This window comes from Pleurodeles waltl, chromosome 5 (assembly GCF_031143425.1).
Source record: "Pleurodeles waltl isolate 20211129_DDA chromosome 5, aPleWal1.hap1.20221129, whole genome shotgun sequence".
In the NCBI taxonomy this organism is placed as follows: Eukaryota; Metazoa; Chordata; class Amphibia; order Caudata; family Salamandridae; genus Pleurodeles; species Pleurodeles waltl.
In genome coordinates this window covers 1,118,046,031-1,118,190,209 of record NC_090444.1, presented here as the reverse complement: position 1 = coordinate 1,118,190,209, position 144,179 = coordinate 1,118,046,031, and positions in this window count along the sequence as shown.

Here is a 144,179-nt window from a genome sequence, read left to right as displayed (position 1 = left end):
CTGGGGTCAAAACTAATGCAGTGAGACACATTTCATAGCTCTACTTTGAAACCGCTGCAGCACAACGCATCCTAGACACTGGAACTTGCATTACAGCCTGCAGTTTACTCCAAACTGCTTCTACATGATGCATCTGTAACGCAGGTCTTCGCATTAAAACCCCCACGATGACAACCTCCCCAACGAACATCAGGACTCCACATCACAGCACTGCAGCTTCAGAACAATCGGCGCACAATGCATCTTCAATGCAGGACTTTGCACTGTGAGCCTCTCATCAACGGCATCCTTGTTGACAACAGACAGTCCCACAGCTTCCTCAGAATCACCCCTGCATGACATGTCCTTAGCACAGGATCTCAAATGATGCACAATCCACAAGTTAAGGCATTTTTTTTCAGAGGACCTAACTGGGTCGCTGTATTTGGCCTGTGGTCGTGGTCAGTCTGAACGTGTGACTATGCTCTGTTCCAGTAGGACCAGATTACAGTTGGCGCTTTGTGTTTTTAGGTATTAACTTCACTTAAAATTTCAAAACTGACTATCTTAGTTTCTACCAATTGAATTTTTGTCATTTTGGCCTCAAATATTGTATTACACTTCACTTTATATTTCTAAATTGATGTGGGTTTTTTCATGTTATGTTTTTCCCTTTATTATTGCTTCAAGTGCTGCATAAATACTTTATTCATTGCCTCTTAGTTATGCCTGACTGCTTTGTGCCGAGCTACCAAGAGTTCAGCACAGGCTAATTTGGGGTTGCTTGTGTTTCACACTGACAGGAATTGTGGGTTCTGCGATAGAGGAATACGTTTTCTTTGATTGAAATTCTGTTACAGCAGCTATAGTGTGGGAGGCTTTTCAGGCTACAATGAGGACAGCAATCACTACTTATGTTATAGTAAAGAAAAATCAGGAGGAAGAGGATATTCAGCTGCTCAGTCTTAAACTAGCAGGTGTAGAGAGGTATGTGCCATTTGGCATCAACAGCCAGATCGTTATAATAAACTTTTTTGTATATACTGCAAGTTCAAGCCATAATTACGAATTGCATTTGGGGCACCATTGTGAGCAGCAGTTGTGCAACAATTTTTGGCATATCATAACTCGGTATACAAATATAAGAAAACCATTGGACGTACACTAGAGAAGCGAGTTATAGACCTGGGGGGGGGGGGGGGGGGGGCAAGGGTCTATGTTACAAAAATGAAAGAAGATAAGAGGGCACCGGTCACAGATGCAGATGCTATTAAAGAGTCCTTACAACCTTGCTATTTATCTTGATATAAAAGAGAAGAGTGTGGTTAGGAATCTGCTGCAACTGAATTTTTGAACACAGTACCATTTAAGCAGCTTGATGCCATAGATGTCACTTTCTTGAATTCCCCATTTGCAAGAAACAAGGTGATTAATGCTACATGAACTTTAGCAAATGGGAAAGCATAGGGCAGAATTTAATTCCAGCGGAGTTTTATAAATGTTTTTCGGTTGGGATACTTATCCTGATCATGGACATTTTGAATAGTATTTACAAGGGTAATTCTGATTCCTCTACTTAGGAATCAACAATGGTAACGTTTTTTCAAAATAAAGGGGAACCTTCAGAAGACAGAGGATCATACTGAGCTACAATGTTTTTAAAAGTAACAACAAGTTGATTAGCAGCCATAATATGTCCAACGAACAGCAGGGGTTTATACCTCGACACACCACAAAAAAAACTATCAGTTAGGATGACCTCCTGGCCGTGGGGGTAAATTCTGGACAGGACGGTAAAACATTCAGGACAAAGAGTCAAAATTCAGGACAAACATTCAGGACAAAGGATCAAAAATTGGGAAAACAATTCAGGACAAAGGGTCAAAATTCAGGACAAAAAGCCAAAACAAAAGGTCACGTTTGCAGACCAATCCAAGGACAGGCCATACCCAACTACTTTATCAGTGTATGTATTTACTCTTTTCCACCTAGCACTATTTATTCACTATGGTCTTTTTGGAATTGCTTCTAGATACAGGTGGCACATAATATCCTTCTTCAATAGTAAATTGATGCCCTCGAGCACGGTGTCAAGGCCATCACCACTCCCCAAATGTACCCAATCTTTCTTGGAAAGAAGCAACAGCTACATTTTGATTATGGTTCTGAACATTTTAAACCCCCTGGCAAACAGCTGGGAAACATCAAGATAAGTGATCTTCTGCTAGTTCAAACAAGTTGAACAATAACATCCGGCTCACCTCAACCTCCAGTGAACTTTAAACTTCAAAAATTATTAATGAGGCTGAGCAGATGGTGTGGGAGATAGTTTTACACCTATTGTCAGGGTGTGAGGTACTCACAACTTGTCTGTAGTCTCAAAGCACTAGAGTGTGCATCCCAGACTGTACATTTATCTCAGAACTGGGAGCTCGGACTGCCATTCAAAGAGAATTAAAGAAGAGGATGAAATCAAGATCAGATGGGAGATCCACAGCAACTAGATCAAAGGGTTGTGGCTCATCCCTAAGTGCCAAAGTACACGTAGAACCTTCAAAATATTTGGGATGCAAATTACACAAACAAAATGTAAGGAAATGATAAAGATTTTAAAATGTAAGAAGTGTTTCCAACACCTAGAGATTAATATCTATCACTCCCCCAATGCGTTGCAAAATGGAAATCTGTCCAGTCTTGGTGGCTGTCTGGCCGTCCCCCGCTTGAGATTAGGTTTATCCACAAAGACTTGGAAGAGGTTTAGTGCACTACTCATTTTTTCCTACTAACCATTCTACAGAGCACTACCAGGGGTTATTCTGCATAGCTTTCTCTTGTCTTACTAGACCTGTAAACTCACTAACATGAAAAAACCCAATGCTCCTGCACTACCTTTGCTAAACCTTCACACTCTCACAGGATGTCTATGCACAGGGTATCTCCATCAGTGGCATGCTGCAGGCCTCTCAATTTTTTTTATTTTTTATGGCAAGGTACTAGATTTCCAAACCCCTATGGCAGACTAAAATCTTCACCCGGCTCAACTATTTACTTATGAACACCTCAAACAATAATTAAATGCCCTATTTAATGTCTGCCACCTAGCACCAAACTACACGTGAGATGTGGCAAACACTGTCCACCACATGGACTGGCGGCACACTGATAGGATAGGTGTACAGAGCTTTCCTGCAACATGGAGACCACTCCAGGCTTTTCCCTGTACTGTCTAGGAGATTGACATGGCCAAACCTCTGCACAATATGGACTGGGCTAAAATAAATTGGACTATCCCCACAAAGTATCCTGTCGCTGCCATTTTAAGTATATTCAATTTACTATTCTGAATTAAGCCTAGCTTATTCCTCCCCAAATTTACAAAATATACATGGGAGCCATAGCTGCTTGCCATTGCTGTATGCAATTAGATGGCGATTTGCTCCATAAGCTTTGGTCGTGCCCAGACTCCTTTCATACTGGCAAAGATTTCTTGAGGCGCTATTAGCCACAATGGGCCATGTAATAACAAATTCCAGAGAAGTGGTCCTATTGGGCATATACCCCTACCCTAAGTTTGAGACACCCTCCACCAAGTTCCTCAAGCTTTCTCTTCTTCTAGCAAAACCAATACAACACTGCACTGGAATGATTCGCTTCCCCCAACTATCATGAGTTGGACAAAGGTCTCACTCTCTTGGTTATGATCTGAGAGCACGTTGTTACACAAAGAGAAATCAGCAGGTCTAAGAAAATCATTTACTGCACAGATGTGAAATATTTTGGAGGAAGGCTTTAAAAACTGCACCGATGATGATAAGCCTGTAAACAACCCTCAACACATACACTTTTGGTTTCTATGTACTAGTTGTTATTGCCATATGTAAGGCACTACATAAGGAGGAGGTCTGAGGGTGCCTATTTCTGACACACTGTCATCATTTCCCCACTAGAACCCTTTCTTCTAAGCTTTACAGGGTTCATTGCTCTGCTTTCCTATGCTGATAGGTAAGGCATCAGCAACTCGGCAGAGGGATATGGAAGGATAGTTTATTATGGATCAGTTTGTTACACAGAAAACTTTTAAAAATGTGTGCTAACTCTTCACAAATGTATGTAGCCTAGCACTGTTGGTCTGTAAATGTACATTGGAATCTGTTGCTATATACCTGGCTACTATTCTGCTATTCAACCTTTTTTGTCATGCAAGAATAAAAACTTTAAAAAAAGAATATAGTAATGTTTCGACTAAGTACATGAGCTAACAACATTGCATTGACATCTATATGAAGTGAAAGTTTCTAAACATGAACTTTAAAACATTTATTACCCTCCTTCTTGACAACACCAGAGCCCAGATTCGGAGAGGTGTCAGGCAATGCAGCGCAGCACCCAAAGTTGCCGTGCTGCATTGCGTGACAGGGAGGGAGCAGGAGAGCACCATATTCATATAGAAATGGCACTCTCCTCCCCTCTCCCTTGTGCCGGTGGTTATTTCAGCTGCAGATGCCATGCATACACCTTAGTGCCATAGTGCTATGGTGTGTGTGAGTCTAGTATAGGTTTTGTACAGAAAGATTATAGTTCCTGTACAAAATACTATGCCTAGACAAGTGGAAGTGCTTTTCCTACGTTGTATGTGTGCTGTACAGTACACATATGTAAAGTCAGGAAAGCACTGAGAAATGTTTTAATTTTGTTTATCACCTGCTTTTCAGCTGTGTTAATTTTTGGGGCTAAGCCCTTTCTACTGATGTTCGACAATAGTATTTAGCATCAAAAATAGCACAGGTATGCCCATGTACCACTCATGCAGAGTAATGCAAAGCAGTGTTTCATGCTGCTTTGCATTACTTCTCCATATAAACCATTGCAAATACCAATTTGCATTGGTTTGTGAATCCCAAAAAATAATTAGTATCAGTTTAGTGTTACAAAAGTAAAGCTAACCCTACACTAAACCTTGGAGAATCTGGGGCCATGAGTTAAACATAATAGGCCAAATATCTGGTGTCCATTACATCCTGGTCAATGTTATTGGATGGTGAAACATTACAGGCTTATAAAACATGCAAGTGAGTTTTTTGTAGACAGTCCAACTTAAACTGAATTACTTGATAGTGTTCTTAAATGTCACTTTGAAGTAAATTAGATACATGAAGTAAATTGATTTGACTTAGATCTCAAAATCTAGTCATGCAGGAAATGCGGGATTGGGACCCAGGCTTTCTGATCACACATAAGACACTTAAGCCACTGACTAGATTCATTTTTTTGTCTCAATCCCCTTCAAAACCAGAAGACAGGGATTTTTTATAGTCCATAGGATGAATAGTACACTGTGTTCAAGCTATACAGATCACAGGTGAATCCTGCAGTATCTAAAAAAGAAAAAAGGTCCATATTGAAGGTTAGGGAAGGCAGGACACCATATTCTAATATCACTGGCTTTTTCACACATTATATAGCTATTCAATGCAGTGGCCTAAGTGCATTAAAATGTATGGATACAGCTGTGGAACAGGATCAATATGAGTACAGGGGGAATCAAAGGTGAGGCTTAAAAGAACAAAATATTCTGTAACCATTTTGTCAATCTTTCACCATCAAGTAACTACAAATAAAATAACACACACCTTCAATGAAACATAAATGGAACTTAAACTAATCAGTGGGAAAAGCACTAGTTTATGTTATAAAATCTAATTTGGTTTATGTGATCATTACAAATGTCTATATGTGCAATTGGAGGCCCATAGAATTGGATCCTGCTTGCTGCAGCAGGGAAAGTGACTCGTGTATTTTAGTGCCACGTAGTCCCTGAAAGCACTGCAAATACGTAAGTCATTATCAGGGCACTGAAATTATGCGATTGTGCCACTGCACATTTTTTGCATAAATATGGACCTGCCACATTTGCCAATTAATCTATAATCTGCTGCATAGAATTCAGATTTTGACATACAAAAACTGTTTCTATTTCAAACTGTTCAAAAGTTACTAAAATTGCAGCAACAAGTGTTGCCATACAGTCAAAGGTCCTTTGAAAACGTTGACTTCTCACTTTTCTATTGCTGTGTTTGGGTGCTAAGCTGAGGTGCAACCTATACTCAGACAGTGCTAACAAGCGTAACAATGACAAAATAATGAAGCCATACTATCAGACACTGTGCCATGTTACACTGCATAATATACCTTTTCTGGCTCCAGAACTTAGTCAACCCTGCTACATAATGTGTCCTTCTCCTGCTGCATAATTCCAGTGGCCCTGGTCATTTTTTTAAACATGCATTACACATAGTATGATATAGGCTACCACAAAATGTGTTCATAAATTTAGGTTAAAGATAAAAAGTGCTTCTAAAGTATAGATTACAATAAAAAGCAGATGCATACATGTTTTATAAATGTCAATTAAAGCTGGCACTCCATAGCTCAGCTTGGAACACTCTTGCAATCCCTTTAAAAAAGAAAATATCTTTGCCATCAGGAAGTTTCAAGTGACAGCTTTGATTAATGCCTAGATTTGCTCATGAGCAGACTTTACATTTGCAGATTTACAAGTTGTGCATATTTACATTTCTAACGATAAGGAATTATCCCTGAAATGTGTTGAAACATATGAAAGATTTAGAAATTGAGGATATAATGAGAATATGCTTAAGAAAAATGTGACTGCAATAACATCTAAAAAACGAGAGGAAATTTTATTTAAGAAAAGAGAACCAAACTTAGGTGATCCAGTGAGAATGACAATGAGGTATACAAAAGAAAGTGGATGTATAAGGAACATTGTGGAAAAACATTGGAAAATAATTGAAAAGGATTCAGATTTGGGACCCTTGGTTGGACCCAAACCGCAGTTCTCATACAGAAAAGCACCTAGTATTAGAGATATGGTGGTTAAAAGTCATTTTACTTTAAAAAAAGATTGTAATTGGTTGGAAGAAGAACAGAAGGGTTTCTCTAAATGTAGTAGTTGTAAAGCATGCAAAATTGGTAAGTCATTGAAAAAGATAACATTTCCAAATGGACAGGTAGTGGCAATCAAACATAAAATCACTTGTAGCACTAAATTTTTAATTTATGTTATAGAATGCCATTGTGGTCTGAAATATATTGGTAATACAATTTGTATGCTGAAGAAAAGAATTCTTGAACATATTAGAGCGATAACCCATAAAGACACCACATATGCAACTGCCAAACATTTGCAGACACATATATCTAACGATTGGAGAAGTTTAAGATATTATGGGATAGATCACATTCCAGACCATGAAAGAGGTGGTGACCGAATTAAAAGGCTGCGTCAATTGGAATCCAGATACATAATTCAAATGAAAACGAAGTCCCCATTTGGGTTGAACAATGACGAGGAGCTTTATATACATCTGTAATGTGGAATATAAATAATCATATATATATATTTTTTGAGGTTATAAAAGATATTGGATTATAGATCATTTTATATAGGAGACTATGTAAATTCTGCAAAGAAAAATGGTTTGATGATGATTTGTAGCAAAGGCAATTGATTGATGTATATAGCAGAGGGAATGACATAGTAACACCATTTGATTTGGCTTAATTGCACAAGGGGGATGTAAATTTGAAAATATTTGCCTTCGTATAAAAATATTTTGCAAATATATAGGAAATTATTAGTGTTAGCACTGATGGGTTGTAATGAGTTCTGTTAGTATGATTTGCTGTTGATTTAATGGAACTACCAGTCCAAACATGCATTATTTTGGTTATAAGGTCATTAGTTATAAATAGATGAGAATGGACTACAGGACTTGAGAACTGGATGAAGACCGTGTCGGTCGAAACGCGTTGTTCGTTTGCTCACAGTCGTATAATAAATAATTTATATTAAGTCCTTGTTGGAGTGCCGTGCCAAACGTTTTTCTTTTTGCAAATATCTTCTTGAGGGTACGGCTTGCCCTCGGCACCAGCACCGGTAGCTGGAGCGCGGTGCCAAGCAAATGAGCCGCTTTGTTGTTTTATATATATATATATATATATATATATATATATATATATATATATATATATATGTTTTCCTGCATTTTTATCCCAAAACACAGTCACATCAGCCTCCATTTTGTCTTCTTCCCCACTAGAGCAGCCCTTTTCTCCTCTACAGCAAGAACAGCCAATATCACTTTTAAGTTCCTTTCAGCCTTCCTTTCTCATGGTCCAATATGTGAGCCTTCAGGTCTGATGGGAACAAACTGCCTAACAGCACACTGCTCCCAACCCTGGACAACATAGGCAAAGTTGTTCCTTCTGGAAAATCCTCCTCTTGCACTGGTACCACTTTAATTTTGCCTTTGTTCACCTCTGTTTATTGTATTTGCACATGAACTTTATTACTATCACAGTAATTCCAGCCATGGCTGACAGGTACAACTCCATGTCCTGAATGTCTAGCACAGTCTACACAGTGAAACTAGCTTTTAGATGTTATTTCACTGTGGGAGCACACTAAACCCAACATGTAATGTGGAATATATTTTATGTAGATTAGCACCAAGGCCTGTAGACTTACATGGTAACTTTTGGGATAACTTGTGAATAAATTTTAACCATATGAAAAATATGCCTTTTTACATGGCAATGGCAAATTTCCCTGCCAAGTGTTACTGCAGTGAAAGCAGGGCACAGTGTGTTAGTGTGGGGCATGCCATGTTCATGCTACCTATGTGGGTGGTGTGAGGATACATTGCAGCCCACATATGATGTTTAATGCTCCATGTTATAGGTATATTTTGTGTATCATTTGCCATGGAAATATTGGAAAGCTAAATGTCCCACAGCAGAGCATAACATAGCAGTGTTAAAGTGCACAGTCCTGGAACATGTGAAATTGATGTAATTCCTTTCAGTTGTAGACAGAAATCCTTAATATATTGGGCTAGCCATAGGTTTTGACAAGAATTCCAACACTAGGTCATACTGTTCAAGTCGTCAGGTTTTGCAGAGGCGTCAGTTTCCATCGGTAATGACTGGGAACCTCAATTAACTTCTGCAAGCAAGGCACTTCAAAAGAAATATCAACAAATATACTTTTTGTCAGATATTACCTATCATTTGCAAATAGGTTATTTGTATACTAATACTAATATACCAGTTATTCAAAGCTCTATAAGCCAACAACCCACTGTCATGTGGCACAACACACCAAATGAGGAAGGGCTTTCAGTTTATTTGGAAACATGACAAATGAACAGGAAAAACATTGACAAGAGGAAGTGCCAAACTCATAGCGCTGGATTCAAAAAGGTAACTTAAGAGTAGTAAAATTACAAGTGTGGATTATCTGCACTCCAGGCAGAATCTCTTACTTCACATGCAGAATGTGTGCAGTGCAGCGAGTCTGCCCCAAGTGCTGAGATTTCTCACTCGTAACTTTACTACTTGTGAGTTACCTGTGTGAATCGGGCCCCTTATTGTGATGTTCACATTCAAAAAGAGCATTACTCTGTTGATGAGGTCACTGTGCGTGGTCAATGCACATCTGCCTGAAAACGTCTGTGTGTCCTGTATTATAATCAGTATAATGGTGACATGCCCATAATGATCAAACAAATAACTCACTCAAAGCCATAGAATACTATTGAAAAAAATGAGATCGAAGGATCGCTTGAATACATCTCAGCCACTGGCAATGCCTCAGAGCTGCATTCCAGATCATTGTTTTTCAGACACTGTGCCATTCTAGACAGAACTCTGCCATCTAAACATTAGTGTTGGTCCTGCTCCAATGAGAACAGACCAGCCTGAAATGCCAAACCAGGTCCCCTTCAGATGGGAACACAAGCAACCCCAGACAGGTTTCAATCTACATAGGTTTCATCATTGAGGTATAACTTGAGTCCTTTGACACAGTGAGCATGGGATCCACGGTGGGCATACCCGGCACTCAGCCACTGAGAATCACCCAAGGCTGCATCCCGACTGTCATTTTCATGTCACCTATGCCATTCTAGACAGAGACCTGACTTATGCAAATGAGTTTGAACCTGCTCCAGTAGAAGCAGTCCAGCCCAAATGGTTAAACCAGGTTTCCTAAAGATGAGAGCACAAGCTACCCCAGACCAATTTTGACCTAATTAAGTTTCATTAGTGAGGTATAGTTTTCCTTCTATGGCATAGTGAACATGGGGCACTTTTCCAGGCATAGCCATCCCACTTAGGGCATGTAATGCAAATACAACTAGGTGATGGAAAGAATGCATGAATTAATCTCAGCCAATGGCAATTGCTGTGTGCTGCACGCCAGAACATTTTTTTCTACTCACTGTGCCATTTAAGCCAGATGCCTGTCATATGCAAATCAGCCTTTGTCCTATGCCATTGGGAACAGCCCAGCCAGATCTGCTAGACAAGGTCCCCTCCTGTTAGGAACACAAGCAACCCTTGACCAGTTTTAACCTATTTTTGTCTCATCTGTGAGGTATAGTTGGGCATCCCCATGGCACTTAGGGCAGCTACTGCAAAAACAACAAGGTGATGGTAGGAATTCTTTAATTAATCTTATCCACTGGCAATTGCTCTGGGCTGCATTCCAGACCATTGTTTGTCCTCCACTGTGCCATTCTAGGTAGGGACCTTCATTATGCAAATCTGAACTGACCCTGTTACAATAGGAAAATTCCAGCCCAAACTGCCAGACTATGTCCCCACCACATGGGAACACATGTAACCCCAGACTGGTTTTGACCTACTTAGGTCTCATCAGTGAGGTATTACTTTGAGCGTATGGTAAACTGAGCACAGGACTCATGTCTGGTCAGACCTGCCATACTTATGGCATCTACTGCAAAACAAGGAGATGGAAGGAATGAATGACCTAACCTCAGCCACTGGCAATTGCTCTGGGATGCTATCTAGACCAATTTTTTTTGCATTTACTGCAAAATCATGGTGATGGAAGGATTGCTTGAATTATTTTCAGCCACTGGTAATCCCTCTAGGCAACCTTCACGGCAATTGTTCTTCCCACTCTGTCTTTGTAGATGAAATCAGTCTTTTTCCTGTCTCAATAGGGGTAGTTACGCCCAAATTGACAGACCAGTTCCTCTCCAAATGGGAACACAAGAAACCCCAAACTAGTTTTGATTTATTTAGGTTTCATCATTGCGGTGTACAGGTAAATAGCCCAATTTTACTACGGGCATGAGACCCACATCTAGGCACAGGCATTCCACTTAGGGCATCTACTGCAAAAACAGGGTGATGGAAGGATTGCTTGAATTAATTTCAGTCATTGGTAATCCCTCTAGGCAACCTTCAAGGCAATTATTTTTCCCACTCTGCCATTCCAGACAGAAACCCACCCAATGAAAATCAGTCTTGGAACTGCTACAATGGGAACAGTACAGCCCAACCTACGAGAGCATGTCTCCTCCATATGGGAACACAAGCAACCACTGACCTTTTTTGACCTTTTTTCATCAGTGAAGCATAGCTTGAGTTCCATGGGTTCCTAGCACATGAGCCACATCTGCCACACCCATCAATCTTAAGGAGTATAATACAAAAACAACAAGGTGATGAAATGAAAGTTTTAATTAGTGTCAGCCACTGCCAAACAAGCCAGGCCACCTTTCAGACCATCACTTTTGCCCAATGTTCCAATCTAGACAGAGAGTCAATAGGAACAGTCCAGCCGGAACTGCCGCACCAGGTCCCCTCCAAATGGAAACACCAGTTTCGACATGCTGAGGGACAGCCTGAATCCTATGACAACTTCATCTGAGGACATATGGCTCCGTGAGCATGGGACCTATGTTAAGACATGCTCCTCACAGTTAAGGTATATAATGTACACGCAGAAAGGTAATGAAACTAACACTTACATTAATCTCAGCCACCACTGTGGACCCCATTCTAGGCCATTGTTTTTCACCAAGTTCGGGCTGGTCTGTTCCTATTGATGCAGGGTCAAGTCTGATTTGTATATAGCTATGTCTAATCTGAGGTGGCATTGTGGGCAAAAAAAACAATAGACTGCGATACGGCCCGAGCAATTACCAGTGGCAGAGATTAACTTAAACATCCAACCCATTGCTTTATTGTTTATGAAAAAAGCATACTATAATATACAACATTGTTTTATGCTGTATGTATGTATGCATTTATGAATAGTTTACGTTTACAACCTGAACCTAGACAAAGGTATTGCTGTCAACTCTGACCTGAATTATTGCCAACATACTGTCCTGAAAATGAAAAGGTGCGAGAATGTCATACGCCTCAAGGGCAAAATTATGCTAGGTGGGTGTCATCCCCTTTATGGCTAGCAACTGCACAAAATCTCTGCAAACTGTGCTGGAAGAATGACATTTGGAAAAACTCTTGGTTCTGTTGTGATTAATGTCCATCAAAGCCTCTCTGAAAATAAAGTACTCTGGGCAACAATAATTTTCATAACAGAAGTGTGTTTTGCACAGTCTCGTCAAGATTTGTCACTGTAAAAAAATGTTGTTTTTGTTCTTTCTAACAATTTGTCTTTTAGGATCGTGTAAAAACATGGTTTTCTGACTTTTCAGCCATGCTATTGTCATCCTCAGGCAAAGAGTTAAAAAGTTGCTAGTGGAATATTACACATCAACGCACAATTTCACCTATTTAAGTAATGCATGTGTAGCACAGTGAAGCACAGGGCATGTCTCTGATTTCCTATGGTTCACTTAAAATTTGTGGTCATGATTATAACCTTTGTAACCTACTTATTCTACTCAGGCATCCCAACACCCATGAGAAAAAAGGGAAAGAAGAGAGGAACTCACAAGACCAATTTACATTTTCCTGAGAGAAGTATGCTAAAAGATACAATCATTTTAAGAGATTTCTTGGCAAAATACAGAGGAACTACAGTGTGAAGTCAGACGTCTGGACAGCCAGTCATAGCAAGGGAGGTCTGGCACCCAGCAATAGAAAACTCAAGATGCATAGATGTGGAACTGTAATTTGCCCCATGACTCTGCAGTCTCTTTCCAAAAAACGAGGACGATATAGCCTACAAAGTCACAAAAACTTTACTGTGGAGGAGGGTTCATTTCGGAATAGGAGAGTCAACTATGCATGTTAGGTGAATTGGGTAGTACTAGGTGAACACAGATATGGGTCAAGGTTTGACAAAATGTACTTGTGTGTGAGAGAGACTGGTGGAAATTATCGTGTTTTAGAAAAACAAGCAAAAATCTGAGAACATTTTTTCGGCTTACAAACCAGAGATTGGAAGGTCTGGCTCCCAGCAAAATAAACCTTAGGGTGTGTAGATGTTGAAAATATAAGGTTGTGGTATGTTACCCTATAGTCCAGGTGTGACACATGCAACACAATACAATTACCCCAAACTGGCGTTTCGCTTTCATTAGCTTTCCAAATTTTATGACTCTTCTGCCCTGAGTTTATCACCTGTGGGTACCACAAATTCACAGAAAACATACATATTTGTGTCCCCATGCTCAAGAAACCCAATGGAACATCGCCAAACTCTAGCAAACATACATTCCTGTGTGAGGCAGGCTGAAGAGAAGTAATATGTTTTTGGTAAAAAATTATTAAAATCTTACAAATCTCTTGTTCAGCACATTTCACAAGCCAGCCAAACACAGTGAGTGTAGTCTGACTCCTATTAAAAGAAACCTCAAGTTGTCGACATGTTAAAAATATAAGATTATGGTGTGTTTTCATACGGCCCAGATGTGATACCAGTGACCAACTTACAGGCACCCTATAAAGGCTTTTTGTTTTAGGTTATTTTCCAAACTTCATGAGTGCACTGCAACTCGTTTATAATCTGTGGGCAAGGTAAACTCTCATAAAATGCATAAATATCGATATCCCCACACATCAGATGTCCAGAGAAACGTTGCTCTGGGACACGATCTTGCAAGCATATGTTCCTGATTTGAGAGATGTAACATGGTTTATAAACAAATACTGAAAATCTGACGAACATCATGTTCAACACTTTCTCTTGGCCAGAAAATAAGAGAAAGGGAGGCCTGGCACCCAGCGAATAAAATCTTAGATTGAGGAGTTATTAAAACTGTATCATTGGGGTATGTTTCCATACGTCTCAGGGGTGATAAATGCGACCAAATAAAAGGGAGCTTAAGCTGACATCTCACTTCCAGTTGCCTTTCAACTTTCATGTGTGCACTTCACACACTTTCTCGCCTATTGGCACCCCCAAGCTGTACACATTGTCAAGCTCAAAAGACCAAGAGAAACACTGGTGTGAGTCAAGTCTTGGCAGGCATGATTCCTGTGCAAAGAGGACTGGAAAGAACAATCATATTGTGAAACAAATAAAGGGGCATATTTATACTCTGTTTGCGCCGGAATTGCGTAGTTTTTTTTGACGCAATTCCGACGCAAAACTAACTCCATATTTATACTTTGGCGTTAGACGTGTCTAGCGCCAAAGTCCATGGAGTTTGCGTCATTTTTTAGCGTGGACACCTACTTTGCGTTAATGATATGCAAGGTAGGCGTTCCCGTCAAAAAAATTGACTCCGAGGCATGTGCGCCGTATTTACACTCCCGGGCAAAATTCACGCCTGGGAGTGGGCGGGTCAAAAAAAATGACGTACAACTGCTTTTGCGCCGTTTTTTAGCGCCTGGTCAGGGCAGGCGTTAAGGGACCTGTGGGCTCGGAAGGAGCCCAGAGGTGCCCTCCCAAGCCCCCAGGGACACCCCCTGCCACCCTTGCCCACCCCAGGAGGACACCCAAGGCTGGAGGGACCCATCCCAGGGACATTAAGGTAAGTTCAGGTAATTTTTTTTTTTTTTTTTTTGGCATAGGGGGGCCTGATTTGTGCCCCCCTACATGCCACTATGCCCAATGACCATGCCCAGGGGACAGAAGTCCCCTGGGCATGGCCATTGGGCAAGAAGGCATGACTCCTGTCTTTGCTAAGACAGGAGTCATTTCAATGGGGGTTGGGAGTTGAAATAAATGGCGCAAATCGGGTTGAGGCGAAAAATTTGCCTCAGCCTGACTTGCCCCATTTTTTGGCGCCCAAGCTCCATATCCCCCTACGCCGGCGCTGCCTGGTGTACGTCGTTTTTTTTCACGCACACCAGGCAGCGCCGGCGGCTAACGCCGGCTAACGTCATTGAATAAATACGGCGCCCGCATGGCGCTTCAGAATGGCGTTAGCCGGCGCTAATTTTTTTGACGCAAAACTGCGTTAGCGCAGTTTTGCGTCAAAAAGTATAAATATGGCCCAAAGTACGTTTTGTTCTGCACATTCTACCGGCCGGTCAAGGACATATAGCAGCCAGTGAAAGACATCTTATGAGATGAAGTTGTTGAAAATATGTGGCTGTTGTGGATTTCCATGCAGCCCTTGGGTGATACCTGTGTCAAAAAACTCAGGTACCCTGAGCAAGCATTTCTCTTTCGGTTCTTTTCCAAATCTCATTAGTGCACCACAACCTATATAATACCTGTGGGTATCTAGAACACACATAAACCACATGCTTATGTGTTTTCACCAAGCTCAAAAGTGCCATGGAAATTCGAATGTGAGTGAAATCCTAATAGGAGTGTGTTGTCGTGAAAGGGAGACTGGAGAGAATTGCCATGTTTTGGACAAAATCTGACAAACGTTAAATTCAGTGTGTTCTCATTGCCAGTCAAAGTCAATCAGAGTATGGTAGGTCTGGTTTGTATCAATAGATTCCTTCAGACTTGCAATATTATAGAGAATGTAGTTGTAGATGTAGTTTTATGCTTTCCATATAGTCCTGAGTTTGATATCTGTCTTCTGGTCTACAGTGAACTTTTATCACTGCTTTTGCTACAATTTGGTGATTTGCACAATTACATAATTATTTGGGCATGCCACCTTCACTAAGAGATCCTACATATATTTAGCATTTCTAGACTCTGTTGGAGTGTGTCTTTTAAAAAGCAATACTAATAACGTAATCTTGCAATATAATGTGTGATAAAAGCCGCATAGAAAATGTGTTAACATAGAGAAAATAATGCACACGTTTGAAATGTGCCCACGGGGAGTGGCTCCCAAGGTATACAAAGACTAATGGAAGGCTTATTAATTCAGAATCATCATGCAATAATTCTTTTGAATTTGTATTAGGATATCATATTTAGAGTCATGTGTTAGGAGTTTGCTTTATTAAATCAGAGGGCTTTAGCATAGCGAGGGTTTGAGCCTAGCTGCCTGGTCTTCTGTTGAATTGTATTTTCTAACATGTAAATGCGCTGTTTTCCTGAAGGACACGAAACTGTACTTTTCCAGGAGCTATATGTGTGTAGCCGTAGTGAATTCTTTCTCATGAGAACCGGCTTGCTCAAGGCGACATTCTTGCTGGATGCAACAGTGTAATTCGCAACAGGTGCAATGTTAACTATACTAGGAGAAGACAATGAAGACACTGACTGGAGCGTAAAGTGTAACATTTTCTACCTGACATTCCAACCGTTGAAGACGTCAATAACATGGACCAATCCGCGACATGGAAACTGTGAAATGTAGAAAATTCTAGTAAGGTGCTTACCGAATTATTGGACAGAAATAACGAGGCACCAAACTTTATCCAATGAGGAATTAGAGAATAGTTAGACAGTTTTGATTTAACGGCATAACATAAGGAAACAGTCACACTTCTTCTTCTACTTTAACGGGGACATTTGCCATTTTCCTTTGCCATAAGAATTTTGTCATTTGACGTTATTCCGGACACTCCAAACCCATACTTTAGAGTTTAATTGTCCTGCCACTTTAAACCATCCTCTACCCATTCTTGCCTGATACTAACTTCTCCTCCATCTGAGGGAAGTAATTTGTTTCTGAGCTATGCTATCTTGAGACTTTACCCCGCCCTATCTCTGCTGATGGTGAATCGACTGATGTCATGAGGACGAAGATTGACGCTGCTTGCTGATCTGTTGGATTGGTAATTTTCCGATGCAAATTTGTGATTGTCTGTTTGCCTTTTCTTTCTAGGTACCAACTGCTATTTTGATAGAGGCCTGAGTTTAGATGTTTTCTAAATTCGTGTTCACAAAAATGTTTTGCATGAAGTCCAACATGCTAATGCTAATTCGTGGTTAGTTAAGGCGTTCACAATTATCTTATGCACATAGACAAATGACTTAGTTCTTGCTCTGTTGAATCACATACTAATGAGACTCTGCTAAGTTGCTTCATAATAATGATGTGCCTAAATACTGAATGAATATAGCTGATGCATTGATCAAAGTTGTGTTCGATTACTAATTAGGATTGTTTGGCGTGGTTTATTGTTAATAAGATTAACAGACATTGGTGGTCATTCTGACCTAGGCGGTAAAAGGCGCTTACCGCCGGTCAGAAGACCGCCATAACACCGCCGCTGCCGTGGGAAACAGCCACGGTCATTCTGACCCGCAACAGGCAAACCGCCAAAAACCCAACATCCACAAAAGTCCGCCACACCAACGGGCAGCGAAAAACTGGCGATGACCAAACCTCCACCGTCACGCCAACAGAAATACGCCCATTCCATTCCGACCCACGAATCCAAGCGGCGGTCTTTCAACCGCGGTATTCGATTGGCGCGGTCAAAATACACACACAGCTCCAAAACACTGCCACATTGGTCATTTTGAAACACACACACCTGATACTCATACTAACACCACTCCCACACACCCAACTCAATATAAAACACACACCCACATCACCCACAAACCCCTACGACCCAAAATTATTGACGAAGGCCAGAGAGAGAGCACAGAATAGACAATCACACCACACAGAGGCACACAACACCATCACCCACACAACATCCACGCACAAAACACCACACACCACCACACGCACCACACTCATCACCACAAACGCCACACCACACCTCATCCACACCACCCCGTGGCACCCCAAACACACCCCAGGTTTTCAGACGCTGAACTCAGGGTCATGGTGGAGGAAATAGTTGGGGTAGAGCCCCAGCTCTTCGGGGCACAGGTGCAGCACACCACCATTGCCAGGAAGATGGAGCTATGGCAAAGAATAGTGGACAGGGTCAACGCTGTGGGACAGCATCCACGAAATCGGGACGACATCAGGAAGCAGTGGAACGACCTACGGGGGAAGGTGCGTTCCATGGCATCAAGGCACAACATTGCGGTGCAGCAGACTGGCGGCGGACCCCCACCTCAACCCCCAGAATTTACAACATGGGAGGAACAGGTCTTGGCGTTCCTGCATCCTGAGGGCCTCGCAGGAGTAGGCGGAGGAATGGACTCTGGTAAGTCGAATCTCAACTGCTTCATCCCCCCCCACCCACCGGCATGCCAAATCATACCCCCGCCCTTCCCCCACCCCCATCACACATCCTCCTTGCTAATGTCTCACCATCACAACCCACCCATCCCAACACCAAGCCCTGCATGTGACCACAAACCATGGACACCCATCACCTAAGCATGCCCACTGCACATACCCCCCCCAAACCACCGTCACAACAGCCCCCACAAGGGAATGCCAGCACTGGGGTACACGGGCACCCACCCATTGCACGCTATGGCACACACAGAAGCAATAACCATACTCTTATACCCCTGCAGGACCCGAACGCCACAACACCGCCCAGGAGGGTCCAGAAATGTCCATTCCGCCGCCAGAAGAGGCCCACAGTGATGACAGCAGCTCTGTATCCCTGGACCCAGATGACCAGCCCGGCCTATCGGGGACCATCGGGACAGTCGGTTCCCCTCAGATAGCCACAGGCCACAGCAGACCTACCCCCCTCTGGGAACACCAGCATAGCACGCACCCAGCGGACCCATGCCTCTGTCTCCAGGACACATCAATCAGCGGTGTGTCCACCACTACAGGGATCCCAGGTTAACCCACCACCCCAACAACAACAGGGACCTGGGGGCAGTGGTAGTGGGCACACAGTCCAGGGGACAGAGGCCCAGGGAAACAAGGGAACTGGGAGGGCTGCTGTGCGACAGGGGGGGGGACAGGCCCAGGGAACCCACTCTCCACGAGGCCCTCTCCTCCATCATGGGAGCATACCACCGCTCCCAGGAGACGATGGCGACGGTCCTGGCCAGGTTCCAGGAGCTCCAGGTACTGCAGGAGGAACAGTTTATGGGGTTCAGGGAAGACCTCAGAAGCATCAGTTCCGCAATGGGCACCATCGTACTGGCTCTCAGTCAGATTGTCAGCACATTGCGGGAGCATGTGGCACCACAAAGGGCCCCTGTCACTAGCATGGACCAAGAACAGGCTACCACCTCCGCCGGCGCTAGTGGACAGGAGGCCCCGACACAAGAAGAGGCCACCAGAATCCCACCCCCTGCAGAAGGAGAACCACCCCGCAAGCGGTGCATGAGAGCTAGGAAGAAGACAGAGTAGGATGCCAAGACCCCCGCCAGGAAAGGATACCCCCTGATTGTCGTCCCACTGTCCCACATTGTCACCCTGTCCAACCTTAAACTGCCCCTGCTCCACCTTCCACAGGCATATGGACAATGCACCTGTGAGACTGAAAATCTGGACTCTGCCATGGACATTCCTCCACCATCACCCATCACCGAATTGCAACCATTTCCCTAAATTTTACACTTTAATAAACACACTTATTGCACAAAAATAATCTGGAGTCTGCCTGTATTTTTGAACAAATGTATTACACAGAACCGTGCCAAAATGTCCAGTTACATTGTGATGACAACATACCACTGTCACACAGCTGTAGTCCATGGGGAAACAAAGCAGAGGTCACGGAGTGGGGCCCACATCTCTGAAATTGGAAGGGAAAGACACAACTCAGTGAACATACACTGGGTGGAAACTCAGACAGTAGAGAGGCAGGAGACTTTAAGTAAATGTAAATTCCGGTGTTGATTCTTACTTGTATGTTATTGAAAATACTGCTGTATTACTCTGTCCCTGTTGTCTGTGTCGTCCTCTTCGTCTTCCTCCTCTTCACTCTCCGCAGGCTCCACAGCTGCCACAACACCACCATCTGGACCATCTTCCTGCAGGAAAGGCACCTGGCGGCGCAAAGCCAGGTTGTGAAGCATACAGCAGGCCACGATGATATGGCACACCTTCTTTGGTGAGTACATTAGGGATCCACCTGTCATATGGAGGCACCTAAACCTGGCCTTCAGAAGGCCGAAGGTCCGCTCGATCACCCTCCTAGTCCGCCCATGGGCCTCATTGTACCGTTCCTCTGCCCTTGTCCTGGGACTCCTCACTGGGGTCAGTAGCCATGACAGGTTAGGGTAACCAGAGTCACCAATTAGCCACACACGGTGTCTCTGAAGTAGTTCCATCACGGAAGGGATGCTGCTATTTCGCATGATGTACGCGTCATGCACTGACCCAGGGAACTTGGCATTAACATGGGAGATGTACTGGTCAGCCAAACAGACCACCTGGACATTCATGGAATGATAACTTTTTCTGTTCCTGTACACCTGTTCACTCGTGCTGGGGGGGACCAAAGCAACATGTGTCCCATCAATTGCACCAATGATGTTGGGAATATGTCCAAGCGCATAGAAATCACCCTTCACCGTAGCTAAATCGCCCACCTCAGGGAAAACAATGTAGCTCCGCATGTATTTCAACAGGGCAGACAACACTCTGGACAACACTTTGGAAAACATAGGCTGTGACATCCCTGATGAAATGGCCACTGTAGTTTGGAATGACCCACTTGCCAAGAAATGGAGTACTGACAGAACCTGCACTAGAGGGGGAATCCCTGTGGGCTGGCGGATGGGTGACAACAGGTCTGGCTCCAGTTGGGCACACAGTTCCTGTATAGTGGCTCTGTCAAGCCTGTATGTCAGTATGACATGTCTTTCTTCCATTGTCGACAGGTCCACCAGCGGTCTGTACACGGGAAGATTCCTCCATCTCCTCGCAAGTCCCAGCGGACGGTGCCTAGGAAGGACAACATGGAGCACAGAGTCAATCTACCCACAGGTACGTTCCCACAGCTTGCACAGTACACGATTCTCAATGCATTGAATGGCTTGTATGAGTGTTGATGCAAGGCCTAGGTATGTGTGACGCAGTAGATTTTAAGCCATGTGGGCCCTTGAAATGGCGGCTGCCTGACCTGTGAAGTGCGACAGTGGGATGTGAGGTCAATGCGCTGGCATGGCACACCGTGGCGGGAGGCGGTCGAAGACCGTGGCGCAAAGCCGCATTGGTTAACATTGAACCCTATGGGTCTCAGGAGCCAATGACGATGTGCGCCGGCGGCCGCGGTACGCACCGCCGCGGTACGCACCGCCGCAGGCGTGACCGCCATTTTCTAACTGCTTAATCACTCGATACCTGATCATCCACAGGAGAGGACCTATACTGCAAGTGCTGCTGTGACCTCGGTCTGGAAGAGACAATGGCTGCTGCGACTGGGGAAAGGGCCCCTGCCTTCACTTCTGAAGAATTGGAGAAACTCGTGGATGGGGTCCTCCCCCAGTATGCGCTACTCTACGGTCCTCCAGACCAACAGGTAAGTACACTGGGAGCATGCTTTGTGGCCAATGCCTGGGTTGAGTGGGGTGAATGAACGATGGTGGGGAGGGGAGCGAATGAGGCATGCATCAAACGACAGATGAGAGCATGTGCCACATGGCAAGGGTGGGGATGGGGGGCCACTCACATCGAGCATGCAGAAAATTATTGTTTATTTTTCTCCCCCTGTACATGTCACATAGGTCAGCGCCCATCAGAAAATCGACATTTGGCGTGCCATCGCCAAGGACGTCCAGACCCTGGGGGTCCACAACAGACGGGGCACACACTGCCGCAAGAGGTGGGAGGACATCCGCCGCGGGAGCAGGATGACCGCGGAGGCTCTGCTGGGGATGGCCTCCTAACGTAGGAGGGGTGGCACTCGTCAATTGACCCCACTGATGTCCCGGATCCTGGCGGTGGCCTACCCCGATTTGGATGGGCGCGTGAGGACATCACAGCAGACACAAGGGGGTGAGTACAAATACATTCTGCTGACTTTGCGCGCAGTGGAGGTGTCTGGGTGGGGGAGGAGGGCTGTGGCTAACCCTAGGCCAGGGCGATTTCCGTAGGCTAGGCCCCTCCGTTAGGCATGGCCCTGTGCCCCCGCCCCCCACCTCTGTAGGTTGCCTATTACAGCTAATCATGGCCCTGCGTCACCTATGTGTGGATTTGTCGTCCATAGGCTTGTAGGCCATGTCCCACGGATTGAGTAGTGTACCCCAAGTGCGCGGCGTAGTGCAGGGGGCTTCTGTGTCTGCCCTCTCCGCCAACTGTGTCGCCAATGCATGCACTCAACATGTCTTTATTTCTCCCCCCCCTTTTTTTGGTAGTCTTCCTGTTCATGTGTGCATTAGCATCATCAGGCGGAGGAGAAGTGGCATCGGAGCACGAGGGAGCTGCATCTCACATGGCCATGGAGGGCCATGCAACCGACTCGGAGTTCACCAGTGAGACGGAGGGCGAGGGGAGCTCCACAGCGGGGACACGTGGTGACACCAGCGACACAGACACGTCCTCGGAAGGGAGCTCCCTTGTGGTGGCGGCAACATCCGTGCCCACTGCAACAACAGGTACAGCCGCCACCCAGCGCACCAGCTCTGCCCTCCCAGCAGCCCCTCAGCCTTCGCCCCGTGCCCGCTCACCCAGGAAGGTGGGCATCTCCTTCGCCCCAGGCACCTCAGACCCTGCCCCAGTTACCCCTGCTGCCCTCATTGAGGAGGTCATAGACCTCCTGCGGACGCTCATTGTTGGGCAGTCTACCCTTTTGAATGCCATCCAGGGTGTAGAAAGGGAGGTGCACCGGAGTAATGCATACCTGGAGGGCATTCATTCGGGTCAGGCTGCCCATCAGCGATCGTTCAACGCTCTGGCCTCAGCACTGACGGCAGCCATTGTCCCTGTCTCCTGCCTCCCTCCTCCAACTTCCTCAACCCAGTCCCACTCCCCTGTACCTCTGCCTATCCCAGACACACCTACAGACCAGCCTGCACACACCTCAACACCCAAGGGAAGCTCATCCAGACATAAGCACCACACTTCACACAAGCATTCACCCAAGCAACAGCCACATGCAGACATGCCAACAGCCACGGCCTCCTCTGTGTCCCCCTCCTCCTCGTCTCCCTCCTCCCTCCTTGTGACGTCTCCACTCACACTTGCTTGCACAACATCATCAGCCACTGCGTCCATCACCAGCACACCCACCAGAACACTCTGCACACGTGCAGTCACCACCCCCACTTCCATTTACACGTCCCCTGTGTCCTCTCCCAGTGTGTCTGTCACCCCCTCTTCCAAACCACACAAACGCAGGCAGCCACCCACCCAACAGCCATCCACCTCACGACAGCCTCCAGCATAAGCACCTGCACCCAAAGACACCAGACTTGACTCACCTACAACCACATCCTCTTCCTCCACTCCCATACCCACTACACCTACTGTTCCCACTGCTCCTAAAAAGTTTTTCCTGTCCAAAATTAACCTCGTTCCATCACCTGACCCACCCCCTCCATCTCATAAGACTCCAACCAGCACCTCAGCCACCACAAAACCTGGACCTACAAGGACAACAGTCCAAGGATTTTGGAGTCCAACACCTTTAAGGCCAGCTACTTCGGCTAGCAGTAAAGATACAGCCAGCCCACCCCCTGGAAAGAAAACCAAAAAAGCCAGTGCCTGGCGCGAGAGGCCAGAGACAGCAGGCTCCAAGGGCACTACCCTGGCACCGTCAGGAAGTGGGGTGCCACCTGGCACACTGACAAAGGGAGGATAGGGCCACAGAGGAGCAGGGAAGGGTGGCAAGGGCAGCACACCCGACAAGACCGGCAGCAGGCGAGCTGCCCAGGAGGGCCCCACCAGCCCCCTTCCAGGGGTGAAGGAGGACACCCACGGGCCCGGGACGGCAGCACAGGAGGGCCCCGCAAGCGAGAAGACGGATGTGCACGAAGGGCACGGCAGCCACATGTCGGGTGGCGAGTGAGATCCATGTCATGGCCGGATCTGGTGCCCTGGAGACACATGTCAAGCACTGCTGAACAGGGCACCGCCGTCTCAAGAACCGCTGAACAGGGCCCTTCAAGACAAGCACCGCTGAACAGGGCACCGCCGTCTCAAGAACCGCTGAACAGGGCCCTTCAAGTCAAGAACCGCTGAACAGGGCACCGCCGTCTCAAGAACCACTGAACAGGGCCCTTCAAGTCAAGCACCGCTGAACAGGGCACCGCCGTCTCAAAAACCGCTGAACAGGGCCCTTCAAGACAAGCACCGCTGAACAGGGCACCGCCGTCTCAAGAACCGCTGAACAGGGCCCTTCAAGTCAAGCACCGCTGAACAGGGCACCGCCGTCTCAAGAACCGCTGAACAGGGCCCTTCAAGTCAAGCACCGCTGAACAGGGCACCGCCGTCTCAAGAACCGCTGAACAGGGCCCTTCAAGACAAGCACCACTGAACAGGGCACCGCCGTCTCAAGAACCGCTGAACAGGGCCCTTCAAGTCAAGCACCGCTGAACAGGGCACCGCCGTCTCAAGAACCGCTGAACAGGGCCCTTCAAGACAAGCACCGCTGAACAGGGCACCGCCGTCTCAAGAACCGCTGAACAGGGCCCTTCAAGACAAGCACCGCTGAACAGGGCACCGCCGTCACAAGAACCGCTGAACAGGGCCCTTCAAGACAAGCACCGCTCCGCTGGGCCCTTCAAGTCAAGCACCGCTCCGCTGGGCACCGCCGTCTCTGCACCGCTCCGCTGGGCCTTTCAAGTCAAGCACCGCTGGACAGGGCACCGCAGTCTCATGCACCACTGGCCCATTGGCAGAATGGGCAGGGCAGGATCTGTGTTGGCCAGGGCTGCACGAAGTACTCTGGGCACCAAGCCTCCTCCAGAAACAGTGGAGTCTGTAATCCACTTGATTGACTGAGGCTTTGCACTCCCCAGGATGGCACAGTGGGCAATCCACCCACTGTAGAGACTTGTGAGACTGTGGCTTTGCACTCCCCAAGATGGCACAGTGGGCAATCCACCCACTGTAGAGACTTGTGAGACTGTGGCTTTGCACTCCCCAGGATTGAACAGTGGGCATGGAGGCCCCTCGTGGATCTGGCATTGGGGACTCATCTGGCTGAGGTGCCCCCCTTCCCTTCCCCCTGAGGTGCCTGTAGTTTTGATATCTGATGCCCCTGCAGTGTTCTCTCCAATGGATTCGGGTATCGCGTGTGGGCTTTGCCCATGTGTTTAGGCCCATTGGCCCACGAACAATGGCTGATACCCAATTTGCACAGGACAATTTACATTTGTATATATACTTATGGATGTTGGATATATTTTTTAACTTAGCCGTTCAATATACTTCAAGATTCATGAACAATTTATTTTGTCTTTGCATTCTTCCGGGGGGTTTGGGGGGTGTCACTCTGAGTTGTTGCTCTGCATTGATGTGTATGTAGTTGTGGGTGAGGGTGAGGGTGGGTGTGTCGCGTATGTGTGTGCCTGTAATTTTTTGCCTCCCCTGTGTCGTAGGTGCAGTACTCACCGGTGTCTTCTGCGCCAGCGTTCGTGCTCCTGGTAGAGGAGCAGGAAGACAATAGCTGGTAGGATGTGTAGTTCGAGTTCCATGCTGTCCAGATTCCTAGTGGAGTGTGTAGAGGTGAGCGTTTTCCGTTCGTAATGTCTGTTTCCGCCGTGTTTTTATCGTGGGGGCTACCGCCCCGGAAAAGGTGGCGGATTGGTGAGTTGTGATAGGGTGGGCGGTACATTGTCTCCCGCCTGTCTGTTGGCGGTGACCGCCACGCTGTTTGTTTGTCCCGCCGTGGCGGTCAGAGTGTTAAAGTGGCGGTGTCTGTTGGCGGTTCCCGCCAGGGTCAGAATTCCATTTTTTTTAACGCCTGCCTGTTGGCGGGTTGGCCGCCGCTTTAACACCGACCGCCAGGGTTGGAATGACCCCCATTATGTTAGATTGTAACCAATAGGGAAATAAATATCTTAACTTTCGACTAAACTGGTGTGGGTATTCATGACTGAGACGTTATGGTGAGTTCGATGAATAATTCTTTTTCAATGTCTATTGATTAGAAATTGTTATTATTGATTGTTTATTGATTTATTGATTTGTGATGTCAAGAAGATATTTTGTGCTGGGAAGTCCCCAAACGTGGTCCAAAGGTTTGTCGACCTAAACCCGCCTCCTTATAAGTTTACTTAATTAAGGCTCTGACGCGCTAACAACTCCAGACATTCATAGCAACCTTTCTTTGGTTTGCATTTAGGATTTATGTATGTACACCAAAATATTCAGCACATTTGTTAAAAACATGAAAACAGCTCCAAATTATTTATTACTTCAGAAAGCAATGAGTTATCGATGTAGAGTTTCCACCAATCGATCCCTAACTGTATGGCAAACACATAGTGTTAGCGTGCATGGATCAATTCATTAATGAGGTACACAAATATCTGAACAACCTGAAACGAGCACAGATATGCAAAACCACCCTGAAAGTGAAAGGGTTAAACAACATAACAGGTTACATTAGGGCAATCCAAAGAACTATCAATATTAGTCACCATCTGGTACTGACCTCACTAGTACCTTGCTCCAGATATTCTCCAACCCCATATCCACGTGCAAGGGTAGAAGGGGAGCTTAACCTACCATGCAAAAGCAGCACTAGGCTGCCAACTTAACAGTCCCACTGCATGCAAAAAAGTTGATTTCATATGACAACACAAGTAACACATTTGGTTGTCAAAAGAGAAGCCAGGACTAAAACGTGGGATGTTGGTGACATGGAGCTAGGTGAAAACCCTGTTCTTGGAACACTGATCCTCAGCTGTCTAACTGTCCAGTCTACAAGTCTCTAAACAATAACAACAGAAATGCAATATAAAGACAAAAATCCTGTATAGGTAGTGAGTTGCTTTGTGTAAACTATTGCATTTATTGTCAGTGTACTTACATTAGATTGCTTATTTGCGTTAGGAAACTAAAATAAAATTGAGGGTTGTCAAGCCTGCTGGAATCCAAGCTATTAACATATTGAATGCAATTTTTTGATAGAAATTGCTTGCTACGGCGTCAAGAGAGGGCATTTGCAGAATCGGACCTTCGTTCTGAAGGTTAAAGTGGGAAATTCATAATGGTCGGTGCTGCATATCCAAATGTGGTGCAAACCGTCTGCAGAATGTTGTTTTGAGATTTGCTTTCCAGGAAACTGGAGATAGAGTTTAGATTGAGGGAGGCATAGGGTGAGACAGAGAAGTGCATTGGAGGGAGTGTTCTCTTGTACAGTAGAAGTAAAATAATAAATGTGTAGATATATGATTACACAGAAAGGAAATATATGTATAAGGAAGATAATATATTGCAATTTAAATTTATAATTTCCTTTAAGATAAAACAAATGTTTTAAAAATGTACATTTTAGTGATAAGCATTCACACAATATCTAATGTAAATATTTTATAGGAGCCCATTAAAAGGGTGCACTCCTTTTAATGGACACATATATTACCTCTCAAAAAGAATGAATATTCGTCACCATGAAGCTGAGTGACATTAATTAAAACCTCCACTGGCTATGAAGCAGCCTTTATATTTGATGATTAACCACTGCACATATTTACATTTACATTTCTTTCAGGTAGTGGGCACCTTGGTGAGAAGGCATGTTTAATCTTAGTTCTCTACTAACTGCATCACAGAGTAGGAGCCCCCTGACTCCCCCACCCTCTGAGAGTGGGCATTGGACTCCAGTTATGGCAGCCTTACTATGAAAAAGAACATGGGGTGCATTTTCCTTGCTAGCATTAGGGCCCAGGTCACCATTGTTGCACAAAGAAGAGGGCCCAAGCAACAGAAGGGCGGGTGGAGTAAATGTGATTTTTTGTTGTTATTGTTTTTTACACAAAATAGTAGAAAGCTGGCTTCATGCATCTGGCCTAAATGTAATGGCTGTAGATATGATTGGGACTGCAGCTGCATTAGATGCCCAGGGCATACTTGGTGTGCCAGTGTTTCTTTGAGCCATGGAGCAATGGCCCAAGGGAAGGAAAAATTGAAGCAGAGGACACAACTTGATTTGGTCACCAGAGAGGTGAGAGGGATGACAAGAGATGGGAGGAAGAGGGATGGTGTGAAATAGGATCCCATGTTGTTTACACATGAAAAGGCAACAACAAGGCAGTAGTTATCATTTGTGAAACAGGTGCAGTGACAGTTTTGCCTTTGGGGCCAACTCCATCCCAATCGTGAATCCTTCATAATAACAAGTGGGTACTAGGACTCAGTGTGTATGTGTGTGTGTGTGTATATGGATATATATATATATATATATATATATATACATATATATATATATTGGACCCGGCATCCTTGGTGTGGTCTCCCCTGTCTTTTTTGCCTCTGCTTCCCATGTTTTGACTGTGTGCTGTACTCTGTTTTTGCTGTTTTTGATACTCTGAGTACTTTACCACTGCTGACTAGTGCTAAAGTGCAAATGCTCCCTATGTAAAATGTATGTGTAAATGGCTTTTCCATGATTGCCACATTTGATTTACTAGTAAGTCCATAGTACAGGGCACTAGAAGTGCCCAGGGCCTGTAAATCAAATGCTACTAGTGGGCCTGCAGCACTGGTTGTGCCACCCACATGAGTAGCAATATAAACATGGCCCAGACCTACGACTGCAATGTCTGTGGGTACAATTTTAAAATGCCAATTCGACCTTGCAAGAGTGCCCTCTTGCAAGGCCCAAACCTTTCTTTTTTATACAAGTAAAGCACCCCTATGGTAGGCCCTAGGTTGCCCCATGGGCATTGTGCAGTGTATCTTAAAGGTGGGACATGTACTGATGTATTTTACATGCCCTAACAGTGAAATGCTGCCAAATTTGTTTTTCACTATTGCAAGACCTATCTCTCTCATAGGTTAACATGGGGGCTGCCTTTAAATAATTATTATGTGCAGTTTCCCTTTGGGAGCAGATTGAAATTTGGAGTTTGGTGTCTCTAAACTCCCAATTTAAAAATACATATTTTGGTAAAGTTAGTTTTTAAATTGTCAGTTTGAAAATGCCACTTTTAGAAAGTGGGCATTTTCTTGCATGCTGCGACTCTGCCTGCTTGTGTATTCCCTGTCTGGGTCAGACTGACAATTGGGCTGTTTGTGAATCCCCTCTAGGCAGGGACACAAAGGGAGCTGGGGTATAGCCTGCATATCCCGATGGACCATCTGAGCTACAGTGGAGGGAGGAGGGGTCACTTACATCTGAATGGGCTGTGCCTGCCTTCAGACAATGCAGTCTCCAACCCCCTGGTATGAGTTTGGAGCCAAACCTCGCAAGGCAGGATCTTGTGAACAACAGGGACAGAAAAGGGTATAAGCATTGGACCCAAAACCCTAGAATTTAAGATTACTCCTGGAATCAAGCAAAACCTCTGCCAATGAGAAGAGGTGAAGTGCTGGAGGAGGAGTACTGCCCCTTTGCCTGTGACCGTGCTTTGCTGGGTTGGCCTGCAGTTGCTGCTTCTGCCTGAAAGAGGAAAAAGATTGGACTTTTTGCTATATTCCTGCTTGAGAAGAATCTCCAAGGGCTTGGACTATCTATCCTCTTGTTTTGAATTCTCAGAGCCATCAATGACTTCCTCTGCCAGCACCTGGACTCTCTGCTGAGACTCCTGCCCTGCCAAGTGGTGCCCTATCCAGTCCTTGGGCCCTGGAGAGATGAAGTTGGCAGAACAAGGACAGAAATTCACTCACAGAACACTGTGCGGGGAAATTTTTGATGAACACCAGCAACGTGGCTTAAAATGATGTGTCCCCGCTTCATGGCTAAAATCGACGCTCCACCTGCATTACGGCTGGGAGATTGGCGCATCCTGGCTGGAGAAACGACGTAACACCCGCTTGCAGTTGCTGATAATGATGCAAACCCCATGCTGCATGGCTTTCCAACACCTTTCGGCCGTATTTCTCACACATCATCGATGGGCATCAAAGTCATTGTGAACCTGCATGGATCCGAGGTGCCCTTTCAGGAAATCAACACATCGCTGTCCTGCAGTAGAGGAAAATGACGCATCGCTGATCCGACTGGAAAAGAAACGATGCACGGTGTCACCTGTGAGTAAGGAATCGACACATCGCTGACTTTTCCAATGCACGTCTTGTCCATGCGGTTTTAGTTTTTGGCACAAACCAGGTACTTTATGTACAATCAACATTTCCATTGTTTTCTATGCAGTAAGACTCTTTTTACTTTGAAAATTCATATCTTGACTTATGTATGTTGGATTTTTGTTGTTTTGGTCTTGTTTGGTTTAGATAAATAGTACCTATTTTTCTAAACTGGTGTGGTGTGTTCTCCATTTCACTGTATTACTGTGTGTTGATACAAATACTTTACACATTGCCTTTGAGATAAGCCTGACTGCTTGTGTCAAGCTACCAAGGGGGTGACCAGGGGTTATCTTAAGAGTGTATCTTCATTGCCCTGACTAGAGTGAGGGTCCATGCTTGGACAGAGTGCAAACTGACTGTCAGTCAGAGGCCCCATGTCTAACAATATATATATAGGGAGAGAGTGAGAGAGAAACATATAGAGAGACAGAATGAACAAAAGCGAGCTAGGGAGAGAGAGAGAGCACGTGAGAGGCAAGAGTGAGAGAAAGGCCAAATAGAAATGGGTCATTCTGATTACTACATTATTATTTAGAGACTCAACTACAGAGCAACATTTTTCGGCCCATGCATGGTTTTTCTCAACCCATGTAGAGGTACACATAGTTTCATATATATATACATATGTTCAAACAAGGATGGTCTAAAGGTTGCTGGGTGGTGCACTCCACTGCCGGTGCTAGTGACGGAGAGGACCAATCTAAAAAAATACAATTCACCAAAAAGTATTCGCTGCACTCCATGAAGTTCCAATAGTGCAACCACTAGCGCGTTTCAACTCCCCAAAGAGTCTTGTTCACAGTGAGTGAGTCCCTTTTCCCTTTTGCTATTTATACCCCATAGTGCCTCATTATTTACAATGCATTCTGGATAGTGTAGTTTTTAATTAAAAAGCATTTATATAATTTTCCTAATTTTAAATATAAATACTAAAAACAAATAACTAAGGGGGTCATTCTGACCCTGGCGGCCGGTGGCCGCCAGGGCCACCGACCACGGGAGCACCGCCAACAGGCTGGCGGTGCTCCCACGAGCATTCTGACCGCGGCGGTTCAGCCGCGGTCAGAAGCGGCAAGTCGGCGGGCTCCCGCGACTTACCGCTGCTCGGGGGAATCCTTCATGGCGGCGGAGCGCGCTCCGCCGCCATGAGGATTCTGACAGCCCCTACCGCCATCCTGTTCATGGCGGGAAACCCGCCATGAACAGGATGGCGGTAGGGGGTGCCGCGGGGCCCCTGGGGGCCCCTGCCGTGTCCATGCCATTGCCATTGGTAAGAGGGCCCCTACAAGTATTTCACTGTCTGCTTGGCAGACAGTGAAATACGTGACGGGTGCAAATGCACCCGTCGCACCTTCCCACTCCGCCGGCTCGATTACGAGCCGGCATCCTCGTGAGAAGGTCGTTTTCCCCTGGGCTGGCGGGCGGCCTTTTGGCGGCCGCCCGCCAGCCCAGGGGAAAACTTGAAATACCCGCCGCGGTCTTTTGACCGCGGCGCGGTATTTTGGAGGGCGGAATTCTGGCGGGCGGCCTCCGCCGCCCGCCAGAATCAGAATCAGGCCCTAAGTGCTTATAAAAACCCTAAACCAGCATAATATAATACTTGTTACGTATGCTCTCCTCTATTGTGCCATTACATTCAATTACCAATTTGTAACTTAATACTATTTATATTAACCACTAGCCTTTTACTATGATCTATTTAACAAAGAAGCTCACTGTGAACAAGACTCTTTGGGGAGTTGAAAAGCGTTGGTGGTTGTTATTTTGGCATCAATAAATAGGCACTATTGGAACTTCATGGAGTGCAGTGAATACTTTTTGGTGAATTATATATATATATGTATATAATACACACATATAAATACACACACATATACACACACTTCAAAAACTTTATTAGTTGTAAGCTATACAGCTTTAATCGGAAAATAAGTGGGTGAGCCACAAAATAAATTCCACTATAAAAACCTGTAAAGAGTTATTTGGGAAGTCATTTTTGACATCATGTTTGGTCATAGGTAGTGAATTATGGGATGTATGGTTTTTTTACTCACCATAACTAGTGAATTTCAGATTGAAATGGTTTGTACTTGTACTGGGACCTTCCCAATAAAATACCTATGCTTGACATCAGTGGGTCCTGGCACAAGGTAGTCAAAAGTGCACCTGGGTTAGGAGAGAGAGACACAATGTCACAACTAAATAGATATTGCCAGTGCTTATATTAAGCTGGTGATTGCAACAGTGGAGGCATCATATCCTGGGACTGGCACTTGTTTGTCATAGGCAAACATTTTAGAAGAGAGAGAAAAATGAAAAGTGGAAAGACGGAGGAAGAGAAAGATAACAAAAGTCACAAAAGAAAGAAATCAGGAACCTGCAGATAAAGAGGCAGGTAGGGGTTGGCAGGGGAGTAAACAGGCACTAGGTGGATGTAAGTCTATTCAGCCTTGGTATTTGGTGCAGTGACACTAAATTGCACTGACAACAAGCTTCTGAGTAGAGCTTTTGGCACCTGCACTCATTATTTTACAAATTAAGCATTGGATATGGTGATTTTCTGCTCAATCTATTTGATCCAATGCAGTCCAGCATCTTTGGTTACTGCGCTAAGTTGCATCATTTGTTAGTAATATTTCTTCCCAGTGTGCTGGGGTAAAATATTTGAAAGACTGCTTGTCGGACATTTTTCACAGTCTACCCAGTGACGGCTGCCACTAAATAGTGGTGGCAGGGTGGGGATAAAGAATAAAATAAAATGTAAAAAAACACTTACCTGTTTTCTCTGGAGACGGGTTTGTCTCCTCCGTCCTCCTCGTCCAGGAAGTGCACAGGCTCCACGGCTCCCCTCAGCCAATCATGAAGCTGCTGTCACTAGCATGACAGCAGTGTCATGATTGGTGTGTGTTGGACTTTTGCTTATGCAGGGTCATCCCCAGACTTTTTTGCCTCCTGCCTCCTATTTTTTTCTGACATGTTGCTGTTGGCTTTTCGACTCTGAGCACTTTACCACTGCTAACCAGTGCTAAAGTGCATATGCTCTCCGGTCTAAATTGTATGTAAGTGGTTTATCCATGATTGGCATATTTGATTTACTAGTAAGTCCCTAGTAAGGTGCACTAGAGGTGCCAGGGCCTGTAAATCAAATGCTACTAGTGGGCCTGCAGCACTGGTTGTGCCACCCACATAAGTAGCTCTGTAATCATGTCTCAGACCTGCCACTGCAGTGTCTGTATGTGTAATTTTACACTGTAAATTCGACTTGGCAAGTGTACCCACTTGCCAGGCCTAAACCTTCCCTCTCCTTACATGTAAGGCACCCCTAAGGTAGGCCCTAGGTAGCCCCAAGGGCAGGGTGCAGGGTATGGATAAGGTAGGACATATAGTAATGTGGTTTATATGTCCTGACAGTGAAATACTGCCAATTTCGTTTTCACTGTTGCAAGGTCTGTCTCTCTCTCATAGGATAATATGGGGGCTACCTTTAAATATGATTAAAGTGTAGATTCCCCTAGAGAGTAGATGGACAGGTGGAGTTTGGGATCCCTGAACTCACAATTTAAAAATACATCTTTTAGTAAAGTTGATTTTAAGATTGTGCGTTTGGAAATGCCACTTTTAGAAAGTGAGCATTTTCTTGCTTAAACCATTCTGTGACTCTGCCTGGTTTGTGGATTCCCTGTCTGGGTCAGTTTGACAGTTGGGTTGTTTTTCACCTCACACCAGACAGTGACACAAAGGGAGCTGGGGTGTGATCTGCATTTCCTGATTAGCCATCTCTGCTAGGAGGGAGGGGTGGAGTGGTCACTCTCATCTGAAAGGACTGTGCCTGCCTCTGACAATGCTGTCTCCAGCCCCCTGGTGTGTGTCTGAGGCCTTGCCTGGGCAAGGCAGGATTTCACAAGAAGGTGTGAGTCCCCTTTGAAGAAAGGTGACTTCAAAGACTAAAATGGGTATAAGAAGGGCACCCAAACTTACAAACTTTAGAAACACTTCTGGAATCAAGGGGAACCTCTGCCTGGAGAAGAGCTGATCGCTGAGGAACAAGTGCTGCCCTGCCTGTGACTGTGCTTTGTGGAGCTTTCCTGCAGTGCTGCTTCTGCCAGAGTAAGAGGGCAAAGACTGGACTTTGTGTGCCTTCCATCTTGAAGAAGAAATCTCCAAGGGCTTGATGTAGAGCTTGCCTCCTGTTGTTGAAGTCTCAGGGATAGCAAAGACTTCTTCCTGCCCGCACCTGGAGTCTCTGGAGAGACCCCTACTCTGCTCTGTGGTGCCCTTCCAGTTCCTGGGACCCTGAAAGGAGAGGCTGGCAGCCTAAGGACAAAAATACACGCACCGAGCACCGTGCGGAGAAAAGATCGACGCGAATCCGATCGCGGCTGAGAAAACGACGCGACGCCGGCTCCGCAGCTGAGAAACGACGCCGCTGGAAACGCGACCGGAGAATCGACGCCCGGAGCAGGAGAAACGACGCGCAGCATCGCTGACGAAGGCTGAGAGATCGCAACCAGCGCCGCGGGACTTCGGACCGTCGCGTGGCTGGCTTTTTCGACGCGCCTCGCCGAGCCGAGCTGTTTTCGACGCATATACCCGTGCCGGGTTATTTTCGACGCACACCGCCCGTGCGGGGTTATTTTTGCCGCAAACCAGGTACATTTTCACGCTAGCAGCACTAGTGTGGTGTTACAACTACCTAAAGACTCTTTTTATTTTAAACCTTTAAAAAAATCATAACTTGACTTGTGTATGTTGGATTTTTGTCGTTTTGGTCTTGTTTTGTCTAGATAAATATTTCCTATTTTTCTAAACTGGTGTTGTGTCATTTTGTAGTGTTTTCATTAAGTTACTGTGTGTGTTGGTACAAATACTTTACGCCCAGCACTCTGAGGTTAAGCCTACTGCTCTGCCAAGCTACCAAGGGGGTAAGCAGGGGTTAGCTGAGGGTGATTCTCTTTTATCCTAACTAGAGTGAGGGTCCTTGCTTGAACAGGGGGTAACCTGACTGTCAACCAAAGACCCCATTTCTAACATTGGTGACCAGCGGTCGGGATTGGACTTGTATTTGTACTTGACATACAGTAATTAAGTGTACACTACTGTTTTGATCTCAGACCACTACGTGACCACATACTACTTGTTTGGTGATCTTTTGATTTTTCTCTTAAGGACTCTTTTTATTCTACTTCCATGATTTTGCTGATCCCTTGACTGATTCTTTTTACTTCATTGGGAAATTATTTTTTTCTGCCTTTTGGAACTTTGCACTTGTGACCATCATGTCTCAATCTGGAGATGCAACAGCTGGAGCTGTGTTTGAAACGGAGAAACTGAAGGAGTACTCAGTTGCTCAATTGAAACAGTTCCTTAAAGATCTTGACTGTCCCACTGAGAGCTCCACCAGGGAGGGGGAGCTGCAACAGGCACAGAGGGCCTGGGTGACAATCAAGAAGGCTGGAAGGCACACAGAGGAGGAGAATATGGGGGGGGAAGTGCAGAGGATACACAGTGGTGTAGTGGAGGAACCTGTTACGCCTGGGGGGAGGGTCCCCAGGAGGGATGGCAGGGTGTCACCCAAGGGTCTGACTCCTGAAGAGTTACAGGACAGACAGGCAGAGAGGGAGTTCCAATGGGAGATGAAAAAGCTCAATTGGGAGTTGGAAGAAAGGAGGAGAAACTTAGAGATTAAAAAAATGATTTATGCTTACGAGCTTAAATTGAAAGAGCTGGAAGTCATGAGGGCTGAGTCCAGCTGGAATGGTGGCAGCAACAATTGTATATCCAGTGATGCTGCAGAAGTGCACATGCCCAGAGAGGTGGTGCCCTACTTGAAGGAGGGAGTTAACACACGCCAGGAGGTTCAGGGGTATGAGGTAGCTCCAGTGATGCACAGGGTCCCTGAGGTGGATTGGGGAACTGGCATGGGGAGTCATATTCCTACTGGTGGGAGGGACACTCTACTGACTCTAGGTGAGAGTGACAGGGAGAGGGGTTCCCCCCAGGTAGAAGTCCTGGTTATGGAGTGTGAAGACATCCCAGAAGAGTGTGGGTTGAGTGTCAGGGACAGTCAGGTACTGTCTCACCAGTCTCAGGAGGGTGATGTGGGGTGCTTTGTCAAAGCAGAGTCACTGGATGGTTGGGTGAAGGGTACTTTGGTTAATTCATGTGAGGGGCTGAGTGATGTAATTGCTGGAGAGCATATGTCTAGTCCTTATTTTCCAGAGCTATGCCAACACCAGGTGGAGTGTGAGTTCTCTGACCCCAGGGAGCTTACAATGGAGGCAGACTTCTGGGTGAGTACCAGAGAGTCTGAAGAGGCATTTGGGGGTGCTCCTGAGAGGAGTGGTCTAGGTAGTTCCCAACCAGGTGAGGTAGGGAAGGATTGTAGTGTCCCAGGTAGGTCCCAGTGTAGTGGGATGGGTGAGGGACCCCATGTCCAGTCTCAGAGGAGAGGGAATGGGGATGGGTTGAGGCCCAAGGTGCCCGAGATCCGGTCCCAGGTCCTGGAGGGTTCCCTGCGGGAACACCAGGAGGGGAGCCTAGCCTGTACCATAGGGCCATCTGTTGAGGGAGACCCCACAGTGTCAGGAGAACTTGGGGGGGCGGCTGTAGCCAGCGTCCCACCAGTTCTGGTGTCTGGCAGTACCACCCCTAGTGAGGGGGTGCAGAAGTCCAGACAGAGGGTTGAGAGGGGGTTGCGGACCCCAGTGGAGAACCTGGAGGGTCAGGGGCCAGCTCTGAGAGCAGAGCCCCCCACGAATGACCTTGGTAAGACCATTTCTGGGTTGGGGGGAATCCTGACTCTGTCAGATGGGCAGAGGTCAGGAGACCTGCGCCAGCCAGACTCTTGTGTGGCCCTTCGGGACAGTGTGTCCCTTGAGGGGGGTAAGTGTGCCCCCCTGGAAGTCCTGGTGTGCCAGGCAATGGTTCAACCGCAGGGTGGTGACTCTGGGTTGAATGATCAGGTTCAGGGGGTAAACTCTGACCTGATGGGGGGTAAGTGTGCTCCCAAGGAAGTCCTGGTGTGCCAGGCAGTGGTTCAACCGCAGGGTGGTGACCCTAGGTTGGATGACCAGGTTCAGAGGGTAAACTCTGACCTGGTAGGGGGTAGGTATGCCCCCCAGGAAGCCCTGGTTTGCCAGGCAGTGATCCAGTCTGTGGGTACAGACCCTGGATTGGGAGGCCAGGTTAAGGGTGTCCCCCCTGACCTGGAGGAAGGGGCTACTGTTAACAGTGCCCCTACCATGTTGTCTTCTGAGGGGGCCACTCCTAGTTGGGTGGTTCAGGACCCCAGAAGAGAGGGCAGGGGGAGGGAAGCCTCACCCCTGGCCCAACCTGAAGGTACAGACCCCAGGTTGGAGGATCAGTTGCAGGTTAACATCCCTGCACTGATGGAAGAATTGTGCAGGACTGCTTCTACAAGCACCCTGACAGGTTTTGACTCTGGGGGTGCCGCTTCTGCAGGGAGGGTACAGAGCCCCAGAGGGGAGGACCAGGGTCAGGTTGTCATCCCTGACCTGGTGGAAGAGAGAGTGGTCAAAGGGTGCCAGGCACCTGGGGCTACCACCCCCCACTCTCCACAGTCACAGTGGTTAGAGAGGCCTGAGGTCGGGCTCTCATCCCTGACAGTTGTCTGGGGCCACTGTGGCTTGCTGTCCTGGTGGACAGAGTTGCCCCTGGGGGGGGGAGGACGAGAGTCACACCCCGGGGGTGGAGTGGGCACCACCACTGTGTTGGCCCTGGTGGTACTATCTGCCCATTGCAATTCATCTGTGAGCAAAGTAAAGTTAGGTGCTGCACAGATGGTGTCTGTAGATGTGGAGAAGGGTTCCCCATGGGTTAGCTTAGTGGGCCCTGAGAGTATGGACAGAGGGATCCAACTGGAGTCAGGAAGGCGTAGAACTGGAACATGCCCCTGCTGTTGTGGGCCTGGGTCCTTGTTCTATCGCCCCAATCAGGGAAGTACATCAAGGTATTGATTGTTCTCCCCTGGCTTTAGGCTGGTAGGGGGTCGTGTTGGACTTTTGCTTATGCAGGGTCATCCCCAGACTTTTTTGCCTCCTGCCTCCTATTTTTTTCTGACATGTTGCTGTTGGCTTTTCGACTCTGAGCACTTTACCACTGCTAACCAGTGCTAAAGTGCATATGCTCTCCTGTCTAAATTGTATGTAAGTGGTTTATCCATGATTGGCATATTTGATTTACTAGTAAGTCCCTAGTAAGGTGCACTAGAGGTGCCAGGGCCTGTAAATCAAATGCTACTAGTGGGCCTGCAGCACTGGTTGTGCCACCCACATAAGTAGCTCTGTAATCATGTCTCAGACCTGCCACTGCAGTGTCTGTATGTGTAATTTTACACTGTAAATTCGACTTGGCAAGTGTACCCACTTGCCAGGCCTAAACCTTCCCTCTCCTTACATGTAAGGCACCCCTAAGGTAGGCCCTAGGTAGCCCCAAGGGCAGGGTGCAGGGTATGGATAAGGTAGGACATATAGTAATGTGGTTTATATGTCCTGACAGTGAAATACTGCCAATTTCGTTTTCACTGTTGCAAGGTCTGTCTCTCTCTCATAGGATAATATGGGGGCTACCTTTAAATATGATTAAAGTGTAGATTCCCCTAGAGAGTAGATGGACAGGTGGAGTTTGGGATCCCTGAACTCACAATTTAAAAATACATCTTTTAGTAAAGTTGATTTTAAGATTGTGCGTTTGGAAATGCCACTTTTAGAAAGTGAGCATTTTCTTGCTTAAACCATTCTGTGACTCTGCCTGGTTTGTGGATTCCCTGTCTGGGTCAGTTTGACAGTTGGGTTGTTTTTCACCTCACACCAGACAGTGACACAAAGGGAGCTGGGGTGTGATCTGCATTTCCTGATTAGCCATCTCTGCTAGGAGGGAGGGGTGGAGTGGTCACTCTCATCTGAAAGGACTGTGCCTGCCTCTGACAATGCTGTCTCCAGCCCCCTGGTGTGTGTCTGAGGCCTTGCCTGGGCAAGGCAGGATTTCACAAGAAGGTGTGAGTCCCCTTTGAAGAAAGGTGACTTCAAAGACTAAAATGGGTATAAGAAGGGCACCCAAACTTACAAACTTTAGAAACACTTCTGGAATCAAGGGGAACCTCTGCCTGGAGAAGAGCTGATCGCTGAGGAACAAGTGCTGCCCTGCCTGTGACTGTGCTTTGTGGAGCTTTCCTGCAGTGCTGCTTCTGCCAGAGTAAGAGGGCAAAGACTGGACTTTGTGTGCCTTCCATCTTGAAGAAGAAATCTCCAAGGGCTTGATGTAGAGCTTGCCTCCTGTTGTTGAAGTCTCAGGGATAGCAAAGACTTCTTCCTGCCCGCACCTGGAGTCTCTGGAGAGACCCCTACTCTGCTCTGTGGTGCCCTTCCAGTTCCTGGGACCCTGAAAGGAGAGGCTGGCAGCCTAAGGACAAAAATACACGCACCGAGCACCGTGCGGAGAAAAGATCGACGCGAATCCGATCGCGGCTGAGAAAACGACGCGACGCCGGCTCCGCAGCTGAGAAACGACGCCGCTGGAAACGCGACCGGAGAATCGACGCCCGGAGCAGGAGAAACGACGCGCAGCATCGCTGACGAAGGCTGAGAGATCGCAACCAGCGCCGCGGGACTTCGGACCGTCGCGTGGCTGGCTTTTTCGACGCGCCTCGCCGAGCCGAGCTGTTTTCGACGCATATACCCGTGCCGGGTTATTTTCGACGCACACCGCCCGTGCGGGGTTATTTTTGCCGCAAACCAGGTACATTTTCACGCTAGCAGCGCTAGTGTGGTGTTACAACTACCTAAAGACTCTTTTTATTTTAAATCTTTAAAAAAATCATAACTTGACTTGTGTATGTTGGATTTTTGTCGTTTTGGTCTTGTTTTGTCTAGATAAATATTTCCTATTTTTCTAAACTGGTGTTGTGTCATTTTGTAGTGTTTTCATTAAGTTACTGTGTGTGTTGGTACAAATACTTTACGCCCAGCACTCTGAGGTTAAGCCTACTGCTCTGCCAAGCTACCAAGGGGGTAAGCAGGGGTTAGCTGAGGGTGATTCTCTTTTATCCTAACTAGAGTGAGGGTCCTTGCTTGAACAGGGGCTAACCTGACTGTCAACCAAAGACCCCATTTCTAACAGTGTGAGACACCTGCTTTGGTGCTCACTAAGGAAGTGAGGGCATGTGCACTTTCTCCTCCCGGCTGTGCAATACAGCCAGGAAGAGAAATGTAAAGTGTGCAGGTGTGTTTGGCTGGCCCAACAAGGCCGGCCAAACCCACATGCGCACTTATGGTGCACAAACCACTCCTCCTCCAGCCCTGCCCTGGCTCAGTGAAAAATAAAATGATAATGATCCATATTATCATTTTATTTTTCCTTCTGCTAATAGCAGTGGGGCGACGCTCCTGCGCCTTAGCAGAGGAGCATCCCCTTAGTCTACCCCGCTACAAAACATGGCAGGAAATTAATCTGTTACATTTTGGGCAGCACTCCAGTGTCTCTTTCAGTCTTTCGCTTTCAGGTGACTTTTTGATTAAAGTTGTGCATGGAAAAATGTTTGATTTACGGTGTTCGTACATACCTTAGTGTATGATGTCCATCCAGCCTGCCATTAACAACAGTTGTTCCTCATAGCTACGTTTGATCGTTATCCACCCATGGCTGGGAGGTTCACAATCTCTCTATTTTCTGAAATGGAAAATTCAATCCAAAAACTGCCCAACTGTAAATAATTGCCTGGATAATTTAACTGCATGGTCTAATGAAACATGGCCACTGCAGTCGAACGAGAATATGGAATACGCTGGTAGAAAATTATAGGTCATATTTGAAATCTGTTTTGTTGCAGGCGAGCACTCTGGAGCCGTAGAGTTGTTCTAAATGCATATGGCATCTGCTGCGACTACTTTTAACTCAGTTGAGAAGAATGGAAAATAAAGGGCTCAAATTGCTTTCAATTTGTCCAGCACTATTTCTATAAACTGTCTAGTAGGCCAATTTATATAAAGTGTGCTGAAAATGTGAAAGGGTCGTTTTGCAAAACGTTGTTGCAAAGGGAATTGGAAGTCTGTTTGTGATGCTTCCAGGAACACATAATGAGCTACTTCAGAAAGTTCAAAACATTGCGATTGCTCAGTTCTAGCGCCCGTTAAAAGTGCCTTCTGTTGCTTCAATCACTTGGTTCAAAACCCATGCCCCTAATACTAAGATGGCTACCAAGTAAAACTGATTGTGGTTTATCAATATCTTTCTTTTAAGTGAAAAAACATTGCATCGATTTTATCACAAAAATGCTCTTGAAGCAACGAATTTAATTAGTAAGTACACTGAAATCATAAAACACAGTGGGAAAGATTTATCTAGACATTTCTCTGGTGCAAAGTTACGCAAATCGACGCAAGCAGGTGCAAAGTGTAGGCCATATTTAAGAAGGCCCTACAACCACCTTGTGCCACATTAGCAGCATTTTTGTATGTTAATGTGGCACTAGTTTAGTAAAAATAAAGCACCATATTTACAAAGTGGTGCAATGCACACATTGTGCCACTTTGTAGACTCTTGCACCATATTATGCCTGCACCAGGCATAATGTATGCAAGGGGGTGTTCTGGCGTTAGGAGGCCCAGAAAATGTCGAAGTGGAATCTATGAGATTCCCTGCACCATTTCTAATGTCATTTTTAATGTCTGCCTAAGGCAGGTGTTAAAATGAGGCTCTCATTGATTTCAATGGGCCTTCTTTCACTTTACAGGTTTAGCCTCAATATTTTTGGTGCTAATCCTACAAAGCGCCATACTAGTATCAACATTTTTGTACCTAGTTCCCTAACATGTGCTATGGTGTGCTGTATCATAAATATGGTGCACACATTGTAGCACTAGGGGGGTTGCAATAGGGCACTAGAAGTTGGTGCATCATGACATCATTCAACACTTCATAAATTGCCTATTACTTTCCAGTGCAAAAGTAACATAGGTAGTGCTTTGTGTTACTTAGCATTGAGGAACATTCCTTGGATACTACTACCCATAATTATTGACAGAAAGCCTCATCTAATAGAATTGGTAGATAGGACTTGGCACCTTAAATTAATGCCACCTAGAAGCTGATTACACAAAGAAATGTTTTAATTTCTCCTAACTTTTCATAAATTGCATTTGTGCTGCACTTTATATCCCATATCCAAGCTGTGAAAAGATTTTTTTAGCCTAAGCATAGTATTTTAAACTGGAAGGGCACCATTCCAGTACCAAACCTATACTAGACAGGCACCAGAGATCCTGTCTGCATCCAAGCAGTGGTGCAGAGAGCAGCAGCAGACTATCTCGATGCTAACATTTTATACATCTCTCCCATTACATCTTACAAAGATGTAATGGAAACTGATTCTCATTTGAGAATGATTAAAAAGAAGATGCACCCAATATACAAACAAGTCCACACACACACAAACACACAAGTTATGATAGTTGAAGAAGAGAAAAGATGTCAAGAGATCATTCATCACTGTCTGGATAATAAAGAAATATCAAAGTAGCTTTGTATGTAAAAATATGAACTGTATCACATGTCATGGCATTACAATAAGTTTGAATTCTGGTGTTGACATCAATATCATCAAATGTTTGAATTGACTTTAAATCAAAGCAGTATTGTGATATTCCACATTTTGCACATAATATGATAATAGGAGAGAGCTGCAGGAAGGACCACTGAGATAGTTATAGTCGCCTGGGTATTTGGCGATGTTTAAAAGACAATCTGTAAGCCACGTGCTGAATACCAAATTCCCCAAGGGGCATAAGCAGGATAGGACAAATGTAGTGTATGTGTGTGTGGGCGCGCGCGTGTGTGTGGGTCATGTATGTGTGTGTGTGCCAGTGTAGTTATGGCTACATCAGGCTTTCCATGAGAAAGGCGTTTTTGTTTACTTAATATCTTTGATTGCTTTCAACAAAACTGACAACAACCTTCCCAAAAAGATACAACCAGTTTGTATTCTTCATGGGAGATTTAGTGAAGCTCCACCAAGTGCAGCTGAAGAAAAAGAGGGGTGTCTCAATTGTGCCTTTTCCCATTTTAATTCTCATGGGAGTCTTTACTCTTCAATACAACAAAAAATGGCCGAGATGAAGAACAGAACTTTATTGCACTTGTTTTGGCTTGTTGTAAATCATTTCAGTAGTTTTCAAAAAATAAAGGCACCACATTGGACGAGGGGGCCTTTTCTCTATTTGTGCATTGTTGATTTGTGAATCTTGTTCCGGATTCTCAAATCCATCATGTTCTGATTGGCTGGCTTTCACAGAAACATTTCTGTTGCAACTGCCATTTCACAGCACGGTGCACATGGTACAGTGTTGCAAAATGTTTTTTTAAAAAGGGCAGGGCATAAGAGGGCAGATTGAACCTACCCAGATCCTCGGGCCCTTTTGGGGGACTCCAAAGGGACACAATGACGGTAAAAATTAAGCTATGGTTAGCATTGGTTATTACACCTCAACATATGTTTACAAAGTTAAAATGTAGTTGTAGTTACAAATTAAAATTGAAAACACTTAAATAAAGTAATGGCTGGGAGCACAATCCATAACTCGCTAAACAGCTATGCAAATCATAACTCTAACACAAAAAGTCATGTTCGTGTCTTCACCCTTAATGAAACACATACAATTACAAATGTTATAAATAATTTTAGAGATGAAAATTCTTATTACATTTCTTACCACTTTGACTGAAACAACTATGCATGTAGTATAATTAATTCATTTATGTGTTGTTGGGTTGTTGTTTAATAACTTGCCACTTTTAGATTTTGGTATTTATTGGTTGGATGGGATTCACTAAAGTACGTGATTTCAATGGGTTGTAAGACCAAGTTCTGAGAAAGCACACAGTTAGTGCTTGTTCTACAGAGGTGCGCCAATACATGATTGCTAGTAAACTCACTGACCCCATGGAGCTTGCAGAGGAGATGGACCTCTGGGTCAGCACCAGAGTGACCAAAAAGATATATGGGGGATCCTCAAAAAAGTGTCTCGGGTTCCCAACAAAAGCTAGAGGAGTGAGACAAGGATAAAATAAAGGAGTTCTTCAGAGGCCAGCAGGACACTTCACAGGGGAAAGATACCCAGCTCCAAACTGACCAGACAAAGAATGGGTGTATTGACGAGAAGAAAGGGAAGATTGTTCCCAAGTGCTATAAGTTCTATAGGCATAGGCACATGAAGAGTGAAGCCAAGTGTCCCAAGAGGGCAGAGCCCCCCACTGGTGAGCAGGCACCCGGGTTGGCCCGTTTAGCACTTCAGGAAGAGATTTCCCCCATTAGCACAGGGGTAGAGCAGAGATTGTCATAGTGCCCCTGGATGACAAAGAGATGGTGCCCAAATCCCACATGCCTTCAAATACTTCTAAATACAGGTACCGTCAATGGGGTGGAGGGTGGAGGCTCTGACGGACACAGGTGCCAGTATGACTATTGTGATGTCATCTGGTGTCCTCACTTCATGTGATCCCCAATACATTCCAGCAGGTTGTAGTTGCAGACAACCAAAAGTGTCACTTACTGCACTGTGGTTGTAGTTCCCTTTGAATAGGTCGGGAGGTCAGGTTCTCAAAAAGTAGCTTTGAGTTCTGTCATTCCTGTACAATGTCTGCTAGGAAATGACTTGGAGCAGACCATGTGGATGGTCGTGGTACTCTAGCCTAACCTGGAAATGTTAGGGTTGCCTTAATTGGTGTGCCTGACCACACGGCTAGTGGCAGCCCAATAGGATAATCAATAAAGCCTGGAGCCTGGACAAATGGCCCAGGCAGCTGCGAAAAAGTGGAAGGCAAGAGTTGTCAAAAATCAGCCCCTGAAACGCCTCCATCTCTGGAGGAATCTGGGCTTGAGTGTGACACCACAAACCCTACAGGGAAGGTCTCTGCAGCCTTGGGAGAATTGTCTGAGCTGGTTGGGGGGCACGTTTAGGGTTGGCCCACCAGGGAGGAATACTACAGGGCTATGAAGGTGTGCCAAAGTCTTGAGGGGTTGAGGGGTCAAGCCGAGGTCTAGACAGCCGGTGACACCTCTGGAGATCAGCTAATCTATTGGGAACATGGGGCCAGATGTACCATCACGGCCCATTGCGATTCGGTAATAGCGATTTTTAAGAAATCGCTATTACCGACTCGCAAAGGGCCATGTATCACATTTGCGAATCGGTAAGAGCGATTTCTTAAAAATCGCAAATGCTATTACCGAATCGCAAATTGCGATACCGGCCCCATTCGCAGCTATGGGGCCTGTTGGCCCATAGCTGCGAATATTTTTCATTTACAAAATTGCGATTTCTGAACCAGAAATCGCAATTTTGGAAATGCAAAAGGCCAGGGTGCTGGGGGCCTAAGGCCCCCTCTCCTGCACCCCAAAAACTTTTTTTTCAACATGTAAGGTACACACATGCCAAAAGGGCATGTGTGCTTTACATGTTGAAGTTAAAAATGCAGTTTAACTGCATTTTTAACTTTTGCACCAGTTTACCACCTGGTTGAAAGGCATGGTATTTTGCAAGTGCAAAATGCAATTTTTGGAAAAATCGCAATTTGCGATTTTTTCCAGAATAGTCTTGCGACCTGGAAATTGCGAATTGCAAATTGCGACTCGCAATTTCCAGGTCGCAACGCAAGAAATAGCTATTTTAGCGATTTCTTAGTTGCGGTCTGCGAATGCATTTCATACATCGCAGACCACGGTTTTGCACTCGCAAACGGACGATTTTACCGTTTGCGAGTGCAAAATAATTTCATACATCTGGCCCAGGGTCTGTTGTTTAGAGAGCCTAAGGTTCCTGAGCATGAGACAACCTATGTGTTGGTAGTTCCCCAGTGCTACAGAGCCTTCCTACTAGGTCTGGCTCATGAAATACCCTTGGAAGGACCCTTGGGGCAGGACAAAACGATTGCCAGGCTTGCCACCCACTTTCAATGACCATGGATGACAACAGCCTCAGATGCATTCTGCAGGTCATTTCCCACCTGCCAGGCCAGTGGGAAGTCTGGAAAAAAGCTAAGGGGTCCTTTTTTTCTTCTATCTGTCATTGGTATCCCATATGGAAGGGTGGGCATCAACAATGTTGGGCCTGCAGACCCCAAGGCTGCCTTAGGGAAAATGTGTATTTCGGTCTTGGTGGACCATGCCACAAGATACCCAGAGGCCATGCCTCTGAGGCCTGTTCTGTACCTGCAAAGTCTGGGACCTAGAGGAGGAGTTTTACCCAGGTGAGGTTCCCCAATGAATTAGTGTCTGACAAGGGTACAACCCTCATGCCTACCTACGTGTAGTCAATGTGGAATGAGTGTGGGTTAGTTACAGGTTTTCCACACTCTATTATCCGTGGAACAATTAGGTTATTGAAAGACCCTTAAGAGCATGGTTATAAGCCTAGCAGAGCCCATGAGGTGGAAGTGAGACCTACAGAGAGGAGCCACAGAAAAGAGATTCAGTCCCTTCTAGCCTCTGTATGGGCACCCTATTAGGGAACCTTTCAATCTGGTGAACACTTAGCTACATGTTGGCTCTCAAGACTCAGATGCAGCACTTCTGGAAGAAGGCCTTGAAGAGCCGGCCAGGAGGTGATGAAGTTTTAGCATGACCACTCTGGTAGAGAGACAGCCTGGCCAACAAGAGTGGGTTATGGATCCAGTGGATCCAAAAGCCCTACAAGATTGATGGTCATGTCCTTATGAAGTGAAGGAGAGGAATGGGAGTCACCTGCCTTGTGGACCTCAATGCCAGTTCATAATACAGACAGATGTTTTGGAGCATGGTGTGGGGCTTATTATCCCAGCTAAATAAGGAGGCCCTAGCCCAACCTGTAGCCTTCACTCCAAAGGAGGGGTGCTATTGAAAAGAAAGCTTCTGCTGTCTGGGACTCACTTTTGGCTACAGACGGACCACAGGACCCTCAGGTAAGCTCCTGGGAGAGGGGTAGCTCTCCCCACTTTTAGTTGGAGTGGAAAAATGTTAGAACTGACAGCATTTTCTGTGTTCTTCCCGAAAATGTCTTGCCTTGTCATCTCCTGTTTACTGAAATTCATTTTCGTTGGCTTTAGGATTCTGTACATTTTCCAACAAGTGCTAAAGTGCTTGTTCTCATGCCTTTAATGATTGTAAAAGTGGCTTACACCTAATTGTCACATTTAATTTACTTATATGCCCCTAGTACAGTGGCACTACAGATACCCAGATACCCAGGGCCTGTAAATTAAACAATATTGTAGCAGGCCTGCAGCACTTATTGAGCAACTCACTTAAGCAGTCCTTTAAAACACCTCAGGACTGCCATTATCGCCTGTGTGCAGTTATATACTACCAATATGAGTTGGCAAAATCACCCTTTTTCAAGGCCTAAACCTCCCTATTGAATACCTATGTCACCCTTAAGGTAAGTCCTAAACAGTCCATAGAGCAGAGTCCCATGTACTTCAAAGGTGGGAAATGTGTTTTACAGGTCCTGGTAGTAAAACACCCTGAAATTCATTTTTCACTACCGGAGCACCAATCTCTCCCATAGGTTAACGTGGGGTTAACTTATTACATTTATTAAGTGCTAACTTTTGATTTGGAATGCATAGAAATGTCATATTTGCACTCTTTGTGTATTCCTCCCAGACATTGAGAAAGGGGAACTAATTGTTGGCACAATGGGCAATACTGTCAAGATGGGAGAGCAGAGCTGTTCCCTGTCCCATTTACATTTCTGAGGGCTGCCTCCAGCACATTCACAAGGGAACTTGACCCCAGACTATTGTCACTATAGACACTTGGATCCTGAGTAGGAGAAGGAAGGATATTTGCAGAACCAGATGGGGGGAGAGCCTAGTCCTTTCTCCCACTTCAAAAGCTGGTACCAGGTATACATTTTAAACCCTCAGACCAACTCTTTAGTTCACCCCTAAACTGTGGAAGACACTCAGAAGGACTGCCTGGACTGCCTTGTAGACCAAAAGACTGCCTGTTGAAAATGTATTTTACTGGTTGACTGAGGTGTGAGCCCGGGTTAAGTAGCAACCACAATCCTAGTAAGGGTGAGGAATAAGCAAACCCCAAATTAACCTGTTCTCCCCCCCTGATAGCTTGGCACAGATCAGTCAGGCTTAACTCAGACACAATGGTGGCCATTATGACATTGGCAGTGACTCTTAAAGTGGTGGTAATACCGTCAACAGGCTGGCAGTAATTACTGTCAAATTATGACAATGGCAGTGAGACCTCCATAGACAGCCAATGTATCACACCAACCGCCAGGGCATAAACACCACTGACTATGGCTGTAGCCATCAACAGCCAGAGGGGAGTCACTGTACTGCCCACCATATTATGACATAGCAAACAGCCTGGATTTCCAGGGCGGTACCAAGCCATCAAAAGTCTGGCGGAAACACTTCACAGAAGATGAAAGACTCAACGTCAGGGACTCCGAGGATTCCGCTGCTGCCAAGGAACTGAAACTCAAAGTCTTCCCGATGCTCTACCATGCCATGGCTGTCCTGGAACACCAACGCTGACGAAGACGATGACAGTGAGTACAGCCGCCTAGCACACAAGGGAGGGAGGGAGTAAAAGGAGAGTGACACACACACACACACACACGCACAACACACACCATTCACACACACACCATAGACAGAATCAGCTGCAGATTAAAACAAATGTCACAGGACCCATTTTAAATTAATGCAAGGACAACAATTAGAATGTGCGAACACTGTGATTTTCTGCCAACAGCCACCATAAAGTAAAATTAAATGTTAAATGCAGGAGTCAATGTCCAGATTGGGCCAATGGCCAGTCCAAAGTACAAAAGGCCCACATGGCCACAGGGCATAGCCCAGTGCCCAATTAGACTCCTGACATTTTCTGGACTGCACTGTTCCAGGGCATCATGTTGGAAATGGGAGGGGGGGGCACCTCAGCTGAAGTGGGTAATATGCCCACTGGTTCTGGAGGGGGCTCCTTGCCCAATTGTCACTGGAGGAGAGTGAAAGGCCACAGTCTCTGGAGTGGGTAACAGGCCCACTGGTTCTGAAGGGGGCTCCTTGACCAATTGTCACTGGAGGGGAGAGAAAGGCCACAGTTTCTATAGTGTGTAACATGCCCACTGGTTCTGGAGGGGGCTCATTGTCCCATTGTCACTGGAGGGGAATGAAAGGCCACAGTCTCTGGAGTGGGTAACATGCCCACTGGTTCTGGAGAGGGCTCCTTGCCCAACAGTCCCTCAAGTGTGGCCTACATGCCCTCTGCTGGTGGATGGGGCTCCTTGGCTGCCTCTGCTGGAGGAGAGGGGTCCTTGCCCTCTGCTAGTGGACAGGGCCCCTTGTCTTTCTTTGTTGGTGGAGGAGGAACCTTGGCTTTCTTTGGTGGTGGAGGGGGAACCGTGGCTTTCTTTGGTGGTGAAGGGGGATCCTTGGCTCTCTTTGATGGTTGAGGGGGATCCATGTGTCGCTTCTTGTGACGGGCCCCCTTGGCCTTTGACACGTGATTTGTGTCCTTGCCTCCAGGACTAGGAAGTGCCTCCATTGTCCCCTTCCGTTGTCCCTTGCGTTTTGCCACCCTAGTCCTGAGGCAAAGGTGGGCTCTTACTAGGAGTGGCTGCTGTCACACTCAGGGGTCCCTTTGTGACAGCAGCTGATTATCTGGTGGGAGCAGTGGCAGACTGTTTGGCTGAGGTGCTGGGTTGGGTCATTGGGACGCTGATCTTATGGGCAGGACGGAGGTGGAGGGGGAGGGAAGAGGTCAAGTTGGGCATGGAAACGCTTCTTGGGGACATTGGGATGGGATGTGGGCGGAGGGATGGGAGTGGAGGTAGAGGGAGTGGTTGTAGGAGGTGTACATCTGCTGGACTTGGGTGCAGGTGCATGGACAGTGTGCATGTGTGAGGTGGATGGCTGTTGGCTGTCTGAGTGGGAGCGTTTGTGGCTCTTAGGGAGGCAGACAGGGTGGTGGAGGACAAAGAGGACGCTTGGATGGATGTTGTAGAGATGTTCCTAAGTGAGGTGTGTGTGCTGTGTTATGTGGTGATGTTGGATGTGGCTGTTGATGCAGTGCATGCAGATGTGAGTGTGGATGTGACTGTGAGGGAGGAGGAGGGGGAAACAGCGGAGGCGTTGGATGTTGTTGTGTGTGCAACTGTCTGTTGTTTGTGTGAGTGCTTGTGGCCTGAAGTGTGCTGTTTGTGTTTGTCTGTGCCACTCTTGTGTGATGTTTGTGTGCATGCTTATCTGTATGTGTGCATGGGATGGGTTGGGGTTGAGGATACTGGGACTGGGAAGTGGTAGTTGGAGGGGAGACAGTAGGAACAGGGACACTGGCTGTCATCAGAGAGGAGGCCAGAGCCAGAAACAAACTCTGTAGGGCCACCAACCCACCGTGGATGCCCTCCAGGTAGGCATTGCATTGCTGCATCTAGGATGCCAGCCCCTGGATGGCATTAATAAGGGTTGACTGCCCTACAGAAATGGATATCAGGAGGTCAATAGTCTCCTCACTAAGGGCAGCAGGGCTGACTGGGACAGGGCCTGAGGTACCTGGGGTGAAGGTGATGCCCACCCTCCTGGGTGAGAGTGCACAGGCAACTATGTGGGGAGCTACTGGGAGGGCAGTGCTCACACAGGAGGTGGCAGCAGTACCTGTAGCTGGGGTGGTTCCAGAGGTGTCCACCACCATCAGGGAGCTTCCATCGGAGGAGGAATCAGAGTCAGTGTTGTCACCTCCTGTCCCTGCCGTGGTGCTCCCCTTGCCCTCCGTCCCACTGGTCCTCTCTGCATCGGTGGACTCTGCCTCTTGGCTCCTGTGGGATGCAGCTTCCTCAGTCGCCGGTGGCCCTGCTCCTCCACCAGATGATGCTAATGCACACATGGACAGGATAACAGAAGAAAATAGGGGGAAGAGAAATGGAGCACTGGGTCAGTTATAGCACCAACACCACAGATGACATACACATCATCATCAGACACAGGGATCATGATTGAGCACTATGCATCACACTGGCATTCCATAGGCTAGGTACCACAGCAAGATGAGAGCCAACCACTGCCATCGGGCACCCCTCCCTTGTTGGGAGGCCATCCCTAGCTGGGCCTCCGCAGTCTTCCGGGCCCAGCGTCTCAAGTCCTCCCACCTTTTCCTGCAGTGAGTGATTCACCTGCTACAGACCCCCAGGGTCCACATGTCCTTGGTGATGGCACGCCACAATCCCTTCTTCTGATGGGGGCTCACCTGCAGAGGAAATACAGACAGGAGGACACCATCAACCATGCAATCCAGCCTGTCAATGAAATGGCCCACAAGTACCATTTCCCCTCAAATGGCACACATATCACCCACAGCCCTGCATGTACACTACCACCAGACATACCCTCCAAAATACACACTGCCAGCACACACATCTCCATGCAACCTTGTTGCATGCATCGTCCCCATGGTGTACTCACCTGTTGGTCAGAAGGCCCATACATCTGTCCATACAGGGGTAGGACCCCATCCACCCGGCGCTCCAACTCCTCTGAAGTGAAGGCAGGGGCCCTTTTCCCTGTCACACAGGCCATGGTAGGTTCCAGACTCAGGTCACAGCAGCATACCCAGTGGAGGTGTTTTCGTGTGAAAAGTCAGGAATCAACTGATGTTATAGACAGAAAATGGCAGCCACGTTGTCGTAGTTGGACTCTTGCTCTAGGCAAGACTGCTGGCTTAAGGATGACAGTACTTTTGTTTGTAGGTGACTATGCCAATCCTACAACAAAACTCAACTGTCCTCCCAACCCTTTCTGCTCACAAACAGCACCTCTCCGAAAGCCAAAAAAGTTAAAAGGTGATTTGTGGCAGCCTTTACGCATGGACTCAAGATTGTGACATCTCAGATAGCGTTGTGGTTAAACAGTGATTACCCCTTTCATACATTAACAACATGTCTCAGTCGTACACACGGGCAATGAAGAAGATGCAGTAGAGTTTTCAATAGGTTTTATTTTAGCAAAACTGCAATCTGCGATAAGTTGCATGGGCTGCAATGATTAGGATAATGAACAGTGCAAGAAATAGAATGGTAAAGACAAGAGTCATTAATACAAAGACCCCCATCATCTTGCAATATCATAAAATACCATGAAGTGTGTGATAGGTCCTAATAACCTAGCATGCAGGCTTAACCTCTAACCTAGAAGAGAACTAGGTATGTTAAACCTCAATCTGCCAATGCTATGTCCATGAGAAGAGCCCCAACCCTCATTACCTTGGAATGAGGTCTCTAGCTCAGACTCGGTGGAGTCAGGAAGACTGGGTCATGGTCAAGGCGACGTGCAGCATTGATAGCAGCGATGGCATCTGGTCAGAATCCCTCTGCCTACTTGTTAAAGTGAGGAGTATTTATAAAGATCTATTGGACACCTGATGTAGGTTTGTTCCCAAACAATAGATAACAAGGCTTGCTTGGGCTGGTAATTAATATAAACAATTCCCTCGAAAGCATGAAGAGGGAAAGTACCCAAAATGAACACCTACAGTTTGTTTGTCTTTGTCACCTGATCTTGACACCTTAGCGCAGTGACACTGATAATGCAAAGAAAAACATGGGCCTAATTCAAAACAAGGCAGCCATCTTAAGAGAATTAAATAAATGTGCTAAAACAGAGCAAGCTAGGTAAGGTAAAAGTCACTGAGTGACGGGGCACGAGTCTGCAAGCCACAGGCTAAGCTAACTCCTGTATCCCATTAAAACAAAGTATGATTCACTACAACATCCGCAGTGGAGTACACCGTCACCGCTGCTGGTGATTCTCATTGGACACTGTACTCCATAAGCCCCATGTAAGCCAATGAGGAATAGCACGGTGGTGCAAGACCGTCTTCAGCCACGATGCCCAACTTCGGTGGAGTTACATCGCTTCCATCTGTCCCTACACAGGGGACAGGCTGTTGCCATTTTATGGTGGTGCTCAACATTCTGAAATTGAAAACTGTGCCTTTGCTGCCAATTGTACATACATTGCCATTTACATTGTCCAATTACACACAAGCTCAGTTACACTGAGGTGGTGGTTCCATTGTTCAGTTTGTCACTCTCTTCTCACTCTTGTGTCCCTTAGGTACCTACCACTGCATATGGAGGAGGAGGCAAGACCCCGTGTACAGACCCCTTGTGGACTTGGCTACACTGGAGGACAGGCACATATTACTCACCTATAGACTGGACAGGGCAACAATCACAGAGCTGTGTGCTCAATCGGAGCCTGATCTGATATCAGCTATCCGTCATCCCACTCGGATCCCCCCCTCTTGTGCAAGTTCTATCTGTGCTCCATTTCTTGACAACTGGCTCTTTCCAAGTGAAAGTGGGCTTAGGAGCAGGAATGTCACAGCCAATATTCTCAATAGTGCTGGCAACGGTTTTGCCTGCCTTACTCAAACACATGTGCAGGGACATCGCTTTCCCCCAAGTAGAAGATTTGGCTACTGTGAAGGCTGGATTCTATGCAATGGGCCATATTCCAAATATTATTGGGGCCATTGACGGAACACATATTGCATTTGTACCCCCCGGCACCATGAACAAGTGTTCAGAAATCAGAAGAGTTTCCACTCACTCAATGTGCAAATGGTGTGTCTGGCTGACCAGTACTTCTCCCACGTCACTGCCAAGTATCCTGGGATGGTGCATGACGCCTTTGTGTTGAGGAATAGCAGCATCTCAAATGTGATGGAACAACTACAAGGTGTGGGTACTAGGTGAGCCTGAGTCCCCACCCAATACATGTCAGTGTATGCCTTCATGAGTCATCCCCCATGCCATTGTGCAAGGCTAATGTTTGTACCTCAATTCTTGCAGGTGTCTCTGGCTACCCAACCATGTTGTGGCTCTTGAACCCTGTGAGGAATGCTAGGACAGGGGCTGAGAAAAGGTGTAATGATGCTCATGGGTGAACCAAAAGGATGATTGAATTAACCTTTGGCCTCCTAAAGGCCAGGTTCAGATGCCTCCTTCTGACAGGTGGATCCCTCTGCTACTCTCCTGAGAAGGTCTGTCAGATAGTTGTTGTATGCTGCATTTTGCACAACCTGGCCATGAGATGACATGCACCCTATCTGCAGAAGGAGGAGGGTGAAAATGCTCCTGTGGTAGCAGTAGACCCTGATGACAGTGAGGATGAGGATGTTGACAACAGGACAGCAGTCATGCAGCAGTACTTCCAATGACACTTAGGTAAGACAGTGGAACTGACCATTCCTCTGATTATTTATCTTTTCAGTGTGGCTGTAGCATGATGGCAGTCACTTCCTTTGCATCTCAACTGACTGTCACCTATGCCTTCTCATTTTGCAGATGGTGTGGTTACAACTGTGTACTGATGTGATGACTACAGACAGCTACAGGCAATTATGTGTATGCAATCACAAAGTTAAGGACAATTGCACAAGATGAAATTGTTAATAATATTGCACATTTTCATCACATTAAGCACTATCCCTCAAGATGTGTTCAAGGGTGTCTGTTGCAGTGAAATATATAGAAGGAATGGTGCAATTGAATGGGGTGATTGTAGAGGTAAGTCCAGGGTATTGGTCCAGTTTGTTTGTAGCACAGGTCCAGTGTCCAAAGGGCCGTGGGAAGGGGAGCAATGGCAGTTTAGAGTGGACGAGGTGACAGAGTGGAACACAAGGGGGACATTCAGGAGGGTCTCATTTCCTAGCGGTGGTCGTGGTCTTGGTCTTGGCAAGTGTCTCCGACATCTGTCTGGGTTGCAGGGACTGTTTGCGGAGTGGTTCACCTTCTGCAGGGGGAGGGGTGCTGGTGGCCTATGGGTCCTGTGGCAGGGCCTCCTGTCCACTAGCTGCAGCAGATGTAGAGGACTGTTCACTTGACTGGCTAGTGGAAGGGGCCTGCTGGTGTGCTGTGTAGTCCCTCATGATGTTGGCCATTTCAGCCAACACCCCTGCTATAAAGACCATGGTGATGTTGAGGGCCTGTATATCTTTTCTGATCTCCTGGTGGTGTACCTCCTGCAGCAGCTGGTTTTCCTGCATGATGTTTAACATCTGACCCATCTTGTCCTGGGATTGTTGGTAAGTCCCCAAGACATTAGTGAGGGCCTCCTGGACAGTCGGTTCCCTGGGCCTTTCATCCCCCTGGTGCATAGCTGTCCTCCGTGTGTCCCTGTCCCCCTGTGCTTGTGTCCTCTGAATAGTGTGCCCACTGCCACTGACCCCAGGACACTGAATGTCTTGACTGTGAGGTGTGGACTTGGGTCCCTCTACAAGTGGGCACACTGCTGAATTACGTGTCCTGGGGACAGAGGTGTGGGGATGTTGGGTGGCTACTGTGGTGATGGATACTCGGGGGATGTTCTCTGGTGGATTAGGTGTGGTTTGAGCTAGCCGACTAACCAGTGGTCCCTGATGGTCCAGGAAGTTCATCCAGATCCAGATGTCCAGAGTTACTGTCATCACTGGGGGCATCTTCTGTTGGGGGACTGGGTAGACATAGCACCTCCTCGCCACTGAGTTTGGCTGGTGCACCTATGGGGATCTAAGTGGTGTATTATGCTACATGTCTTTGACATTTTCTACATCCCTAGATTCCCCTATATCGTTGCTGTTGCCCTGCCACCTTTGTTTGTGTGTGGTGATGTAGTGTGGGATTGTTAGTTCTCTATGCTTTGCATGCATTGGTGGTGAGTGTACATGCAGGGCTGGGAAGGATGTTAATACAGTGAGTATGGTATGCAGGGCTTGGCATTGAGGTTAGTCAATTGTGGTGGTGCACTGTGTGTAATGGAGTGGAGTGTTGGGTGTCAGGGTGAGGGGTGATGGTGGCATGCAGGTATGTGGGGGAATAGGTGGTTAATATTGACTCACCAGTGTCCAGTCCTCCAGCTACTCCAGGGAGTCCCTCAGGATGCAGCATTGCCAAGACTTGCTCCTCCCATACAGTCAGCTGTGGGGCAGTTGGTGGGGGTCTCTTGCCAGTCCTCTAGATGACAAGCTGGTGCCTTGATGCCATGGAATGTACCTTGCCCAGTAGGTCGATCCACCTCTTCCTGATGTCATCCCTTGTTCTTGTATACTGTCCCACGGCGTTCACCCTGTTCACAATTCTCCACCATAGCTCAATCTTCCTGGCAATGGAGATTTGCTGTACCTGTGCTCCAAACAGCTGTGGCTCTACCCTGACTGTTTCCTCCACAATGACCGGCAACTCCTCATCTGTGAAACAGGGGTGCCTTTGTGGGGGCATGGGTGTTGTGTGGTGTGTGTTGTACAGTGGGTGTTGAATAATGTGGTGGGGTGCATGATGGATGGATGGGTGTTTGTGGTGTGTATAGCTGTTGCTGTGATTTGCATGGCTATCTCTTGGCTATTTTTCATGTTCGTGAAGGGTTGTGGGTAATGTGGGTGTGTGATTTATAGTGCTGTGGGTGGGTGTGGTGTGTGTTTCAGTGTCAGGTGTGTGATTTTAGTTTTGGCCAATGTTGTGTTGTTTTGTATTTGGGTAGCCATTCTGACCGCGCCGGTGTGCACCACCAATGGTTTACCACCAACGGTTTACCGCCATTAAATGTCCTTCGTGGTGATTCATGGGTCATAATAATGTGGGGCATTGTTTTGTTGGCGTAACGGTATAGGTATTCATACCAACACTTTACCACTAACCTTTGGTCTGGTGGATATGTGTTTGTGGCAGTGGCAAGCGGATGTTCGGCTCTGCAACGGTATGTTGGTGGCCGTCACTGCAGCGGTAAGTGGGATGTACCACCAATGTCCTAATGAGGGCCAATGTGTATAGTATTTGTGCAATACTTCAAACACAAGAGCCGTGAAAACAACACACAAAAAGATCCCACACCAGGTTAGAAACATGGAGCTGCATTTAATAATGAAAACAAGATCAAAATCTTATTACTAGAACCCAAGATATTGAATTTTAACGTTTTCAGAGAAAATAGCACCAAAATGTGTAAAGCACCAACTTTGGATATCTGGTCATGCCGGACAAGGATAACGTCACGGGTTCAGGCAGACTGCAATGGAGTGTGTATCGGCTCTAGGAATTCATTTAGGCCTGCCAAACAGAGTATGTTAAATCCTGGTTTGTGGAGTGATGGGGGTTCCGTGATGAAGATGCAATGCACAGCCAAACCGATGCATTGGTTCCCAGATGTGATGAGGCTGTGTTGCGAGTGTCTGCATCATTGTCAAGGATCCCATTTACAGGGCTTTGCAAAGTGAAGTCTGGTATCGAGGATGCAGCATGCAGTTGGAGAGATGCATGGATTCTGAAGAGCTGCAAGGTTGCGATGTGGAGTCTGTTATTGAGGCTGCTGCCAATGAGAGATGCGAGGGGCTGCACCGAGGATGCATCACAAAGTGGTAGTTCCAAAGGCGATGCAGACTGTGGTGACAATTGAATTCTTTGTGGTGGGTCCAATCCACACAGTAGCAGTGATACGTCCGTTCTGCTCGGTGTTGCACTGCAAAGTAGAGGGGATGAATTGGTTCCCCTTGTTCCACAGAGACTAGCAGAGCCTCTTAGACCCACTTCCAAGTGTCCAGGGCTGGGACGGAATGACTTGGAAGGGTAGACCTTTAACTGGAAAGTCCATGCAAGGTTGTTGGAAGCCTTCTGTGTCACTGAAACTTCAGATCAGGAGGCCAGCCAACTAGCACATAGAGTCACTCTGGTTCACGGATCAAGGCACGCAGGTCTAGTCATTCTCACCCAGGCAGCAGGGCAGCAATCAGCAGGTCAGCACAGCAGGGCAGTAGTTCCTTCAAAGCAGAGTGGCAGCCCTTGTAGCAGCACAGCAGTCCTTCTTCCTAGCAGAGAATCTATAGGTCCAAAAGCGTACTGAAATGGTTGTATCTGAGTTCCTTCCTTTTTACACGTTTGTGCCTTTGAAGCAGGGAGAAGCTTCAAGAGTAATGCCTTTGAAGTGCATATATGAACTGCCTAATCTGCCCTGGCTCCAAACTAACTGCAGGGAGCATGCAATCCTTTATGTGGAGACAGGACACAACGTATTTGGGTGCAAGAGAGGCTGGGCCCAACTCTTCCCTCCTTTCCTGCCAGTGATGACCCATCCAGTTACATCCATGCTCCTTGTTGTTCATATGAGATTCTATGCTAATCAAGAAACCTCTTATTGTTGCTTTTCAAATTTTCCTTTTAATAAGAGGGATAAGTCTTGAAATCAGAAATCTTATCAAGAAAAATTCTTAATCTCGTCATGCAACTTAGGGCCAGATTTAAGCGAAAAAGATGTTGCACATTGCTGCACCAAATTTGGCAGCATCATACACCATATTTTTCACAACGCAGCGATGTGCCATATTTACTAGAATGCGGCGCACCCCAGTGTTTCCCCCTGCGCCGCTGCTGAATTTGCTGTTGTACGCCAATGCAGAAAACCTTGCACCAATGTGCAAGGATGGCTGCGTTGAGGGGGAGATTGTTTTTGTGCAGGAAGGAACACCTTCCTGCACAAAAACAATTTTAAATGGCAATTTGCTCTTTCCTTGTGTGTTGCAGAACCACAGCAACATCCATTGCACGTCCCTTCCATGCAAAGTGGTGTGTGTGAAGGGGTTGCCTTTACAAGGTGGTATTAAGCTACAAAAAGTGGCTTAATGCCACCTGTAAATATGGTGCAGTGCATAGCACCACCGGAGCGTCACTAAAAGTGATGCTCTGGTGGCGCTAGGGTGTCTTAAATATACCCCTTATTGTGGTAACCTGATGTTTGCGAAATTTCATTGTTTAACATCCATTTGTTTTGCACTTTAAAAGGGGGCATCTAAGTTCATGTTTTGTGGGAGATTAGACCAAAACTTCTGTATAGCGCCATTTGGGGTGTAGACATTTACCACTGAACAATCATTGCCTTTTTTCATATTTGATATTATCCATTTGCCTTCTTCATCTGTGATATTGGAAACTATAGAAATATTCGTCTACTTAGTTATCATTGTCACCACCTTTTTTCTTACAATCTGCAGGGGAACAGGCTACATCTCCAATCTGATACTGGGAGAAGCTACTTCTGTAAGACCCATGTTACATTCTTGTAACAGTATTATATTTCCTTTTAGTTTGTCAGCATAGTCGGATATCTTGCACATTTTCAATGGGTGACTTAGCCTCCTTGTGCTAAAAGATATAATATTCAAACAGGTTTTAGAGGATGTCATGTGTCATGTAAATAAAACATCAATTATCATAGGTTATAAATCTAAAAAGTTTGTTCATATACTTCCTGCAGTATTCAAAATGTGACAATTGTACATTTGTAATAATAATATCAACTAAACAGTTGAAACGAGGAAAGGAAATGTATAAAAGTTGTTAGAGGCTGACCATCTAGGTAGTGTTCAAAACTAGGCACACTGTGCAAGGGGTCCAGGCAAGCCACATTGGTTTACAGAGTTAAAACGTAGATCACCCAATGCTCTAATTTTTAAGGTAGCTTGGTCGAGCAGTTAGGCCAATCTTGGAGAAGTGCAAAGCATTTTTTGTACTCACAGCATCAATCATGCAACTCAAACATTTGAAGGAATAGCTTGAGGCTAATTTATAAAAATACTTCAGATTTTTATATAATTTTAAGATTTAAGACCAAGATTATCAAAATTGGTTAAGTACTTTTTGAGATATGAATTTTTCAAGTTTAATAAAAATAGTATTTTTCATGTCTAATTGTGCACCATAGGAATCAATGGAAAGTCACCTTTAAAAATACATATAAAATCACACGGTTACTTTACCAAGTTCTTCTTTTGTAGATTGGTCGAGGTAATTGCTGGGCACACTGTGCCAGCTGGAGGACTTCGGGCAGCTCCCGGTTCCAGTGAAAGCAGCAGTGAAAGGTCTCTGGAACTGGTGCAGGGCCACTGTGGGGGACCACTTGAAAAAGGTTTGTGCAAGTAAGTTTAGAGGTGGCTCTTTGCAGTCCCCTTGTAGTGTCAAGGTCGCAAGGGGTGAGAGACCCTTAGGGCACAGCAGGTTCTTTGTTGCAGGGCACTGGGCGGCTAGGTGCAGAGCAAATTGGTGAGACAGGAGCTGTGCGCAAAGATGCCCCTTCGATCTGGAGGTAAGTCTTTTCAAGGGTCACTTGCAGGACAACGGGGGCACTCTGGCAGGAGGTCCAGGGTATTACTGAAGTTTCCCGACTGGGGCTTCCTCCTGGTCCTTTTTCAGCACCGGGCGGGCTGGTTTTCCTGGTGTCTGACATCAGCTCACCAATTCCCAGAGTTTTAGTACGGTTTGACCATGAGAGGTTGCAGTGCCACCAAACTTGGCACACTTGCAGGGTTTTTCACTGCGGTCATTTGGTGTGTCATTGGGTCAAGCTGTGACTTCCAGTTTGTGAGTTTGTGACTGGTCAGTGAAGTGACCCTCACTGGGTTGCTGCTTTCTTCTTTGTTGTAGAGTGGTACCTCCACTCTGGAAGGAGTTCTTGGGTGACTGGTGAAGCCTGGGGGTCCTCTGGGGTTCTTGAGTTCAGTTCAGTTGTCCAGCAGCTCCGCAGCAGAGATTGTCAGGTCCTGGGCACAGCAGGCATAGTTTGGTGCCTTTTCTTTGTGCAACAGGTCCTCAGTTCTCGTGCCTTGGATCTTCTTGGTGCTGGCTTTCTTTGTGTCCTTTGAGTCTGATTACCTGTTCTAGGGCTGCCCACTGAATACTGGATTTAGTGGGCATTTTAGGGGGAACCTGGTACGTTTCAATGGGACACCTACCTTTGGGTGGCTACACCCACTACAATGACCACTTCCTGTGGGAATGGTCACTTCCTTATCCCTGATTGGCTATTTTCCTTCCACATAAGATGGAGGAAAGGAAATGGAGTGTCCACCTCGTATGCAACACCCTAGGGGTGGTGCATTCCAGGTGGGGCCACTCCTCTTACCCTTTGTGTAGTTTCCCACCTTTTTCCCACCAAAAGTGGGGGTTTGCAAAGGGGTTGACCATCTGCTGCTAGCAGCAGGCCTGGGGGTCGAGTATCAAAGGCGGTAGGCCTTTTGAAGCTCACCGCCAGGGCAGTGCACATTCCTGAGGGAGGGGGTGTTAGCACCTCCACCCAGGAAGGGCATTGCTCTACAAACCATAGAGACAGGGCTCTCCCCTAAGGTTGGTAGATTGGATGTCTGGAGGGGGCAGGCTCGATAGAACCAGTCAGCAACCATGCCAGGGTTGTTAGCTTTTGCAGGGGGCAGCTCTAAGGTGACCCCTGGGTACATTTAGGGATAATTCCAATACTGGCACCAGTTTGGATTTATTATTCTGAGTTGTCTGATACCAAACAACCCAGGGTTCAGAATCGCCATCATGTATCTGGGAAACGTGTGTTGACCAGTGTCCAGCACATGTATTAAAATGGCTGCCCTTTCACTCACTATGTCCCAGGTTTGGCAAGGACACAGTGGAGGCATAGTGCTCTTTCAGCTATGCCCTCACATTTGGTATGTTGCACCCTGCCTTAGGACTGTAAGGCCTGCCAGAGGGGTGTCTTACCCATAGTATATGCAGATTATGGTGGACAGGGCATGCAGGAAATATGCCATGTCGAGTTTGTGTTCTAGGTTTGCACCAGTACACCCAGCCTATATTGTCAGTGCTGGGGGCATCTGGATGCATGGCCCTGGAGGGTGGCACAATTAGTGCTGCAGCTCTCAGGGGCCTACCCATAGTACCCCATGCCTTGGGTACCTAAGTCCCTTTAATTAGGGACTTATAGTGGTAGATAAAGGTGTGTCCAATTGTGCCAATGCATCATAACAGTTTTAGGGAAAGAGCTTTGGCCCAGGGAACCTGGTTAGCAGGGGCCCTGGGCACTACACTTTGTAGGCTACATCATACATCAGGCAAAAAGTGGGGGCTAACCATGTCAAAAAGAGGCCTTTTCTCACAGAAGTATATATTGTGATAGAAAGGAGACAGTGAAAGGAAAGAGTAAGGCTACAAAGGAAAAATGATAGGGCCTTGAACACTCTGAGCATACATAAAGGCAAATAATGGCAAAACGAACACCAAATAAATATAAACGCCCTCCCCCCTTCCCATCACTCCCTTGTCTTTCCTATGTAACTGTGATGTAGGGAAATGAAGGCGATGCTACTTCACCTGTGACTGATGTTAATAAAGGTCATCAAATCAAGGATACATAGATGGCATTAAGATTATGTAACACCTATCTAAGCTTACTCAACAGGTTACCATGAGTTGCATCAATAATAGCATATAACACTCATACTGTTGGCGGTAACACTTTAAAGTGAGAAGAATTAGAGGAACAACATTCTTAAAATTGCTATTACTAGTCTTTAAGGGGAAATTGAAAACAAATTAAATATTCAAGCTTGTGTATATAAACCTATCCGACTAAAATGAGATCAAGCAGGATTCGCTTCTCTAATGAAGCAATAACTATATGTATTGGAAAAACACAACAGTCTTAATTGCAAATTGGATTAACAGTGCAAGTAACCCATGTAGGCAGGACTTGAGAGTATTTAATGTTTCTGAGGGGTAGTAGACATAGAATAACCTATGGCAACATATATTTAAACAACTATATGTTACGATCTATTTAGACTCACTCTTCTTTAGTATGTTTTTTAGTCTTGGAAGTTGATATGTGAGAAGCAGTATCCATCTCTGCATCATCCAAAACATCCAAAATGTCTTGAACCTCTGACTACAAAATTTATTTTTGGAAGAGATTCATAAATGAGATAGTTCATTAATATTGGATAGGTCTTCTAAGTTACTGACTAGGTTTTCCATTTCTGCAATTCTGCTATGTATCTGTTTCATTGCATAATGCAGTTATGTTTTTTTTCATGGTATAAGAATGTATTTTAGTTGATTTGTTAAGGACTTCCCCCGACATTTTGATAGTCGCTTCCACTGTAGCCGATAAATCTGTTTTACTTTTGATGGGAGAGTAAGGTTTTGATGCCTCTTCTTTGGCACGCTGCATAACCGGGGTTTGTACTTTTCTTCCATGTTTAGTCTGAAGAGGCAAAAATACAGTGTTGTTACCGTGATTGTGATCAGAGCAACCTGCATATACCTCATGTGTGACAGTGTCCGAGAGAAACAATGTCATGCCTGCTGACCCAGAAAGCTGACATGCTTCACTATTGTGCAGAGCACGCATTATTCGGGAGTAAAAGGGACAATTACGTTATTCCATAAGTAATAAGAGGACCTTTCACTTCAAATGACCCATTCAAAGATCAGCATATTCAGAGTGTATATCCTTTGATTCCCACATGAAATCAATCTGGAGATCAAAATATTTTTTTCTGATAGTCAAACCATGGTCTTTGCCCCTTAAAACCTTGTAATTTTGCCTTAGTAGCATTCCTACCAAAACTGTAGTGTAAATACAAACACCCCTTCTTTCTTGTTTTGAAACTGTTTGTTAGCGTTTTGAGTTAAATAAAGAAGTGTGCAATTTAGTTTGAGAAAGTACTTTAGTTTAGATTTATTTTAAGTTTTCCTCCGTGTGAGCTCTGTCTTCTTTGTGTAAGATGGGCTTTGAAACATCTAAGGCCCATATTTCTACTATTTAGCGCTGCATTTGCGTCATTTTTTGACGTAAAATCGGTGCAAACACAAAGGGGCATATTTATACTCTGTTTGCGCCGGAATTGCGTCGTTTTTTTTTACGCAAATCTGATGCAAAGCTAACTCCATATTTATACTTTGTCGTTAGACCCGTCTAGCGCCAAAGATCTTGGACTTTGCGTCATTTTTTAGCGTGGACACCTACCTTGCGTTAATGATATGCAAGGTAGGCGTTCCCGTCTAAAAAATGACCCCAAGGCATGTGCGCCTTATTTAAACTCCTGTGCAAAAATGGCGCACAGGAGTGGGCGGGTCAAAAAAAATGACGTCCAGCCGCTTTTGCGTCATTTTTTAGCGCCTGGTCAGGGCAGGCGTTAAGGGACCTGTGGGCTCGGAAGGAGCCCAGAGGTGCCCTCCCATGCCCCCAGGGACACCCCCTGCCACCCTTGCCCACCCCAGGAGGACACCCAAGGATGGAGGACCCATCCCAGGGAACTTAAGGTAAGTTCAGGTAAGTAATTTATTTTTATTTTTATGTGGCATAGGGGGGCCTGATTTGTGCCCTCCTACATGCCACTATGCCCAATGACCATGCCCAGGGGACAGAAGTCCCCTGGGCATGGCCATTGGGCAAGGGGGCATGACTCCTGTCTTTGCTAAGACAGGAGTCCTGTCAATGGAGGGTGGGAGTAAAAAAAAATGGCGCTAATCGGGTTGAGGCAGATTTTTTGCCTCAGACCGACTTGCCCCATTTTTTGATGCCCAAGCTCCATTTTCCCCTACGCCGGCGCTGCCTGGTGTGGGTCATTTTTTTTTACGCACACCAGTCAGCTCCGCCGGCTAACGTCATTCCATAAATAAGGCGCACGCATGGCGCTTTGGAATGGCGTTAGCCGGCATTAACATTTTTGACGCACAACTGCGTCAAAAAGTATAAATATGGCCCAAAATATAATTGCATTTTGTACGTTTGCATACAATAAATGACGCAAAAGGGGTGCTAACAAAGTATAAATCTGGGCCTAAGTATCATCCAGTAAGGCACGATAATAAGCCATGGAAGATTGTGTGGTGTGACCTCTCCATTAGATGATGAGAGGCCGATCGTTTTCCTCGAGCCACAATTTGGAAAGGTCAGTTGCTCTTCCAATTGATTTCAATTCCAAACTAAACGTTTGTTTGGGCTGTGGCTGTTCACATTACAACCAAGCCATGTTCGAATCCCTGAATGTGTCCTTATTAGCTGTTTTCATGTTGGGCTGTTGGAGCTGTTGCTGGGATGGAGCTCCCAATCCACCAAGCCATCTACCTCCTGTTGCCACCACGGCCCATAGCTCATAGATATGTAGATGTTACACAACGTAGGGCTTATTGACAAGTCCTGTGGAATTCCAATACTTAGCAGGTGTTTCACGTGAACGAACTGGAGCAAGCATGATGGGCTCGAAACGGGTTGACGAGAAAGAGCTAAGCTATCCTAGTATTTGATTACAGATTACATTTACGAACAGCTAATTGATAAGAATGGAATGTGAAACCATGTTAAATGCTGCAGACACACTGATATGTTCAAGGTGATAGAACCACATTGGTCTAGTATAACTTTAAGATTACCTGGCACAGAGAGAATGACAGATAATGTACTATGAAGTGGTCACAAATCTGACTGATTTTTTTGCAAAAGATGGTTAAGTTTAAGGCAGCTGGAGAGTTGCTTATTATCGTCTTTCTTGAGGATCTTTGAAGGATATGATAATAAAGAAATGAGTCATAGTACCTGAAAATGCTAGGAAGAACAAAGGGCTTCTTTAAAAGAGGGAGGACAGTAGGGTGCTTTGCAACTTGAACGAATATTTGTTGAAGTTAGGGAGAGGTTGCAAAAGTCAGTTAAAACTGGAAATTGTTCTAAAATAGTTTTGATTCTGTGTATCATGAAAGAATTGCATAGAAAATAACTATTCGTCCGAAGAAAGCAAATAATCATTACCTTAATTAGGCTAGCAAAGTAATTTATTTACTAGCTTTCGTGAACAAATCTCACTCTGCAGTCACACATCAAATAGGCTTTGTGTTCAGCCTTGCATTAATGTTAGGCTTGTAATCAGAATTTCACATTTTTAACCCACTGTCTCATAAAAGCATAAATATAGAGATGCATTGTCCACTTCATATATGTTGTATCCTTAAAACAAATCTCCTAGCAATGTTTCAGTTTGTTGCTAAAACCATGCATGTTCTGATAATCTTATTTAGCAGAGAAGATAAGTGAAACACACATTGGAAGTTACAAAAATGAAAATTTTGCTATGTGAGTGTTAGACCTGACAGCCTTAGGGTGGTCATCCCCCGACTTTTTCTCTGCCTCCTTCCACCCCTCCACTTTTCTGACACAGTTTTTGCTGGTTTTAAGGCTCTGCACACTTTTTCACTGCTAACCAGTGCTAAAGTGCATATGTTCTCGCTCTTAAACATGGTAACGTTGGTTCATCCCCAATTGGCATTTTTGATTTAATTATGAGTACCTAGTAAAGTGCACTACATGTGCCCAGCGCTTGTACATTAAATGCTACTAGTGGACCTGCAACCCTGATTGTGCCACCCACATTAAGTAGCCACTTAAAAATATCAGTGGCCTGCCGTTGCAAGGCATGTGTGTGCAGTTTCAGTGCCACTTCCACTTGGTATTTAAATGTACTTGCCAAGCCTTAACTCCCCTTTTTCAACATATGTTACCCTTGAGGTAGGCCCTAGGTAACCCATGGGACATGGTGCTATGGTGGTAAAAGGAAGGGCATGTGCTTATGTCTTTTTGTATGTCCTGATACTGAAAAACTCCTAAATTCAGTTTCCACTACTGTGAGGCCAGCTCCTCTCATAAACTACTATTAGGACTGCCCTCATATACTTTCTGAGAGGTAGATTCTGATGTCAAACGGGTAAACAAATCATATTTATTATGGCGAGAACAGTATTAGGAAATCCTGCTTATTGGTGAAATTGGATTTTATATTACTATTTTTGAAATGCCACTTTTAGAGAGTGAGCATTACTCTGCACTTAAAACAATTTGTGCCTTACAGCCTTTCTCCAATCAACATCTGGTCTGTGCTGGTTGACAGCTCCCTTGTGCATTTCACCTAGATAACCACAAACACAAGACACTCGGGGGTCATTCTGACCTTGGCGGTCCATGACCGCCATGGCGGAGTGCAGCGGAAGCACCGCCAACAGGCTGGCGGTGCTTCCTGGGTGATTCTGACTGCGGCGGTAAAGCCACGGTCGGAAAAGGGGAGCCGGCGGTTTCCCAACGGTTTCCCGCTGGCCCAGGGAACCCGCAATGGCGGCGCTGCTTGCAGCACCGTCATGGGGATTACGATCCCCTTACCGCCAGCCTGTTTTCTGGCGGTGTCCACCGCCGGAACCAGGATGGCGGGAACGGGTGCCGTGGGGCCCCTGGGGCCCCTGGGGGTCCCTGCACTGCCCATGCCACTGGCATAGGCAGTGCAGGGGCCCCCTAACAGGGCCCCATAAAGATTTTCACTGTCTGCTTAGCAGACAGTGAAAATCGCGACGGGTGCCACTGCACCCGTCGCACCCCTTCGACTCCGCCGGCTCCATTCCGAGCCGGCTTCATCGTTGAAGGGGCTGTCCCTCTGGGCCGGCCGGCGGTCTTCTGGCGGTCGCCCGCCGGCCCAGCGGGAAAGCCGGAATGACCGCCGCGGTCTTTTGACCGCGGTGCGGTCTTTCGGCGGGAACCGCTTGGCGGGTGGCGACCGCCGACCGCCGCAGTCAGAATGACCGCCTCAGTCACATCTGCATTCATCTGCATACGGAATGGGTCTTCCTGTGCTGGAAGGGTGGAGGGCCTGACACTTACATTTGAAAGGCCAGTGGCCTGCCCTCACACAAAGGACTGATAACCCCCACAGGGACCCTGGCAGACAAGACTGGGCTGAAAGGGGAACTTGCGCACTTCAAAACCACTCTTTGAAGTCTCCCCCACTTCAAAAGTATCTTTAGGTATATAAACTGGGTCTATGACCCCACCAACTCAGACACTTCTGGACCTACACCTGAACTCTGTCAGAGGAGCTGCCTGGCTGCCCTAAGGACTCCCCTGGACTGCTTTACTGGGAAGGACTGCTGCCCTGCTGTTGCCCTGCTGCCCTGCTGCCCTAATGGCCTCTGACTACTGGAAGAACTCTGCCTTCCCCAAAGGAGCTCTCCAAGGGCTTGGACTGAGCTGCCTCCTGTTTCTGAAGTCTCAGGGCCAACAAAGACTTCACCTCTGCAATAAACTCCTTGTGCATAGAAAATTGATGCAACACCTGCAGAAATTGACACTAAGCCTGCATTGCAGCTGATAAATCACCGCACAGTCAAACAGAACGACACAGCATCGACTTCACGACTGGACATTTGACACAACGCCTACCTTGCCATGCGATGGAAAATTTAACACATTGCCTACCGAATCAAACCAGCGCCTGCTCCTTCTTCCAGCGTGTCACCATCACGCATCATCCCTGGGCATCAAAATATTCCTGCATAGCAGTGAGGAACCAAGACTGTGCGCCAAAAAATGACGCAAACCCCTTGCAGTGTGGAAATAAATAATGCATAATCTGTGCCGTGTCAGAAAATCCGATGCAACACCTTATTTTTCCATGTATCTCCTCCTCTGTGGTCTCCGTGCGCCGTTATTTTTACACATCCCAGGTACTGTGTTCACTAAAGAAACAACTTTTTATTTCTAAGGATTGAAGACTCTTTTAAACCTTTTAAAAGTGATATTTCAACTTGTGCTTATTGGATCTTTGTTGTTTTGACCTTATTTTATATAGATAAATATTATCTATTTTTTTGTAAACCTGTGTGGTGTTTTCTGTGCATGATTTATTGCACAAATACTTTACTCATTGCCTTCTACTTAAACCTTACTGCACAGTGGCAAGCTACCACAAGGTGGGAACAGGATAATTTGGAATGTGTTGTGTTTTCTGTGCATGATTTATTGCACAAATACTTTACTCATTGCCTTCTACTTAAACCTTACTGCACAGTGGCAAGCTACCACAAGGTGGGAACAGGATAATTTGGAATGTGTTGTGACTTACCCTGAATAGGACTGTGGTCCCTACTTGGCAAGGGTGTATACCTCTGCCAACTAGAGACCCAATTTCTAACATCTAACATTGGTGGCAGCGGGGAATAGGACTTGTGTTTGTGAAGTACCATACAATAGCTACATGTACCACTACCAACCCACAGTCAAAGATCAATCTGATTTGGTTCTTTTTTCTGCACATTTTTTCTGCTTGATATTTTTTGATCAGTATCCTATACATCATGTCTCTGGCTGGGTCCTCAAGTGGAGCTGGAGAGTTTGACCTAGCCAAGCTGGAGACGTATACCATTAACCAGTTGAAGGGTTTCTCCAAAGGGATAGGGGTAGCTACCAACGGAGCTTCCAAGAAGGAAGAGTACCAAAAGGTGCCGAGGGCCTGGGCAGACGCCCACTCACAAGAGCATGATGAGTTGGGAGAGGAAGTGGATTGCTTTCCCGAGGATCTACCAACAGCAGTGGAGGGTGACACACTTGGATTTGTGCCCCTTGAGAAACCAAATCACGGCCTCACTGCGGAGGAAAGGAGAGAGGAGAGATAATTTGGGCTGCAGTTTGCCAGATTACAAATGGAGGCAGAGGAGAGGTAGGCAGAAAGAGCCTTGGCAGAAAAGAAACTACTTATATCTCATGAACGTGAGTGTAACAGCTGGGGCTCAAATCTAGACAGTCTGAGTCCAGCAATGATGGTGGCAGCATACATACAAGTCCTGCTGGAGACAAAAAGGTTCATATGCCCAAGGATTTGGTGCCAAGTTATGTGGTGGGATATTACATTGACAAGTGGTTTTCTGCTTATGAAGTTGCACTAAGGGCACATGGAGTTCCTGAAGAGCAATGGGGTGGGCTTGTGGAAACACTTGCAAACACTTGGGATGGTCACACTTCTTACACTAGAGGTTGGGGACCAGACTAAGTCGAACCGGAAAATTAGATGCATCGCCTACCGGATCGAAACAGCGCAAGCTACTTCTTCCAGCGCATCAAGCATTTTCAACGCATCATCACTGGGCATCAAAATATCCCTGCACTTCAGTGAGGAACCAAGACGGCACACTGAAAAATTATACAAACCCCTTGCAGTGTGGAAAGAAACAACACATCGTCTGTGCCGCGTCGGAAAATCCAGCCCAACACCTTCTTTTTCCATGCACCTCCTCCTTTGCAGCCTACATGCATCATTATTTTTGACTCATTCCAGGTACTGTGTGTAACAAAAAAGCAACTGTTTATTTCTATGGATTGAGACTCATTTAAACCTTTTAAAAGTTATATTTTCAGAAGGCTTATTGGATCTTTGTCATTTTGACCTTATTTTATTCAGATAAATATTTTTTTTTCTAAAACTGTGTGGTATATTTTTGTAGTGTTTTCACTTTGTTACTGTTTGATTTATTGCACAAATACTTTACACATTCCCTTCTACATTAAGCCTGCTTGCTTGGTGCCAGACTAACAGAGGGTGGGCACAGGATAATTTGGATTGTGTTGTAAATTACCCTGACTAGGATTGAAGTCTCTATTTGGACAAGGGTGTATACCTCTGTCAACTAGAGATCCCATTTTTAACAGTGATATTCTGTCCTTTCATTCTGGCACATACAAGATACAGATGTAGAGGAATTAAGGGCCTGATTTAGATCCTGGCAGATGGAATACTCCAGCACAAACATGATGGATATCCCATCCACCGTATTACGATCCCCATAGGATATAATGAGATTGTAATATAGAGGACGGAATATCCATCACATTTGTGACAGAGTATTCTATCCACTTGGATCTAAATCAGACCGTCCTATTTTTGGGTGCATGTTTAATTCTAAGAGATTGGTGTGGATGGGGAAGATCACTCATATGTCTTGAAGGTGTTTCTGACAGACTATTCAGTCTTTTTCAAAGATAAAATTATATTAGTGTTGATATCTACGAACGATCCAATTACAAATATCCATTCAGTCAGGATCATGTCAGCCTCTCTGATTCCTGGAAGGCACTAGTTCCCCTGGTTGGCAGGTATGGCTGTGATAGAGTCTGCTGTATTCTTATTGCAACTGTGAGCCTCCGATTTCAGGAGCATCTGTATATGGTATGTAGGTAAAGGCCCTGGATACAACAACAGTACAGATATCTGTTTATTTCATTAGTCACTGTATGAATCAGTATCTTTGGGCAGGCAGTAGGTCTGCTGTGGACTCAGACACATTTTAGGGCTTGGTACAAATAATTATTTGGTAGGTCAATTCCTCTCAAGTTGCATAAGACGTGGTATAGAGTAGGTCACAGACTCTGCTGGTGTCATTGAGTGAAGAGCTCAGTAGGGCCACAGTCCGTAACATGTTAGGTTGATCACTCAAATATGTTGATAGTATTAGCCATACTTAGTCGTCTCTCCTGTCTTTGAATATTAAAGTTTGAATGGCCTGAAATGATATCAGTTGCCTTTGTGGTCACTGTGCATACATCTGGGAAGTAGGAGTTGTGCTAGATTATCTACATGCCATGTCAATGCCTCTGGGATGCTGTTAGATCTTGAACTACAGCCTGTTGCTTTTTACGTTGGTGCCTGAGTATCATTTAACAGGTTTGGGTGGAACCAATTACTGATCAGCTAAATTACCTGTAGGCAAGAAGGTCTAGAAAAATGTCATTCACATGTCAAGATGAGTGAGTGCCTCAGTGAACTGTGTGAGATGTCATTCTAGAATGCTACAACCTGTATATCTCTAATGGTAGAGGGAAGGGATGGGAGTATTTCAGCCAGTACTGTGACTCTTAAAGATACAGGGCCTCATTATGACCCTGGCGGGCGGCGGAGGCCGCCCGCCAGGATCCCGCCCTCCAAATTACCGCGCCGCGGTCAAAAGACCGTGGCGGGTATTACGAGTTTTCCCCTGGGCTGGCGGGCGGTTCCAGTTAAACCGCCCGCCAGCCCAGGGGAAAACGACCTTCCCACGAGGATGCCGGCTCGTAATCGAGCCGGCGGAGTGGGAAGGTGCGACGGGTGCTACTGCACCCGTCGCGTATTTCACTGTCTGCAAGGCAGACAGTGAAATACATTTTGGGGCCCTCTTACGGGGGCCCCTGCCGTGCCCATCCCATTGGCATGGGCACGGCAGGGGCCCCCAGGGGCCCCGCGACCCCCCCTACCGCCATCCTGTTCATGGCGGCTTTCCCGCCATGAACTGGATGGCGGTAGGGGGGGTCAGAATCCCCATGGCTGCGGAGCGCGCTCCGCAGCCATGGAGGATTCCAATGAGCAGCGGAAAGTCAGCGGGAGACCGCTGACTTTCCGCTTCTGACCGCGGCTGAACCGCCGCGGTCAGAATGCTCATTGGAGCACCGCCAGCCTGTCGGCGGTGCTCCCGTGGTCGGAATGACCCTCATAGTGTCTGCTCAAACCACCTATCATTGTGCTGAAGAGGTGCATGCATTTTAAATTTATTTGCCTTTTTTCCATATTTTTCTGAAAAATACCTTTGACTTCTACAATCTTCCAATCTTCAATACTGTGGTTGCAAAGTGAAACACACACCTCAACTTTAGATGTTAGACATGCCATAAAGAAAGTTGTGTCATGAGAGAAGTAGGCAGTGGGAGATACATTATTTATTGTGTGTAGCATGCCATAGGTGACTAATTTCATGACTTTTTCAGCTTTGTACTTGGTGAACCATAACTAATTTTAAATATATTTTCCCACTGAATCCTTGGGTATGTGACTGACTACAGGTTAAAAAGTTGATAGTGTGGAGATTTTCAGTGACTGTTTTGACATAGAATAGTAGGTGTGCAGAAGTATGAACGTAGGTGTCTGCTTGCATATGATACAGGGCATAATACTTTGTCAGATCTGGAGAAAACTCAAAATGACCTGTCTCACTAAGTTGAACTTGCTAACTGCCTGCCAACTTTTATGTGGCTTGAAACCTTCAGACACCAGGGATAATTTTTTATTTATTTTTTTACACGTGGGGAGCAGCCCCTTAGGCCAGAGTCGCTCCCCTTGGGGGCAATTTCTTTTTAGGCCATTTCTGCCCCCTTTGGGTACAGAAACCACTAGGAACCAGGAATTTTTTTAAAAAAGTTTTCAGATAGAAAGCGACTCTTTAGGCAAGGGTCGCTTCCCTGGGGGCAATTTTATTTTTGGCCATTTCTGTGCACCTTGTTAGCAGATTGGCCTATTTTTCTTAGGCCAATCTGCCCCCTAAGGGGGACAGAAACCACTAAACACCAGGGATTTTATTTTTGTGACAATTTCACACAAAGGTAGTGACCCCTTAGGCAAGGGTTGGTCCCCTGGGGGAGGGAATATATTTTAGGCCATTTGTGCCCCCTTTTGGAGCAGAAACTACTAGACACTTGTCCCACCTACACAAGTGAGGTATTCTTTTTATCAGGAGACTGAGAGGAGCGTTGGGTGGTAGGAAATTTGTGCAGGTGCGGTGATCCCACACAGAAATGTGGGGAAAATTTGTTTTTTTTTAGCTAAATGTGAGGTTTGCCGAGGATTCTGTGGAAGAAAACACTGGGGGATCCACGCAAGTCACACCTCCATGAACTCCTTCGGGTGTCCAGTTTTCAGAAATGTCTGGATTTAATAGGTTGCCATAGATGGCTGCTGAGTCCATAACTGAAAACACAGATGCCCTCCCCAAAAACAAGTAGTTTAGTATTTAATAATTTTGATGTGTCCATGTAGTGTTTTGGGGCATTTCCTGTCACGGGCTCAAGGCCTACTCACACAAGTGAGGTACCAATTTTATTGAGAGATGCGGGGGATTGCTGGGTAGAAGGACATTTGTGGCTCCCCTCAGATTCCAGAACTTTGCAGCACCAAAATGTAAGAAAAAAACAAGTCAGTTTTCTTTGGGAAAATGTGATGTCTCCATGTTGTGTTTTGAGGCATTTCCTGTCGTGGGCACTAGGCCCACCAACACAAGTAAGGTGCAGTTTTTATCAGGAAGAAGAAAATGCGTGGCTCCTCTCAGATTCCAGAATTTTCTATCACCGAAATGTGAGGAAAAATATTTTTTTTCCACATTTTGAAGATTGCAAAGGATTCTGGGTAACAGAATCTGGTGAGAGCCCCACAAGTCACCCCATCCTGGATTCCCCTAGGTGTCTAGTTGTGAAAAATACATAGGTTTGGTGGGTTTCCCTAGGTGCCAGCTGAGCTAGAGGCCAAAATCCACATGTAAGCACTTTCCAAAAAACATGTCAGATTTCAATGTAAAAATGTGATGTGTCCATGTTGCGTTTTCTGTTGCAGGCACTAAGCCTACCTATTCAATTGAGGTACCATTTTTATCGGGAGAATTGGGGGAAAACAGAATAGGAGAATAAGTGCTATTGCCCCTCGTCTTTCTCTATATTTTTTCCTTCCAAATGTAAGACAGTGTGTTAAGCCCAGATTTCAGAGATGTGCAAATAACCACTCCTTATCAACACCTTATCTTGTACCCATTTTGGAAATACAGAGCTTTTCGTTGATACCTATTTTTCACTCTTTATATTTCACCAAATTAATTGCTGTATACCTGTTGTATACCGGAACACAATGAAAACCCATTTCAAGGTTCCGCTCATTTATTGGCTCTGGGTACCTAGGGTTCTTCATGAACCTATGAGCCCGATATATCCCCGCAACCAGAAGAGTCCAGCAGATGTAACGGTATAGTGCTTTCAAAAATCTGCCAGAGCTGGAGAAATTTATAGAAGAAAACGTAAACAGAAATGGCTCTTTTTTACCTCAATTTCAATATTTCTTTTTGTTTTAGCTGTTACTTTCTGTAGGAACACCTTGTAGGATCTAACAAAAAGAACCCTTGATAAGTTCAGAATTTTGTCTACTTTTCAGAAATGTTTAGCTGTCTGGGATCCAGCATTGGTTTCACACTCATTTCTGTAACTAACTGAAAGGAACAAACTACAAGCTTTCTTCTGCAGCCCTTTTTCCCATTTGATTTGAACAAACAAACAAACTTTTAGCTGTATTTTGGTTAATTTCTTAATCTCCTCCAGGGGAAGCCACAAACTCTGGGTACCTCTAGAATCCCTAGGATGTAGGAAAAAAAGGATGCAAATTTGGCGTGGGTAGCTTATGTGGACAAAAAGTTACAAGGGCCTAAGTGCGAACTGCCCCAAATAGCCAAAAAAAATGCCTGCCATCTTAGAGGGAAAAGGCCTGGCAGCGAAGGGGTTAAATGTCCTCAACTTGTGTTGGACTAATATGAAATTGAAAACACCAAGAGTAGCAATGCTAAGTCTGTGTCAATTTCGTGCAGATACAATAAATGGTGCCAAAGTTATGAGGAGATCAAAAATGCTTTAATCGTCCTCATCCCTTTAAATAATGCTCTTCCCAGTGACTCTGAACAAAACTGAAACTTTCTGCACTTTGTTTTAAATTTCTTGCTACCGACACATTTCATGCAACTCCATCAAAAGTTGCTCTATTTAATGAAGAGTCAAAGACAAGTAGTTATTAAGTTAAAGTTGTATCTGCCTCCCTATGACTACTCCCCTTTGCATGATGGGTATCGAACATAAAACTCTAGCGTATGTCTAATGCTTCTAAACTTCTCCCAACTTTTGTCAAATTAATTATACAATGCCAAGGATATTAGTTAATGAACACTTTTTGTCTCCGTTGAACTGCCACAGAACTGTTCCAACAGGAACATGAAACTGCAAAGCGTAAGCTCAGCTTTCAAAGTGTCTGACACATTTGCTGCATATAAGTTAAATAGTGTATAGATGTCAGCAAATTAACAGTCAAGGTATACAGAGATCCTTTCAAGCACACCTGGTTCATTATCAGATGATATTATCTCAAAAACTACTTATCAGGGTTACACCAAACCATGAAAAACTAATTTTCTGAGTAAACTTCAACATTAACAGCAAGGGTCAGATTAAGAGTTTGGCTTAGAAGAGTGCAGAAATTTGACTATGAGTTTGGCGGAAAGATTACAGCTTTTTAAAATGGTGTCATTTTCCCTGACCACTGACTCCATGGCCCACCCATCCAAAGACCGCCCCAGCACCTCCGTCACTGCCAGGAAATTCATATTTCAACCGTGGCAATTGGGGTTAACATGTTTGTGAGAGGACGGACCACCTATTCCACTACTGATCCAATCACCATGCCCTTTGCCTCCAACGTGACTGTGTCGGCAAATCCTCCACACCTGAGGTGGTGGAAACCGAGGGATAAAAGGCAGAAACTCACCTTTACTAATTTGCACATGTCCCATGCTGCTAAGGACCTGATCATACATCTCTTGCCTCTACTGCTTGGTGATGTCCAAAACCCACACCGCCGTGGGCGCAACTGACAGTAACTACTCATCTCACCCATTTCCATTTACTTTCCAGTTAACAAATGTGCAGACAGGTACAATATAAGGTTCATGAGGACCCTCGGTTAAACCAATTTTGTGGGTCCCTGTCCAGAACAGCTGATAATATATGATCACAAGTCACCTCTCTTTGGCCAAGTCAATGACACTGCACAGGGACACTCTTTTAGATGTTAAATGTGTGCCCACGAATTGACAGGGATAGAGATGTGTGTCTACAATACAGTAAGACAACAGCAGGTTCTCACTAACATCACAGTAAATAATCACTGTGACACCTTTCAAATCCTCACAGGTTTGGTCTGGTATTGATAGATAAGACACTTAAGTAGGGATGTTGCATGAAGCTGAAACACACCTTCTGTGCTACATTACTGCAATAGACTCTAACACATCAGGCACAACAAACAATCCCATTAGAAAAAAATGCTATCCGTAACAATCCACCACAGAAGTAATGCAAGCTTATCATGGGAATGCCCTCTTCAGAACAAGGTTATCTCAACTAGGGCCCCCCTGAAAGTCTTAGCCCCTGGGCCACGGTCCACTTTGCCTGTACCCATAATGTCTTTGTACACAGGACCCCTGGCTTAAAGTATACCATGGGCAACCAATGACATCACCAAGTGGCATGCATGTGTGCAATGTGAAAGCGCAAGAAACGAACACATCAGTAACTACATTCTTCATAGACAACTAAAGTAGGTGTAAGCTATAAAAACAAATGGGCACATCACAAAAGAAGACAAAAAGCCATGACAACCAAGCACCCTCCAGGTGTGCATAAATCAATTACTAACTTGCACACAGCCAACACATATCCAACGGACATCATAGGGAGAAGTGCCAGCCAAATGAGGTTAACAATGCACAAGACGAGGTAAACCCTTTACCATTTGAAATACCACCCAAATCATCATCATCATCAAAGTCTTTAATCGACTGTATTTCACAATCATAAAAGCAGGTAATACATACAAATAACACCAATCAGCAGTCACAAAAAAAATAAGAAAGAGTATAAAATGGCTCAAGCCATACAACAATTAATACCATATGATAAATTTCACTGCAAAAAGCTAAATTCATGTATTCTTCTGGAGAACAATATAAAATCAATAAAACAGTGTATTTAAAAATGGAGACTATTAACCTGACTAAAAGATATAAAAATAGAAGACCTCCCTAGTTTGCCTACTAATGTGATCTGGCCTTAATTACTGCACATAAAAAAAAAGCTAATCCATTGCAGATCATAATTTATGGAAGGGACAGCAGGTAAATAAAAGCTGGGTGACATTGTTTAAAATGCATGGAGTTTAAAAGTGGAATCACATACACTTTCCTCAGATCAGAATACAATTTGCAGAAAAAAACTATATGCATTGTACTTTGGTCAGACACTAAATCACAAGGACATTTTTCCAGAGCTAGAGTCCAATCGTTGGTAAGCGGAAAACTGACAAGATGACGAAAATTCTCTAGTCTTAAGCGTGTGAGGACATATCGGTGTCTCGAGTTCAATACATATTTTAAATATGGTTCCATGCCATCTACTTGCTGCAGCAGAAGATTCCTCCTTACACTAGATTTCTTTACCTCAATGGCCCATCTCAAGTTGACCAGATAGGTAAGACAGATGTTTTTCAAGTCCTTCCTAGAAATTGTTTCCTTTTTATTTGGAGTGCAATATAGGTCAGGATGGCCCAGATCCGTGAGAAAGTCCTTTATATAACTAAGCCATGGGATTTGCAACAAATGAGTTAATAATTCAGCATCTTCTATGATAGCCCTATTCAGCCTAGCAGAATCGGAGGTCCATACTTTGTGCCAAAGTAAAATTGGTTGCATACTTATTAAATCTGTGATGTATGTTGCCCCCATTTCTGTAGGACACACCAAAGTTGATGTAGATTTTGGGACACTTAAGATGGACTTTAGACAATCGTTTTCAGCTAGCTGTAGGGCGTTGAATTTCCTATATCCCCAAAGACCAGCCCCATACAATGCAACAGAAACACTTTTTGCGTTATAGATTGCCATTATGTCTTTAGGGGTAACCCTACCGACCTTTTTGGAGAAATTATTTATGGCCATAATAGTTTTCGTATATAGTAATTTTCTAGACCTCATGGCTTGTAACCAAGTGCCTTTATTATCAAACATAATACCTAAATATGAGAAGGTTTCTGTATCGTCTAGTTTCACACCTTTTAACATGACTTGTTTTTTTTTACAGATTTTATGCCACATGTCATTGAAAAGGTTTTAGAGTGATTAATTCTGAGGCCTAAGTCTTCCATGTAATTATCAAAGGTTGTTAGCAACCGCTGCAAAGCTACTGGAGTACGTGCCATAAAAACAGCGTCAGATAGTACATCCTCTAATTCATTAATGAATAAAGCAAACAATAGAGGAGCTAAAACACAGCCTTAACGTACCCCCCGCTTTATGGGAAAGGCTGAGGTACATTCCCCCTGAGAGCCATAGCGCACCCTAGCGTTAGCACCAGCGTATAATTCCCTGATGAAATTAACTATTGTGACATCTACCCCCATGTCCAATAAGATAGACCAAAGTTTGCTGTGGATCACACAGTCAAACGCTGAGGTCAATCCACAAATACAAGATATAAGGCTCCTGACTTAGCCTTCGTATATTTACCAATTATAATATCTAAATTCAGGGCCTGTTCCATAGTCCCTATCCCAGTCCTGAAACCATATTGCAGGTCCGAAAGAGTGTTATTGTCTTCCGTCCATTCCCGCAACCAGTTTAAAATAATGCGTCCGGCAATCTTTGCGAGAGTATCAAGCAGTGAAATTGGACGATAACATGCAGGATTTTGGCGGTCTCCTTTTTTGAATATTGGGACAATAATGGACTCTGCCCAGGTTTGGATAAAGGCTGTGGCACAACAGGCACGTAAAACCTGTGTCAAAAATAGGCCCCATAATAAGGCATTGGGCTTATAGATATCAATTGGGACTCCTTCTGGGCCTGGTGCTTTCCCGCTCTTGCTAGCGTTGATAGCATCAGTAACCTCATTTAGACTAAATGGTGGACTAATAGGATAAAAATCCAATCTATGGACATTTGAGTCCAAGGCTAAGTTTTTTAAGGAGTATAGTACGGAAAAATAGGTAACCCACTCCTCTTCCGTGATGGCTATTTCAATAGTTGGTGACGTTCCATCACACAGGAGGGGGGAGTTCACTATCCTCCAGAATTTGACATTGTCATTCTGAAGACTTGCATCGTAAAGAGAATGCCATGCCTCATTTTTTTAAGTTCTGTTTCCTATTTTTTATGGCCTTTTTATACCCTGTCCTGAGAAAAATAATTCCATGTTTGTTTGGGTTTGGAACTCTTGTGGGCTTGTGTACATTCACTATCAAACCATCCTTTGTCTCCCCAAGATCTAGATTTACCCGAACTTGCTCTGAGAGACAGTTTTATGCCAGTGGTAATTGCAGTAAATGCTTTAATACAATCCTGTGGTCTGATGTTATCTGAGAGGCAAGTTTCGAACTCATTAGTGAATTTACTCAATATTTGTTTCATGAAGCCTATAGGTTCAATCTGTGACCACAGAATAGTGTAACCATTTCTTGCTCCCAATTCAATGTTCTCTACCTTCTCTACTAATCCCTTATGTTTATTTATAGCTTGAGGCAATACAAGGCTTAAACTTTGGGGATAGTGGTCACTGAGCATGATGTCATGAGTTTTATACTCGGATATACAGGAAACAAAATTATTAGATACTAATATAAAATCAATTATTGTATTACCACCTCTGCCATTAAAGGTAGGTTTTAGCTGTAAATTGCTATCATTTAGACTATTACAAAAAATATATAAAATTTAAATAATACGTCATTCAGCAAATTACCATAATGATTGTGTATAAAATGAAATGAATCATCATTTTCACTTGTGCCAAAAGAACAGGGTTTCTCGTCAGTTTGAGGACACAGGTGTGTGTTAAAATCGCCCCCGCACACGATAAAGGTCTCTTTATGTGAGGAATTACATGCACGGTCCAGGTCCTCCTGTAATAGCCTAAGTATAGATAAAAATCTTTGTTGAGGGGCATTATTATAAAAAGTTAATAGTCACCAATTGTGTTTATTTTTTAGTTTGCATATGATCAATTGATAAAACGTATTAGATTAGAAATTAATCTTATATCCTTTATTAAATCATATTTATTGGAGATGAATGTACACATCCGCCTTTCGCCCTACCCCGTGAACAAGGAACTTCAGGAGTGTGAAATGTCCTAAAACCATTTATGTGAATGGGATCCACGGACCAAGTCTCTTGTAAACACTCACAAGAAAAAGATCCAATGTATTCTAACCAATCCTCATTCTCGATTTTAGTGCGTAAAACCGCCACATTCCAAAATAAAAAATGATCTCTCAGATTATTTATACCCTGTCCCGCAGGTGGGTGTTGTGTTACTATCTTTGTTGGTGAGGAGGTGTTACTTTCTATATGAAGTGTGGAAGTTGATGTAAAAAAGGCCGGTTGAACAGAAACTCCACCTATTAAAGTTTCATCGCTGACATGCTGTCTCGGTGATTTTTCCATGACCATCCGTTCATCTCCCATCCTCCCCACCAAACCATCACCACCCTTCAATAGATCAGGCGCAGAGCTCGTCATAATAAACTAAGTCCTGCCCACTTCCTGATCTATTGGCAATCAATCAACTTCTTCCAGGGAAAAGGCATGAAATCTGTTCTTAGTAGGGACCGTGTAATTTCTCTCAGATCTACTTAGTTGTTTTCCATAATTAAGGCTAGATCGATCATGCGTTACATTACAGTTATAAAAAAAACCTAGAGGGAGCAGTGAAATACCGTGATTGGGGATCTGTCGGGGACTTACATTTCTCAGAATGTCTTCAACCAGTTTTGGAGATTTAAACGAGAGCACCACACAGTCACCTCTTGTGGGAAAACAGGGCTGATTGCAGAGGCCCCCTAACTTTTTGCCCCCATTTTCCACTTTTTGCTGGTGTTTTCCTGACTCTGATGGTGCCCTGGGCACTGGCAACCAGTCCAAGGGCCTGTGCTCTGTGTAAAATGGATATGCAAATTAGGCTAATTATAATTGGCTAAGTTAACCTACCTATAAGTCCCTAGTATATGGTAGGGCATGTAGGTTTAGGGACCACAGCATAGGTGGTGCACCCATAGGTGCACTGCTGAGGTGCCCAGTGTCATTTTAAAGGCAGGCCTGCTTAGCTGGCTGCTTTTAAATTAAAGTTAAATGCAAATTCGACTTTGGAATTAAAAGTAGTTCCAAAGTCCTAAACTACCTTATTTTTACATATAAGTCACCACTAAGGTGTGCCCTATGTGCCCATAGGGCTGGGTGCCATGTAACTATAAGCAGGGACTTTAGAAAAATAGTTTTATAAGCCCTGGTGAGGTAAAAACTGCCAAATTTGTTTTTCTCTCATTGTAGTAAATGGCCTTCATAGGCTATAATGGGGAGACTTTATTTTAATTTTTAAAGTCTCCTTAAATGATGCATACCAAGAGTTTGGTATCAAATTAATTGTTGTAATAAATCCCACAACTTCCAGTTATTGGATTTAATATAACTTGTTCAGGTAAAGAGTTTTAAACTTTACCTGAAAAGTTGCCAATTTCAGCCCTGCATTGTTTTTGCTGCTGTGCTCTGATTGGCCAGCCTCAAGCAAATCTGGCCAGGCTGCCTTGATGAGGTGTGAAGTGGCCTGGCTTCACACAAAGGAATGTGCCTGTGGGAGGGAATCTTCCCTCAGCAGATGGTGAGGCAGGAAGGGGGAGTGCTGCCAAACTGGTCTTCAAAGGCAGAGAAGGACATTTGGAGCAACCAGCAACACCCCCACATCCTGCAACCCCAGACAACTAGGTGCCGTCCCTTGATTAGATTAGGAGAGGGCAGGAGAGGGGTGTGTTTATGATTTTTAGCCACACCAGTGGGTGGGCTCAGCCAGATGTAACCTCCAAAAATCAGATTCAGCCATGATGGATTTTTAGAGAATGTTGCCGCCTGGGATTGTTTTTTGCCACACTTCCCAGGAAGTGGTTATCACAGGGGGAAGGACCCTGCACCTGATTGGAGAACCAGGACCCCCCTGCTTTTCACCCAGGAGCAAGGATAAAACTGGCAGACCTGCACCCACACCTCAGTTCCCTACCACATCCAACAAGGAAGAACAACAGAAGAAGAAGGACTGCCCTGCTGGACCCCTGGCCTGCACCTGGAACATGCACTCAGAAGGACTGCACCAGCTGCACACCTGGGCTTCACCACAAGAAGGACTTTGCCTGGCTTCAACTGGTTCAAGGAGGGACTCCCTGTTTGCTACAGGTGAAAAATTGCTAACCAGAGTCCCCTGCACCAACTCCTGAAGAAAGCGACCAGCTGACCACTGTCCAGTGGCCAAAAAGGAGTTTGTGCCAGGTGCATTCTGGGAGTTGTAGTCTGCACCCCCAAGGGCCATCTCAGAACTTCTGGACCCTTGGGGTGAGCTGTGGACCTCAAAAGAACCTTAAAAGGACATCTGGGAGAAGCCCCAGAAGTTTGGAGAAGTTTGGAGAACTTTTGTAAAAAAGCTCCATAGAGGGACCAACCCGCCGCGGCAACTCTAGCCGGCTTGCCTCAACCGCGACCCGGCCTGATTTGCTGGTTCGTCCCGGTAAAGAAAATCTCCGAAAAAGAGACTAAGTCAGAAGGTAAAAAGTTGACCGGGACCTTCCAGCCAGCGTAACCGAGGAGGGTCCAGGGACATCGGATCAAGATCCAGGTTTACCCCGGTCGAAGGATTTTCACCTCGAAAAAACGACTAAGTCCGAAGGTAAAAATCTCCACCGAGGATTCTCACATCGCGTATCCGGAGAAGGGCTCCAGGAGGTCGAATTGGACTGGCAGGTTCGTCCCACTGAAGAAAATCTTCGAAAAAGAGACTGAGGGCCTGATTCTAACTTTGGAGGACGGTGTTAAACCGTCCCAAAAGTGGCGGATATACCACCTACCGTATTACGAGTTCCATAGGATATAATGGACTCGTAATACGGTAGGTGGTATATCCGCCACTTTTGGGACGGTTTAACACCGTCCTCCAAAGTTAGAATCAGGCCCTAAGTGTGAAGGTAAACTTTTAACCGAGGCCTCCTGTGGCCTGTAGCCGAGCAGGGCTCCATCGCGGTCGGCCTTAAATTTTGACTTTGTCCCGGTCGAGGTGCAACCAGATGACCCGATTGGCGCTTTTTGTTTCTAGGCGCTAAAAAAATAATAATTCTTTAAAAATTCATATTTCCGGTTCCCCTTATCCGATTTTATTCGTTTTTGTGTCATTTTAAAGATAAAAATATAATCTATTTTTATAAATTGGTTTTGGATTTTTAAACTGTTTCCTGTGTTTTATTTAATTACTGTTTTGTGATATTTGAATGCTTTACACTCTGGCGGTCATTCTGACCTTGGCGGGCGGCGGAGGCCGCCCGCCAAAGTCCCGCCGTCAGGTTACCGTTCCGCGGTCGAAAGACCGCGGCGGTAATTCTGACTTTCCCGCTGGGCTGGCGGGCGGTCGCCTTCAGACCGCCCGCCAGCCCAGCGGGAAAGAGGCTTCCACGATGAAGCCGGCTCGGAATCGAGCCGGCGGAGTGGAAGCTGTGCGACGGGTGCAGTTGCACCCGTCGCGTATTTCACTGTCTGCGCAGCAGACAGTGAAATACATGTAGGGGCCCTCTTACGGGGGCCCCTGCAATGCCCATGCCAGTGGCATGGGCACTGCAGGGGCCCCCAGGGGCCCCGCGACCCCCCCCTACCGCCATCCGGATCCTGGCGGTCGGACCGCCGGGATCTGGATGGCGGTAGGGGGGGTCGGAATCCCCGCGGCGGTGCAGCAAGCTGCGCCGCCGTGGAGGATTCAATGGGGCGGCGGTACACTGGCGGGAGCCCGCCAGTGGTGCCGGTCCGACCGCGGCTTTACCGCCGCGGTCGGAATCCCCATTGGAGCACCGCCGGCCTGTCGTCGGTGCTCCCGCGGTCCTCCGCCCTGGCGGTCTTTGACCGCCAGGGTCAGAATGACCGCCTCTGTCTCCTAAGTTAAGCCTTGACGCTCGTTGCCAAGCTACCAAGGGTTGAGCTGGGTTTAATTTACTGAGACCTAACTGGACCTACGTGGAGGTTAGTGGCCTATTGCTAAGTGTAGGTACCTACCTGCCCTTACCAATAAACCATTTTCCAACACCTCTAAATGTGTTGTGGTTCCTGCCCACCCATTTTACCCTTCTGACCTTTTTAATATCTTCAAAAAGTGAATCTGTCATACCAGGTTTCATATGAGTTCCTATCCAATTTAGCGATTTGTTTCTCAGGGCTGTCCATGTTTCCCTATTATCCTCGGATAGGGTAGGGACATTTGCAAGAACTATCACATAGGGAGTTGCGGCAGGAGGAAGATCTAATGTTCCTGTAGAGGTTTCAATCTGTTCTGTGGATCCAGACCATTTGTGTTCACTTTTAAATGTTGGGGACTTCTGATACTAGTTGAAGGTAAGCAGGGATCTACATGTCGTTGGGTAATCTGGGGAATAATTGGTGGGTGTTGACACTCTTTGGGAGAAATGAGATTTCGGATTGGGTCTGTATCACCACAGTGTTGAGTAGTTACAGGTGTTGAGCCTAAGGACTGAGTCTACATTAGGTTGAGCATGAACTCCACATTTTGCTCCACTTGGGTTAAACGCTTTATCATTAACTCAAAGGATGACCTTACTAGATGTTCCAAGGCATTAATGGTGTCTAGGGTATTAGTTTTTACTTTCGCTAAAGATTGTTTAGACTTCTGACCAGATTTTATATTCTCACGATCAGTTTCAACTTATTCCGTGGGTTGAACTCCAAAGTTGCCATATCTAATTGTTTCAGGTGGCTCTTGACTGGAAACTCTACCCTTCTGGCTGGCTTAGGTTTCCTTGTACGTTTAGGTGAAGGTGAACGCTCATCAGCGTCTGAGATAGACTCATTTAAGTAGTGAATACATCCATTGAGACCTTTGGTTTGAATCCCGCCTCCCAACAGCTTAGTCGATTTTGGGGAGGTTAATGCTGGCGGAAGGGAATTATTAGAAGATCCCAACGGGCCCTTCTGAATTAATATATTTTCCTCAACGTTAGTAATCTGTTTGTCAATAGCACCCATTGCTCCTGAGATTAATTTTAGTATTGAAGAGTGATCTTTCTGAGAAGTAGTATCTTTTGCACTAAGTTGCTTCCTCTTGCCCATTTTTACTGGTTATTTGTGCGGAAACAATTCTACCAATATTGTTCTAAAGCACTCCTGACTAAATAGCTAGAATTAAAAAAGCTAGCACAAATCGAACAGTCCCTATAAAGTAAAGTAGTGCAGAGATAAAAAATAACCTTCTCAGAGTGCAAGGAGTCTGTTTAGCAGAATTGCCTATAGTAATACAGAATTAATCACCCAACAACAAGAAGTAATAGATGAAAATACCTGCCTAAAAACCTGATGACCACACACTTCCCAATCCCACGGTCACAGAGAAAATATTGGGGGGGCCAGCTCAGCCTCTTCCTGGCGATGACCAGCGAAGGACGGGCCCGCCCTTGGCCCTGGCTTCACCTGGGCGCCGCCCACGCGCGTCCCGCGAGGCGGGAGCGCGAGCAATTCTTAAAGGGGCTCTCGGCCCTGCCCCCTTCCTCTGGCAGCCCTCCGGCTGTGTAAACCCCCAAATCAATGTCTGTCCCAATTTGGATACATCCCACAAATATATGTCCATGCAACAATGCCCCCTAACCTGTGTAAGTCCTGTATTTGTCCCAAAATGTAAATGTGCAAACCTGGCCACATTGATCAAAAATAAGTGTGAAAATAAGACACCTGCAGTCCCACATCCCAATGTTACAAATCACAGAAATTAGGTGGGACAGGTGTTCAGCACCATGATGAATGCCTGCCCAGAAAAGCCTATCGCCAGTACATACCATTTCAGTGTATGCATCTCCATAACAAAGTACACTGTAAATATAAGTGGAGTATAACCTGCCATAATGTGGAGACATAGTGACATTGTGTCACAATCAAACTGATGTTACATTGATATGTTCCCAAAAGTTGCTAGGGAAAAGTAAAACAAGGACTAATGTGTTTCAGCTCAAAACAGAACTTAATTTTTGAACAAGAAAAAAAAATGCTTGTAAGACAAAAGCCAATGGCCAGTCCAACCACAACTGTGGTGTGCACAGTGCTGTGCCTCCAAACCTGCCTCATCAGACACTGCCAGGGTGACCTTCTCACAAATGGACATTCATTGGGCAGGGCAGGCACCTCTAATATCTAATTTTGGAGGGGGATGTTTGGGTATGGGATGGGTGGGCTTGGAAATGGTAGGTTGGGAAGAAAAAGGGGTGGATCTATGTTTAGGAGGGGGGTTTGGGAAGTGAAAGGGGTGGACAAATCTTTGGAAGGGGTACTCTGGGACCTGTAAGGGGCAGATGGGTGGATATTAGGGGTGGTTTGGCATGTGGGAGAGGTGGTCTTGGTTGTGGTATCGGCAGGAACCTTTGTAGAAGTTGGGGTTTGAGGTTTGGGAGGGTTCAGGGCCAGGGAAAAAGAAAGGTCTTTAATAGGGAACTTAGGAGTGGGTTTAAGAAGGGGAGGGCTCTTGGAGGGAGAAGGAGTTTCTGGGTCTGATGTGCTTCAGTCTATTGTGGGTGCAGGTGCATGTGTCTGGTGAATGTGCTGCAAGTATGGGCGTGTCTACTAAATGTGGGGTATGTTGGGTGCTTGCTTGTCTGTCTCTGTGTTTCTTTGGTGTGTATGAATTGAATGTTGTATCAATGGTGGTTGCTGCTGTGGAAATAGTTGGGGCTTGTGTTGTGAATGTTGATGTGATGGTGACTGTGGTGTGGTTGTGCATAATGTGTGAATGGATGTGATGGAGAGGGTTTCATATGGGTGTGGTGTTGTCTGTATTGGCTTGGATGTGGTGGTGGGGATATATCGCATTCATGTGTGTGTAGTGCCATCTGTGCTGTGTGTGGATGTGATGGGAGAGTGGTGTGAGTAGGTGGATGTGGTATTGACAATGGTGGGTGTCATGGTGATAGCAGTGACGGAGCCTGTGGTGGGTGTAGTATCACTGTGTTTGGAAGTTTGTCTTTTTTTTTGCATTTGTGCCTATATGTGGATTTGCTGCTTGGGTCTGTATTGGTGTGAGAGTATAAATGTGTGCATGTGCTTTAGACAGGTGAGGGAGTAGGGTACTGGTATGGGGAACAAGGGATAAGAAGCTGTGCGGAGAGAGGACACCAGAGCCTGAAAAGATCTCTGTAGGCCAAGACATTGCACTATGAATGCCTTCCAGGTGGGCAACCGTCTGCTGCAGATGGCTGCCTTGCCCCCGGATGGCATCCAGATTGTCAGTCTGACCCACAGAGATACTCCCCAGGAGGTCAACAGCCTTCTCTCTCTGTGCACCAGGGCAGACAAGGGCAGGGGCAAAGGTTCCTGGAACAAGGGAGACAGTCCCCCTCTTGGGAGAGCGGGCCCAACCAACTGGGTCAGGAGCAAAAGGGAGGGGGGAGAAGGAAATGGTGGTGGCAGAAATGGACAATGATGGGGGATCTGCCACCACTCAGGAGTGTCCACTGGAGGAGGGATCAGATAATGATGAGCTCAATCGTCCATCCTCTGTGGCACTTCTTGCACCCTCTCAACCACTAGGTCCCTTGCTTTCTTGAGACTCGCACCCCGAACCACTGTGGCCAACTGCTTCCCTAATGACATTGACACTGTCTCCTTAACTTGCCCTGGATGATCCTAAAATGACATGTTAAAAATGGTTGATTGCATCTGCCTGAATATACCTGACCATCAGATTCAAACAAAAACATTACAGACGGGTACAAATAACTGCAGCTGCATGGCTCACTACATGGCCTTCAAGATTAACAGGAAAACATGCATGCATGATGGATTAGCAGAAAATAGTTGGTCACAGTGGTGTCATAACCCCCAAAATATCCTATGCCATGATTTACCTTGCCTACACTCCATACCCATGTACATAGTAGGAAAGTTGACCACCTCATATAATTTGGCTCTTGTAGAATACGTTTCTGAACTGATGTCACAAGATATGATGGCTAAAAATAAGACATCTCTACAGTGTTCACACAAGCCCTAGAATTATCATAATGCTAATTTCCCCACAACAACCTCATAATTGGATGATGGGCATGCTGTTCAGCAAGGTAGATATAATAAGTGCAGTGGCACAAATCTTGTCACATGCAAAAGCTCAGTTCTCACTAATTTAATTTTTCTGTTGCTACTTCATCATATGTCCATCAACAAGTTAGGAAAATTTAAGCTTTACTGAGGTAGCTCCAGTACCTATCACATGTAACAGAGAAAAGTAGCCTGGAGAGAATCATGGCCTAGGCATTGGGCGATAGCCACTACAAATGCACACATCATAATAGTCCATATGGCACTTTGATGAGTCCCAATCAGGCTTGATACTGGTAACAATAGTTTGCATTCTGAAAAGCCAAAACACCTTTGAGGTTTGTTGTAAGTCAGTGAATATCAATGACATGAAGAGGTGTACGCACTTCAGATTTGATGGGATGGCACAACACTGCCCCATTTGGTAAATGAAACAGCAGTGGCCTTGTAAAACTGAGTTCAGACACTAAGATAAGAAACCTAGATTGCCACAAAACACTCCCTAATGCATGTCACCAGTCAGTGAATTTACCTTGAAACTGTAATGCAGATGAAACAACAGCATGAAAATGTACCCTGGGTAACATGTAGGCACTAATGTTGATGGCACCAGTGATGTTTGCATACTCATGTCACTATAGTATCCCAACTTACTAACAGAAATTATAGCTAAGTCACTGCAGCAAAAGTGCAATGTATGCTGTGGCACCTGAAATATGGCTCCCATCACTTGTGACACAGTAGTGAGGGAGCATCTCCCTGACACAATAAATACCAATGGTCTGACTGGTACTACCTTCACCCAAAACATCAAACAACATGAGGTGATCATGGCTTTACTCAGTCCTGTGTCTTGTCTAAACAGAAAATTGGCAATGGGCTGGACTCTGGCCTCTTGGTCATAATGACATTAGACAAAGCACATCATCATGCACCTACTACAAGTCCTACACAATCCAGAACTCTTATTGTGTGTTGGACATGGCACACCCACAATGTTGTTGGGAAAATGGCTACCTGCAAAACAAATGTAAGGTAACATGGAATACTCTGGCCAGAACCCACCTCCTTGTAGCTGCTGTTGAGCCCTCAACTGCCCATGAAGCTCAGGATAGACCTCCACCAGTATGTGTGCCAGTAGGGGGGGCAGCTGCCAGCATGTGCCTCATTCCATTGGGAGGACTTCCCCAGCTGGACCTCTGTGATCTTCCTGGCCCAGCACAACAGGTCCTCCCACCGGTTCCTGAAATGTATGCTGTATGACAATAGACTATTTCTGCTTTATTGTACAGAGACCTTTACAGCCAGGCCCATTGACTTGATGCATCCAGTCCATACATCCGGGGAGCATAGCAGAGACTACTGGCATAACCGACAAATCTTTTGGTCCCTGTAGCACTGTTACAAGGATGACATCATCATACAATTGTTTTTCTTGTTTGGGTGGATGTTAACAAACTTTTGATAAATATATCAAAAACATTTCTACCAAAATAAATATCTGCACTGCAATTGTGTAATATGTGAGATAGGCCTGTTCAGTGGAAGCATTACTTATGAAAAATAGATTCCAGAGCTGTAGGTGTGAAGGGCCTGTCCTCATTAAATGAGACACATTGACAAGGTGAGTCAATGGAATGAAGTATAAGGTCAAAGGGGTATCTCGGTCACCATTCCAAATGTATTTCATGTAAAAGCAATCAGGGCTACTCTAGTGTGTTAAAACTCTTTTTGTGCTCATCCAAGGATTCACAGATCTAAAGGAAAAATACTCTTGGCTTCAGTTGTATTGCCACACAACCCCTGCCCCAGCACCCCATGGTAAGGACTGGCCAGAACTCAATCTCAGGCCTTGTTACATGCAGGCAGAGCGTACTAATCCCCCTGAACATCACATTTCCAGCATTTCAATATATAATTTTTGCAACTTGAAGTCATTCCATATGTGTGCTCAAGGATGTGTGGCACTTTGAAAGGCTCTGTGAGCATTTGGTAGTTCACAGACAACATAATGTTTGAGACCTGATCTACACTATGGGGGTCATTCTGACCTCGGCGGTAAAAGGCGCCTACCGCCGGTCAGAAATCCTCCATAATCCCGCCGCGGTCGCGGAAACCCGCCACGGTCATTCTGACCCGCAGAAGGCAAACCTCCGAAAATCCGACCGCCACAACAGACCGCCAGACCAGCGGTCGGCGGAAAGGTGGAGGTGACAAAACCTCCACCGTCACGCCAACAGAAATACGCCCATGCCATTACGACCCACGAATCCACGCGGCGGTCATTCAAACGCGGTATTCCATTGGCGGGACACACCGCCGCGGTCAGAATACACACAAACGAACAAAACTCAGCCACATTGGAAGATTTGAATCCCACACACCTGATACACATACACACACCACTCCCACACACACAATACAATATAAAACACACACCCACATCACCCACAAACCCCTACGCTAAAAAATTCGTAAAGAAGGCAAGAGCGAGACACCAGCATCCAAAAAATAACAGCCACAGCCACTCAACACCATCACCCACACACTATCCACACACAAAACAACACACACCACCACACTCAACTCACTTAAATACACATACTCCACCCCACACATCATACACACCACCCCATGGCACCCCAAAGACAACCCCGCTTCACAGACGAAGAACTCAGGGTTATGGTGGAGGAAATCGTTCGGGTAGAGCCCCAGCTGTTCGGCACACAGATACAATACACCAGCATTGCCCGGAGGACGGAGCTATGGCAGAGGATTGTCGACAGGGTGAACGCAGTGGGACAGCACCCCAGAAATCGGGAAGACATCAGGAAGCGATGGAACGACCTACGGGGGAAGGTGCGTTCCATGGTATCCAGGCACAACATCGCCGTGCAGAAGACTGGCGGAGGACCCCCACCTCAACCCCCACAATTCACATCATGGGAGGAGGAAGTCTTGAACATCCTGCATCCTGACGGCCTCGCAGGAGTCGGCGGAGGAATGGATACTGGTAAGTTGAAGCTTCAATACTGCTTCCCCCCCACCTACATGCCAAATCACACCCCAACCCTCACCCCCATCCTCGAACCCCACCCTCACCCCCACCCCCATCCTCACCCCCACCCTCACCCCCACCACCATCCTCACCCCCACCACCATCCTCACCCCCACCCCAGCACACCTATTCCCCGCCAATGTCTCACCATCACAACCCACACATCCCAAAACCTAGGCCTGCATGCGTCCACTAAGCATGGACACCCATCACCAAAGCATGCCCAATGCATATACACATCCCCCCACAAGCCACCCTCACCAAAGCCCCCACACACGAATGCCAGCACTTGGGGACACGAGAACCCACAGATACACCCATATGCCACTCATTGAAACTATAACCATACCTCTATACCCCTGCAGGACCCGACCGTCAACACACCGCGGCGGAGGGGCCAGAATTCTCCACACCCCCCACCCAAGAGGCCGTCAGCGATGACAGCAGCTCTGTCGACCTGGACACCGATGACCAGCCCGGACCATCGGGGACCTCTGAACAGTCGGTTCCCCTCACACAGGCCCAGGCCACTACAGACCCTAACCCCTCTGGGAACACCAACACAGCTCCCACCCAGCGGGCCCATGCCTCTGTCTCCAGGGCGCGTCAATCTGCGGTGTGTCTACCACTACAGGGCACCCAGGATAACCCACCACCCCAACAACAACAGGGACCTGGGGGCAGTGGTAGTGGGCACACCGGCCAGGGGGCAGAGGCCCAGGGAAACAGGGGAACTCGGAGGGCAGCTGTGCGACAGGGGGGGGAGGAGAGGCCCAGGGAACCCACTCTCCACGAGGTCCTTACCACCATCATGGGAGCATACAACCGCTCCCAGGAGACGATGGCGACGGTACTGGCCCGGTTCCAGGAGATCCAGGCACTGCAGGAGGAACACTATCGGGGGTACAGGGAGGACATCAGAGCCATCAACACCACCCTGGTTACCATGGTAGGGCTGCTGCAGGACCTCGTAAACACCAGGGCGGACACTGAAAAACACCCAAGGGCCCCTGCCACTAGCCTGGACCAAGAACAGCCAACCACCTCCGCCGGCGCTAGTGGACAGGAGGCCCCCGCACAGCAGCAGCCCACCAGACCCCCACCTCCTGCAGGAGAAGAACCACCCCGCAAGAGGGCCCTGAGATCTCGCAAGAAGACAGAGTAGGATGTCAAGACCCCCGCCAGCAATGGATACCACCTGATGTCATCCCACTGTCCCACATTGTCACCCTGTCCATCCTTGAACTGCCCATGCTCCATCTCTCCACAGGCCTCTGGACAATGCACCTGTGTGACTGTTACTCTGGACTCTGCCATGGACATTCCTTCACCATAGCCCCCACCCACTTGAAACCACCCATCCCATTTTGAGCACTTCAATAAACACCTATTTTGCACCAAAATATCTGGAGTCTGGCTGTGATTTCAATAGATTGTAATTGACATGACAGTGCAAATATGTCCTTGTACATGGTGAAGTCAACAAACAGCTGCCACAAAGCTGTAGTCCATGGGGAAACGAAGCACAGGACTCGTAGTGGGGACCCCAGATCTGAAATAGGGAGGGAAAAGCCAAAACTCAGTCATCATACACTGGGGCAAATAGACAGGCAGCAGAGATGCTGGAGAGTAGTTAACATTTACTAAATTATCTTTGAAATGTTACCTGTGTCCCATTGGAAGTACTGTTCAATGATTCTGTCCCTGTTGTCTGTTTCAGCCCCGTCGTCTTCCTCCTCGTCACTCTCCTCAGGTTCCACCGCTGCCACAACACCACCGTCTCGACCATCCTCCTGCAGGAAAGGCACCTGGCGGCGCAAAGCCAGGTTGTGAAGCATGCAGCAGGCCACGATGATGTGACACACCTTCTTAGGTGAGTACATTAGGGATCCACCTGTCATATGCAGGCACCTAAACCTGGCCTTTAGGAGGCCAAAGGTGCGTTCGATCACCCTCCTAGTACGCCCATGGGCCTCATTGTACCGTTCCTCTGCCCTGGTCCGGGGATTCCTTACTGGGGTCAGTAGCCACGACAGGTTGGGGTACCCAGAGTCCCCCACTAGCCATACACGGTGTCTCTGTAGCTGTTCCATCACGTAAGGGATGCTGCTATTCCTTAGGATGTAGGCGTCATGCACTGACCCTGGGAATTTGGCATTTACATGCGAGATGTACTGGTCAGCCAAACACACCACCTGGATGTTCATTGAATGGTAATTTTTTCTGTTCCTGTACACCTGCTCCCTGTCTCTTGGGGGAACCAAAGCCACATGGGTCCCATCAATGGCACCAATTACGTTGGGAATATGTCCAAGGGTGTAGAAATCACCCTTCACTGTAGCCAATTCGCCCACCTCAGGGAAAATGATGTAGCTCCTCATGGATTTCATCAGGGCAGACAACACTCTGGATAACACCTTCGAAAACATGGGCTGAGACATCCCAGAAGCAATTCCCACGGTTGTCTGAAATGACCCACTTGCCAAGAAATGGAGTACTGACATGACCTGCACCAGAGGGGGAATCCCTGTGGGTTGGCGGATGGGGGACATCAGGTCGGGCTCCAGCTGGGCACACAGTTCATGGATAGTGGCACGGTAAAGACGGTAGGTCAGGATAATGTGGCGTTCTTCCATTGTCGACAGGTCCACCAGCGGTCGGTACACGGGAGGATTCATCCGTCTCCTCGCCCAACCCAGCGGACGGTGCCTAGGAAGGACAACATGGAGCACACAGTCAAGCAACCCACAGGTACGTACTCACAGCTAGCACAGTATACGATTCTCTATGCAGTGAATGGCGTGTCTGAGTGGCTATGCAAGGCCTAGGCCTGTGTGACGCAGTTGAAATTGAGCCATGTGGGCCCTGGAAATGGCGGCTGCCTGAACTGTGAAGTGTGACAATGGGATGTGAGGTCAATGCGCTGGCGTGGCACACCGCGGCGGGCGGCGGGCGAAGACCGCGGCGCAAAGCCGCATTGGTTAACATTGAAGCCTATGGGTTTCAGGAGCCAATGGCGAAGGGCGCCGGCGGTGGCGGGACGCACCGCCGCGGTACGCACCGCCGCGGACGTGACCGCCATTTTCTATCTACTTATCCACTTGCGACTTGAACTTTCACAGGAGAGGACCTATACTGCAAGTGTTGCTGTGACCTCGGTCTGGAAGGGACAATGGCTGCTGCACCTGGGGAAAGGGCCCCTGCCTTCACTGGAGAGGAGTTGGAGAAACTCGTGGATGGGGTCCTCCCCCAGTATGCGCTACTCTACGTTCCTCCAGACCAACAAGTGAGTTTAATTCAATCTGGATTTGGGGCCACTGGCTGGCTTGGGGGCCTGGCGGGGGGCCTGGCGGGGATGGGGGGCATGTTGGGCCTGGCGGGGGGCATGGCGGGGATGGGGGGCATGTTGGGCCTGGCGGGGGGCATGGCGGGGGGCCTGGCGGGGATGGGGGGCATGTTGGGCCTGGCGGGGGCATGGCGGGGATGGGGGGCATGTTGGGCCTGGCGGGGGGCATGGCGGGGGGCCTGGCGGGGATGGGGGGCATGTTGGGCCTGGCGGGGGCATGGCGGGGGGCCTTGCGGGGATGGGGGGCATGTTGGGCCTGGCGGGGGGCATGGCGGGGGGCCTGCCGGGGATGGGGGGCATGTTGGGCCTGGCGGGGGGCATGGCGGGGATGGGGGGCATGTTGGGCCTGGCGGGGGGCATGGCGGGGGGCCTGGCGGGGATGGGGGGCATGTTGGGCCTAGCGGGGGGCATGGCGGGGGGCCTTGCGGGGATGGGGGGCATGTTGGGCCTGGCGGGGGGCATGGCGGGGATGGGGGGCATGTTGGGCCTAGCGGGGGGCATGGCGGGGGGCCTTGCGGGGATGGGGGGCATGTTGGGCATGGCGGGGGGCCTGGCGGGGATGGGGGGCATGTTGGGCCTGGCGGGGGGCATGGCGGGGGGCCTTGCGGGGATGGGGGGCATGTTGGGCCTGGCGGGGGGCATGGCGGGGATGGGGGGCATGTTGGGCCTGGCGGGGGGCATGGCGGGGGGCCTGGCGGGGATGGGGGGCGTTGGGCCACTGGAAAGGAAAATGCTGACAAACTTGAACGTGGTATTTCTCCCTCCCTGTACGTGTCACATAGATCCGCGCCCATGAGAAGATCGGGATTTGGCGTGCCATCGCCAAGGAAGTCCGGACCCTGGGGGTCCACCATCGACGGGGCACCCACTGCCGCAAGAGGTGGGAGGACATCCGCCGCGGGACCAAGAAGACCGCCGAGTCTCTGCTGGGGATGGCCTCCCAACGTAGGCGGGGTGCCTGCCGTCAACTGAGCCCCCTGATGTTCCGGATCCTGGCGGTGGCCTACCCTGAATTGGATGGGCGCGTGAGGGCAGCACAGCAGACACAAGGGGGTGAGTACAAGCATTATCTACTCTGTTGTCGCGCAGTGGAGGTGTCTGGTTGGGGGAGGAGGGCTGGGGGTCCCCCTAGGCCAGGGCGATATCTGTAGGCTGGGCACCCCCGTAAGCCCCTGTGTCCCCAGCCACCACCCTCAGTAGTTTGTCAGTACAGCCATCCCTGGGCCGTGTCATCCATGGGTGCAGTTGTCAACTCTAGGCGTGTAGGGCATGTTCCACGGAATGCGTAGCGGACCCCAAGTGCGCACATTAGTGCAGGGGGCATCTGTGTCTGTCATGTCCGCTAACTGTACCGGAGATCCATGTACTCAATATCCCTTTATTTCTCTCTCCCCCCCCCTTTTTGTTTGTCTTTCTGTGCTTGTGTGCATCAGCATCATCAGGCGGAGGAGAAGTGGCATCGGGGCAGGAGGGAGCTGCATCTCACATGGCCCAGGAGGGCCATGCCACAGAGTCAGACTGGACCAGTGAGACGGAGGGCGAGGGGAGCTCCACGACGGGGACGACTGGACCCTGCAGCGACACGGACACGTCCTCGGAAGGGGGCTCCCTTGCGGGGGTGGCACCATCCGTGCCCCCCGCCATTACAGGTACAGCCGCCACCCAGCGCACCATCTCCGCCCTCCCAGCAGCCCCTCAGCGTTCGCCCCGTGCCCGCTCTGCCAGGAAGCCAGGCATCTCCTTCGCCCCAGGCACCTCAGGCCCTGCCCCTGTTACCCCCGCTGCCCTCAGTGAGGAGGTCATTGACCTCCTCCGAACGCTCATTGTTGGGCAGACTACCCTTTTGAATGCCATCCAGGGGGTGGAGAGGGAGGTTCATCGCAGCAATGCGTACCTGGAGGGCATTCATTCGGGTCAGGCTGCCCATCAGCGATCGTTCCAGGCTCTGGCCTCAGCACTGACGGCAGCCATTGTCCCTGTCTCCTGCCTGCCTCTACTAACTCCCTCCTCCCAGTCTCCTGTTCCTCTGCCTGTCCCACCCACACCATCAGACCAGCCTGCACACACCTCAACACCCAAGAGAAGCTCATCCAAACATAAGCACCACAGATCACGCAGACATTCACACACGCAACATTCCGATGCAGACATGCCAACAGTCACTACCACCTCTGTGACCCCCACCTCCTCGTCTCCCTCCTCCCTCCCTGTGACGTCTACACTCACACCTCCATTCACCTCACCATCAGCCAGTGTTTCCATCACCAGCACACCCTCCACTCCAGTCCGCACACGTGCAGTCACCACCCCCACTGCCATGTACACGTCCCCTGTGTCCTCTCCCACTGTGTCTGTCACCCCCTCTTCCACACCACACAAACGCAGCCACCCACCCACCCAACAGCCATCCACCTCACGACAGCCTATCCCTCCTGCACCTGCACCCAAAGACAGCAAACGTGACTCACCTACAACCACATCCTCTCCCTCCACTCCCATTCCCACTGTACCTACCACTCTCCATTGTCCCAAGAAGCTCTTCCTCGCCACTACTAACTTCTTTCCTGACCCTGAGCCCCCCCCTCCTTCTCGTCGGGGTAAGAAGAGCACCTCAGCCACCACCAGCCCTGCAGCCCCCTTGACAAGGGTGCAGGGGTATTGGAGCCCGCCAGCCCGCATGTCTGGATCTTCGCCCAGCAGCAAGGGGACAGCCAGCCCACCCCCTGGGAAGAGGAGCAGAAGGCGGAAGGGGCGCCGCAGGAGCCCGCCTTCTACATCCCCCCCGGACACCACCCAGAGACAGTCACCAGCCACAGCTCCAAAGGGAGGAAAGGGCCACAGGCCCACGACTAAGGAGGGCAAGGGCAGCAAGTCGGAGAGGTCAGGCAGCAGGCCTGCTGCCCAGGAGGAGCCCACAACCCCCATAGCCGCTGCCCCGGGAGGAACCGGCACAGCGGCCCCGGGAGAGCCCACCACCCCCATAGCCGCTGCCCAGGGAGGACCCAGCCCAGCTGGCCAGGAGGGCCCCACCACCCACAGCCCAGGTGGGCAGTGAAGGAGCACCATCCCCGCTGCCCAGGAGGGCACCACCAGGCAATTAGCAGTTGGCCATAGACCGGCCGCCGTCTCAAGAACCGCTGAACTGGGCCCTTCAAGGCAAGGAGCGCTGAACTGGGCCCCGCCGTCTCAAGAACCGCTGAACTGGGCCCTTCAAGGCAAGGAGCGCTGAACTGGGCCCCGCCGTCTCAAGCACTGCTCCGCTGGGCCCCGCCGTCTCAAGAACCGCTCCGCTGGGCCCCGCCGTCTCACGCACCGCTCCGCTGGGCCCCGCCGTCTCAAGAACCGCTGAACTGGGCCCTTCAGGGCAAGGACCGCTGAACTGGGCCCCGCCGTCTCAAGCACCGCTGAACTGGGCCCTTCAAGGCAAGGAGCGCTGAACTGGGCCCTTCAAGGCAAGGACCGCTGAACTGGGCCCGCCGTCTCAAGCACCGCTCCGCTGGGCCCGCCGTCTCAAGAACCGCTCCGCTGGGCCCCGCCGTCTCACGCACCGCTCCGCTGGGCCCCGCCGTCTCAAGCACCGCTGAACTGGGCCCTTCAAGGCAAGGACCGCTGGCCCTTTGGCAGACGTGGCAGGGCAGGATCTATCTCGGGCAGGGCTGCAGGATGTCCTCTGGCCAACTTGCCTCCTCCAGTGGCAGTGGGGTCTGTTATGGACTGTATGGACTGTGGCTTTGCTCTCCCCAGGATGGCCCAGTGGGCAGGCCACCCACTGTATGGACTGTATGGACTGTGGCTTTGCTCTCCCCAGGATGGCCCAGTGGGCAGGCCACCCACTGTATGGACTGTATGGACTGTGGCTTTGCTCTCCCCAGGATGGCCCAGTGGGCAGGCCACCCACTGTATGGACTGTATGGACTGTGGCTTTGCTCTCCCCAGGATGGCCCAGTGGGCAGGCCACCCACTGTATGGACTGTATGGACTGTGGCTTTGCTCTCCCCAGGATGGCCCAGTGGGCAGGCCACCCACTGTATGGACTGTATGGACTGTGGCTTTGCTCTCCCCAGGATGGCCCAGTGGGCAGGCCACCCACTGTATGGACTGTATGGACTGTGGCTTTGCTCTCCCCAGGATGGCCCAGTGGGCAGGCCACCCACTGTATGGACTGTTTGGACTGTGGCTTTGCTCTCCCCAGGATGGCCCAGTGGGCAGGCCACCCACTGTATGGACTGTATGGACTGTGGCTTTGCTCTCCCCAGGATGGGCCAGTGGTCATGGAGTCCCCTCGTGGATCTGGCGTCGTGTACTCAAGTGGCTGAGGTGCCCCCCCTTCCCTTCCCCCTGAGGTGCCTGTCCTATTTTCTTTCTGATGCCCCTGCAGTGTTCTCTCCGTGGAGTTCTTGTCGTGGGACTGGGCCTTGCCCCTTTGCACAGGACCCCTGTGATCCACGGACAGTGGTTGGACTACATTTAGTAGCTGTATATATTTTGTACATAGTTTATTTATTTATTGGGATTACTGGTGTCCATATTTCAATATATCTGCCCGTTTATGATCTCTTCTTTTGGTCTTTGCATTATTTCGGAGGGGGGTGGTTTGTGGGTTGTGACAGTGATCTGTGGGAATGCATTGATGTGTGTGTTGTAGTGGGTGTGGGTGGGTGGGTGTGTGCCGGTAATCTTTTCCCTCCCCTGTGTCGTAGGTCACCGATGTCTTCCGCGCCGCCGGGCGTGCTCCTGGTATATGAGCAGGAATAGGAGTGCGGGGATGACCTGCAACTCTGGTTCCATACTGCCGGAATCTCGCGTGGAGTGCGTAGAGGTGAGCGTTTTCCCGTTCGTAGTCTGTTTCCGCCGTGTTCTTATCGCGGTGCTCCCGCCCCGGAAAAGGTGGCAGATTGGTGGGTCGTAATAGGGTGGGCGGTACATTGTCTGCCGCCTGGCTGTTGGCGGGAACCGCCGCGCTGTTTGTACCGCTGTGGCGGGCGAAGTGTTAAGTTGGCGGGCTGTGTTGGCGGTTCCCGCCAGGGTCAGAATTGCATATTTTAGACCGCCGGCCTGTTGGCGGCTTGGCCGCCGCTTTATCACCGACCGCCAGGGTCAGAATGAGGGCCTAAGTGATATGTGGGAATTTAAACCTACCTAACATCACCCTCCACAATTTATTCCAGGATATATTCACAGCTCATCCAGTATAGATCAAAGACGTATTATCAGAGTTAGCATGATCTGGATGCTAAATTAGTCATAGGTACCATGAAAGATATATGTGCATATATGTTGTTATACTCCACAAATGGAATGTAGGACTTTGATGATATTCATTACACACTGTATAGTGCTGGTCAATCGCTGCCATTATTATCCTATGTAGGGACCACAATACTCAGAGTCACAATGTTACCTGAGGGAAGGAACATTATGGAGTAAAATATAGAAGAAATATGCATGCAAGAGAGTTACCTGTTTTATTCTGTGAGGCACAGAGCTGGCCATACAGGGAAAGGATCTCATCTGCCAGCAGCTCCAGCTCCTCTGCTGAGAAGGCACAGGCCCTCTCACCTGCTTGGCCTGCCATGATTGATCACAAAGGTGACAAACAACAGCCAAAAATGGAGGAGGTCTTGATTGCAGCAATGTCAGGTAATATGGCTCCAGCTGGTGACATAGACCAATTAAATGTTGCCTATTCCTAATTAAATTGTCATATGTAACCACCCCGTCCATGCTGTTCATGTCTGAAAATTAAATTGTGACCATGGTTCCAGATTATTGATGTCATGTTTGGTTTGCTATGTTTCCAATATGATGCCTGGCTATTGTTGGTGCAATTTATTTAAGTTAGCATATAAGTACACACGTACATGTATGTTTTGGTGACACATGGTTGTGACCCTGAAATAAACATTATATGTATCAAAAATATCCATACTCACACAAGTAACTATATATGCCATTGTCAAGTTCATGTGGAAGTACATGCATGCATTCTTGGTGGTGGAGCTCTTGCCATCCTCACCTCTTGTTACTGTTTGTGGACATCCCTGCTTGCCAGTTCAGGGGTGATCCATAGCTGCAGTGACAGGGGTGTCTGAAAGTGTGTCTTCCTCTGGCATCACCTCCCATTCTGTGACTGCAGCACATATTGAGCATCCTGATATATTTGGACCACAGGAAGGGGTAGATGGTGCTTGGAAAGTCCTGCATGCGTGGGTATGGATGTTCATCAGCACCCATATTAAGGTTCCCATGTTGGAGTCATGGGCCACCATCTGATTGTGTACGTCCCTCTGCAGTGGCCTCATCTCCTTCAGTTCAGTGAGTACCTGGCCCTTCACACCTAGGAACTCCTGTAGGCTCCCAAGAGTTGAACTATGGTGCCCTGGGTGTGAGTGTCCCCAGTGGCCTCACTCTGCTGGCCCTCAGTTACCCTCCCACGACTCCTCGCATCACCAGCCTGTGACCTTGGCCCAGGGTGCCCACTCCCACAGGCTTCTGGCTCCTCTGTAACTGGGGTGGTGATTGTCACATCAGGATCCAGCATGGGGGCACACATTGGTGGTTCCTATGCTAGGTACACAGGTTGTGGTGGATGATGTTGCCTGAGATGTTGTAGCTGAAGTGGGAGGTGTTGTTGTGGGCCCAGTGACACTCAGACTTGACATCTACCCAGGCTGACCAGATGAATCGGCACCGTCATCCTAATTCAAATCACAAGGAATATCCCTGAAGACTTGAACCTGTGTGGTTTGTGTGTCTCCTGTGTCTCCATGCTCTGGCAAGATGTTCTGCCAGATAGACCTGTTGTGAAATGGAGAATAATGTTATTTGTGGAAGTGTGTTATCTGCACCCAAAACCTTTGCGACACAGTAAGTAGAAACATAAAGGGAGAAAAAATAGATAGAGGTTACTATTGTGATATATTTCAGTAGTCTTAAACTTGTTGACATATTTGTAGACTGCAAATATATATATATATTAAAATTAGGCATTCCATTAGGTGTCCTGAGGTGTTCTCCTTTTGTATTGAGGGATGAACATGACATCTCCCCAACATTCTAGCCAACACAGTGGAGATTTAACAAGTATCTGACCATTCCAAATGCCAAGCTACGTACAATACAGGCTGCCACACAAATTGGATGCATATTTAGCAGTAGTCACCATGTGACCAGTGTAGAGACAATGGTTGGCCTAGAATTCCCAGACAGCTGGCTTGCAAAACCTTGGTACATACACTTTGAATGATGTCGGTCATTCCATCAATTGTTTCAGTTGGAGAGAACAGGAAAACATAAAGCAAAGAAGGCAGAAATGTCTGTTAGTAGAGCATTGTATGTTGATTGCTTAATCCATGTGAAAAAGGACATCAGTTGTGATATCTCAGACAAATGTGAATGGTTAAAATCCCAAATTTGTTAGGTTTTATTTGTGAAAACAAGGCCTCATAGTAGTTGTAGTCATTTACATGTCTCCTTGCCAACACTTACAAAATGGTTAGTGTAACATACCTGTTCACAAACTGCATTTGGGATGGACCATATAGCTACTTATTTACACATATAATGGGTCTTGAAATGATATTTTTTGTGGGACTGCACTTACATACGCCATTGCAACAAGTGGCATGTGATGGTAATTGATACATGTGATTTTATCTGCAGCAAAACACATTGACCGTAATAAGACTACCTCTCTGCTACTTTATGAATTGCATGTTAGGAAACCAGGTAGACAACATAATGGCAAAAGCTGGATTGGGGCAGACAAGTTTAGCGACAGTTAGTGAGCTGTAACATACCAGAGTCTACTCCCCCGGGTATTCCTGCCAAGCCTTCAGGATGCAGGATGGCCAAGACCTTTTCCTCACACGGGAACTATCTGATTGGGTGTCTGGGAGGACCACCACTATTCCTATTGACCTCCAGGTGTTGCTTTGGAGGTCAGGGAATGCACCTTCCCCCTTGGGTCATTCCACCTCTTCCTATTTTCCTCCTGTGTGCAGAAGGTGGTGCCTACTGTACTCACCCTGTCAACTATTCTGCTCCATATTTCCCTTTTCTGACTTATAGTGGTATTTTGGACTTGGGCCCCAAACAAGTGTGCGTCTATTTAGAACAAAGGTAGTGCACCACCACCAATAATATAGAATGTCCAATTCTTTGATTTATAGTTGTACAAATCTTCTTTTTATTATTATTTTTTTCTTTCCTCTCTCTTACCAATAATATATGATAGTGTGGCTTTACTCTTCAGATTTCATCCACCATGAATGTCAACTCTGCCTCTGAAAAGCGTGGGTTTTTGGGCTGTGACATATCCCTAAAATAAAGTCAGTGAGAGTGCAACACAAAATTACACAAAGGGATGAGAGGAAAAAGTGCTGGCAAGGTGTGTGGTGAGAAGTAGTAGAGATGGTGAAAAAAATAGTCATGCCTTCTCCCACCAAAATGCTGTGTCCAAATGTCAGTGCTGCAGTGGAGTGGCAAAGGATCATGGTCTGGAATAGAGTGTGTTTTATAATTTGATTTGCAGGTGTGAAAACTTTCCAAATGAACATCGGATGTGTTGTAATTTTATCCATCCAATGGCCATGGTTACAGTGCTTTGCTGGGTGTGAACCACGTTGGTCAACCGCCTCCAGGGGACAGCTAGTGCCACTGTGTTTTTCGAATCTGCTCGGCGGGAACCTGCTGCCCTGATGATCAGTGTAGGAAAAGGTGTGGAAGACATTGTGACGCAAAGGGTTAATTAGTCTGAGCAGTGTAGATGAACGTGATGCATGCAGAAACCTGAATCGTATGTGGAAAAGTCCACAATGTCACTTTCAAGCTTGTTTTCCAACATTCCATAGATAAAATTATCCACAGCCTGCAAGTGCAAGAAGCAGGAAGTGTGGGAGAGGGACGCGAAGGTCGCTCCAACCCTGAGAAAGGGAGTCCAGGAAAATGCCAGAAAAATAATGGCTAGTGAACAACAGGGCAGCCAAGGGACATGTGCTGATAACATACTAGAAAATACGATAAAGGAATAGAGTCCAAGCTTCAGGTTATTTAAGCACCGAAGCATGGGTGAGGGGATTGAAGCTTGTAGATGGAGTTGTACAAGCTGCCATCGTCCACATCGCTGCCTCCCTGGTTGTGCTGTTCTTAGACTGTGACGGTCAAGGGGGAGAGAGGTTCAAGCAAGCGGGAGAGGGCTTCCAAGCATTGTGGATAAAGTTAAGTTCCACCCAGGGATGAAAGGCCTTTGTTTCTCTGCTTTATTTCTGATTGATTAACATACTAGCACTATGTTTATAATCTGATGTATTCTACTCATTTATATTTGACTTTTCCTTGAACATCTTAATGTGAATAAGATGCAGTAACTGAAATGTGCATTCCGTAAGGCAGTCAATTAATGCAGTGTTCATATTGGTGAACTCTGTGCTCATATATAAATAGATACTCTTTATTGCTATTTTTCATTCTACTTTGTTGATGTGCCAAAAGTATATATATTTCACTGAAAATTATATTAAAAGCTAAGTTGTGTGCATTATTGGTGTGTGGTCCTTCATTGAGCGTCCTTATTGACTTTTATTGATCAGATTGGGTGTCAATCAATCACCTGAATAAGACACCTGACGACGACAAAGTCGGTATAGCCAACATTGCAGTCTTCTACTTAGTAGGCGGTGCACGCAAAATCGAGCTGATCACCAGTTCAGGCTGCATGCATCGTAATAGGGTGTGAGAAAGACTGCCAAGTCAACATAGTACTGGGGACTGTCGCAGCCGCAGACTGCCAGTCTGGCCGACAAACTTGTAATTAGGCCTTAAGTTTAAAAAGAGAAGGAAGCTCACTGTCTGACTTCCTGAAGTGAGTGTTCTCATACACAGCATTTACCACAGTATGTCTTGGCTAATTGTGCGCTGGTATGTCAGGCACTGTGCTTCTGACTCCTTTTATGATTGGCTCCTTGCTGATTTACTGGTCTGACGAGCTCCAAGATGCACCTGTGGTGTGGGAGAGGTACCTAACCTGAGAAGACTGTGAGTAGCATTGCCAGCACCCCCAAATTTCACTTGTTACTCTCTGCTGAAGAAGGACAACAATCCTGAAACATGTATCCAGAGATACACAGCAGTGGCTGCACCAACAATGGTCAATACTCAAGACTTTCAACTTGTTATCATTGTAGGAAAGTACCATTTTGCCTGGCATGTTACCCCCATTTTTTACTGATATGTATGTTTGTTTTTGCCTGTGCCACTGGGATCCTACTAGCCAGGACCCCAGTGCTCATAAAGTGTGCCCTGTATGTGTTCCCTGTGTGGTGCCTAACTGTATCACTGAGGATCTGCTAACCAGAACCTCATTGTTTATGCTCTCTCTGTTTTTAAAATTGTCACTGCAGGCTAGTGACTCATTTTACCAATTCTGATTGGCACACTGGAACACTCTTATAATTCCCTTGTATACGGTACCTAGGCACCCAGTGTATTGGGGTTCCAGGAGATCCCTATGGGATGCAGCATTTATTTTGCCACCCATAGGGAGCTCAGACAATTCTTACACAGGACTGCCACTGCAGCCTGAGTGAAATAACGTCCACGTTAGTTCACAGCCATTTTACACTGCACTTAAGTAACTCATAAGTCACCTATATGTCTAACCCTCACTTAGTGAAGGTTAGGTGCAAAGTTACTAAGTGTTAGGGCATCCTGGCACTAATCAAGGTGCCCCACATTGTTCAGGACAATTTCGCCGGACTTTGTGAGTGCGAGGACACCATTACACGCGTGAACTACATATAGGTCAATATCTATGTGTAGCTTCACAATGGCAACTCTGAACATGGCCATGTAACATGTCTAAGATCATGGAATTGTCCCCCAATACCATTCTGGTATTGGGGTGCCAATCCCATGCATCCCCGAAGCTCCAGCATGGACCCCGGGTACTGCCAAACTAGCTCTCTGGGGTTTTCTCTGTAGCTACCGCTGCTGCCAACCCTCAGAGAGGTTTCTGCCCCCCTGGGGCCTGGGCAGCCCAGTCCCAGGAAGGCAGAACAAATGATTTCCTCCGAGAGAGGGTGTTACACCCTCTCCCTTTGGAAATAGGTGTTAAGGGTTTGAGAGGAGTAGTCTCTCCTGGCCTCTGAAATGCTTTGAAGAGCACAGATGGTGCCCTCCTTGCATAAACCAGTCTTCACCGGTTCAGGGATTCCCCAGCCACTGCTCTGGGGTGAAACTGGACAAAGGAAAGGGGAGTGACCACTCCCCTGTCCATCACCACCCCAGGGGTGGTGCCCAGAGCTCCTCCAGTGTGCTCCAGACCTCTGCCATCTTGAATGCAGATGTCTGAGGGCACAATGGAGACCTCTGAGTGGCCAGTGCCAGCAGGTGACATCATAGACCCCTCCTGATAGGCTCTTACATGGTTAGGTAGCCAATCCTACTCTGAGGGCTTTTTAGGGTCTCTACTGTGGGTTTCTTATCAGATAACGAATGCAAGAGCTCACCAGAGTTCCTCTGCACTTCCCTCTTCGACTTCTGCCAATATTCGACTGCTGACTGCTCTAGGCCACCTGCCAAACCGCAAGAAGACTACCAGCAACATTGTAGCACCTAATCCTGCCGGCTTTCTCGACTGTTTCCTGGTGGTACATGCTCTGGGGGCTGTCTGCCTTCACCCTGCACTGGAAGCCAAGAAGAAATCTCCAGTGGTTCTACAGAATCTTCCCCCTGCTACCGCAGGCACCAAACTTCTGCATCACCAGTCCTCTGGGTCCCCTATCATCCTGACAAGCGTGGTCCCTGGAACACAGGAGCTGGATCCAAGTGACCCCGACAGTTCAGTGGCCCTTCTGTCCGAATTTGGTGGAGGAAAGCCTTTGCCTCCCCACGCCAGACAGTAATCCTGGTTACTGCGTGATCTGCAGCTGCTAGGGCTTCTGTGCACTTTTGCAAGACTTCCTTCATGCACAGCACAGCCCAGGTCCCAGCACTCCGTCCTGCATTGCCCAACTCGCTGAGTTGACCTCCGACTTCGTGGGACCCTCTTTTGTTGTGCTGAGATGACTGCTGTGGTCAGATTTCTTGAATGCCTGTCCAGGTACTTCTGTGGGTGCTACCTGCTTCTGCATGGGCTCTCTCTATTGCTGAGCGCCCCCTCTGTCTCCTCCTCTAAGGGACAACCTCCTGGTCCTTCCTGGGCCCTGCCAGCACCCAAAATTTTCAACTGCAACTCTTGCAGCTAGCAAGGCTTGTTTGTGGTCTTTCTGCGTGAAAACAAGTCTGCATCCTCCAGCACACCGTGGAACATCTTCTGACTAAAGGAGAAGTTCCTGGCCCCTTCCATTGTTGCAGAACCTTCAGCTTCTTCCACCTGGAGGTATCCCTTTTGCACCTTCATCCGGGGTTTAGTGGGCTCCTGCCCCCCCTAGACACTTGTGTGACTCTTGGACTTGGTCCCCTTCCTTTGCATGTCCTCAGGTCCAGGAATCTGTCTTCAGTGCTTTGCAGTCAGCTGCTGTCTTTACAGAATCCCCTACCTCGCCTTTACTGTCTTTCTGGGGTAGTAGGGTAACTTTACTCCTATTTTTCAGGGTCTTGTGGTGGGGTATCTTGGACACCCTTAGTGTTTTCTTACACTCCCAGCGACCCTCTACACACTACACTAGGCCTGGGGTTCATTTGTGATTGGCATTCCACTTTTGGAGTATATGGTTTGTGTTGCCCCTAGGCCTATTTTCTCCTATTGCATTCTATTGTGTTCTACAGTGTTTGCATTATTTTTCTAAGTGTTTTACTTACCCGATTTTGGTTTGTGTGTATGTTTTGTGTATTTTACTTACCTCCTAAGGGAGTGTATCCTCTGAGATACTTTTGGCATCTTGTCACTAAAATAAAGTTCCTTTATTTTTAGTAACTCTGAGTATTGTGTTTTCTTATGATATAGTGCTATATGATATAAGTGGTATAGTAGGAGCTTTGCATATCTCCTAGTTCAGTCTAAGCTGCTCTGCTATAGCTACCTCTATCAGCCTAAGCTGCTAGAACACTACTAATCTACTAATAAGGGATAACTGGACCTGGCACAAGGTGTAAGTACCATCAGGTACCCACTATAAGCCAGGCCAGCCTCCTACAATCATGCACTGCATTTACCACAACGCGCCTAGGCTAATTGTGTGCTGGTATTGTCGGCATTGTGCTCCCACCTCCTTTTGGAAATTAAATATGCCAGTTATGGAGACCTCGCCGTCTCCACCACTGGCATGCTCCTCTGACGGCTTGACGTCAGAGGATGATCTATTTGTCTGCTCACCTAATTTAGAATGAGTGGAGAAATTGCCAGTTTTTATATTAACACATCAACATCCAAAACGTGGCTTTAAATTAAAGTAAAAATAGTTTTGTGATGCATCCCTCCCTCCACCCCCAACACACCCCCATGCCATGGGAGAAAATTTCATGGCTACGGTGTTGTTGTTTTGTTTTTATTTTCAAAAAGACAATCCCATTTTTTAAAACAAAAAAAAATATTGAGTGTGTGCCATACAGCACCATCATGTTGACGCTGCTAGATGGCACACTTTCAGTGTATTGACTTGAACCTCTATAATGGCATTACTTGATAGTGTATGAGATGTCTGCTCGAGCAACAGGGATCTCTAAATGTGTAGTGTGGTTACTGCAAACTTTAAATCAACTCCTAAGTTTGATATAAATCCATTCCACATTTTTTTGCTGTAGTGGGGAGCAAAATTTCCTATTGGAGCTATAGTTGAAAAAAACACATATTTGTTTTTACCTCTCCTTTAACTTTATTTTTCCCATGGAAGTGCATGCTGGACCTAAGCTTCATATGTTAAGCTGTTTCACATTTGGTGCAGAAATATTAATTAGGGCCAAGTTATAGTCAATTCATAAATGCCGTTTTGTTGGCGTGTACAGTTGAACCATAACTGCAATCGCAACTGCAAACGTGCCATTGAGAGGTGATTTCACCCCAGAAACTAATTATCCACTTAACTTTCACATCATATGCGCTTTACGGTGTTTTACTCCCAACACATCCTCCGCAGCATCACCCCAACACCACGTGTGTTGAAAATGCCTATGAACTACTACATACAACCGACTGCCGGGTTATATTACATATTTCACCTTATTTGTGATGCTGATCTATTGCTTACAGCAACATGTGTTGATAGGACTGCTTGCTTAAGTGTTCATATGCCTTAATTATAAAAACAATTATGAATATTTCTTCATTCAATGGCGCCTTGCAGCCTTAAGCTGAGGCGTATAGTCATTACAGTATGGGCCATTTTGAAGAGTTAAGGTTTGCTAGGTTATAAAAAACAAACTAAAACTTGTTGCTGCTTTGCTAGCTTGGATTATTGATGAGCTGCGAGAATATTCCATTAACTAAAGGTAAACAGCTTTTCTTCACACTGCTAATGACTTGTATGCATTTTGTTGTCCTCTTTTCAGGAAGGAAGAACATCGCATTAATATTTGTCATAGCCCCAAAAACAGTTCAGCTTTAAACGGATTGATACTGACACAACTACAATTCTGAATTCTGAAGCAAATCTGAAGGTAAGGGTATAGCAGAAGGCTTTAACTGCTAAGTTTAATAACACAGTTTGTTTTACATACATAAGTAATAGTCTGGGAATGTTTAGACTGTGGTACTACTTTTTTTTGCCGCATGTAAATGACGGCGGTTGAGCAAATGAGAAATATGGAGAGTGGCACTGGGCATTGGCGCTTGGTGTAGCTGATTCACTACTTTTTAACAACATTATTTTGGATTTTATTGGGGTAACTGCACACACATTGACCTCACTTTCCTTTGGAGTATACATTCAATTAACATAATAGAGCAAAGCTATAGTAAATAGCATGTTAGGCAGACATGGCACCAGGCACAGCTCCTCCATTAGGTCGGAGGAGCATCACCCCCCCCAACACCAGGAGCAGCCATTGTAAATCACCTTTAACAAACAAAAAGATAATAAACCATGTTTACTATCTTTTTGTTTATTAATGGGGCGGGCATTGGGGATGACGATATGAGGGGAGTGCAATATGCACTCCCCTCACTGCGTATGTATGTTTGGCCAGCTGTCTCGGCCCAGCCAAACATACATGCCCAGTAGTGTCTCTTCAGCCTAGCAACACAGTTGCCAAGTTGGAGAGAGCCTGTACAGGTTCTCAGTCTGCCTGGGAGCACCATGGCTGGGCAGCTGGTTGGCCCCAGTGTAGGCAGGGAGCCTGTGCCTGCTTGCGGCGACGGGAGAGGAGCGGAGCATGTAAGTGATTTTCTTAAAACAAATTTTATTAATTTGCCCCTGGGCCCCCTGCAACCGCCTTCCGCGCAACCCGCCCCAACAAAGCCCCGCAAGCCGCTCCTGCATGGTACTGTTCAATGTAAACTGGGGTCAATTGGTTTTGCCACAACCAGATGGTAATGTGGTCTTTCATCTACCTGGGTAGCGCTTTGTATATACTACATGAGATAACAGTCTTTCAGCTTCTTAGGAGGGTACCTCACAATCGCCAGAAACACACAGTCATAGACATAGTCAGATGTATTCGGCCGGCTCTTTGTTCTTTTGTTAAAAAGGTGACAAACGGAGGCCATGTTCTTTCAATTTTAGAAACCTATCTTGGAGTAGTGCAGTGAGTCTCTCCATGGCGTATATCGTCAATACCTTCCGGCACCACATATTGAATTTGGGTTCCTGTTGTTGTTTCCACATTTAAGCTATGCTCAGACGTGCAGCCAAGAGGAGATCGGAATACAATTTCCTCATTGGTGGGGTCTAGTCTGTGCTCCTCGCGGTCCGGCGCAAATGAATTTAGTTAACTACACATTTTCATTTACTTTAGTAATGTTTTTCTTTTATTTCATAACAATAAAAAGTAATTGTATGCCTAATTTAAACCATTACAATTGACAAACACATATACAAAAACAAAACAATGAAAACATTCCGAATCGAAGGAAAGTACAAACATTTTTACATATGATTGATACATAAGTTCACTAAAAAAAGCCTGCGTTATTTTCAACCTATTGCAATGGGCAAAACTGTAGGTCCGCTTTTACCTAATGGAAGTGCGACGTCAGCTGATAAAAAGCGCAAAGAATTTCGTGTTCATGCCTAAACCAAAAAGCGTAGTTGGGGTTTTATTTCATGGTTTACGGTTGTCTCATCAATTGCCTTCCTTATCTTTTTGGAAAGTTTAGGAGACACGCTGCCAGCTACAATTCGGAACTTAGAACCTGATGTAAAAGGCCTTCTTAGGGTCGAGCCTGATTTGCATGCCCTTGCGCATGCGTTTCGCTAGCGAGACGCTTTAGGAATTAAAAAGGGCTCGGAGCCCCATCCACGTCACGTCAGTGTCTTTCATTGGTTCGTGGGCTTGCCTGTTAGAATCTGCTTGATTTCAGTAGTTGAAGGCACGCATACGTCATGCATTTTCCGGTTGTGAGAAACTAGGGCTGATTGCAGAGGCCCCATAACTTTTTGCCCCCATTTTCCACTTTATGCTGGTGTTTTCCTGACTCTGATGGTGCCCTGGGTACTGCTAACCAGTCCCAGGGCCTGTGCTCTGTGTAAAATGGATATGCAAATTAGGCTAATTATAATTGGCTAAGTTAACCTACCTATAAGTCCCTAGTATATGGTAGGGCATGTAGGTTTAGGGACCACAGCATAGGTGCGCACACCTAGGTGCATTGCTGAGGTGCCCAGTGTCATTTTAAAAGCAAGCCTGCCTTGCTGGCTGCTTTTAAATTAAAGTTATATGCAAATTCGACTTTTGAATTAAAGGTACTTCCAAAGTCTTAAACTACCTTATTTTTACATATAAGTCACCCCTAAGATGTGCCCTATGTGCCCCTAGGGCTGGGTGCCATGTAACTATAAGCAGGGACTTTATAAAAATAGATTTATAAGCCCTGGTGAGGTAAAAACAGCCAAATTCGTTTTTCCCTCATTGAAGTAAATGGCCTTCATAGGCTAGAATGGGCAGACTTTATTTTACATTTTAAAGTCTCCTTAAATGTTGCATACCAAGAATTTGGTATCAAATTAATTGTTGTAATAAATCCTACAACTTCCAGTTGTTGGATTTAATATAACTTGTCCAGGTAAAAAGTTTAGACTTTACCTAAAAAGTTGCCAATTTCAGCTCTGCATTGTTTTTGCTGCTGTGCTCTGATTGGCCAGCCTGCAGCAGCTTCTGCCAGGCTACCTTGATGAGGTGTGAAGTGGCCTGACTTCACACAAAGGAATGTGCTTGGGGGAGAGAATCTCCCCTCAGCAGATGGTGAGGCCGGAAGGGGGAGGGCTGCCAAACTGGTCTTCAAAGGCAGAGAAGGACATTTGCAGCACCCAGCAACACCCCCACATCCTGCAACCCCAGACAGCTAGGTGCCCCCTTGATTAGATTAGGAGAGGGCAGGAGAGGGGTGTGTTTATGATTTTTAGCCACACCAGTGGGTGGGCTCAGCCAGATGTAACCTCCAAAAATCAGATTTAGCCATGTTTGATTTTTGGAGACTGTTGCCTTTTGGTATGGATTTTTGCCACACTTCCCAGGAAGTGGTCATCACAGGGGGACGACCCTGTACCTGATTGGAGGACCAGGACCCCCCTGCTTTTCACCCAGGAGCAAGGATAAAACTGGCAGACCTGCACCCACGCCTCAGATCCCCTCCAGAATTCAACAAGAAAGGAACTAAAGAAGAAGAAGGACTGCCCTGCTGGACCCCTGGCCTGCACCTGGAACCTGCACTCAGAAGGACTGCACCAGCTGCACACTTGGGCTTCACCACAAGACGGACTTTGCCTGGCTTCAACTGGTTCAAGGAGGGACTCCCTGTTTGCTACAGGTGAAAAATTGCTAAACCAGAGTCCCCTGCACCAACTCCTGAAGACAGCGACCAGCTGACCACTGCCCAGTGGCCAAAAAGGAGTTTGCGCCAGGTGCATTCTGGGAGTTGAAGTCCGCACCCCCAAGGACCATCACAGAACTTCTGGACCCTTGGGGTGAGCTGTGGACCCCAAAAGAACCTTAAAAGAACATCTGGGTGAAGCCCCAGAAGTTTGGAAAAGATTGGAGAATTTTTGAAAAAAAGCTCCATAAAGTGACCGACCCGACGCGGAAATTCTAGCCGGCTTGCCTCAACCGCGACCCGGCCTGACTTCGTGGTTCGTCCCGGTAAAGAAAAACATCCAAAAAAGAGACTAAGTCCGAACGTAAAAAGTTGACCGGGACCTCCCAGCCATCGTATCCGAGAAGGGCTCCATTGACGTCGGATCAAGATCCAGGTTTACCCCGGTCGAAGGATTTTCATCTCGAAAAAACGACTAAGTCCGAAGGTAAAAGTCTCCACAGAGGAAACCCACATCGCGTATCCGGACAAGGGCTCCAGGAGGTCGGATTCAACTGGCAGGTTCGTCCCGGTGAAGAAAAACTTCAAAATAAAGACTAAGTCAGAAGGTAACTTTTTAACCGAGGCCTCCCGCGACTTGTAGCCGAGCAGGGCTCCATCGCGGTCGGCCTGAAAGTTTGACTTTGCCCCGGTCCTGGTGCAACCAGATGACCCGATTGGCGCTTTTTGTTTCTAAGCGCTAGAAAATAATAATACTTTAAAAATTCATATCTCCGGTTCCCCTGAACCGATTTTAATCGTTTTTGTGTCATTGTAAAGATAAAAATATAAGCTATTTTTATAAATTGGTTTTGGATTTTTAAACTGTTTCCTGTGTTTTATTTAATTACTGTTTTGTGATATTTGAATGCTTTACACTTTGTCTCCTAAGTTAAGCCTTGACGCTCGATGCCAAGCTACCAAGGGTAGAGCTGGGATTAATTTACTGAGACCTAACTGTACCTATGTGGAGGTTAGTGGCTTGTTGCTAGGTGTAGGTACCTACCTGCCCTACCAATAACCCATTTTCCAACATAATTGGAAGCAGCGACGGGATCCTGTACTTGTGTTCAATATCACGCTACAGTTTTAGGTAAAACAAATTAAAAATCCTTTAAATTGTCCTAGTGCAAAAATTGTTTTTAATTTTTAAATTGGATTAATTTCAATTATTTAATTTTTGTAATTTTTCTAAATTCTTATTTCCAATTTTTGCAAAAAGTTTTTGTTGACACAAAACTAGGGAACCATGGAGCTTGATCTGGCTAGCCTACCCACACTGACAGTAGTCCAGCTTAGGGGGTTGTGTATTGAAAGAGGGTTGCCTGCAACCACTGATCTCAGGAAGCAAATCAGGATCACATCCCTGACAGCATGGGCTGAGGCCCAAGAGGTAGAGTCAGAAGAAGCTCCAGAGGAGGGAGAAAGAAGGGAGGATGCAAGCTCTAACCACTCAGGGGAGGGAAGGCATCTGAGCCTAAGTGAGGATGAGGAAGAACGGTCCTCAGTAAACACAGTCACTAGGGGCAGATCCAAAGCTAGTGGTGGGAAGGGGGTCCTTTCAGGAGGAGAGAACCCATCCATCAGAGAAAGAGAGCTGGAGGCCCAGCTAGCATACATAGCTTTGGAAGCAGAGAAGCTGGCCCTAGAAAAGAAAAAGTGGGCATACAAAGAGAAAAGAGATGGAAGCAGCGATAAAGAAGCTGAGGTGTCCATGGGTGGGGGAGTTTGCCCCAGATTACCCAAGGGGGTGGTTCCTGCTTATGTAGAGGGGGATGACATAGATAAGTGGCTAGGGGCCTTTGAGAGGGCACTCCAAATGAGAAGGGTTAGGCCTCAATACTGGGGTTCCCTTTTGTGGGAGTTGGTCCCCAACTCAGGGAGGGATAGGCTTCTGACCTTAAGGGGGGAGGAGGCAGATTCATACCCTAGTATGAAGAGGTGCTTAGCCAAGAAGTTTGGTCTGACCCCAGAGCAATATAGAATGAAGTTCAGGGACACCCAGAAGGTCAGTACCCAGTCTTGGGTTGACTTTGTCGACATTTCACTAAAGGCACTAGAGGGCTGGATTATTGGTAACAAAGTAGATACTTATGAGGGGTTATACAATCTGATCATGAGAGAGCACATCTTGACCAATTGTATCCAAGAAAGGTTACGCCAGCATCTAGTGGACTCTAAGCAGACCAACCCTAGAGAGCTAGGGGAGGCAGCTGATGAGTGGTTGAGAACCAGGGTGGTTGTCAAGTCCCAGGGGGGAGACTCCAAGAAGGGGGGGACAGGTCCCCAAAAACCTAAGGAGGGAGGTGGTAAGCCCACCACAGAGACTCCCTCTGTACCCCAGAACCCTAAGAAGGAGGAGAGTAAATCCCACTCTGACAAGCAGAGACAGGGAGACCCAGGGTTAAAAAAACTCTTGGACAGTAGGGCTTGCTTTGACTGTCAGCAGACAGGTCACTTCAGAGGAGATGCAGCCTCTCCAAGGAAGGTGGTTAGCACTGGGCTGTCCAGTGTAGCCATAGAGGAGGATTCCTCAGATGATGAAGTCCTCCTAGCATTGTGCTGGGAGACAGGACCAGATGGTAAGCTGGTGATCCCTGAGGGTGGGAGTAGGCACTTCCACCACATTCAAGTGAATGGGATCCCTACCACTGGCCTGAGCGACACCTGTGCCAGTCACACTATAGTGAGTGACCGGTTAGTGACCCCAGACATGTATGTCCCAGGAAAGACAAAGAAAGTCAGGATAGCCACAGGGGAGGTCACCTCCAAACCTGTAGCCATAGTGCCCCTTGAGAGGGAGGGTATCCTTGACTGGATTAGGGTGGTAGTCAGTGCTGACCTACCCCTAGATTGTATCCTGGGCAATGACCTCCCAGAGGTGAGTCTGGTCACAGATGGGGTGGTCGCCCAGGGCGCCCCCCCAACCCAAAGTCCTGGGGAGTCAGTCCCTACAGTTAGGAGACAGGGGTCCCCAAGAAAAGGAAAGAAGAAAAGGAAGGGTAGGCCACTCTTAAAGAGAGTTCCAGGGAGCCAAAGGCCTTCTGCCCCAGTAGGGGGAGAGCCCAGAGTTGGCACTGGTGAGGCCTCACCTGACCCCAAGGAAGTCCTGAGTAGTCAGGCAGCTGTCCAGATGCAAGGTGTTGCCCCTGCACTGACAGAAGGGAGAGTGGAAGGAGGGTGTCTGCCACAGGAGGTGGTAGCCCCCCACTCTAGACAGCAAGAGGGGTGCCAGGACCCCAAAGTTGCCCTTGAAGCAGCTCAGCCACCTGTCAGTGGAGAGCTTAGGGTGTGGTTCTGGGTACTGACAGCTGTCAGTAGCCTCTGCTGGGTGCTAGCCTTCCTGGCAGCACTGTACTTGGCCTGGGAGGCAGACCCCAGGGCCAATAGCAAAGTAGGCCCCCTGACCCTATTGGTCATGGTGGGGTTGCTCAAGTGTTGGGTGACCTCTTTGGGTAAGCTAGGTGTTGCCCTAGCAAAGTTTGGAGTAGGGGAGGTGGGCACCTCACTACCCAAGTTGGCAGAGAGAAAGGAAGAAGACCCCCCTAGAGGGAAGTTTCAGTTTGATTTGGGTCCTTTTACTGTTGGGATGGCTTCACTACCCATAGGGAGTGACCCTGACAGGAGGATATAAGGCAGAGTAGGCCCTGCAAAGGGACAGCCAGTTTTCTTCACTGTCTTCCTCGCCTAACAAGCCAGGAAGACTCTCCCAGGGTTGGGCTGAGTCTCCTGGGCGTGTGGGCTGGGGGGGGGGTTGTGTGAGAAACTAGGGCTGATTGCAGAGGCCCCATAACTTTTTGCCCCCATTTTCCACTTTATGCTGGTGTTTTCCTGACTCTGATGGTGCCCTGGGTACTGCTAACCAGTCCCAGGGCCTGTGCTCTGTGTAAAATGGATATGCAAATTAGGCTAATTATAATTGGCTAAGTTAACCTACCTATAAGTCCCTAGTATATGGTAGGGCATGTAGGTTTAGGGACCACAGCATAGGTGGTGCACACCTAGGTGCATTGCTGAGGTGCCCAGTGTCATTTTAAAAGCAAGCCTGTCTTGCTGGCTGCTTTTAAATTAAAGTTATATGCACATTCGACTTTGGAATTAAAGGTACTTCCAAAGTCTTAAACTACCTTATTTTTACATATAAGTCACCCCTAAGGTGTGCCCTATGTGCCCCTAGGGCTGGGTGCCATGTAACTATAAGCAGGGACTTTATAAAAATAGATTTATAAGCCCTGGTGAGGTAAAAACAGCCAAATTCGTTTTTCCCTCATTGAAGTAAATGGCCTTCATAGGCTAGAATGAGCAGACTTTATTTTAAATTTTAAAGTCTCCTTAAATGTTGCATACCAAGAATTTGGTATCAAATTAATTGTTGTAATAAATCCTACAACTTCCAGTTGTTGGATTTAATATAACTTGTCCAGGTAAAAAGTTTAGACTTTACCTAAAAAGTTGCCAATTTCAGCTCTGCATTGTTTTTGCTGCTGTGCTCTGATTGGCCAGCCTGCAGCAGCTTCTGCCAGGCTACCTTGATGAGGTGTGAAGTGGCCTGACTTCACACAAAGGAATGTGCTTGGGGGAGAGAATCTCCCCTCAGCAGATGGTGAGGCAGGAAGGGGGAGGGCTGCCAAACTGGTCTTCAAAGGCAGAGAAGGACATTTGCAGCACCCAGCAACACCCCCACATCCTGCAACCCCAGACAGCTAGGTGCCCCCTTGATTAGATTAGGAGAGGGCAGGAGAGGGGTGTGTTTATGATTTTTAACCACACCAGTGGGTGGGCTCAGCCAGATGTAACCTCCAAAAATCAGATTCAGCCATGTTGGATTTTTGGAGACTGTTGCCTTTTGGGATGGATTTTTGCCACACTTCCCAGGAAGTGGTCATCACAGGGGGACAACCCTGTACCTGATTGGAGGACCAGGACCCCCCTCCTTTTCACCCAGGAGCAAGGATAAAACTGGCAGACCTGCACCCACGCCTCAGATCCCCTCCAGAATTCAACAAGAAAGGAACTAAAGAAGAAGAAGGACTGCCCTGCTGGACCCCTGGCCTGCACCTGGAACCTGCACTCAGAAGGACTGCACCAGCTGCACACTTGGGCTTCACCACAAGACGGACTTTGCCTGGCTTCAACTGGTTCAAGGAGGGACTCCCTGTTTGCTACAGGTAAAAATTTGCTAAACCAGAGTCCCCTGCACCAACTCCTGAAGACAGCGACCAGCTGACCACTGCCCAGTGGCCAAAAAGGAGTTTGCGCCAGGTGCATTCTGGGAGTTGAAGTCCGCACCCCCAAGGACCATCACAGAACTTCTGGACCCTTGGGGTGAGCTGTGGACCCCAAAAGAACCTTAAAAGAACATCTGGGTGAAGCCCCAGAAGTTTGGAAAAGATTGGAGAATTTTTGAAAAAAAGCTCCATAAAGTGACCGACCCGACGCGGAAATTCTAGCCGGCTTGCCTCAACCGCGACCCGGCCTGACTTCGTGGTTCGTCCCGGTAAAGAAAAACATCCAAAAAAGAGACTAAGTCCGAACGTAAAAAGTTGACCGGGACCTCCGAGCCATCGTATCCGAGAAGGGCTCCATGGACGTCGGATCAAGATCCAGGTTTACCCCGGTCGAAGGATTTTCATCTCGAAAAAACGACTAAGTCCGAAGGTAAAAGTCTCCACCGAGGAAACCCACATCGCGTATCCGGACAAGGGCTCCAGGAGGTCGGATTCAACTGGCAGGTTCGTCCCGGTGAAGAAAAACTTCAAAATAAAGACTAAGTCAGAAGGTAACTTTTTAACCGAGGCCTCCCGCGACTTGTAGCCGAGCAGGGCTCCATCGCGGTCGGCCTGAAAGTTTGACTTTGCCCCGGTCCTGGTGCCACCAGATGACCTGATTGGCACTTTTTGTTTCTAAGCGCTAGAAAATAATAATACTTTAAAAATTCATATCTCCGGTTCCCCTGAACCGATTTTAATCGTTTTTGTGTCATTGTAAAGATAAAAATATAAGCTATTTTTATAAATTGGTTTTGGATTTTTAAACTGTTTCCTGTGTTTTATTTAATTACTGTTTTGTGATATTTGAATGCTTTACACTTTGTCTCCTAAGTTAAGCCTTGACGCTCGATGCCAAGCTACCAAGGGTAGAGCTGGGATTAATTTACTGAGACCTAACTGTACCTATGTGGAGGTTAGTGGCTTGTTGCTAGGTGTAGGTACCTACCCGCCCTACCAATAACCCATTTTCCAACACCGGTGGTTAGCCCTCCTCGAGCACATCAACCAAGTACAGAAAACATACAAGGCTCGCTGTTTTCCATCCGGTTCGTGGACTACTTTTTCTCTATTTTCGCAGCGCGATCTCGCTTGTTACAAGATGCCGTCACTTGATTTCTACAGCAAATTACTTCTATGTATCCACCCAAAACATACTGCACAATTTCCACGTGCACTACTTTCCCAATTATAGTTTTGCGCAGGAGGCAACTTTACCCATGAAACATGAGCGCTTCGGTTTGATGTTGCCAAGGTACGTAAAAAAAACACCAAGACGCTACTTCAGCCTGCTCTTACAGCAGCTGCTACCATCAAATGCCAGGTGACGAAACACAACTAAATACAGAGGCTGTGGTAGAAGCAGACATGACAACTGCAGCATCATGTTAGATGGTGACCTGAAAATAATTAAAAGTGAAGAATTAAAACAATTTTTTCGCGTGTGTAGCAGGAAGTGTTCATTATTGTTGGGAGTTAGCGATGCTTAACAAAGCGTCGGAATTGACAGCACCGAAAAGGGAAATGTACTCTCTGAATAATAAGCAGGTGCCGAATGAATTCTAGCTTCCTGCGTGTCAGCCTGACCCAGTTCCACTTGCGGTGGGCTTGGCGTTCAATAGCTTGGCTTCAAGGCACTTCTAATTACTGGCCTCACTTGAAAGACTTTCTTCTAGGTTGTCAGCTAACCACACAAATGGTTCAACACAGGCCTGCGACGTCATGCAAGAAAATCACTCAACTGCCGCAGGCATTCACGCACGTACCAGGTAATGGCTGACCATAAAAAGTTGAACTGTTGTAATCAACAGGAGAAGTTGTATACGAACCAGCAGTCCCAGGCTTGCCAACTCGCCTGCACAGTTTGTGCAAATTACGTCATGAATTCATACGCCATAATGGTCTTTGTAGTTTGCACGTAACTAGGTTACTAGCAACTTTCGGTTTCAACTGTAAATACGGATGCAAAGTGACACCACCAGCAACGCCAACACTGATTTTTAGTTCACATTCACTGGATTCTGGGATCTGCAGTTTTGAATGCCGTAAAATTAGTAGCTTGACACTGGAATTAAAAACACCAGATTGGCTGAAGGTGCTCTGCATGGCATGAGCCAGCTAGCAACCCTGACCTCCAACGCCCATTTCTGATACACAAAAGTTCTTCAACTGTATTGGACTCTGTGGGAACAGATTTCACACCCGACCCGGATCACTTCCACGGTACGCTTCCGAGAGAAAAACCGTCATTAGGACCAATCTCGGGGTTTGTTATGTGAGAGTAAACAGTATTCTAGCCTTCCTATTTCTTTCTATTCCACTGACAAATTAATGACTCAGAATGCAAAGAAAAACAAAACAGGAATTGCAGGAGGTCGTCGCGAATAGACCTGAGGAAAGCGAGTTTGCTCTAGAGGTGCGATCAACGTGTTATTTTCAGGTTAACTGTTAACTTCTATTTGGGGTGCTGCTACTGGTGAGTTTAAACGCCCACTGCAGGCCATCACTATCAGGCATTCATGGGCTTGCCTTTAAAAAATCCTTTGTTAGCATTGGCAAATGCTTTACCTTTGTCCTTCCTTGGGGCGGTTTTGTTAACGCCTTGAATACCGACCCTCTTACATTGATAATTGCATGTTTGTTGATACATTTTACTGCAAGCAAACTCCTTTTTCCTTTTGTGTCTCTCCTTCGCGCTCATGCTCCTGGCGGCTGTGACGCTTTCAATCAGCTCGCTTATGTCAACTGTTTTACTTTTCATTTTCAATTTAAGTGGCAAGAAAAGTCCAGTTAGGAATTTACAACACTACTATCTAACTCGAGCAAATGCGAGACCCATTGCATTGCAAATGCTTGTTGCATTTGCATGCACTACAATTCACAAAATCACATGGTCTTGAATGCAAAATGGCCTTTTGGAATATAAGCCTACTTTTTGCATTTCCGTTTTTAAAAATGAGTTTACCGACTTATACTGACTCGCAATTGTGAAGGGTCATGGAAGGGGTGTCCCTGCCTAATTGTGATTTGGTATGGTACATATCAGAGGTTAGCAAGAGCAACTGTGGTCACAAATCATTATTGTTGCATGAAAGGACTTAAAAATTTGGTAACTGAACATCAAGCAGCTGTCCCTTTCTGACAGCTCTTCTTTCAGGAATTGTTTTTGGAGACCCCAGAGGAATCAGGCAGATGTCCATGGGCAACAATGGTTAATTTTAGGAATTGAGGGGCATATTTATAAGCCCCTAGCGCCACCTTGTGCCACAATAACGTCATTATTTTTTACGTTAATGTGATCCAACGAGGCCGAAATCCCCGTGCAATATTTACAGAGTGGCGCAATGCATGCACCAGGCATATTGTATGCAAAGGGGGTGTTTCCCCATTAGGGGAGCTGGAAAATTGGCATAAGGAAATCTATGGTAATTCTTATGTCACTTTTAATGCCTGCTCAAGAGCAGGCATTAAAAGGGGGCTTCCATTCTTCAGAATGGGTCCCTATGTACTCTGCAGGAGTAGGGCCAATATTTTGGCGCTACTCCTGCAGAGTACACCAACAGCGTCATGAGAAATGGCACTATTGTCCCCTACCCTGCGCTATGGTGTGCAGTATTGTAAATACGGAGCACACATGGTGGCGGTAGGGGGGTACTTTCCATAAATCAGCCCCTTGGTCTGTTAAAAAAAATCTCGTTTGAAAAAACACAGATGGTGGTCTGCACCGTCCTTTTGTTTGCAGAAATTCATGAGAGCAGGGCCAAATAACCACATGCCTAATTATATGTATTAGGTAGATTGTTCTGCCATCCACTGCAAATGGAGATTTTGCGATGCAATGTAATAGTATATAGGTAGCAGCGCAAAGTTAAAGAACTAGTTAGAAATAGTTATTATTATACAAATTGCAATCACTTTTTGTGACCTGTCTTTTAGTACATCGGAAACCAAGTATACTGTCCCATATAAAGAACTGCACCCAGCCCGATCATATAATGTCTATGAAGCTTCAGGCCTTCAATCTATGCTCATCAATTTTGAACTGAAAGGGCCTCATTATTAGTGCCCCTGGTAATGGGTAATGGCGTTATCAACCCCATCAGGATTACAGGTTGTTATGCTTCACCCACATATCATGGCTGCAGAAAGCAGATAAAATCACCATGGCAAATAACTGTGTAAAACATTCTGCAATTGCCACAAAATCACCAATTCCATCATGCTAATATCTAAAGCCAAATGTTAGTATTGGCGCATCATGAATTACTGATGACCCGGGTATTAGTAAGAATGGAGTAGCAATCTAAAATCCGCCTGACTCAGATTCCTGCCCTTATTTATCTTTAACACAGTAAATTGTGTCACCTTAATAGAGTATTTGGATTCTTTTGGACTCTACCTTATATTGATACTAAATTCAATTATCACCAGCCAATAGATCCAGATTCCAGCTAAGATTATTGCACATATCAAGAAATTCCACAGAGCTATCAGATACCACAGCCTTACATCGAAGAGTGTTTATTCAGACCAATAATTTCATTGTACTTACTATGAAGTAGAATATTCACATTGTTTTTGTGGTTTTGTAAGGACGCAGGAAGGATTGCAGGACTGATACAGATTAGAGAGGTAGACACACATGTGAGATCATCACTATAGATTAGCTATTTTGGGCAATTTGTATTTTGCTTTGGCATAGCCAAATGTATTACTTGATTCTTTAACTAATTTAATAATGGTAATCTTTTTTTACAGAAGGGAGATATTCAATAAAGCTTATAACCGGGAGGACTGTATTTGCGTGGGATGTTAATCTTGAAATGGAAGTAGATGAAGCAGGGGCGTTTCAAGGCATGGTCAAAGGACTCCTGGAAAGTGAATGAAAATTCACATGATAATAACATTGCTCATAAAAATCAGCTCTTCTAATTTGATAGCTGAGCACGCTGAAAAGAAGGGCAGGCTTACTAACGATTTGCACCAGGACAAAGTTACGCAAAGTGACTTAAAGCAACAGCAACTATAGTAGGGATGTTTACTTTCGATTAAAGCGCATTTTAACATTTCAGAGCAAATAGCTTTTTGGGCTGCTTTGCAGCACTTTTCATCAAGGGGTTGGTATACAGTTGTAATATGTACAGATTGGCACAAACCTATATTTTTTGATGCAAAGCCCTATCTCCTGAAATTGCCAGACTGGACTTTGCATACAAAAATAACACCTCCCTGAGCAGGCATTAACATGAAGAAATATTTGTATTTCTCCAAACATTCCAGGTCTTTCATGGTGCTGCTTTATATACCACACATGCAATGTATGGGATGTTCAAGAATTGTCTAGGACTACGATTTTGATCTGTAACTGTATAGATCAAACCTAGCACAAACCTATCATACAGTACTACTGGTCTATTCAAACAGTTTGTGTAACACTTCACATGCGTCACAATGTGGACCATGACAGATTGTTAAAGATTTGGGGGGTCATTCTAAGTCTGGCGGGCGGCGGAGGCCGCCCGCCAGACTTCCCCCTCCGAAATACCGCTCCGCGGTCGAAAGACCGCGGAGGGTATTCTAGGTTTTTCCCTGGGCTGGCGGGCGGTCGCCAAAAGACCGCCCGCCAGTCCAGGGAAAAACTCCCTTCCCACGAGGATGCCGGCTCGTAATCGAGCCGGAGGAGTGGGAAGGTGCGACGGGTGCTGTTGCACCCGTCGCGTATTTCACTGTCTGCTATGCAGACAGTGAAATACTAGCGGGCCCTCTTACGGGGGCCCCTGCAGTGCCCATGCCATTGGCATAGGCACTTGCGGGGCCCACAGGGGCCCCGCGACACCCCCTACCGCCATCCTGTTCCTGGCGGGCGAACCGCCAGGAACAGGATGGCGGTAGGGGGTGTCAGAATCCCCCATGGCGGCGCAGCGAGCTGCGCCGCCATGGGGGATTCAAATGGGCAACGGAAAACCGGCGGGAGACCGCCGGTTTTCCATTTCTGACCGCGGCCAAAGCGCCGCGGTCAGAATGCCTAAGGGAGCACCGCCGGCCTGTCGGCGGTGCTCCCGCCCCCGTTGGCCCTGGCGGTGCAACACCGCCAGGGTCATAATGAGGGCCTTGGTCTTTTGTGGAACATTTTCTGGCCTGGAAAGAATATAACTACGGTTGAGCTCTTGATCCTGTACAAAGGGCAGCTGCTTTTCAGGCAATACACACTGAGTAAAAAAGTTTGCTATGGCATCATGAAATGCATGCTGTGTGAGCTCTATTGTTTATATGTACAGCCTGAGAGTGGATGCACAGAAGGACACTACTCTAAACCCTGTAGGTTGCCCTTCTACACTATTAATCATAGCAAATATTGTGTGGGAGATTGTCCAACCACTCCTTCATAAAGGTTATCAACAGTGTGTGGAAAACTTCTATCTTGCAGTAGAGCTTTCAGCTTTCCAGCCAGCTGCTTGAGGGTGGCACTGTAGTGTCTGATACAGTTCAATATCACTGCAAAGAATTGCTGCAGGAGACGGTTTGGTAGAAGCTGTAGAAATTCCAGAACACTGTGTTGTGTTTCAACGAACTGCCTGCAGTCCAATTCTCTGATAGCCATGGTGTGTACGTGCTTGCTACAATCCATTAGAGCCCTTACCAGTCACATTTGGGGGTGGGTTTGCTGAAGTTCAAAGCCCATCTGTATATTTGATTAGAACAAGTACATAGGCAGAGTGAATAAGAATTACCAGGTACTTCAGCAATACAGTGCACGTCATAAAAATCAAGCATGGCATAAGAAGCAGTTTACCCACTTGATCCAGTTTGCAATGTAAAATGCATACGGTGTTTATGATCAGACTATCACAGAATGCCCAATGTCTTTTTTGACTTTCAGTGGGCCATCACAGAAAGTCTTACTGCTGCAGAAGAAGTAGCCTCCACTTCATCCGCTGTGGGGGTGCAGTACACAGTTGGATCAATGCTTTAAAGACCACGTTCTTGCAACAGCAAGAAAACTTGACTGTGTCATCATTGCAAAGTCTGCTCTAAGCAAGGAAACTTATTGTTAACTGTCCCCCGTATCATCTCAGCTAGGTCCCTGTTTTCCAACTTGTTTTACATTGTATCATACAAAAGTGAAATACTGGGAAAAATGACTGAGGTGGAAATATCCTAGTGTATTTCTTTCCATGACTGCGCATAACTAGATAACTTCCATGGGCCAATCCTTTACTAGTGAAGCACCCCTTCAAACTGTTTCCTCTAGTTGATTAAATATTGAACTTGCTAACGACTTGCTTGACACCTTTATCTGCTGGTAAATATTCTCACTCAGTTCAAAGAATCTAGGCCATGAGGCATCCTTGGATACCCCCATCTTGCATCCACTACATACAAGTAGTTGTATTTAGCACAGCAAGTGTGCACAAAGCACATGAAAGACATCTTCTTGAGCATCAGGTGGTTGTCACAGAAGAAGTTACCCAAGGTTCAATTGCCAAATATATAAGATTAGTCAGGACTTTGAAGGAGATAGAGGCATGAACAAGTAGGAAACAGTTTAGGCCAGGTATTCTTTCATAGGAATAGCACATAGGTAGAAGGCAGAGAGTCAAGGGAGTAGAGATACTCATGCCTTGACTTCATCTTTACAAAAGGACTCAAACCCATCAATACTCACCCCTGTATTTAATTACTTCCCCTATTCAACTAACCAAATGACTCCAAACCACGCAGAAGACATCAGTCAGGATCAACATTTAACTCCCACTACACAGACACATCACCTTGCACATCAAAGAGCTTCACTGACTCCTCATCCACAAGTGAGCTCTCTTCAAACTTCTCCTACACACCGTGAAAGCTTACAGAACTCTGGCCCACCATACCTCAACAGCCATCTCAGATTTCAGAAATATTCCAGACACCTCCATTCATCTGTCTCCTACCTGTACACATCCTATGCATGTGCTACTCCAGAACTTGTGATGATGCCTTCTCCTACTTTGTTCCAAAAGCCTGGAATGATCTGGCCCTAGACATCAGCACCACCTCTTAAATCCTTGAATTCCGCTAGTAGTGGAAAACTGGACTCTTCAACTAGGCAAGTCCATGATGACTCAGATTACTCCTGCATTGGTGTCAGGATACCCTCCAGTTTTTCATATAAATGCCATCACACTGGAATCTGCACCCAACACTACAAAAATGGGTCTCATTTGTGACCTGCTTGTCATGTGCATTCTCCGCCAGAATGTGGCAGATGTTCTGTTTGCAGTATGAAAATTATTTGTTTCCTGCTTGTCATGTGCATCCTCTGCCAGAATGCGGCAGATGTTCTGTATGCAGAATGAAAATTGGATTACAGTCACAGCACTGCATATTACGATGGATGGGCCATATGCTGCTTTACCACAGAGTATCTTGTGTGTCAAAACTAATGTTGTTAGAACTGACAGCCTTACGGTGGTCATTCCCCAACTTTTTGCCTGCCTCCCTCCACTTTTCTGACACTGTTTTGCTGGTTTTAGGACTCTGCACATTTTACCCCTGCTAATCAGTGCTAAAGTGCATATGCTCTCTCCCTTAACCCCCTCGGTGCCTTGGACGAGGTGGTCTCGTGCCAGCACACGGTTCCCGTGTGCCGGGACGAGACCGCCTCGTCCTGCAACGGGCCCACGGGGAAGCTGTAGCACTCCCCTCATGGGCCCCCCACCCACACACCCACGTCAGGGATGAAAGGGGAATCGCCCCCAGTGACATCTGATGAAGTCAGCATGCGATCGCGTGCTGACCTCATCAGAGGTCACCTCCCGTCTTCCAGCACGATGTGGAAGAGAAATGCTAAGCATTTCTCTTCTGCTCAGGAGGAGGGGGGAGGGAGAGACATCGGAAGAAAGGAAAGGCCTTTCCTTTCTTTCGATGTCATTCTGAGCATTTCTGTTGCCCGATCGCAATGCGATCGGGTAGCAGAAATGCCCACTAGACACCAGGGACTTCAGTTTTTAAAAATTTTACATGAGAGGAGCGGCCCCTTAGGCAAGGGCTGCTCTCTAGGGGGTCAAATAATTTTGAGGTAATTTCTACCCCCCCTAGGGGCAGTAATGCCTAATATAATTAGGCCGATCTGCCCCCAGGGGGGCAGTAATGCCCACTAGAAACCAGGGATTTTTTTTTCTTTTATGTGCAGGGAGAGACCCCTTAGGCACGGATCGCTCCTTTGGGGGCCAAATTGTGTTTAGGCCATTTCTGCCCCCCCTGGCAGATATAACAATATAGCAATATTCATTTGGGCGCTGAGCAGCACACCGTCATCAATCTGTTCTGGAAGGAAAGGAAGGGATAAGTATGATACAGTTCAGTTAAATGCATCCAAACCTAAAGGGAAAATTATACTCGATTGCTAAATTTGGTTATTCATCTCCATTCTTCTTGGAATGTCCATCACTCTTGTGCCTGTCTGACTCTGAACCTGTCTGGTAGGTAAGCTAGTGGCTTGAGCTTTCCAAGTTTTGTTCCTGCAGGAGAGGACTAGGAAAAGTCCTGTGTATTGAAAAAGAAAGTAACACTATTATAAAGTAAAGGAAAAGGAAAAAAGAAATCAAGGTAATCTTCATGAAGAGTCAGGAGTGTACCAAGAAGACTCAGAGGCAGAGCAAAAACATAAGAGGAGTTTCACTTTTGAGTTAGCAATGCAGCACACACATACTCATCAGCATTTCCAAATCATCACACCTCTCTCCAGTTAACAGAGCTGAGTGAGTAGAAGGCCTTAGAGTTGCCATTATCATGAATTCTATTTGAAGTAGAAAGCCTTCCCCTTCCTAGCTGTAGAGGTATTCCTACCCTGAGTCCTTCCATCTTCCTCCTCCAGATTCCGAGTAACTCCGTCCAAGTCCCAAACCGAGCAAGGTAGACCTGTGAAGTGCACAACAGATCTATTGTATTTCGTAGATTTGTGTTTGGTAACTAAAGTGGCTGATTTGTTATGAGGAACCAGAAAAAAGGAGTAGACCCTGCAGATACTGTTTACTACTTTTGAAAGGCTATTCAATTTCAGGAAAAAATGATCACCCCTCAGCCCCCAAACATTGCAAATCATCGAAAACAGGTTTACAAATTTGTTGAACTCCCTCCGTCACTGTCAGCCACCACATACATTAGTCATCACTCACAAATTTACAATCACAACAATCAATCAATATATAATCAATATATAATGACTCATTGGTGCAATAGTTATTTAGTTACATCTTCCAATCCAATCACTGGGGTTGAAGAAAATACCTCCTCTTTGATGGTATCCACACATTGGAATTAGGCATTGGCACTGGCAGTCTTTTAATCAATGATCTTCTACGGCAGCCCAGCTTGGTGATGTAAAAATATGATACGCATTAGGGTGTGAGGGAAGCAGGCATCATCTCCAACATTCTGAAGGGTATGTGTTGGCTTCTTCACTACACACAGGTCAAACTCCAATCTGGGCTTTGTATGTGACTACAAAATCAATGGTGGGGCAACATAAATCTGACACAAACATAAAGTTGCACTAGCATATTTGTCTTTTTCTTTTTGCAAACAAAGATTGAGAAAATGAAGCTGAATGAGAAATAATGAAAACGTTCTATGGTGGAACTGGAATACTCAATCCAGGAAGTAGAGCTTATTGTCAAACTCTGGTGGTTCTCCCAGAAGTTGGCCAGCTAACGCGCTTGATTCTGATGGATCATCCTCTTCCTCCTCCAGTAGTGTTTCAGGAGCAGTGCAGTCAGGTGGTTAAAATACTGGTTCAGTTTTGATAATGGTCAATCTCTCAATGTTTTAAGGAAAGAGACAGATCCTTCTCACTGAACAAACTGCACCATTTGCACTGAACATACGTTCAGCAGACACCCTGCCAGAAACTGTATTGCCAGCCTGCTTAGCTCTGGCCATTCGTACATCTTCCCATACCAATACACCAAAGGGTTTTGATCCACATACACCTCTTTCATGTCATCCAGATACTCCTGGAACATCCTCTGATTTCTCATTGGTGCTGACACCTGCTTGACTGCTTTTTCCTTCACCTCTGCACTGGACTTAAGACCTACCAGTTAAAACAAATCCAGTGCACAGGTTGGGTCCAGTTCTTCTGTTTCTGTTTTTGCCAGTTTCTTGTTGATGGGGGTGAGGGATGTGAGACAAGACTGTCCTCTCTGGAAGTTGAATGCAGCACCCAAGAAATGTGGTCTGGGCCTCTAAGCTCTAGTCCATTTCTCCTTCTTGCTGGTAGGAGAACAAGGAACTCTGGAACTCAACTGGAGGCAGGCTGGAGGACAAGGGACTTGACTTGCACTTGAACTCAACTGGAGGCAGGTTGGATGATAAGGAACTTGACTTGGCACGAAGCCAAGCAAGCCCGCAGACTCACAAGCATCCTTAATTAATCAAATTGCACATGCGCCATTGGTGGTTGATTGTTTGTTAAGGAAATGAGCAATTATCCTCGTGATTGTGGAACATGTTCAATACAGATCACATTGTGAAGAGCACATATTTTGGCAGTTACAATCAGAGCAGGTGGAAAGGCAATTGATTGCTTGTGAAGGAAATTAGCAATTATCCTCCTGATTGTGGCACATGTTCAAAGCAGATCACATTATGAAGAGCACATGTTTTAGCAGTAACAGTTGGCGTGAGTTTAGCAGGTGGCATACAATGTGCATGATTAACAAGCATTGGTTATAATAAATGAGACATTTAACAAGCATTGGTTATTGCAAACTTGATATTTCAGGATGTAATGAATTTACCCAAATAAGTCTGAATATTGCAAGCAACAGCACCTTCCTGTAGTCGAGCTCTCTCACCAGCTTGTGTACCCACAACAACAGTTGAATTCTGATATCACAATGCCTGCTGCCAGAGCCAGCAGCCCTGGGGAAAGGCCTGTGAGGTCACAGAGGAAAATGAAATCAGAGGTTTAAACAATGAAAAACTAAACAGTGACAAGAAGAAATAAGCTATTTATAGCAATATGTCTATTTTTTGCATTCCTTGAGTAACTAAAAGAATTTTAGAATATTTCTGCATGTTTCTACTCTGCCTTTAAAATTAAAAAGAAACTAACTTTCTTAAAACCACTTCCAATTCCTTTTTTGCAAATAACTCTATTGATGTGCTTAATTTTGTCCTAGAGATTCTATTTTTATTCTTTATGTTTGTAAACATGCTCATTCTTTCATATTATAGAGATATGCACCAAAGATTTAAGTGTTTTGTGTAAAAGATGATGGTGTGATTATGTATTATAAGGAATAAAACACCCCTAGTCATGCATGATAAGGATATTGTGAATCATCTCAGAGTTCTATAACCTTATAAAGAACTCTGCCTTGTTCCTCTCAACAGTCATAGAGCTTCTCAGTGACTTCCAATTTCATAATACTGTATTTTGTCTTATTTATAATAATAATAATAATAATAGTTTACAAAATTTGTAATAAATATTTATTAATTATTTGCTAGTCCTTATAATCATTGCAATGTATCCAGGCTCCATGCCATATAAAACAAACACAAGATTAATAGGATATAAATCATTGTTGTGTTTTACAAATTAACAATCTTTATTAATCTGTTTACTCCGTGCGATGGCCAATGGCAAATACACAAACAACCTCCCTGGTCAATTTGACAGCCATTGGTTGTCACTAGGGAGAGATTAAAATAATTTTCTAGTGCAGAGCACTGGCCAATTTTTATTTTCCCATGGGAGGAGGGCACAGAATGAGGAAGCAGATAAGGTCTGCTCCCTTTCCAGCGATGTGCCTCTCACAAACAGATTCCTGATCACAGCACTCATATATATAAGATATATAAATATATAGAAAGAGAGTGAGAGAGAGACTTTCTCTTTACCTAGATATAAAGAGAGATAACTATAAATATATTTCTGTGTATATATATATATATATATATACATATATATATATATTTATAGATCTATATGTGTGTGTGTGTTTATATATATATATATATATATATACTTACATACATATCGCTCTTTCTCTGTGTATATATATATATATATATATATATATATATATATGTATATATGTGTACACAGAGAGCGATATGTATGTAAGTATATATATATATATATATATATATTTATAAACACACACATATATAGATCTATATGTATATATATATATATATGCATTGTTAGAAATGGAGTCTCTGGTTGGCAGTCAGTTTGCACTCTGTCCAAGCAGGGACCCTCACTCTAGTCAGAGCAATAGAAATACACATTTAGATAATCCCCGCTCACCCCCTTGGTAGCTTGGCACAAGCAGTTAGGCTTATATCTGAGGCAATGTGTAAAGTATTTGTACCAAAACACACAGTAACACAGTGAAAACACTACAAAATAGACACTGCACCAGTTTAGAAAAATAGCCAATATTTATCTAAATTAAACAAGACAAATACGACAAAACTCCAACATACACAAGTCAAGATATGAAGTTTCAAAAGAATAGATTCTCACTCCATAGAAAACAATAGAAATATTGTTTTTACACAAAGTACCTGGTTTGTGTCAAAAATAAAGTCACACAGGTGTGCGTGTGTTGGAAAAGTCAGCGATGCATCGATTCCTTACTCACAAGTGAGGCCGTGCGTCTTTTCTTCTCCGGTTGGGTAGGTGATGCGTCATTTTTCTCTTCCGCAAGAGAGTGATGTGTCATTTTCCGGACAGGGCACCTATGATTCATGCAGGTTCACGAAGATTTTGATACCCAGTGACGATGCATGAGAAATCCCGGATGCACAGTAATAGAAAAATGATCTGCGTGGAGTTTGCATTGTTTTCAGCAGTTGCAAACCAATGTTGCGTTGTTTCTCCAGTGCATTGCAAGTGATTTGTTGAAATCAGCCGTGAGGCAGGCGACAAGTTGTTTTTCAACCACGTTGCAGCTGGTGCATCGAAACGTTCCCCGCACAGCTCTCTGTGCGTGGATTTCAGTCCTTGTTCTACGATCTTCACCTTTCAAGGGCCCAGGGACTGGATAGAGTACCACTTGGCAGGGCAGGAGTATCAGCAGAAAGTCCAGGTGCTCGCAGAGGAAGTCTTTAATGACCGTGAGAATTCAAAAAATGAGGCAAGCTCAGTCCAAGCCCTTGGAGATTCTTCACAAGCAGGAATATACCACTAAGTCCAGTCTTTGTCCCCTTCTTCAGGCAGAAGCAGCAACTCCAGGATAGCCCAACAAAGCACAGTCACAGGCAGGGGTGGCACTTCTCCTTAGCTCTTCAGCTCTTCTCCTTGGCAGAGGTTCCTCTTGGTTCCAGAATTAAAATCTAAAAATCTAGGGTTTTGAGTCCTCTACTTATATGCCTTTCTGCCTGTGAAGTAGGCAAACCTCAAAGGAAAGTCTCTGTTGTTCACAAGATCCTGCCTTGCCCAGGCCTGGCTTCAGACTCACACCAGGGGGTTGGAGACTGCATTGTGTGAAGGCTGACACAGCCCATTCAGGTGTCAGTGATGGCTTCTCCCTCCACTCCAGCCCAGATGACCCATCAGGAGATGGAGACTACACCCAAGCTCCCTCTGTGTCACTGTCTAGAGGGATTCACAAACAGCCCAACTGTCAGTCTGACCTAGACAATGAATACACAACCAGGCAGAGTCACAGAAATATTTAAGCAAGAAAATGCCCACTTTCTAAAAGTGGCTTTTTCAATTTGACAATTTAAAAAACAGTGTTGCCAAATGATGTATTCTTAAATTGTGAGTTCAAAGACCCCAAACTTTTATTATGATCTGCTCTCAAATGGAAACTGCACTTAAAAGATATTTAAAAGACAGCTCCAATGTTAACCTGTGAGAGAGATAGGCCTTGCAACAGTGAAAACTGAATTTGAAAGTATTTCACTGATGGGACATGTAAAACACATCAATACATGTGCCACCTTTAACATCCACTGCACCCTGCCCATGGGTCTACCTAGGGTTTACCTTAGGGGTGCCTTAAATGTATAAAAATGGAAGGTTTGGGCCTGAGAAGTTGGTTCAAGATATGCATTTTCAAAAGAATAGATTCTTACTCCATAGAAAACAATTGAAATGTTGTTTTTACACGAAGTACCTGGTTTGTGTAAAAAATAAAGTCGCACAAGCACGCGTTTGTTTGAAACTGCACTTAAAAGATATTTAAAAGACAGCCCCCATGTTAACCTATGAGAGAGATAGGCCTTGCACCAGTGAAAAACGCATTTGGCAATATTTCAGTGTTGGGACATGTAAAACACACCAATACATGTCCCACCTTTAACATCCACTGCACCCTGCCCATGGGGCTACCTAGGGCCTATCTTAGGGGTGCTTTACATTCATAAAAAGGGAAGGTTTGGGCCTGACAAGTTGGTATGCTTGCCAGGTCGAATTGGCAGTTTAGAACTGCACACACAAACACTGCAGTGGCAGGTCTGAACCATGTGTACAGGGCTACTCATATGGGTGGCACAATCAGTGTTGCAGGCCCTCTAGTAGCATTTGATTTACAGACCCTGTGGACCTCTAGTGCACTTTACTAGGGGCTTACTAGTAAATCAAATGTGGCAATCATGGAAAAGCCAATTACACATACAATTTACACAGGGAACATTTGCACTTTACACTGGTCAGCAGTGGTAAAGTGCTCAGAGTACCAAAAACAGTAAAAACAAAGTCCAGTCAAAACATGGGAAGCAAAGGCAAAAAGACAGTGGAGACCATCTCTCACATATCCAAATCATGAACGCTTTCATTAAGGAATTCCATGGACACTCCTGGTAGATGCTGCACAAGGTTTTATTGTAACAAGCAGGTCATAACCAAATGCGTTCCAGGGTTGGCCTTGTTCATGGTAAGGAAAATAAACTGACCATTAATTTTAGTACTTATTTTCAGTGACACAAACAAAGGGCAAAACACAAAGTGAAGATTCCTCCTCTGGCCATCTTAATCAAAAGATATGTCATATTTTAACACTGTACTCATGTCTAAAGGGCCACCAAATACCATTAAATTGGGCACCACAATATCGTATTTAAAATAAATAAATCATGCCCTAAGGTAACTATAACTCTCTCCCTCACCATGCACTGCTAATTACGCTACAAAATTATGGCACTCATGACATCTTTGATAACATCATTGATAATATCAATGTAATAGGTGCAGTAACATTTTGGACAAAAAAACTGTGCAATGTGGGGGCGAGTTATAGCTACCTTAGCGCACGAGTTATAGTTACTTGAGATAACTCTAACAGGTGAATTTCTTTAGTTTAGTATGTTAAAAATGTAAGTCTAACTATAACGTCCCTGTAACCTTTGTTTTTTTTTAAAGTGAATATACACACACATATATATGTACATCTAAATATATATGTGTATGTAAGTATGTATATATATATATATATATATATATACATATACTGTATATAGATATATATATATATACACATACATAAATACACACACAAACACACACACACACATATATATAGATCTATAGATAGATAGATACACATATATAAGGGATAAAGCAATGTGAGATATCTTAGCAAATACCAATCCTGATACAAATATAAAACACAATTGGTTATTTAGAAACAAAGGATTTAGAAAGTGCACTAAGTTCAAGGCCTGCTTGTTTCTCATTAATAAAAACAGAATACAAGACTACCATAAGAATCCTAAAAAGATCAAGGAAGCCTTTAATTGCAAGAGTGAATATGGGGTTGGCAAAGATAAAGGAAGGCTCTGCGCTCAGAGATTCCATAGCAGAAAAAAATCTAGAATCCTTCCTGGAGGTGAATTGATGATGTACTGGAGCATAATCCGTATAAGACTGTGACGAGCGGGCTCTATCTTCCGCTACTGGAGACACAGAGTAGAAGGTTCTCCCTTTATAAAACACTAACAAAGAAAAAAAAAAAAAAAAAAACATAACAATCCCACAAAATAGCCTGCTACCAGTCCAAAATCTCGACAGGAACTGAAGCACTGTATACATGCAACTATAGCACAATGCCTCTGCCAGACCTTGATATGTTTTCACACCCTGGATGAAGTCTGCTTTATTCAGGGTTGTTTTTTAAACTCGGCTCAGTGAAAAGCGCTCTTAAATCTAGTGAAAGGTCTCACTTGACATCCCCTTCCGAAGTCTAGCTATCTTGCTGTTCTTGCGAATCTTTTAAACCCTCACTGGTCCTTATGTGTTTGTTTCTAACTGCATGTCAACACAGTTTAATACATAATTGTCTCATATAAAAGAAACAGAAGGAATACAGGCTGCCTTTGATACGGTTGACCATGACGCCCTAACTCAAAGACTCCATGAAGCCGGCATACAAGGGATTGCTCTCGACTGGATTACTTCCTATCTTTAAAAAAGAGCAAATATCATCCACTCGCCCCCCTTCTCGTCCGAACCCTACCTCACAAAAGCAGGGGTCCCCCAAGGGTCAATCATCTCACCTTTGCTTTTCAACATATACATGATATCTTTACCAGAACTGATCAATGATTTCCATCTCACATGCTACAACTAGGCAGATGACACTCAAATACTACTTAAAACAGAAGACCCCAAAAACATTGAAAACTCACAAATCTTCAGTTGCCCCAGAGCCGTTGATCAGTGGATAACCTGGAGCCATCTCAAACTAAAATACCTCCAAAACAGAAATACTCATATGTGGTGACTGGAAAAGTTATGACCCTCTGTGCGTCTGGCCTGACAATCTCGGACCACCTCCTCAATTATCCAAGAAAGTTAAAAACCTAGGAATCACCATGGATTCCAAGTTAACTATGAATGCCCAAGTAGACAAATTAGCACGCACAAGCTTCATCACCTTAAAGACTTTACGACGCATCTTCCCCCACCTCGGATTTCCACACAAGGTGCAAGCTACCATCTCACTTGTACTATCCAAACTGGATTATGCCAATAGCCTCTACCCTTGATCATCTCTATCTGTTATGAAAAAACTACAACGTATCCAGAATTCCACAGCCAGGCTACTACTGCATATAAAGCCGCAAGCCCACATCTCCCCTGCCTTGAGAGCACTACACTGGTTACCCGTTGCCAGAAGATGCACTTTCAAGCTGCTTTGTATCACCCACAAAGCTATACATGGAACAGGACCGCTTTTTTTTTTTTTTTTTTTTTTAATCAGAAAGAAAATGACCAAATACATCCAACAAAGAACCCTCCGCTCAAGACTGGCACCCCGCCTTAGAACACCACCATACAAAAAAAAGACTATAGGTGGTACATCCTTCTCCATCCAAGCAGCCAAACTTTGGAATTCATTACCACCAACTATAAGAGCCACAGATAACTTTCTTGTCTTCAGAAAACTACTCAAGAGTTGGCTCTATCCTTCATAACCATCTTTTTCAAACAACTATGAACTGCATATGCCTATGTGGATAAATATTTTTTTCAGATTATATGTATATTTCTATTTATTTATAGTTTCTTTGGAAAATATGTATTGCTACTATGTCATAACAATAAAATACACACACACTCTTTAAACCTGTCTGACTAAGTATTTTTTTACCCATGATTCTAATTATGTATTGTATGTGCATATGTGTGTGTGTGTGTGTATATATATATATATATATATATATATATATATATATGTATATATATATGTATGTGTATGTGTATATGTTGTTTCTGTGCTTGGCATGTTCGTGGATCATTGCATGGCTCCTGGTTTTTTTTGGGTTGTTATACTAGATATCCATGAATTCCTGCTCTCATCTTATCACACTTATCTACTCATCACTCTTATGTCATGTCTCTATCAAACTATCCTCCATTCTCACTCTGACTCATCCCAAATCCCTTCTACCACTTTCATCTCCTAAATATCTCTGCCTAAGCTCTTCCCTCCACATCTAACTCACCAAACCTCACTCTACCTCTGTGACCTCCCACACAACCCTACTAAATTCTCCTGCATTCATCTCACCCTGCTACTTTGCTCTCCCTAACCCTTCCACATACTCTTCCCCCTCCACCCCCCTTTACTCATCCCAAACCTTTGGGTTGAGTAAATGAAGGATATACTCCCAATTAACACCTCTGGATTTATTTCCTCCTCCACCCCTCCATTACTCCAGTCTAACTAACAAACTCTCATATCCGCGGCTCAAATTAACTCATAATAATACTAAAACTGTACTCATTATTTAACGATACTAATCCATCACTAATTCTTGTTGGGTTCCGGAGTAGCGTGCTACTCATCGAAAAGCGCTTCGACGCCTCGTCAGGGGTAGTAAGCGCTATATAAATACGATTACAATATACAATTACAATATGCATTCTATGTGCTAACTTCCCTATGTCCTTTGAATTATGTAGTTAGTACTGTACATCAAGTTTATAAATGGACCTTACAGCATATTAGGGTGATGAAAAATTGTGATAGTACATATCCAGTGGCCTGACACCATACTTCAGTACACAAAGGAGATGTGACACAAATGGAATACTATGTTGGTGAATGTATCACTAGGAACATAAGGGGCAGGAACAGAGAAATAAAGCTATATCAGCTTGAATCAAGATGTATCCTTGAGTTGGACAGGTGGGTGTGAACATGGAAGAAGACTTACATAAATTCCGATAGAGCCCTTAGTTTAAGGTTGGTAGGAAAGAAATGTTGTCTGTTATATAGTTATTTATGTTTGGAGGTAGATTGGTGTTATAGAGGTAAGGGGTTATTACTGCTAAATATTGTTTATTGTTTTTATGATTTGTTATATGATTTGAGAGGAGAAACTTGTGGGCCCACTTGGGAATGAGTAATCTAATTCTACATGATACTTTTTTATGTTCCTCCCTACTAGGGGTTTGTATAAGGTTCACGTTTAAGTAATTAGAAGAATTGGCCAGTGAGGGATGAATTGTTGTACTTATGTTGATTTTGCAAAAAAACATTAAAATGCACACTGGATAGTTTTTGTTCATATTGTGTGATATATGAGTGCTCAAAAGCATGAGTGTAGAGTATGTTAAGTAGTATTAATGCCAATTGATGCCTATATCATGGCAAGAAGAGAGCGCACAAGGTTTTAGGGCCCATATTTATACTTTTTGACGCAAAACTGCGCTAACGAAGTTTTGCGTAAAAAAAATTAGCGCCGGCTAACGCCATTCTGAAGCGCCATGCGGGCGCCGTATTTATTAAATGACGTTAGCCGGCGTTAGCCGCCGGCGCCGTCTGGTGTGCGTTAAAAAAAACGACAAACACCAGGCAGCGCCGGCGTAGGGGAAAATGGAGCTTGGGCGTCAAGAAATGGGGCAAGTCAGGTTGAGGCAATTTTTGCACCTCAACCCGATTTGCGCCATTTTTTTTTCACTCCCAACCCCCATAGAAATTACTCCTGTCTTAGCAAAGACAGGAGTCATGCCCCCTTGCCCAATGGCCATGCCCAGGGGACTTCTGTCCCCTGGGCATGGTCATTGGGCATAGCGGCATGTAGGGGGGCACAAATCAGGCCCCCCTATGCCACAAAAAAATAAAAATAAAAATACTTACCTGAACTTACCTTAATGTCCCTGGGATGGGTCCCTCCAGCCTTGGGTGTCCTCCTGGGGTGGGCAAGGGTGACAGGGGGGGTCCCTGGGGGCATGGGAGGGCACCTCTGGGCTCCTTCAGAGCCCACAGGTCCCTTAATGCCTGCCTTTTGCAGGCGCTAAAAAACGGCGCAAAAGCGGCCGTACGTCATTTTTTTTTACCCGCCCACTCCCGGGCGTGATTTTTGCCCGGGAGTATAAATCCGACGCACATGCCTCGGAGTCGATTTTTTAGACGGGAACGCCTACTTTGCATCTCATTAACGCAAAGTAGGTGTCCACGCTAAAAAATGATGCTAACTCCATGGACTTTGGCGCTAGACGCGTCTAACGCCAAAGTATAAATATGGAGTTAGTTTTGCGTCGAAATTGCATCAAAAAAAACGACGCAATTCCTGCGCAAACGGAGTATAAATATGCCCCTAGATGTCCCTACTTCGGGCAGATGTTAAAGGGCAGACCAATTTTTCACATATTTTATTATATTGGGATTGGTAATAATACTAGGCTTGCTATTCTGTGAATATATTTTTAAAGCACATTGGCGGTATGCATTTATGCAGATGAAAGATGCAAGTTAATTTGTTATAAGTAGCAGCCGGTAAGAGCGATACATTTTGAGAAAATGTTTATAAATGTTAAGGGGAACTAAGATGTTTTAATCTTTGACTAGTGATCTAGTTTCTCCAAAAATGCACTGTGTGAAAGTCTGTTTTGTTTGTTTAAACACTGGGTAGTGTGAGAAGTACTGCTTTTATGTCTATTATGCTGCAGAAGTTCATGTGTATTTAAATGATAAACAAATTATGTTTCTTTGTTTTGAGCAAGGCCGATACAAACGGCCAAAAGGCATCATGCTGATTTTTCTCAATAAACAAGAAGTGATTTCCAGCTTCGAGTGTCAGCACCTGTTTCTTCGAAGGGGATTGAAGGAATTCATAATATGGAGAAGCAGTCTCCATTTTGCCAATATTTCCTCGTGTTCTCGAGTTCAGCAACTATGGCAGTTTGTTTTGGATTCATCTATACATATAAATAAATGGAAAGATAAGGGGTCCTTTTGCTAGGTGGCAGTGAGGAAATACAAGGAGGAGGTCATGTGACAGGAGCATCAAAACTAATTGTTGCACTGGACACCACCAGTACTAAAGGCTGTGATGATTGGTAGGTGGCAAGGCGAAGTGGTATGTTGTCTTTTTTTTTAGTGTCTTTAGAGAACTTGCTGATTGAGGGAAGAAGAGAAGGTGCAAAGAGATTGGTTGACCACAGCAGATTGAATATGGGTTTTATTGGCATAAGACCACACAATGGAAAGTAAGATACATAAAAAAACATGTTCTCAGGAGTTCGTCCCAAAGGGAGTTCTGGGCCACTTTGTTCAAAGATCCTCTGAAACGCTCTCTTGGGATGTGCCAGGTGCATCATAGTCTGGTGGTCTCTTAGGTCGGACTTGCTCCTGTTACGCTTTGAAGAAATGAATAAAAATACGCTCCATTAAGGGCTGTCCTTTAATTAAAGGTGTTCACCACCACCAACACCTGGGTAAATATGTGCAGCACCTCAAATGTCTTGTGTGTGTGGGTTTCATTTCACTTACTGTCTGCCCCCTTTAAATTATACTTGAACTTCCACCCGACCACCATCTATACAGGAACCCCCAATGCAGAACTTGCCTCGAGCCATGGCACAGTGAGTAAGCTGTGGCATTCCAGAGCTGATGGCCTTTAGGCTTTGGGAGGTCTAGTCAGTGTCCCAATCTCTCCTATGTCTTAGCTCTGTCAATCAGCTCTGACTCCCACTAGTCCTGGTGTGTGCCAGTACAGCCCGGGTAACCCGCCTCATCCTCCTAATCCTTTTTCAGTCAGTCTTCTGATCTCTTTGTGACTGCTTCTTCCGTGTTCGATGTGTGGTGACTTGTAGCGCCCCTTTTTTCTGCTGAGTACATCACTGTGATTGGTTTGGGCACCTCAGCTACTAGAGTGTTTTCTACTGCCTCAGGCTGGCTCTCTGTGGTGGCCATGTTAGAGGGGAAGCCACCATCCTTGTTACAGAAGGTAAGGTGACCTACGTTATTTACTGTTGCCTGCATCACTCTCTGACACTCACACACCAACAGTTTGAAAACAACATATCTGCCTTTTATGTAGGATAGCATTTTAGAAGGACGGTTCAGCCAGCAGCAGAGGTGGTGTCTCTTTGGATAACTGCTGCTCAAGCCCTTACTCGGGGTTACTCCAAGGCATGAGAAGAAACTGAGACAGCAGATAACTGAAAGAACATCTGAGAGAGGATAATGGAGCAGAATCTGTAAATGATTTTTCATTCAGCGGAGTTCCATCCAATGAATCCTCTTCTAGCAATTCTCAGGGAGACAATTATGAGAGTTGTGATGTTCCTTAGTAAGCACAGTCTGTGCAGCAGGACAGCAGTGGCAGATTAATCAAAAGAACTTGGCCCACCCACACCAGTGAGTCATAGTTCTTCTTGGGAGACTTGGGGGAATGCTGGGTGGTAGGAAATGTGACTCCCCATAGATTTCAGAACTTTCCCCCACAAAAATGTGAGGTTAATGTGTTTTTTTAGTCAAAGCTTGAGATTTACAGGAGATTCTGTGTAAAAAACATGTTGAGAGCCACACAAGTCAGCACAACCTGGATACCCCTTGGTGTCTGATTTTTAAAAATGTATGAGTTGGCTAGATTTCCCTTGGTGCCAGCTGAGCTAAATTCTAAAATCTTGAGCTACCCACATTGGGGAAAAAAGCACCAGTCTTCGGTGGAAAAATGCAATACTTCGATTTTGTGTTTTGGGACATTTCCTATCACAGGAATGAGGCTTACCCTCACAGGTGAGGTACCATTTGTATTGGGAGACCTGGAGAAATGCTGGATGGGAGCAAGTTTGTGGCTCCCAACCGATTCCTGAACTTTCCATCACAGAAATATAAGGAAATTGTGTTTTCTTTAGTCAATGTTTGAGGTTTCTAAGAGATTCTGGTAGGAACAATGTGGTGTGAACCACACAAGTCAGCCCACCCTGGATACCCTTAGGTTTCTAGCTGTAAGAAATGTACAGGTTGGCTAGTTTTCTATTGGTGTAAGCTGAGCTAGAGTCTAAAATCTCGAGCTATCCACTTTGGAAAAAAGGGGCATTTTCAGTGTTAAAATATGATTCGTCCTTGTATTTTGGGCTGTTTGCTGTTGCGAGTACCAGATCTACCCACGCAAGTGAGGTACTATTTTTATCAGGAGACCTGGGAGAATGCCTGTTGAAAGAAAGTCTGTGGCTCCGTGCAGATTCCAGAGCTTTCTATCACAGAAATAGGAGGAAGTTGTGTTTTATAGTCAAAGTTTGTGGATTACAAGGGGTTCTGGGTAAGAAAATGTCGTGAGAGCCACTCAAGTCAGCCTACCCTGGACTCCCACGTGTCTAGTTTTCATAAACGTACAGGTTGGCTAGGTTTCCCTAGGTGCCGGCTGAGCAGGTGTCCAAAATCTTGAGCTTCCCACTTTAGAAAAAATGGTCCATTTTCAGTGAAAAAATGTCTTTTATCCATGTTGCATTTTGGGCCATTTCCTGTTGATGACACTAGGCCTACCTACACAAGTGAGGTACCATTTTTATTGGGAGAACTGGGGGATTGCTGAGTGGAAGGAAGTTTGTGGCTCCTTGCAGATTTCAGAACTTTCCATCACAGAACTTTGAGGAAAATATGTTTTTAGTGAAAGTTTGAGGTTCGAAAGGGATTCTGGGAAAAATATGGGGTGTGATCCATGCAAGTCAGCCTATCCTGGATACCCCTAGGTGTCTAGTTTTCAAAAAAGTACAGGTTGGCTAGATGTCTATAGGTGCTGGCTGAGTTAGGGTCCACATTCTTGAGCTTTATCTTTATCAAGAGACTTTGGGGAGCAGAGAATAGTGGAACATTTGTTATTAGCTATTGAAGTTTTGCTGCATGTGTGCCTTTCAAAGGTAAACTAGTGTATGAGAAAGATGATATTTTGAAAGTACCCTCCAAATCATACTCTAGTATGGGTATCCACAATTTCACAGATGCAGAAATAACCACTGCTCTGAAACTATAGATCTTGCTGTGCCCATTTGAGAAATACATACGTTTCCTTGATACCCATTTTTCACTCTGCCTATTTAGCTGTAAAATATGTCTTGGACTCTGTACTCAATGAAAAGCCATTTCGCACAGCAGCTCTGTTGTTAGCTTTGGATACCTTGGGTACTTGGAGAACCTACAAACCTTACATATCCTCAAAAAACAGAATTGTCTAGTGGATATAATGGCATATTGCTTTTTTCAATTGGCTGTAGTGACAAAAGGTTACAGAGGAAAATGTTGTTACATTTGCCTGTTTTTTCATACTCATTCTCAATATTTTTTTTCTTTCAACAGTCATTTTCCTTGGCAAAACCTTGAGGGAAATATACATAGGACCCCTTGCTGAATTTGGAATTTCAGCTATGTTTCAGAAATCTATAGCTTTTCTGAATCACCCATGGGTTTCATCCTGGTTTCCACCACAACCTGCAAGAAGTTTGAGAGCACAAAAAAGATAAAATAGGCTACCTCTTAGACAAATTTCAAAACTGTGGCACAAAATAGTTTTTTTGGATTTGGCTCTGTATGTTCCGGAAAGCTGGGAAGATGGAGACTTTAGTACAGCAAACCATTTGTGGATGTCCTTTTTAGGGAAAAAACAGACAAAATATTTGTTGGAGCACTTTTTCCCTATTTTTCAAAAAAAACTCAAAACTTTGCCCTGATGTGCAATTTTTTCGATCCCCTCCAGGGGAATCCATAAACCCTGGGTACTTTTACAGTCCCAAGGATGTTTGAAAAAAAGGACACAACTATGGTGTGTATACCTTATGCGGAAAAAAGCTATGGAGCCCTAAGTATGGACTACCCCAAATAGCCAACGGGGGGTGGATGGGGGTAAGAAAGGCCCAGCACCTAAGAGGTTAACAGTGAAGGCGTCTCCAATGGAAACAAATGTACAAAAGCATGTTAGCTTCTCATACCATCTTTCTCAATTAAAAGTGGGCAAAGATAATGTTTTCTTGCATTGCTATGAACTGAAAAAGTATGTAGGAACTGGGGGCAAATATCAGAAAATGCCAATTGTATTGGTACAAACTATTCCTCTCCACCTTCCAATGAGTTTGATTATGATTCTAGGCCACTCCAAGTCTCATTTCAAGTATCAATTGTCATATAAAGTCGATCCAAGGGTGAACATAAGATATTTAGTCATGCCTAGAACAGATTGATTTACATCCAGGTAGAGTGAAATTGTTTGCTGGCATTCCTATCCTAAGCTCAGTTTATAAGTAATGACCATCAGTTTACAATGCCACAGAGTTGATATTTAATAAGAAGCTCACCAAT